Raw genomic sequence first — 142,056 nt, 5'->3', positions numbered from 1 at the left:
AATGGCTCCCTTCTCAACACCCAATCTGTTGCCATAACCTTCATAGGTAAGTAGGCTAGAACCAATCACAAGGTTTCAAAACCAGTACATAGGTCAGCTTACATCGTGCTAGGTCGGAGTAGCATTCGGTCGGTTCGGTCAGGCGCCCGACAGACTAGAACCTCACACCAGGACCGCCCGATTATTAAATGTGCCGGACCAGGCTGGGCTTTTAGCCGGTCAGGCTCGATCGGTTCTATCGGGCCGGGCTTGGAATTGACACCCCTATCCACAAGGCTCCATCTGATTGCAAGGGAAATAAAGAAAACAAAAATGAAAATTTTTATTGTCGTTACTTAACATGATTGTATATAAATATCTCCAGAATATGTCAAATTTAGTTAATTAAAATTTTACTACATAATCAAATTTTTTTAAATTATATTCAATAAGAGTTTAAGATAATTAAACAATTATGATATGAGAAGTTTTTATTTTATTTTAATTTTAAAACTGGTTTTATTTTCCTTTTCTTTCCTTCCTTTTTACAATTAGACAGTCGATCTACAGGTTAAAAATAAAAAAAGATTTGAGAAAAGCCTTCCCCGGGCCTGCCATTGGGCCATAGGCCCACAATTCAGAGGATGACATAAGCCACATGATCCTGTAAACAATAGTTTACTTGAATTGTTTTTTTTCTGGTTTTTACCCAAAAAAAATTGTTTATTTTTTAGAATAAGAAAACTTGACTTTGCTGGCCGCACCTATAACCTATTCAATAAGAAGAGTAAATGTTATCACGCACATAAGAAGGAGAGAAAGAATGAAGGCAGTATGGGTCAATGGGTTAGGTTGGTTCGGCCTGAAGATTATGAGTGGTTTAAAAAATTAGATCGAACTGATAGAATCGATCGAATCTGATCAGATCGAACTGAAACTAATCGATTTCGTATGGAATTAATCGAATCTGATTAGTTTGATCAAAATTAGTAAAACCTAATAAAAAAAAGCCCGATTAACTAATAAATTTAAAAAAAATTTTTAATACATTTTTATATATAAAAAATCTAGACCGGACCAATAAGGAATCGTTGAAAGAAACCGATAACAGACTAAAACCGATCAAATCGATAGTTAACAATTTTGGTTTGACTTTGTAGAGTGAACACATTATTAGTTTGGTTTGATCTGATCTAGTATATACGAGGAATCAAAAAAATCTAACCGAAATTATACCAAACAAACCGTTTGACACAGTTACTAAAAAACAACATCAATTCTGCGTTTGATGTGGTGTGCATTCTTGGAATGTATTATAGGCAATAATGTTTTTTTTAAGGCTCATAATGCATTCCAAGAAATCATATCAAACACCACTGGAGTCTTCTGCCCACTATTTATTTAACATATATTTGTCATCTTATCTTCTCAACCCTCAATATTTTGTGGGTTCTGGCATTTCACTCTTGAAGATCTCAACTCTAAGTCACTATTAAAGAGAATAAGCTATCCAATTATACTTTGAAAGTGTTTTGAATCACATAGTGGAAATTTTGAACTTAAGGCCCCGCTTAATAACATTCCCAGAAACAGTTTCTGGTGTTCTTTTATGCTGAGAAACACACAAGAGCACAAAAACTGCTTGATAACCACTGTTCTTTATAAATTGTTTTCTGGAGCATAAATCAAAATTTCTACTCCATAAGACATTTTACAGAACATGTTCTGCTTGCTCAGCACAAATTAAACACAAATTGTGCCCGATAATTTTAACCCCAATCCCACCCCAAAACCTAAAACATAACGAAGAAAGAACTCTTCTCTCGCTCTCTCGGCTCTCTCGATCTCTCACTCTGCTCTCTCGATCTCTTGCTCTCTGGATCTGTCGATCTCTCGTTCGCTGTGGGTTCTCCTACAGATCTGTCAATTTCTCTTGGTATTTCGCTCAGAGGGGGCTCTCCTACGGTGGATCTGAAGAGGTTGGTCTTCTTCCTGCGACAGAAGTACTCTGCAACCCATAGGTTTGTGAATCTTCTTCTTCTTTTTCTTCCTCTGCTCGTCGTCTTCTTCTTCTTCCTCTGCTCATCGTCTTCTTCTTCTTCCTCTGCTCATCATTTTCTTCGTTTTCTTCCTCTGATCTACCTTCAGTTCTACCCCTTCCTCTGATCTAATATTGTATTTTATATTTTGCAGAAACCCTAAATCCGAAGGAGAGGAAGAGGATATTTCACTAATCCCACAAACCCCAAGGTATTTCACTGATGGTGTTCATTTGTGTTCTGGAAATGTTTCCAGAACAGGTTTACCAAGCAGGTAAAAAATAGTTTCTCAACAAAGAAAATAAAAAAAAATGTGCTGCACAACAAAAAAATGTTTTCTTGTTGCACAGTACACATCCAGAACAGAAACACCAAGTAAGGTTATCAAGCGGTGCCTAAAACTACGTTTGGTATGATTTATTCAAATGCATTATCAAACTAGAATACATCCTAAGAATGCATACCAAACGTAACCTTATAAATGTCAAAATAGAAAGTGTGCAATGTGCCAATGTTGATCTTCTTCTATATATAATTTTAGCATTTACCAGAAGAAAAAAAAAAGTTTTAGCATAAAATTTTGGATTAATTAACTAAATAAAGTATTAGATATTAGCTGGCACCACCACCTAGGACAATTTACCCCTTCTAGTCTAGAGATGATCAGTTGGCCGGTGGTTTCCACACGTTATTAATTACAAATACAAGTTGCAGTTAAGAGTCAGATAAATAGAAATTAAGGGTCAAATACATTTGGGGAAGTGAATAAGTTGACTTAAAAGTCTAATAATCCAAATCTCGATAGCATTCCTTAACTAGTTTTTAGTATATCTAAGTTATTAATAACCAGACACTCCCCATGATAAAGCCTGCTTTTATTCTAGTTTTTTCATAAGATGAAACACTCTCTCCACTGTTAATGTTTCATCACCTACCATGTGGACCCGTTTTGCTCAAGTGGTTATAACAAAATGGGTCCATGGAAAGCTACAAAAGAGGACTCTACCATTCATCTTGTAAGTCATATTTTGGACTTGACATTAATTTCTGGGACACTTTTTTAAATGAAGAAAGTTTGGGACACTTTATTTACTCATTTTGGATTGAAATTTTAATGTGAACAGAGTGAAATCTTGGATCATGGATTGAGAAGAGCCAAGCAGGTATCACCCAGTGGTGGAGTTCTTTACTTCCCAAAAAGAAAAGGAAAAGACTCTTGGAGTTGTTTAAGACTACCTTTTCTACTTTATTTGTTTGATATAAAAGGTTGGGAGGTTTTATTTTTGGGTTAAAGATAAAGACCGATTTGATAGTTTTTCAAATGGGTCAGTTATTTTTGCAATGTGGAGGCAAGATTATAGCACAAAAACCAGGTTTTAACGAATCTAACTCTTCTAAGGTTCTCTGTCCGGTTAGGTTCGTAGGTTCCTCTCATAGGGGGTTGAAAATGATGATCTCACCTCCTGCCTGAACACACTGCCCGGGTGGGGTGAGGTCGTTATTTTTGCCCTCCCTATGAGAAGAACCTACGAGAACCTGATCGGGCAAGGAACCTGAGAGGAGAAAAATTCGATTTTTTTGACTCGAGCGAATAACCCTAGTCATGTTAAAAAAAATTGTAACTTGATCAAAAATCATAAAATACTTGTCTGAATTTAAGAAATGACCAAACCAAGGTTGAAGTTAACCAATCTCAATCTTTACTTGGAGAAGAAGAAGAAATATATGAATAAATTAAAAAAAATAAAATTTACCTTGATTAAAGTTTGACTCGCCAAAGTGAAAAGGTTTTGAAAAGGGCATGTTGAGTCGAATAATCTGGTTTTCCAAGTATAATAATATATATTGTTAAAAAAAAACAAAAAGAATAGAAAAGAATTATTACAAATGCCCCCAAACCTGTATACTGAATCACAACAAACCCTATCGAATTACAAACAGGGATTGAGATATTGGTATGGTATTGTTCTCTGTCGATACTGATCCGAATGACTTGGAATAATCAATTTTACTTTTATATTTCATTAAAAATCAAGTTTTTTAACGATTTTACCCTTGATCTGATACAATACCCACTCTAAAATCAGCCAATCCGATATTAATACCGATATCAATATTGATACCGATACCTTAATCCATGTTCACAAGTTACAACAACTCCGCAGAAATCGAAATCCTTTCTTAGGGAGCTTCGAAGTTCTACCCTAAGTTACGAGACCTACGCCGTTCTTGAAGTTTGGATAATGACAGCGGCTTCCAAAGGGAATTGACAATTTGACATTTATCAATTTCACTAATACCCGTAAAATCTCCCAGTAAAAAAAATTAATAAAAATAAGAAAGAGTAAAAGTTGGTTTCTAGGATCTCAAGGTTCCTCAGTATCTATGCACGTGACGATCAATACTATATCGATATGGATTGTTCGATTAGAATGAGATTGCAACAGATGTGGTTTTAGAACCGAACCACTTTATTGGCCGATACGTACACTAGTTTTAACACCGATATTTTAGAACAACGGTGGGAATTTCAGCTAATTATTGAATCCATGGAAAATGACATGATAGGCCACATCATATACATTCTTTATATCGGTCTGCATCATATCAATTCTTAGTTAAGCATTGATGTGCATTGTGAGGATGTCTTTGAATTTTCAATATATTATTCTTCATTTTTTTTTTTTGGTAAGTATACTTTTTTTTATTTATTTACCTAAAAAAAAATCTCATTCACAATCAGACACAACCACTCTGAAATGATCACCATTTCTTTGTAAAATAAAAAAAAAATTCCCTAGATCAATACTCCTGTGCATCTCCTCATTGGCCTGTTTTTATACAAGGCCACGCTACTACAATGTTCTTTGTGGGAGAGTGTAAGAATCATATGTACACGTCAATCAATGAGAGCACATACTGGCATCTTGGAGGTGGGATTTTTACCTTTCTAAAGTGGGGTGGTCATTTCACTTCCCATTGTGTCTTGGGTGGCACTTGTGTTCCCCACAAAAAACTTAAGAAAAATAAAACAGAATTCATGTGAGAGACGTGTGACAAATATTTTTTTCTCTAATTAGAAAAAAAGAAATCATCGACAAAGTCCTATTATTCTTTAAAATATAAATACTTGATGAAGGTGTGCGTACATCCTATGATACAGCAGAGGCATGGGTGCCACACTAACACATTTCATCGTGTAGTACGGCTGAGGATCCGGACTCGAGCCAGACGGCAGCGACCGAAGTTTTCAGAGTATTCATCTTTTTAAATTTCAATTTTCGATGGAGCAAAGACAATAGTGGATTGGTAGGTTGCAGTTTTGACACGAAAAGTGGATCTCCAGCCCCACCGTGCATTGCTACGACGTCCTTTCCTCTCTTTATTTTTTTATTAAAAGCTGAGGTATGGTGGGGTTCGCCTGTTCAGAAATAATTATTACTTTTAGGGCAAATTTCACGGACACTCCTTATAACTATTTAAAATGATAAGTACATCTTAAATTTTGTCAAAATGGCATAGACTATTCTTATTTGATATTTTTGTTTCAATTTAGTCCACTCCGTTAGATCTATGCAGTTAAGTGGCTGTTAACTCTTTTATAATGACAAAATTACCCTTACCATAAGGTGAACTTCCTATTATACCATTAAGGTTAAATCCCCAATATCCCAAATACAAACCAGATTTTCTTCATCGTTTTCGCTTGGCTGAAGGTGGAAGAAGCAAGAACGGAGAATTCCTCCACCTGCAATAGATGCCATTATTGACCGATTTTCACGCTTGGTCTAGAAATTGGGAGAAGCAGAGGAGATGGTGGTTGTGATGTAGCAGAAGCAGGTACAACAGAAGAAGGATTGTTCGACCAAGCAGCCGCCACGACTTGGGCCACGCCAATGTTGCTGCAATTCCTCCAAGCTTTGTTGCTGAACTGACAGACAAAATTGGGAGGGAACTTGAGGATAAGAAAAGACAAACCCGAGCCAAAGAAGGGATAGGAAGGTGATGATCCTCTGTGGAAAGGAAGGAAACGGGCCTTGCTAGAAGATAACGAGGGTATCTCAAGGCGAAGGTTGCCGGTGAAATGGGGATCTGGGCAGCAATCAAAAGAACAAGGAAGAACCCTAGCGCAGCTGGAAACTGCCATGATGATATTAATCAATCAAAACTTGAACAGGAGAGTCTTTTTTTTTTTTAAAAAACATGAATGATATCATATTCCTCGAAGATGTGCAGAACTTCTGAAATGAACAATCGGAGTTCTAAAAATCAATATATGAAAAAGAAGTGCTCGAATTTTTTTTTTAATAGCTAAAAGATAAAATCATTATCCAGGCTAGCAATTACATGGAAGAATTCTTATTTTGACTTGGAACAACACACAACAAAAGCTTATAGAACACCACAAGAAAATTTAGATGCAGTCCACCAGAACACCTTGTGAAAGTTAACACACCCTATATGGCCTCTAGAGATGCAATAGGGTGTTGGTTTGGGCATGTTTCGGTTCTGCCTCAACCAGTGTGTTACATAGAAGAAGAAGAACTAAGAAGGAAAGGGAAGGTGGGGGGAGTGGAGGTTCGCTTTCTTCTTCCGTATCTAAAAGAAGCACTTAAAGTTTAATTTGTTCTTTCTTTGCTTCTCTCTTCATATCTTGGCACTCTTGGATGGAATGCTATTTATAAATCTCAGTCTAGAATGCGATAGGTTCGGATGATTCTTACTGTTGGTGATGTTGCTCCAAACTCTGATTCCAAATCTGAGTTTCAGAATGAGGTGCGCAAGCTCGTTAATTTGCTATGGCGGTTGAGAAGAGGGAAAGAAATGAAATGAGAGTTTTTTGTGATCGGAATTTATTCTCTCTGGTCGCAGAGAGCGTCGCCGGCGGTGCTACTGCTCACCGTGTCGTACTTTCCTATTTATGGGCTTCTGGGTGAAATCAGTGGCAGTCGGAGAGACAGTGGTGGCCGGTGATGAGGAAGTTCGATTTGGGAAGATGATGGAATCTTAGTAATTTTTATTTAAATTACTAAGAGGGTAAAATCAACATTTTAATTTTGAGGGTAACCTTGCTTAACGTTAGGGGGAAGGTTGCCATTTTGACAAAATTTAGGGTGTCCCTGTCATTTTGAATAGTTATAAGGGGTGTCCGTGAAATTTGCCCTTACTTTTATATTATAGGTACGAAAAAGTTTGGAAATTAAATATTTATAATGTAATTTTATGTGTAAACTATAATAGCTTCTTTAATTTACTTGATATTTTATTAGGGAAGAAGAGTGTTGTCCGGTTCCGCTGCCCCTGCACCAGTGCCGAGTGCGAATGGGATCACGTGCAGGGTATCCGTACGGGAATTTTTTTATTTTATAGGGATGTAGTGGTCATTTTAATGTAACTGTGCTCATGTATAGGAGCCATGCGATCAGGCAGTATTTTTTTTTCCATTTTATTATTTAAGTGAATTCTTTGACCCAACAATATACACTAATAAATAGTGATAAAATAGTTTTATGCATAAAGGGTAAAGAGGTCATTTCATGTGAAGAAGATAAAGATAAAAAAGAGTGAAATAGGATTGTAGTGTGCCCTCTGTGGTTAATTTAGAGATTTTTTTTGTTTCTTTACCATTAAGGTATGGTTTCTCTTCACCATATTCTCACTATAGAGATCTGACCTTTTGATTTACATGAGAAAGAGTATTTATGACCTTGGGGTGGGAGTAACAGAGTGTCAAATCACCAATGGTGAAGAGATTCTTTCTTCTCCATCATTAAAAGAAAAACTTATTTTTTATTATTATTCTTTTGTTTTAAATTGTGATAAATCCATATACTCTAGATTTTGGAATGATGTTTAGTAAAATTTAGTCATGGAGGAGCATTATGATAGCTAATCAACTATATGAAAAACATATATAATTTTTAATTTCCTAACCTTATAACTTTCGGTTGCATTGTCCACCCAAGAAATGTTGGTATTATGATCATAGGGAGAGGGTTTTCTTGGCAAGCAGCATAGAAGCGTGCACCAATGAACTACGATAGAACAGTTTCATACATGAGACGATAGCGGAGATTGCAAGGTCATTTCATGTGAAGAGAGAGAGAGAGAGAGAGAGAGAGAGAGATAGTACGATAAGGGTGTCAAACGGTCGGGTTTTGGAACATAAAACCAAACCATTAAGGAAGTTTGGGTTTTGATTTTGGTTTGGTTCGATTTCTTATGAGTTTGTAATCTAGCTACTATTGGATTTGGTCTGGTCCAATTTTTGGTACAAAGGTTTGATTTTACATGTATGAAATCAATGGGAAAATTGTGGTTCTTTGGTGTTTTCATTTTCTTTTCGGATTGTTAATAGCTCTCCATTTTTATTGGATTTAGTTTGTTTTTAAATTTTTTTATTTGAGTTTTTATCGGTTTTATAAAATCCCAACCTGAAACCAAAACAATAAGAAGTTAGTTCAGTTCGATCTGGACTAAACTTTGACATCATGGTTTTAGTGCATGATATCGGAACGGGTTATCGGTCAATCAAAAAAACCGATATGATATCAGATCAGAATCGACATGAATCGGCCATATCAGCCAAATTTGCCCTTGATTGTCCTTTAAAAATGGATTTTTGACCATTTACCCCTTGTTTATACCATATCATTGATACCATATCAGGATCATTCACTTGTAAAATTGATACATATTGTCCGATACGATTCCGATACCTCAAACCATATTTAGAACCCTTGAACGACTCGGACAACCTTTTCTCGTACTCTCTCTATCAAGCTTGTAGTTGACACGGTCAAAAGCCCATAAAATAAACTCATATTGCTTCAGTACCTACTTATATATAAAATCTTATAATTAATTTAAAAGGGAAAGGCAAAGTGCCAAACCAAGTTGATCCCACAAGATTAATTGGCCGTACGTCTTGCCATGTCTGCCTTGTACTCAATTTCAACACTCCAATCCTATCAGGAATGAGAGATCTAGGGCAGTTGATAACATGTCTTATTCAACTCTTTTATGGGATTTGAACTTCCAACATGTTATATATATATATATATATATATATATATGGGCGGGGAAGTTCTCTGTGCAGTAGCATAGGCTGCGCCCAGACACATGGGTTGTCCATTCAGGGGGTAGGATGATCAATTCATTTACCCTCATGTGCTTGGGCACAGCTTGCGCTGCTGCACAAAGAACATTTGACATATATATATATATATATATACTCTCCCAATGTGGATTACCATTCAACTTATGTGGACCTAACTGAGATGTCCATCCAACAAAGAAGTGAAATGGAACAACACCCATTGGGTAAGCTTGTCAATCGGTTTGGTTTGGTCCAAAGGAGTATTAGTATTAATCAAAACTGAACCGAATATAGATTCATTTCTGGTCTCTGATAATAAATAAAACTTGTTTGGTTCGGTTTGATTTCAGTTCCTACATTCCATAATCGAATTTGGACCGAATCTATTTAGTTCGGTTCAACTTATTCAATCAGGTTTTGATTTCAGTTTTTGGTCCGGTTTCAATTTCGATTCTTTGACCATGGCTAGTAGATAAGGATGTCAATTGGTCCGGTTCCTTAACGGTTCTATTCCTAAGGGTCAAGATCAAAGCCGGACCAATAAGCTAATCGGTTCCAAATTTGAGATCCAGGACCATTAACTAATGGGTGGACCGGTTTCAATTCCTAAACGATTCCAAGCAGTCCAAAATTTAAAAAAAAATCCCCACACATACTACATATATTTAATAATATTATAATAAAACATTAATTTCAATCATGTGAGATTTGTTTTAATTTTTTTTCTCAAATCACAAAACTAGTTTATATTAATTCTTGTTTTTTATTAATTAATAAGTAGGAAGACCACCACCCTCATAAGTTAGGATTAATTTAAGGTATGTTCTCAAGTTAGCATTCCCAAATGTGTTATTGGTGAAGCCTGATCTCAATCTAGAAACTGTTGTGGTGTTCGTTCAGCGGGCCGTATGGCCTCAAAGCTCATCAAGATATTTGAATTGATAGGTTAGGTTTTCCTATATATTTTAACTATCTCTTTAAGAGATGTGGGTGATGATTTGTATTTGATTCACAGAAATAGTGGATTTGTACTATTGCTCAGTCATGGATGTAGCCTTCTTTCTTGGGGTGAACCAAGTAAAATCTTATTTTGTATGAGTGTGATTTCTTTTTCCTTTGCATTTCTTTTGCAAAATCGCCATTTAACTATATAATTTGTCTAAAACATTTACAGACAAATCTTTGATAAAATATTATATGAGACAAGTGGTACTAGTCAAAATTAAAAGACAAAAACAATAAAGGGTTAATCGTAACTCTCATTACCTTGAGTCTTAAAAATTATATAATATATAAAGGTAAGATGTGAATTGTTCCATTCCTGATCGATAGATTTGAAACCAGGCCCAATAAACTATTGGATGAATCGATTTCAATTCCTAAAGACCTGGTTTGAGTCCAAAATTGACATCCGTACCATTAGGGACATCAGGGAGGTCGAGCCAAACCAGAGTTGATTAAGTAAAGTTGGGTTACCCAAACTGACAACTGTACTATTGAAACAGGTAACCGATGAAAACTCCCCCACCCCCCAAAAACAAGAGGTAACCGATGAACTGGAAATCCATATTACAACTCATCATAAGACTGGTTTTTACTTATAATAACTACACATTCTGAACTGTAGTAAACTGTGACTCTTGGGTTGTAGCCTTATGGCAATTAAGCCATGCCTACATACTACCGCCCCCAGAAGCCTATAAACAAACAAACATGACAGGTATAACCCAATAATAATCAAGAAAAAAGGAAAATCAAATACCTATACTCCTCCCCCCTAATAATAATAATAAATATAGGAGCTCCAAAAATCATGCTACCCCAAATCCAACCTACGTTGGATTCTTAAAATTTTAAGTGAACGCGGCCACCTCCCTTATCTCCTCTCTCCTTTTATACTCTTCTCTAACACAAAACAGTTTCTTATGTCTAAACCCCACAATGGTTAGCTAGCTAAGTTCTGAAAAACCCATCTCTCTCTTTCTACTTCTTCACCACTCCGTCTCTGCTTCTTGAGAGCAGCCATGGCGGGTTCTGTCAATCCTTACTTCTCTGCTAATTCAAAACCTTTCTTCTACCCATACTGGAAGAAATCCAGCCTTTTCGGTTTGGTTTTAATAACCGTACTCTGTTCTCTGTCGTACCTTATGGGTGTTTGGCAGAACAGTCGTGGCGGAATCCTCACCTCTCGCCTTGTTAATTCCGTGCCCTGTACTGACATTGAGAGCAGAACCAAACCCAGAACCAAGTTGCCGTCAACTTCCCCTGCTTTGGATTTCTCTACCCACCATGCGGCCGATGACTCTCCGATGACGATGGTCACGAAGCAGTACCCTCTCTGCGATATCAGGTACAGCGAGTACACACCATGTGAGGATCCCAAGAGATCTTTGAAGTTTAAAAGGAATAGGCTGATCTATAGAGAGAGACACTGCCCTCAGAGAGGAGAATTGCTCAAATGTCGTGTGCCTGCGCCGTTTGGGTACAAGAACCCTCTCCCATGGCCGACGAGTCGTGATTATGCGTGGTATGCAAACGCGCCTCACAAGGAATTGACAGTGGAGAAGGCTGTCCAGAACTGGATTCGATACGAAGGAGAACGGTTCAAGTTTCCCGGTGGTGGTACCATGTTCCCCAACGGTGCTGATGCCTATATCGATGATATCGGCAAGCTTATCAATCTCAAAGATGGTTCCATCAGAACCGCCATTGACACTGGTTGTGGGGTAAGTTTTTCTTTCACCACTTCACCTTCCATGGTTTCACCTCTCTCAGAGGGACACTCTCGATTCTCTCCCCTCCCCTAACAATTAAGTTTTGTTGACTTCTTGAGACTTGAGCCGACTTGTTCACCTCCCGAAGATTAAATCTCGGGTGTCGTTTACAATATGCTTTCGTAACGTCTGAGTTGTCCCTTCAAATTTTCAATCCATGGGTTAAATTGTTATTGTTAAAAAAAAAAACCAAATTTTTTTTGGGGGAATTGTTCTTCGGAAAACCCTCTTCAGGTTTAGACTTCCAAGATCCAAGATCAGAACTTCATTGCAGACATGGTTGAACGGGTCTTCTCTTACCTCTGGTTGTCAACACCTACCTCATTCTCATTCTTATTCTTATCCTCTTCATTATTCTTCGTCAGCTTTACGATTTCCCAATTGGGTAGAACCATAGATGGAAGGAATTTCCCTAGGGGATGAGATATGGGGTTTCTTTACAGAGATCTAGTGTGGTCATTTGTAGATTTAAACCTGTTGAATGAGACATGTTAGGGGTTTTTATGTAATAGTGCATTAGCTCGTTGGATTCTAATCTTACAGTCGGAGCAACCTCCTCTGCATCTGCTTTCTGGTGACCTTTACGAACAACCCACGTTTCGTTTGAGTCATTGAGTGAGATGTTTCCAATTTCCATTGTTTGTATTATTATATCTGCAAAAGCAATTTGTTGTTAGTCTTGTCTCTGAGTCACATGGTATGATGGTATGAAAAAAACAGTTTCTCGATTTTCCTGGAGCCTATGTTCTTTAGTCCTTCCTTCCGTGTTGTCCGAACGAAGAAGAAGAAGAAGAAGAAGAGGAGGAGGGAAAAATCTAATCTGTCGCATATAGCAGGTTGCACAGAGTAGATTCTTTATTCAGAATTGCCATGATTGAATCTTTGATTTGCAGGTTGCGAGCTGGGGAGCTTACCTTCTGTCACGCAACATCTTAGCAATGTCGTTCGCACCAAGGGACACCCATGTAGCTCAGGTGCAATTCGCACTCGAGCGAGGAGTTCCAGCGTTGATCGGAGTATTGGCTTCAATTAGGCTTCCTTACCCATCAAGGGCTTTCGACATGGCTCACTGCTCTCGTTGCCTCATTCCCTGGGGCCAATTTGGTATTCCTACCTCTCTATCAATGCCATCTCTAATTGGGTTTAATTTGATTTCGTTCTATAGTTAATAGATTCATTACCTTACAAAATTTACATTGAAATTGTCTGGAAACAGATGGGCTCTACCTGATTGAAGTCGATCGAGTTCTCCGCCCTGGTGGGTATTGGATTCTTTCAGGTCCTCCTATCAGATGGAAAAAGTACTGGAAAGGGTGGGAAAGAACACAGGAAGACCTTGAGTCTGAGCAGTCACAGATTGAGGCTGTAGCCAAGAGTCTTTGTTGGAAGAAATTTATAGAGAAGGGCGACATTGCTATCTGGCAGAAACCCACTAACCACATTCACTGTAAAAAGAGTCGCAAGATCATCGGAAAGCCCCAGTTCTGTCCGGCTTCACAAGATCCCGACAAGGCTTGGTATATGGAACAAGTTTTCATTTTTATAAAATCATGGCAGAGATCTTGATTCAGTAAAATCTTAACGAAGGGTTTGTTATTTTTTTTTAATTTTTGCATCAGGTATACCAATTTGGAGACTTGCATAACCCCATTACCAGAAGTATCCGACATTACAGAAGTCGCCGGTGGTCAACTGGCCAAGTGGCCGAAGAGATTGAATGCTATTCCTCCCAGGATTAGCAGTGGAAGTGTGAACGGAATCACAGAGGAGATGTTCAGAAAGGATGCAGAGCTATGGTCCAAGAGAGTTGGATATTACAAGTCTGTAAACAATCAGCTTGGGCAGAAAGGAAGATACCGGAATTTGCTGGATATGAATGCCTACTTGGGAGGTTTTGCAGCTCAACTTGTGGACCAACCAGTTTGGGTCATGAACATTGTTCCTGCAGAGGCGAAGATCAACACACTCGGAGTCATCTACGAACGTGGGTTGATCGGAACTTATCAGAATTGGTAAGCTTCATGCTCCTTAATTGAAGATTGCCCATTTGTAGAAATAGTCTTTTTCGAGTTCCTTATAATCATTTTCTTCTCTGCTCTACACAGGTGTGAAGCCATGTCTACTTATCCAAGGACTTACGATCTAATTCACGCTGATTCTGTCTTTACCCTCTACGAGAACAGGTAAAGTCGTCAAGATTCAAGATAAATAAACAGCTCAATCTTATAGAGATGATAGTAGAGAATTATTGAATTCTGAGAATCCTTTCCTACCCCTTTTGTGTTGCAGATGTGAAATGGAAGATATTCTGTTGGAGATGGACAGGATTCTTAGACCTGAAGGCTCTGTAATCTTTAGAGACGATGTAGATGTTTTAGTAAAGGTGAAGAGTATCATAGATGGAATGAATTGGGATGGTCAAATAATTGACCATGAAGATGGCCCCCATGTAAGGGAGAAACTTATTTTTGCTGTGAAGTTATATTCGACAGCTCCACAGTCTAGCCCTGATCAGGAGTCCAAGACTGCTTCTTAGGGTTTGGTTTTTTTTTTTTTGGGTGGGTTCTCTAATTTGTATTGTTCCATAGTTCCATTATCAATCTTTTTTTGGTACAATTCTTTTAAATGTGATTTTGTCTAAACCATGTTTTATTGATTGATAGGGCTTAATGCAAATTTGTACATGGATTAGGGAAAGAAGGTAGCCTAAGTGCCCATCTCCCAATAAGAGTTAAACCTTTGATCATTTATCATAGATTACAGGGACATTGGTTGGGTTCGCCCCACCCCTACCCCATCTTTTTTTTTTTTTTTTTTAATTTTTTTAATTTTTATTTTTGCTGTATTGTTTGATTAATTAGATTCTTTTATGATGGTCAATAAAACAGTTTTGGTAATTCTTTTACCATCTAAATTAGCATAGTTGATTATATAGTTAGACATTAGTTGTACCTTTCCTATGTGATGTTATGTGCCTAATGGGATCTAATGTATGGGCGTTAGATTTGGTCTGGACAGGTTAAAGAAGGGGGGGGGGGGATTTAATGCGTTCCATCAGTTTTGTAGCTTTTCGTGAATCGATTGATTTATCTTGATTCAGAGCAACGGCGACTAATTTTGATTAGTCGAACTGTGGTCTTTGCTGTCTTGCTCACTTCCTGATGTTGAGAGTTGGTTGTTCATGTGGTATAGTCACATTAAGCTAATATATTTAATTAAGTTTGAGTAATTAATAGGAACCAATGTGGCATAAAAGTTATATAATTTAATTACAGTGACAAAAAATGGAAAAATAAAAGTTAAAAGATAAGGCCTAAAATAAGAGTAATTTGAGTTCTGATGGGCACATTGGGTGATGACACACAAGAATTGTGTTTCTTCAAGAAATGAAAGTTGCAGTTAAGTCATGAAAAAATTCACCCCCTCACTCTGAAAGATCACAAGTTCAAAACCTCAGTCACCATACTCAAAGTGGTAAAGAGAACTGATCAACCCTCTATATAAAGAGATTTTAAAGCTCAAGGATGGGTAGACAGTAGCTGAAGAAAAGAAATAGTAGAAATGGCAACTAATGTGAACTCTCTTAGCTTTGCGTTGCTGGTTCTCTTCGTGGTGGTTGCACCGCAGGCTGTGATGGCTGTGGCTCAAAGTCATGACTGCACAAGCTCGCTCACCAACTTCACCAGGTGTCAACCATTTGTGCTGCCAGGGAGTCCCTCACCCAATGCTGACTGTTGCAATGCGATTGGCGGTGCCGACACTACTTGCATCTGCAACACTCTCAGGATGGTTGCTAGTCTCCCCAGCCTATGCCATCTCCCAGCCTTTAATTGTACTACTACTACTTTCCTTACTTTCTCTCCTCACACATACACACAAATACAAATACACAATGGTTAATCATTTTGTGAAATTTATATCAATCTCTTGTTCTTTTGGTGGATCAGGTCCAGTTAATTAATCTATCAGCGCGGGTCGTATCCTCGTCGGAGAAGTTGTTGGTTCTGATCATAGAATAAATTTAGAGGCTTTTTTTTTTCTTTTCTTTTCTTTTTAATTACCTATGGAGGAGTAGATTCATCTGATATGATATGAGAGCTGAGCAAAATGTAATGAAAATCAGATAGAACAACTTTCTTAATATACTACTACTACTACTACTACTACTACTATTAATAATAAACAGAAAGGAAGGAAGGACGGAAGGAAGTTGTTTCTCCTTTTTTTTTTTGGGAACAATTAAATGGTCTACTGTGCAATTCTGAATCATTCTCTTGGATCTCCATTTATAGAGAGAAATAAAGGGTCAAGAACATAAATTTCAATGTCTTTTTTGTTTACTTCGATCACCTGCTTAATGGAAAGTAGTTGAATTATAAACCCAAAAAAAACAAAAAAGGGAAGAGAGTGAGTGAGAAAGAGACCTTCTTTGTCTTTAATGATATGATATCATGAAAAGCTGGAAGCATTATGTCCCACTCTTATCTTATAACGAAACTTATTTGTTGTATCTTGACGTCTAAGACATAAAAAAGTTTGATCATGATTGGATGAGGGGCCAAGCATTATTTAGTTAATTATTTTCGTTTAGAGCCTAATCAAATTCTAATACCAGTCCAATCCAATGAGTGGTGGGTGGGCCCATAAATGGTGTTTCTGCTTTTGTCTTAAAGTGGGACTGGGTCTGAAACTACTACTGGCCCAAGTCATCAACATTTGGACTTGGGGGGTAGATGGGAAGATCCCTGCAAAGTGTAAACTGTAGTTACAAAAGGCATAAGGAAATAATTAAAAGAAAAGAAGGGTACTCTAAGCAAGCAGGATAGGGACTGCATCAATGGTACACAGGCTCCCTAGCGGAATTTTTGTCCTCTCAGGTTCGCTGCCCGGTATGATTGTCCGGTTTCTTTCATAGAGGGGGCAGAAATGATAATTTAATCTCACTTGGGCAATGTGTTTGGGCAGGGGATTAAATCGTTATTTTTTCCCCCTATGAGAGGAGTTGAACCACTGTACCATCTCCTGGCGGTGAGAGCTTTTTTCCATAGGCTTAAAATTTTTACTTCAAAAAATTTCAGAAGTAAAATTTTAAATGTTGAAAAGTGTTCCAATGCTAGTTTTTTATGGAAATAAACCCCAAAAAAAAAAAAAAAATCATCATGTAAAATTTTATATCTACGGAGTAAAATTTACCGTGCAAAATTTTTCAAATAAAATTTTACATCGAAACAAACAGAGCCATTAATGAAATGGACAAAGGATCAACATATTGTTGGCTTGAGATGAAATCTTCCACACCAAGCCAATGAAAGCATGGAAGAGGGTTCCATATAGTTCGTATTCAAGAGAATCCCCACACTAGTGAGGAGAGAATGTGAGAGGGCAATTGATACTTAGCAATGTGGCCATCATTTCCTCTAATTAAATAAACCAACTCTATATATTCAATCCAGGGAGAAGCCTAATGAATACTGATAACATCTAACCTAAAAAAAATGCAAAAAGGACCGATTTGACATGGTCGATTCATACTCTAAATTTTAAAAATACTCTTATTTTTTGGATCTATGGACCGATTCCAGGGTTCTTAAAAGCTGATTTCAATCAATTCCGATGGATCGGAGTCATCACTATCCGATTCAGCATTTAAAACCTTGACAATGAATCAATGATGCTTTCTCTCTCCCCTCTTTACATAGTGTCAATGACACCTCTACAAGTGTATTTAGAACTTGACATCTTTTAATTTCAGATTGTCTTATTTCCAAAAGTTTGTTTAAGATTGGAGAATAGATAGATTTTTAAAAAATATTTTGAAAGTGACATATCGTTAGGTCATTGTCATGGACATTTTTTTTATACACATGACACTATTACTCTTATTAGAAAAAAAGAAAAGCATATTATACTACAAGAGTCACAAGACCAAAGGAAAAAGGTTGGGTATGCTAGCGGTATACTATATGTTAGCACCCTATATGTCTATCTCTTCTCTTCCCACCCTTTGAAGGGTAAGGAAGACATTTCAAGGGGGGTGAGGGAGAAAGAGATAGACACATAGCCTAAGAACAAAAAAGAAAACAACAAATTATTTAACACCTTAAGGGGTGTCAATAAGAAAATTTTATATAATGACATCTTTACACCTATGTACAAAATTGTTTGGTCAATTTCCTCAGAAAAATATCCTTTGCAATGTACTGATCTTGCGGTGCATTGCAGTTCGTAGTTGAGAGCTCGACACGTGGAAGACATGACATCCAACGGTGCCGAGCTCGAGAAGAAAAAAAAATTTGGTCAATCGAGCTTGCACCGTTGGATGAAGCATCTTTCATGTGTCATGCTCTCAAGCCCAAACTACAATGCACCGCAAGATCGGTGCACTGCAGAGGATTTTAATCTTTGATGTGCTCTCCTACTTAGATAAACCTATCCGAATGGATATCTTATCGTATGATAGCAAATTAAAGTAATTTTATGGAAAATAAAAAAATAATATATTGATAACTAACTAGGGAAAATGAGAGTTACAAAATGAGTATTTTACTAAAAAATAATAAATATTACAAAATGAGGACGTAAATAGCAACTCTCACAAATTTTATTTTATTTTATCTGTAGGTGAGAACAACTCCCACGAAACTACGAACAGATATAGGATCTTTGTCCCTTTCAGTTCGGGCAAGGAACTGGAGGAGATAATTTTTTGACAGATATATGCATTGCCTGTCTTCTGAATGGTTAATCATACTTGTATTCTTTTTATGATCATTATACCCTCTTCCATTGGACCCTTTTTCATTTGTCTCTCTCTATCCATCCCAACATCTCACCCCCATTCATGGTTTTAGTGCATGGTATCGATTCATGTTGTGGTTGTTGGTTTTTTGTAAAAATGGTTATTTTTTACTATTTAACCCCTCATCCAATCCATTTCAATAATATGACATAGTACAGGCATCGGTATCTGTCACCTTCAAAACCATATGGTATCGATCGTATCGAACGATTGGAAAACGATACCTCAAACCATGCCCCATCCTAATGAGTTGATGTGGTCCTTTCCACTTAAGTTCACCTTCACCTACATTATGATTGTTGGCATAAGTATTGCCATCAATAAAAAACGATTGAAACAAAGGCCAATAAGGACAAAAAATTTACAAATACTGTTTTTTTTTGTATTTATTTAACCCGAACTTATCTGGGACCAGGTCGGCCCCTAGGATTTTATTACTAGCAAAATCAAAAAATAAAGAATACAAGGGGGGACATTCCCGCCTTACCCCAACCCAAGAATCTACAAATTTCTCTCAAACACGCAACAAGGGAGTACACCCCTATACCAAAAACCCCAGCAGACACGTACAAATACAGTTAATAATCGGGAGGACTACGTATTGTATACAGATTATCAAAAAAAAAGAAACTACGTATTGTATACATATATCAGTCCATGTCTTCAGTGTGGTAGCGAGCTATTTGTATCCCAAATTTATTATTGTTCATAACTCAGCTAAACAAACTATTAAATCTGAATACTAAGGTCATTTTCCCAATTAAATATTTGTACATTTTATTTTAATTAGATTGGAGCTAATTATGTTTACGTGTTTACTTACCACATTGTTTTTTTGAAGGACTAGAGCTAGGGCTGTAAATGGATAACCGAAAATCCAAATTCAGATCGAATTCAATCTGCATTTGAATCCATCGAATCTTTTTTAGAAGTATCCATATTCGACCAAAAAATATTCGAATCCAATTACATCCGATCCGTATCCAAGCCGAATCCAATCCGTTTATAGGCCTAACTAAAGCTATCAGCGCAAACCAACCCAATTTCTAACTCATAACCTAATTTTCTCCATGTGACATGTCAGATGGAGCACAAGGTCCTTGCTTACATTTTATTTTTTGGAGGGGGGGACCTTGCTAGCTAAGCTATCAACGCAATCCAACCAAATTTGAACCCAATTCCCAACTCATAACATAACTTTTTTCCATGTGACATGTCAGATGGAGCCCCAAGGTCCTTGTTAGGAATGTCCAAAAAAAAACCCAACCAACCCTCACCCTCCCTAACCCGTCCTGAGCCCGGCCGGGCCAGGCCAGGCCGGACCTGGGTTGAGGCCTTGGGCTGAGCCCGGCCAGCCTATCACACAATTCATAATCTATCCTCTCATCACAAGTAAGGAGAAGCTAGTGAGATTAACCTCTTCTATTAAGGATGTGTGTAGAAAATGCATGGTTAGGAGGATCATAGTATCTTAATGACCAATTAAGTATCTCAATAGGCACAATTTTTATGTGTTGCAGGAGTAAATGAGTAGGTAAGTCACATAAGACCCACCTCCCTCACTCTCTACATCCATGACCATTAACTACACTGTAAGATATTATAAATGGAGGTGCAGTGGTGGACAGGGTAATTAGTAGTAGGAAGTTTGAAGAGAGAAAAGTAATGGCATCACTTAAGTTTATCATCTCTCTCTTGCTGGTTGTGGTTGCTCTTGTCACACAGGCTCAGGTGGCTCGATCACAGAATTGTGGAAATGAGCTTAATAGCTTGACTGTTTGTGCCCCTTTTGTGCTTCCTGGCTCACAAAACTCCAACCCCAGCTCTGAATGCTGCGCCGCAATAAGAGGTGTCGATCAGGGTTGCTACTGCAATACTATGAGGATTATCTCTCGTCTTCCTTCTCAATGCCAACAGTCTCCCATGACTTGTTAGTATTATCTCTCTTTCTCTCTTTTGCCTTTCTTAATGGACTTCTATGATCAGAACCGTCTCTAGGGAGCCCAGCGCCCAGGGGGCATCCAGCGGTTGAGTTGTGTCGCACACATCTCGGTTGCATGCTTAGGGATGTGTGCGGCACAGCCCAACGGCTGGCAGCACCCTGGGCGTGTTGAACTCCTAGGAGACGAGCTAAATTCTCTATAAGCACGTGGTGAAAGTGGTGATTCCCTTAAAATCATTTCTTATAAATGGTGTTTTCCGTCTATAGTCTTAATCACTGTTTCTTTAATCTTTGATGAACAGGTCCAACAGGTCCATGAGCAAGAGATTGGGCTCGGGGAGTGATCGACTGATCATTGAATAAATTGGAGTTACTAGCCGCAAGCCCGCAACAGTTGTTTTCCTTTTTTTTGGTTTTTCTTTCCTTTCTTTTTTGAAACTCCTCCGGTCACTCCTCTCGCTCATGAGACGAAGGGGTAATTAAAAGAAGATGTTAAGTTCTAAATACACCTAAGAATGTGCCATTTAGAAAATCTTTGTTTTTTATATTCTTAGTTACATTTCTGGCAATGAGATTTTTCTTTTTTGGGGGTGGGGGGGAGGAGGGTTGCTAGCTCTCAAATTTAGTGGTTTTCATGATTGCGAGTTCGCCAGCACTCCGATTGTATTGACTATTCCAAACCCTAACCTCACACAGCTGAGCAGGCTACTGCGTTAAGTTCTCCAACCCATTCGGCCTGACTAGCCACTCCAAGGGCATGTCGAATTTGGCTTGATCCTCCGATACCCACTACATCTGCTAAGCCTTTGACTGCTGTACCCTTCGCAATTGGGAGGATCACGACATGCTCCATTGAATGTGTCAAGATCCTTTGTAGCTACTCCAACTGTCTACTGCACATGTTTTAGTAATCGGAATCGGATTGATCAAATCAGCCACTCGCATTAGTATTAGCAAAAACCTATACCGATTACTGATCGATATTGTATCGGTGGATTGATACGGACTATAGGTAAAATAGGGGGAGGGAGGAACCATTTTAAAAAATAAAAAAATAAAACAAACAAAGAGAAAATCCATCCGATATAGACCAATCCGGATTGGTCTTGAACCAGTATGACTGGATGCCAATTCTTAAATCGCTGCTTCAGCATCAACTCATCAACTTCAACTCTAATCGATAATCATGTCCTTCCGCTGAATCGATTTTTTTTTTAATTTTTTTTTTTTTTTATAACACTGCTGAATCGATGATAACGTGAAATTTTGCAAGGTCTAAGAAAATCATAAAAAATAAAAATTTGGAACAAGTAATTTGAGTAAATATAAAACAATATAGGAGAGTGAGAGTAATTAGTTATTTCTTTTTATCTTTTCTATCATTTCGTTGGTGATTAATGGGGAAGGTGATGGTTGCTAATGGAACGCGTTAAATTAAATTCTTTAACTTATTTTATACTAAGCTAATCCAAACTAACATTTATACACTAGAATAGATCCCATTAGACACACAACAGATCACCACATTTTTCCAATCGTCTCCCTATATATTATTGATTAATTCATGAATGACTGATTGAAACGTTTAAAAGGTCTCTTACGGTTAAAAAAAATTTCTCATTGTAAAGGTCTCGGAGACAAGAGAAAATGATGGGAGGCTTTGAAAACTTTTTATCAGCTGATTCATCCGTGACCTGTGATTGAGACGGAAAATGGTATCTAATAATCTCTCTTAAATTGGACTGACACTAATACCGTATCGGTATCGGTAGAGGCTGAAGTGATACTTGATGGATATCCTATCGGTGTAATAGTACGGGTCTATAAATCATTTATCCAACTAATCTATATTGGTATCGGTCTTGGATCGATCGTATCGATATCCACCAATCCCAATACCTGACCAATCCCATATCGATGTAATAGTATGGACCAAGGGTACAAACATTTTGGAAAAAAAAATGTTTGTATCCATATCGGTATTGGCTGAACCTATACTTGATGGATATCATATTGGTGTAATAGTATGAATATTAAGGGTAAAATGGTTAAAAAGTCAATTATCAAAAGAAAAATGATGGTAAAATTATCCGAAACGAATCGATCCAACCAATTTGTATCGGCATCGATCTTGGATTGACTGTATCGATATCCACCAATCCCAATACCTGACCAATCCCATATCGGTGTAAAAGGACCAAGGGTTCAAACATTTGAAAAAAAAAAAAGAATTTTAAAGAAAAACAGGGGTAAAAGTTCTCAGCTTTGAACTTTTGATTCGAACCATTCTACGCGAAAGGCTACGTAGAGAGGAAAAGAGAAGGATGGGGTAGGAGCTAGATCTTCTACGGCGCAGCTTCCCGTTCGGCTTGTGCTGCGCAGACACAGGGCCGCACACAATGACCGCTTTACCTCCACTTGGGCAAGGCGATCATTACACGCAGTCCTGTATCTACGCAGCACAGACCGGACGGGGCAGCCCGCCGTAGAAGATCTGTTTCCGATGGGGCATTATCATGGTTGATGATGTCATCAAAAATCCATTTCCTTTCTTGTCAAACCCAAGGTTTGGGAAAAGCCACTAAGGGCACTAACACAAATTAGGCAATTAATCTTAGGACAGAGTTAACCCTACTCTAAAGGTGAAGGAAAACAGTAATTTTAGGATCAATTTGTCTCAACGGATTGGTGTGTTATTCCAATTGAAGGTGAGACAAGGTTGTGAAATTATGCCAACCTGATTCTTAATTTGGTATTAAGGAAGTGCAACCGCTCATTTAGAGTTTAGACATGTGATCATGTGCGCATTTCAAGTACGTAAGTCTGCAACTTTGGAGCGACGATCGGTACTAATCGAAAGCGTGTCAAAATAAAATCCATTTTAAGTCAGCTAGCAAGCCTATATATAATTAGTTCTCCCTCATTAGTCTCTCATATCAATCTAATTGCTTACATAAAAAACTTAAGCAAAGAAATGGAGCCCATTTTGTTATTCGCCATAGCAATTATTACCATATACATTACACATTGGGTTTACAGTTGGAGGAACCCGAAATGTAATGGTAAACTACCACCTGGTTCCATGGGGATACCTCTCCTTGGTGAGACTCTTCAATTCTTTTCCCCCTTCACATCAAATGATTTTTCTCCTTTTATCAAACACAGAATGGAAAGGTATATATATATTTTTTGTCACTCTCTTTATTATTAGGTCAAATGTTCTCTGTGCTATGGGCGCAGGCTGTATTCAGACACATGGGGATGGGCGAAATGATCACCCTGCCCCCCATGAATGGCTAGAACATGTGTCTAGATGCGGGCTGCGCTGCGGCACAGAAAACATCAACCCTATTGTTTGATCAAATAATATTTCATGTATTTCATTTCATGGCTATGATGATCAGATACGGATCGATATTTCGAACCAGTCTAGTTGGTCGGCCGGTTGTAGTATCGACTGATCAGGAATTTAACAATTTCATATTCCAGCAAGAGGGAAAGTTATTTGAGTTTTGGTACATGGATACCTTCACAGAGGTCATGTGGAATAAAAAAAGTGTGCCTTCTCTGCAAGGCTACATTCACAAGTATATAAGGAGCCTGATTTTGAATTTGACTGGTCCACAAAACCTGAAGGAAAAGCTTCTCTCTGAAATGGATCAAGCAACAATGAAACAGCTACAGTCTTGGTCTACCCAACATGCTAATGTCGATTTGAAAGAAGCAGTTGCCACGGTAAATTTAGAAGAATAGAGGGAATTTTATTTGGATGAAACAAATAAGAATTATATGGCATTGACTCAATGCATATAACCCCTTAAAATCTCCTTTTTCCTACAGATGGTATTAAACCTTGTATCCAAGAAGCTGATTAGTTATGATGAAGAAAAGTGCTCCAAGAAGCTGAGGGAGAGTTTTGCCGATATCATGGGGAGTCTTATCTCCTTTCCTTTGAAAATACCTGGCACTCCTTACTATAATGGTTTACAGGTGCGAGGTTCATTATCTTAAACAGATCATTTTTACTGTGATTATGTTAGGTATTTGATCGATACGTCAAAAGCTCCAGAGCTGATGGAATGCGTTAATCAAGTCTTTTAACTTATTTATACTAGGCTGGCCCAATCTAACGCTTATACACTAGATCGGCCATTAGGCACATAACAGATCACCATGCTAGCTTTTTAAACCGTTGAGGCTGTAGGTAGCCTTTTCCAAAGGACTCCACTCTGCTCCAAGGCTTTTGCCTTGCGGCAAATAACCCTTTCTTGACGGTTTTCACTCTACTCTACTCTACTCCAGGTAGCCCTTCTCTTAAGTAGCCATTTCTATGACTCGAACCCGTGACATGGTGACTGACTCTGATACCAAATGTCAGATACTTGATCTATACACCAAAAGCTCCAAAATTGACGAAACTTCGTGGTCCCATTAGGCATAGAACAAATTATTTGGAATTAATGGCTTTTGTTGGCTTTTAGTTTATAATCGTTCTAAATTTCAATACTTCATTGTAGGGGCGGAAGAAGGCAATAACATTGATAAGGAACATCTTATATCAAAGGCGCACATCACCTCCCAAGCACCATGGCGATTTTTTGGATCTCATGCTTGAGGAAATGAAGAAAGATAATACAATCCTTACAGAGGATCTCATTGTATCTTTAATATTCGCGCTCATCTTTGCTTTTTACGAAACAATTTCCGTATCCATAACGTTAACCATGAAATTTCTCACAGATCACCCTTCAGTGGTAGAAGAACTAACTGTATGTAATATACAACATTTCAAAGTCCCCCTATTAATTTTTTGGATTCTTTCTTTCTAATCTTTCAATTGCACTGGCAATGCCCTTTGAGATGATTCTGAACTTCTAAAACACAAGTACTGGTTATTATGTATCAGAAGGAGCATGAGATGATTCTACAAAAAAGAGAAAATAAGAACTCCAGAATCACATGGGAAGAATACAAATCAATGACTTTTACGACCATGGTGAGTTTGCAGAATCAATCCTTGTTAAGATGTACAGTTATGAGCTTAACCGGGTGTGTGGTGTGGCTTACTCTTAATTTTGTTCATCAATTCTGTTGCAGGTTATCAATGAATCACTCAGGTTGGGAAATCCAATCCCCTTGATTTTGAGAAAAACAATGGCAGATGTCCATATAAATGGTATGTTTGAGATATTAGAATGCTACTACTAGCTAGCTAGTATTTCTATTACTTGGTAATCCCTAGCTAAGATATCATCGATCTTTTGCTTCTAATTCCACAGGATACACAATTCCAGCCGGGTGGGCGGTTATGATTTGCCCTCCAGTGACTCATTTGGACCCTACCAAGTTTGCTGATCCCTTGACCTTCAATCCATGGCGATGGAAGGTACATTATGATTTATCTGATCAACACAACTCTAAGAAGATATATACTGTTATCTGATTTCTAGTACTTAACTCCAACCCATCTTCTGAATCATATATATTTCTGGGTTGAAAACACCAGGGCACAGAATCAAATCCAGGAAAGAATTTCATGGTTTTTGGTGGTGGAGCAAGATTTTGTGTTGGAGCGGAGTTTGCGAAGCTGCAGATAACCATCTTTCTACATCACTTGGTCACAAAATATAGGTACATTAATTTTGATTTGTGGGGCTTGGTAATTCATAGATGTTGCATATCAGACCTTTTTAAACATGAATTTTATCAGGTGGAAGGTAATAAAAGGAGGAGATATATTACGAGAACCTAATGTAAAGTTTCCAAATGGTTTTCAAGTTCAATTCTTGGAAAAACATAAATGAAGGCAGCTTATTCCAAGGGAAGAGCTCATCACTGCAAATGAATGCGACCTCATTGAAGACATGAAATATGATGTTTAAATAATAATGTCCAAAATAATTTCTCTCATCAAGCTTCTTTGTTACCAACGTCTTTCTCCTCCCTCCAATCTAAAGTCTAATTTATTTTCTCAATATTTGTAATTTCATTTTGAGTGGCATTATCCAGAAATTTCTTCTACTGGACTAAAGTCCACCGACGAAGAATGTAGCTCTTGGTTGAAATCCTGTTTCAACTATTAAGCCTATCAATAGTTAAGAGTGTTAATCCGATTCAATTCAAGATTCTCTAGGTAAACCCAAAACCAAACCATTTAATAACCGGTTTCAATGTTTTGTGTTTAAATGGTTTTATTAGTTTTTAAAATTTTTTAATTCAAACGACTTCTTTCTCGTCCCCAATTCTAATTTGCACGAAAGGGGGAAGCAATGGGTAGAAAAAAGAGGTTAAAAAATCTGTTGTAACCAGGTGAGTTACAAACAGATTTACCCAGAAAATAATGCGACAATCGGCAGCATGGCCAGATAAAACCAAATAAAAGACATCATTTTATGCTTTCATATGTCAACCCCAGCAACTAATAAAACTTTACAAATTGGAAACCCGTTTTGCTAATGTTGCGTCAACACTGGTCTCTTCTCCAACATTTCATAATGAAGGACAAAATTATCCTGCAAACCACCAACCATGCGAAAAGCTCAGATAATTTTCTTTGGAAGATGATTTTCACTTTTTATTTTTCAGCAAAACTTGACATGACAGGACTGCATTCATACAAACCTTCCCAATAGTTTGCCATGTATTTGGGTCAAAACAGAGATAGGAACCCCTTTCATACGTGTTCGTTTTAACCAGAGGCTCCATGTTGGAGACCCTTATGAGCCACAGTTGCAGATCTTTATGGTAGAACCAACCTCTGTTGTACCTGCAGAAAAATGGGCAAGATGCTGCTGTTAGTTTCTGAAACCAAGTTTTGTTGTAAGAAATATTTCTTGACAGTCAGGGAAAGTGGTGGGTGTTGAGGGAGTGAATAGAGGGAGAGATTGAGTCTCGGATCAAGAATATCAATTGATATCAAAACACACATTTTTATCCATCTGTGAGCGAGAAAGGAGAAAATCAGAACATGAGATTGTTAGATCCAGATAGTGTCATGCTCTTATTCTTTATTTTCCCCTATTGGATCTAAGGAAACAAGACAAATTGGGGCTTTGCATGGAAAAGCTTCCCAGTAGGTGGGGAGAGAAACCCAGTAAATAAAAACACAGATTCAGGAACATACAATTCATTAGCGGCATACAATTGGGCATCATCTTTTGGCATGCTGCAGACAAAGCAAAAGCAGATATGATGTCAGTTTTTGAATCTAGAGAAGGAGAAATACTTCCAACAGCAGACAGAGAATCCCAAGATAAAACTGTACCTGTAAAAAATATAAAACAATGTCTCTGGCTGGAATTTTGCAAAGTAGCCTTGCTACATCCACCACAACAGAGGCCGGGACCAAGAAAGAAATAAGATAACTAATTATCAGCATACTAATATAAATACTGTATTAAAGAAAACTCACATGTAGTGTAGGCGGTAGTTTAGCATAATAGCACTCTGGCACTGCGTATTCGAGTTCTCCCTTAGCAGGCTCATCAGACCAGGGGGAAGCAAACTTTTTGTGAATATCATTAGTTGAACTCAAATTCAGCCCAAGAGTTGTCAAATCAGTCCCTAGAGCGAGAGAATTCAGCTCTGGATTGCTCAATTTTATGACACTTAATAAACCAAGCAAGCCAAACCTATCAGGCACTGCCTGCATGGCCTTCACATTTTGATCTCTATATGACTGACCCACAGCAGACATTTGCTGCAATCGAAACTGAGACTGGCTCTGGAGCTGTTGATATTGATGAATAAGCTGGTCATACGATCCCAAACCAGAAACTGAATTGGGAGAGTTAACAGATCTCAATCCAGGTGGTGGCCCATTATTTTGAACCTGTGAAGAGAACAGGAATATATGAAAGAAAAAGTGTGTGAGAGAGAGGGGGGTAGGAACCGGAAAGCCACAGAACAGTAAGTAGAACCAAATACCACACCTGCGAGTGATAGCTTGCATGGGAAGATGGGAATAGATCAGAACCATGGATATGGAGTAGATCTTGGCTATTTGCGGATCTGAAGGGAACCCCACTACCACCCACTGATGGAGAATGCTGCTGTTGTTGCTGGCGATGGGATGCATATGTACCTCCTAAGCTGAAGCCACTTGATCTCCCTATCTGTATAGAAAGATACATGGTCAAATTTGAATAAAGGAACAGAATAATATTATGAGTTTTCTGGCTAGCACATCTGCCATGCCTAAGTTGCAACTCACAGGGAAGTGCTGGGATTGCATCATAGACATGGCACTGTCATTAACTTGTTCTTTTTGGTGCAGATCCATTGCATAATCAGTATTGCCACCTGCATAAGAATCACAGTTATCAACACACACCACAGTCACACAACAAATAACACCATGAAACAAACAACTATTCCGGTCTTAATATGATAGAAAAATGTCCCCTGCAAGGAATGAATAAAATACAACAAATTAAAAGGTAAGCAACAAGAGGGAGTTCTAAGGCATAGTTGATACTCTTTGACATAGTGGCCCTTTCAGGATAGTTGAGTTAGCACTGCCCTTAATTAGATTTAAGGACAATAGCTTCAGAAGGTGTGGGATGTCAATCTCAAAAAATGTAATGCTAATTAAAGTCTAAACAGAGGACTGATGGAGCAAAAAAAAAAGGGCACAAATTTTATTGATTGGCGTTGAAGGCAACAAATAATCAAAAATCGATATATTAGTAATTATGTACTTTAGTAGACAGCTTCATGCCAAATTACACTAGATCCTGGTCTCAATGTTAATGATTTGATGGCAACAAGGCCTAGTGAATCACGAGGCAGGCCAACAGATGAACAAAGAAAATGCAAGCAGGCTAAAAAGCAGACCAACAGACTTGACAAGTCGAGCAAACCAATTAAAACAAAATGAATTAAATCTTACTGTTCATAAACACCCCAGGAAACTCCCATACGAAATTCCAAGAATTATAGAGAGCACACAGGATTGTCAGCTGAAAGGGAACAATCTAAAAACGGATTTCCACCCATTAGGACCTTTGCAGAGGCAGATTATTCCAGAGGAAGACTAAAGTCATTGCAAGCAAGCAGGACATGACTAAAATCTAGCCACCAGCTTGAGAACAGATGTTTCTTCTCAACATAAAAAAACACTTGCTAAGGCAGGTTAAAAGCAGGGCTACATTTAATCTTAGGCAAGCCAGGCATGTGGCATTTGTGAGCTTCAGAACTGGGGGAGGTGCTGTACATTCATGTCCCATATAGTATGTTACTGGGATCATAGGAGGATTACTCTTTTTTATAGTAGTTATGTATTCCTCATCTCCTATCACAGCTCAATTGAATGGGAAAAATACTCTAGAATTTTATGTAAGGCTATATTGTTTACTGCTTAGTAGAAGAAGTCTCAAACTTTTTTCTTCTTGGTTTACACACAAAAAAAATAGCCTCAACCAAAAAAGATAGTACAACAAGCACATGGAAACAGGATGGGAAAAAAGTCTATTGTAGCAACTCACAGCTGAGAAATTTCAGTAGGAAGATTATTACAGGAACTCAAATCCAAATTCATAAGGTGCTAGCCCAATAATGTCATATAATGTTTCGAAAAGGTAAAATTCTGACATTTAACTAATATAAAACAAGGACACAATCAGCATCATATCATGGAATGGTTACAAGCATAAGTTGAACACCTTTATATCCAGGTAACGCTGGAAAATCTTCATTTTGGATGCTGAATTCTTGGTTTTGTTGGAGAACACCAACACTCTGCTTCCGTAGAGAACCTGTTGGTCAAGGGGTTAAGAATCTGTTGCAAAACAAAGCACCTAAAGGAAAATATCAGAAAGTAGAACATGTAAGCACATTGATTTACCCAATTGACCTTGTGAACCACCAGCAGAACTTGGGCGTCCACTCAACTGAGGAAAATCGTTTATATCAAAAGGAGAATTGTCATTAGAGTTAACATCATTTAGCATTCCCATGGAACTTAAGGCATTATTCCCTCCTTGGACTTGGCTTTGAGATAAAGGGCCACCAGGAGAATAAGAATTTCCTAGTATTGATAACACCTGCGGTGCTGAATTTAGTTCATGTTATTTCTTATAGCCAGGGGAACAAAAAAAAAAGCACGGAATCAAAACAAAATCCATATATTACCAAGATCAGAATGCAAATTTCCAGTTCCACCAATGGTTTAACAAAGAAAATTATAAATAGTCTTACCAACAAATACATAGAATTCACAAGGAACCAGAAAGGCAGGAACAGAACAAACTTCTTAAACAAAGGACCTAAATATAATACTGGTTGAGAACAGAAAAAGGAAAAATTACCTCCATATGCAGATCTTGAATTTAATTCATATAACACCGTTTTCACAGATACTGAGAGAAGATAACCTCAACCTAAATGTTCTATGTTTCCTTAATCATCAAAGAGAATCAATTCCACCAAGGATGGGTGGTGGAGGGCCGGTTAGAGAAGAGAGAAAAATCTGAGGGGAGGGAGAGAATCACGAACCACACACTCATATGAGCAACCCAATATCACTTTGTATTTTCAAATCTGTCTTCAAACGTTGGGTACATGCAATTATATAAAGAAAAACAAACAAGACTCCTAATTAGACTCTAACACTGAAACTAACTTGCAATCCAACTCTATCTCCTATCCCTACGTATCCAACTGAAAACATGATAAAAAAGACATAAAGACTAAGTAATCTACTTCCATCCCTTATTAGACCAAAAGGCCGGGTTGGACCAGTTCCATCTAGGTTTGGGTTCCCAAAGCCAGTTGTACTAGAAAACCAGTTGAGTGCTACTGCATCAATTCTCCTCCTCTGAAAAGAACTCAACTCTGTCGGGTTTGGATAAGGACCAAGGAGGCCATCTGAGTCAACAAGACGGAAGGGGAATGATCCCGCTACCTTCTTAAGCTTAATGTCAGTGAGATCTTTAGTGGGAAGAAACTTCATTTCCTTGTTGCCCCATGCTTGAAAGAGTAGGCATTCGTATACCCACAATGTTGTGTCTTCTTATCAAACAACCACGATCGATCAAGAAGAATATGACACACCTTCAGAGGGAGGACGCTACATTGTACTGTGTCCACAAATCCATCAATAGAGTATGTGAGCAAACACCTATCAGTAATCTTGAGGTTAGTGTTCTTCACCCATACAACTTTGTAGGGAAATTTGGATGTAGCTCTATTTACAATCCCAGCGTATGAACAACGCATTCAAAGACAACATTAGTGCAACAACCTCCATCGATCACCATGTTGCATATTTGGTTATTACACTTCACACGAGTCTGAAGATACTGTTGTGGCGCCAATCTTCATCCTTAGTGACCTTGTGAGTGGTCAAAACAGGATGAAGAACATAACAAGGGTGTCGCTCCTCATCACTATCATTGTTGTTGACTTCACCCTGCTCACTGCCTACAAATTATAAACTAAGGAGCTCTTCTGGTTCATAAGGTATAAAAAATCCTTATAAATATAAGCTATCAAATGGTTGGAACACTGAGCACTAATATGCCCGTACCCTTTGCACATAAAACATTGAACGGCAGCCTTTGGCATCACAGGAGGTTTGTCGAAACCACGCCGAGGTGGAGAATATGGTCGGTTACGTCGTGAAGATGCCATAGATGACCCACTAGCCTGTGGTCTATTGAATGACTTTTCCTGGGGAGAAGATTGTTGTTGACCGGATCTGTCACCCTTCGGAAAAGTATCTGTACAAGTCTTCCAAGAGTAAGGTTGCTTCAGACTGTCTTCTACCTGATATGCTACCTGTACAGCATCCCCCATCTTAGGCAGTCTATTGGATGCTAATGCAACATTGAGTTGATGGGGCAAACCATTGCGGAATTATGCTACCAATACATCTTTATCCCACTCAAAATCAGATTGAGTGGCTACATAGTAGAAGTTGGTGACATACTCCTCAACTGTCATGCTTTCCTGTCTCAATTGTACAAACCTGAGGTGCATACACTACTTGTGGTCGGTGGGCAAGATTCTCTCATTCATGGCTTCACTCATCTCAGCCCAAGTAGTGACTAACCCAATGCCTCAAGGCTGATTCTGTTGTTGGAGCTTGATCCACCAGAGTTGATCCATGCCCTTCAGTTTAGCCTCTGCAAATAAGATCTTTCTGGCTTCAGTCAACCCGTCCCATCTGAAAAATATCTCCAAACTGTGAATCCCATCAAGGTTTTGCTCTAGATTGCTATCCCCATAAAAATTGCGGATATCCAGCTTAGCTCCCCTCTTTCAGCTTCATAAAGAGTATCACCATATCAACTAGCTCTATATGGAGGACTTGGGTGTCTATGTATCATTCTATTGTGCAAGATGCTTTGTAGTTTCAAGTTTCTACTTTTAACTATTTCTTAAATAATTAATCAATATTATGTTCCTTCATCCATGGTTGCATAATTTACTTGTTTTACTTCCCAATTATGCCTTATAGTTCGACCACTGAGAGAGAGTGGTTGTAAAGAGGCTCGATCGCAGGGAGAGAATGGGCGGTATTATTCTTTAGCTTACTCGTTTGGTAGCGGTGTAGCAGCAAGTGATTCTTAAAGGTGAAGCAGCACCCTCAATTCATTCATATCTTACTCCAGTTAGGGATTCCCGGTCTCTCATATGCTTGGGTGTTTGAAGTCGGTGACTCTCTATAGTACTCCCATCTTCATTCACCACACTTGTACTAAAACAATATGTAGAATAAGCAATATTACATAAGGTATACAATAGGGTTCAACATTTATTGCCAACCAACGGTGCAAATCCAAAACACCACTGTGTATTTTTTTATTTTTTTTTTACAATTTGAAGGTTTACATGTGTTTATTTAGCCTAAAACAATGTTACCCTCAAGTATCGGAGCCTACTATGGTTGTTCGCCCACCGAAACAACAAATCGAAACAAGCAGGGAAAAATGCATCATTTCGGCGAGATGTCGCCGAAATTTTGGTATTTCGGTGGTTTCGACCTAACCGAAACTCCAAAAACGAGTTCTTGAAGGTCAATTTTTGTATTGGTTTGACCTTTTTAGGAGTTGAACTGTTGGAGAATCTCACTATTGGCCACCATGGTTAGGATATGGATGAAATCTCCAAATTGGTGGCGATCCTGGAGTTCGGAAACCCTATTCAGAATCACTATGAGCCCACTCGGATAATATAGAAATCCAATAGTCAAGTGAATGGCAAAATTGTAAATAAAAGAAATCAAGCTAACAACAAAAACAATTCCAGTAAGTGGAATAGCACGTATGATGGGAAGGGTATTCTTGGAAGGACAAGAAACTAAGAGTTAAAAGGAATTAAAGATGGGGAAGGGGCATTATTGGAAAAAAAGAATAAAACTTAAAAAGCAAATAAGGTTTAAAAGAAAGTGGGGGTGGGGAAGAAGACGTAACTGAGTCGTCTTCTACCTCTGGAGAACAAGCGGTGGATGGAGTTCGAGTTCAAACAATGGCTGCAGTCTTCTAAAACCAGGTATGAATTCTTCCTCTCTTTTTTTTGCTCTCTATGCTAGCATAACCATAAAGCCGGGGGGGGGGGGGGGACTCGATCAAGATCACGGGGGAAAAGGCGGGCAGTGAGGGGATTGTTTGTGGGAACCGGAGGCAGGGGTTGCCTGTTGAAATCAAGGGGAGAGGTTTGTTGTGGGAATCAAAGGGATGGGATGATGATACCATAGGGGGTTAGGGTTTGATAGCGCAGGGGAAGGGAGGGAAAGTCTTGAATAGAAAAGGGAAGTAGAGATTACTGACCACCAAAGGAAACTGCTGGTCTCATTAATGCAAAACAGTAACATAGAAAAAGAAAAAAAAATAATAAGAAAGAAGGAGGAAAAACAAGGAGAGAGAGAGAGGACAAACCCTACCTTATCAGGAAAGAGAGAGATTGAGGGGGAGGAAGATGGATGTGTTTCGGCTCTGATACCAAATTGGTGGAGGGCCGGTTAGAGAAGAGGGAAAATCTAAGATGGAGTCTCAGAGTTGCAGGGGAGGGAGAGAATCAGGAACAAAACACTCACATGAACTCAATATCACTTGGTATTTTCAAATTTGTCTTGCAAGGTTGGGTACATACAATTATTTAAAGAAAAACAAATAAGACTCCTAACTAGACTCTAATACTGAAATTAACTTGCAATCCAACTTTATCTCCTATTCTTACGTATCCAACTAAAACATGAAAAAAAGGACATAAAACTAAGTAAACTACTTCCAATCCTTACTAGAGCAAAATTCCGGGTTGGACCGGTTCCGTTCCAACCAGTCGAGTGCTACTGCATCAATGGGAACACACAAAGACACTGATTAGCAATTAGTACCCACATAATTCAAGTGTAGGTTCATTTCTCTTAAAGTTCATAAGCACCAAAAGACAGAACAGTCCCCCATCTATTGAGAAAAAATCTGGTGGTATAACAATTAAAAAAGAAGAAAAACATAAATTATTTACTGCTTATATAGGATATTCAATTCTTGAAAGGACCCTAATGGTTTAACACATTCAGTTGTTTCAAATAGGGAAAGAGGATGTATCTAATCAACCAATGAGTAATAAAACCTTATATGATACACAACCTGCCAACTTATCCACCCTTCACTTGGACCACAAGCTATAAAATACAGATTCATCAAGAAGTGCCAATATGTAGCATAGTTATCAAGGCGTCGCCATGGCATCCAGCTCCTTGGTCCCCTTGGACGCCTTGGGCGCCTTGCCGCCATAGCGGTGTCGCCTTGATTTTTCCCCCTCTAAAACGCCATGGTCGCCTTCCCGCCTTGATAACTATGATACGTAGCTCTAACTTGGATAGGTCTTAAAAAATGTCAAAATATGAACATGACAATATAAAGACATTGTATGTGTAGTGATATGTTCCAGAATACATGACAACTTAATTGTTGTGACCATTTTCGAGGCTAAAAGCCAAAAAGAAAAGGCATGAATAACAATAAATGTTGAAACTCTTAAGAAAAACTTGACATAATATGTTTTTCAATCATCTTACGGACAGCAGACCATCAAGTTCTCATTAAAGTTCTACACAATCTCAGAAAATTTCTTCCAAATTTTTTTATCAATGAAAAATTGCACTAATTGGACTTGCATGATACCATAATTACTACAAGACATACATGAGAATCCATCTCAAATGTAACATATCTAAAATATAATCACATCAGTATTTCCCATCAATTGTTACCATGCAATCCATGGATCTGTAAGACAGTAAAAAACAAATGCAAGAGTATCAACTAAGAAAACTACAGTTTTGTTTTGGTGATTATCAAACTAAATAAGAATTTCAAATGAGATTAAAAACCACTACCTTGTGGAAGCATGCCACCCATTAGTCTGTTAGGTCCTTGTACACTAAGACTACCAGACCCGCTATTTCCCGTCAAATTCAAACGAGAAGCAAGACCAGACACGGACAGTCCTCCAGCAGAACTTAAGCTCCTTCCCACATTGCCCGCACCAACAATGTTCCCCATTGAGCTTGTAATTCGAGGAACAGTGTTTCCTATGATTGGAGCGACTCCCAATCCTAGAACAACATACCAATTACTAGTGATGGTGAAAATCACGGAAATACAGGAAGAGGACCAGAAACTTGATACATACTCCTAGAAATTATAGATATTCTTAGAACACTCATACCTCCTCTATTAGTGACCCCAGAATGCCCATGTGAGCTGGCATGAGAGATCTGCATGTCAGAGAGAAAATGTACATTTAAGCTAGATTTCTAAAAGTGTGAGTGTAGACATGGGTATCCAGGCAAACTCCAAAACAGATACCTGAGAAAGAGCAACAGGAAGGTTGTTCGATGCAAAACGTCCAGTAGAAAGACTTCCTGCAGGTTGTTGGACACCATTTGGCGGGACACTGGTCATTGCTGAGTTTCTTGATGCAAGTGTGCCTGGCATGTTGGGAATGTTGAAGCTCCCATGAATGTTATGCATTCCTTGAACATTTCCTATCAAATAGAAACCAACACAATTGAGTTACACTGGGATAAATTGCTAAAACACATATTATTGAAAATCACAGCATTAACCACTAACCAGTGTGATGAAAAACAGGGGCAGTGGAAGCAGACTGTACAGAAAACGGTGATCCAAAAGGCCTTCCTGCAGTGTCTTGATGATTTGAGGATGATCCGTTGAGCCCTGACTGCAAATGAAAATTCCTTAAATTTTACAAAAGCAAACAGAGCAAGCACATGTTTGGGACGATTGGAGTTACAACTTAAACAGCTCGTGGAAGCTCCTCATGACCAAATTAGAATACCCCCCCACCTTTGATAGGTAAAGGAATACAACTGTTTGTTCATCAAGTGACTCACCAACAAGTTTAAAGCAATTGTGGCATTCATTGATGTATATCAGAATATCCACCAAATTATACCAACCACAATTACTAGCATTCCAGTAGCTAAAAATGTTTAAGTATAGTGCAAAGAAGAGTGAATACATTGAATAGGCCTGACATTGCAAAATCATCCAAACTTGCACAAGAGCATTCCTTGCCGTGAAGCAGCTGTTGTCGCCGGTATTATTAAAAGAATAATTCCTGCTTTAGTAATTCTTATCCACAGACCTGGAGTCCAATCTAAAAATTAAATGATAGGATAGAAGGGGGAAAAAATGAACCAGACTTTCCAGAACCATATTAAGATCCATAATTTTGTTAGAAATTAAGCTACAAATCCAAATTTATTTCAATCTTCCCCTCTTAACGAATAGGAAGAGAACAAAAGGTACGGCTGACAGTTCTCAACATGCATTCAATCAAAAATGTTCAAGAAAGCAGCTAGGGGAGTGAACACTTACTCCATAAATAATCCTAATAGTCGAAAAACGTATAAAACGAATGACGAAAATGATGAATTGCAACTAAATGGAACTATTCATGGAAAAAAAAATAGCAAGAGTCTATATTCCTAGAACCCTAGTCAAATGAACACCCCCCCCCCCACTTTTTTTTCTTCCAAGAACTAAAACGATAGGGAAAAGAGATCCAGCTTTGTAACAGGATGATTTCTCCTTCTTCTTCTTCTCTTTTAAACCATACAATGTCGACGTTAATGAATAAACAGTAGCAGGGAGGAGATGGACGAATTCTACATACCTTCGAAATCAGTAATCTGAATCCGAGGGAAAAAAAGTTAGGAAATCAAATTTTCCCGCGAATATGTTAGTGAAACGGAGTGAGAAGTATTTCAAGAACGATAAATCACTGAACTCTGCCTCTGGAGGAGAAAGGGAACGGAGAACCTCAGGCATAAAAAAGAAGGAAATGGCGAACGATCTGAACAACAACCGACAGAAAACTAAAACAGATGAATTAAAAACGGCTAACCTTCTGATCCAAAGAAACGAAGTCCGTTCAAGAAACCCTTGAAACGAAACCTAAATCGAGCTATGGAGGTCGAACCCTCTGGATACACCAATGTCGTCTGAAGTCTACAAACTAGTTGTTGCTGTCCAGCGTGCACTTCACAAAAGTGGTTGCTCGAAAATAGTGTTCATCGCGGCGTAACTGCTCTCGCCCAGAGGGGTGGAAGTGTTTCCCATAGGCCAGGCATCGTTGAACCAGTGACTGATCTAGAATGGGTCTCGCCCGGGATCAGCACAACCCCTTGGATCCTAGCTAAGCCCATGTAAGTTTTGGGCCAGCCCATACTTCACTCATTCCCTTTGACAAGAGAATTCTCTTCAATCAGAAACAAAACCAAGACAAAGCTCTTTGAGGCTGTGTTTGGTTGGCAAGAGATGGATAGAAAAGAAATCATAAGAAGCTTTTGTTTCTTTGTTGTTTGGTTGTAATAGAAAAGAAAAGGAAATTTAAAATTTAAAAAAAAAAAAAAAAAAAAAAAACAAAAAAATGACAAAGTGAGAGAAGGCTACCCTACCTGGCCCAGTTCCCCAGTGCCTGTAATAGGGGGCGCAATAACCACCCTACCCATGCCCGAACACTCTGCCTGGGTAGGGTCCACCCTCCCTTATTATAGGCACTGGGAGAACTGGACCGGGCATGGAACCGGAGGAGATAATTTTCCGAAGAGAGAGGGGGGTGTCTGAGCACTTTAACTCCTTTCACACTGGTTACTGGACATGAGAAGCTTATGGATATCGTAGAAGCAAAGGATCTATTTTGAAAGCTTTCAGGTCTCTGGGCATTTGGGACCTCTCTCCTTCTCTTCTTCTTCACCTTCTGTATCAGACCTCTAATGGCTGATGATGGAACAAAACCCAATTTCGCCCCTTTCAAGCCAAGCATCTCTGTGATTGTTGGAGTCTTAACGACCCTTTTCTCTACCACATTTCTTCTTCTTCTTCTTCTTCTATATGTGAAGCACTGCAAGACAAACAATGGATATGGAGTTTACCAGGTAATCACTACCCAAGAGTGATGTTGCGGCGAGGAAGAACTCAAGGATCGATTAGGCGATCATGGTCATTGAGTTGCTACTGGTAGTTTGATCAATTGTGCCGTAGGGGGGAAAATGAAATTTGCAAATGCACTCTCCACTAGAGCGAGAAAAGCAATAAAGAAGAGAAAGAGGGAAAGAGAAAACACTGCACAATCACACTGTTATGCTTTCGTCTAGCACAAGGCTCCCGCAGCTCCGCAAATACTGCACAAACCCACAAGCTTCCCTAGTAGCTATACTTCCACTACCGGCAAACCTGGCTGTGTTCTAACTCCATTACCATTTGAGTCATTTGCATGCGCACGGCCATGATCCCTTCTTTTTCTCTCCTTTTCAGGATTTTTCTTGTGAAAATCCATTTTTTCTTACCATTCTCATGTTTTATCTATCCAATCCCTGCTTGACATGTGGTCCGACTTGGGTTACAAGTAACCGGCCCTCGGTCAGAAAAGCGGGGGCTACAGACGAGACAGTTAAGGCTTATAACCGTAATTTGCGTGCAAGAAGATGGAAGATCCCGAGATCTAAGGAGAGAATCCCCCTTCTTGCAAGGGTTTCCTAATACGAGCATACGGGGACCACCTTACCAAAAAGGAAAGCCCTTTGGCAGATCCAAGAAGTATCATAGGAAAGGGATTGGTAATGAACTTGTATAAATAGGGGTCTTTGCACCCATGTATTTCATTCTTCTTCTTTGATCAATAGAAAAATCAAGAAACCTTAAAAAGTAGTCTTCGTTTTTCCATAATCTTTTCTAGCCCCAGGCTAGCGTGAGAGTTGTAGACTTGCAGTGTTCGAGGATCTTTCTTTGAGCATTATTCTTTGTGTAACACATTGTTTTTTAGGTAAATTTAAATTTCAAAAAATTGAATCTTCCGTCCATCAGTGGACAACCAAACACAGACTAACAAAATTGAGAAGTTTATTAGGATGTAGTTTCCTTTTACCCACGAAAAGAAAGTATTGCACCATGGGTATTAACGAGGTGGGATGAGGATCATAATGAGGTCAGGGACATTTTCGAATTTTCGTTATACAATAGAGAATATTAATGATTGTCAGATCATGAGTTTTCATGAACAACCACTTAATCGGTTGATCGATGGCTTGCGAAGTTAAGAAAAGAAAAAACATAATGAAACAAAAATCATGATGATGCAATGGTTGATTTATTTGTCTCCTCAAAAAAAAAAAAAATTTCTATTATATAGAAAAAATATTTTCTGAGTCACTAGGATTCAGGGTGTGCTGGAACCCTCTCTTTGACTCTTTTTTCTCTTTGCATGAAATGACCTTGTTGCCCTCCTATGTACAAACCGATCTGCTACACCTTGTTGGTGTGCTTCTCTATGTCGGTTAAGAACTTTCACTCGTTTATATAAAGCTTTTTAAATTTAAAAGGGTGCATTTTGTTGTCACCAATATGTTGAAGTGATAATTGTAACCTTCTTTTGATTGCCCATTGTCTTATCCCCAAAAATTAAATATGTAAAGGTAAAAAATATTTCAAAATAATTTAGAAATGACTTGTCATTATGTCATTTTTAAACTTTGTAAATGATTGGATTTATCCTCCTTTTTTTTTAATGTGTTACACTACAAAGGCAAAAAAGCCAAATTTAAAAAAAAAAAAAACAGGTTAAATAAAAGGTGACATTTTTCACCAACCTATATTACAACAATATTTCCCCTCAAATTAAAGGTGACAATTTTAGTTATATTTATTGTTAAATGGTTTATTTTGACACCAAGTGTCAAATAATTTGTAACTTTTTTTATTTTCCCTTTTAATATAATGCACTTAATCTTTTACTTGTGACAAAATTTTGTTAGTTCACATGTGTGCTCAAAAGGTAGCAAAATAGATGCTTGTAATCTTGAATCCTTATGTTTTTTTTTTTTTTTTTGGGATGAATTTGAATCCTTATGTTGTGTTAGCCTCCCTTTGGAATAAATTTCCCATTTACCCACAAAAAAAAAGTATGCAAAATAATGATAACTCTTGACAATTACATATGTGAAGTACACTTTCAAATTTTTTTGAATACCCTTTTCACATTTTCTTAAAAAAAAAAAAAACTAATAAAAGGCTTTCTTAAATTATTTTTTTTTTGGGGTAACTATAAAAGGCTTTCTTAATGACAACCCTCAAAGTGTCAAATATTTCGTAGTTATATTTTTTTTACCCTTTTAGTATGATATATAATTTTTATCCAATAACGATAAAAATGTCATTTCACACTGGTATTTGAAAAACATGCATGACAATGACACATTTTGATTATATGAAAATATAGAAAATTTGTCTAAATTTATAACTTGTTACATTTAAGTTTCACTTATACCCTCATGTGTATGACAATGCATCATTTTCTCAATTATTCGAGCACTTTCTATCGGTCCTAAAACTTTTGATGCGTTATCATTTTGATACTTGGCAAATTCTATCTAAGCTGAAATTCCACATGCGATGAGGGGATCTTAACTCTTAAGGTCTACCTACCTACAAAATTAGAGCCTTATCCAATCTACCAAGTGATAAATTTTCTGTCCGATAGTATTATATTAAAATTCGAACATTCATATTATTTGAATTTAGATTCTCAATTAAAACATCCATCATATATATAATCTAATTTGGATAAAACATTTTTACGAAGGGATTGCTGTTCTGGTCTCGTTCGCAAGGAGCGTTGTGCCAGCTTTTCTTTTGGGTCTTAGTACCCACCAAGTGTTCGACATAATGAGCAGGTATCCTTGGGTCCCCCACTCCCCACCATCTTAATACCTGCGCCCTTACCTCACCTCCCTTGGTAGTACCCCCCACCTTGAGAACTGCTCACGGTTTGAGCCACGTTTCCTTGCAACAACCTCACCTGTGTCCTCCCTTCCCATCTCTCTACTCCCTTCTGGCCCACTATCTCCTCTCACTGCCGCTGATCCTTGAAGTTTCACCATTACCCACCATTTTAACCCCATTTAAATATGTCCACACCCCACATGGAGGAATATTTCCTCGGTGATTTCGATGACCGAAGCTCGCAGACCCCTATTATTTTCGATGATGAAGTCCATGGAAACATTTATGAGGAATGGAAAATGACGGTAGTTGGGAAAGTGATTGCTCAGAAAATGCCACACCCAGATGCCATTAAAGGTTCACTTTTGAAAGCATGGAACCCTGTGGGAGGAATGGAGTTTAAGCATCAGCCTGATGGTACTTTCATTGTTCGACTATTCCATCGCTTTGATGTACATCGTGCTCTTTCAGATGGACTTTGGGCTGTCCAAGGCCACTGAGTATCCCTAAAGCAATGGTCCTCAAGCTTGGATCGTCGTATTGATGTCTTCCACTTTATGAAATGCAAAGTTCAGATTCATGGTCTTCCCCCGGCTTATAGAAATTCGGATTGGGAGGAATCTGGCGGAGCGAGTAGGGAAACCTGTGGGAGACCTAACCGTTCATGAGGGAAGCAATTGGAACTACTATGTTCTGACCCAAATCTGGATTGATACAAGACTGCCCTTGAGTAAAGGAACATCTTGGCGCAGAGGTGATGGGGTTGTTTTAGAAGTAACCTTCAGGTATGAGAGCCTAGAATCCTTCTGTTACTTCTGCGGGAGACTTGGGCACTCTGACTCTCAATGTCTTGCTTGCTTCGAGTGGATGGAAGACCATAAGAAAGCCCATGGATGTACATCTGATCAGCTGTGTGTGGAGCGCACTGTATGGCGTTTCTCTCATAAGTTGCGTGCAGAGCGAAGACCTTTCCATTTGCAAAGGCAACCTAGATACAGGGATTCTGCTGCAAATGAGAGCAGCTCTCCTCCTTCAGAATACAGACCGAGAAATGTCAAACTTGAACCACCATTGGAGATTTTTATGGAGAATAATGTCACGGTTGCTCCTTCGTCCCTCCCAGCACGGCCGCTCCTGCTAGGGCTCCCTTGCCCCAATCACTCCAACAGTGATGAAGAGGAAGATGATCCTACGGTCATGGGGCGAGATGCTGATCGTGAGAAAGCTGAATTTCCCTTGGGTGGCCCACAGTTGGTTGAACCAGGTCCGATTGATGCCATCTCCGACCTATTGAAAGTCTGCCTCCAATCTTTTGGGTCAGGCCCAAGCCAATTACCCCTCTGGCCCAACAACGAGGCATGTTCACTGTCTTAGGACAAATTGCTTCTACTTTGGTGGATCCCAATAGATCAACGGACTCGGCAGCCCATAAATTCCAGGTTGGTGGACCTTCTGTGAATCAAATCTACCTTATCGATGACTCTCACAATTTCCATCCTACCCCTACTCTCCCAATTTCAGCTAACCCCTCCTCGTTGGACCATCCCCCCCATCTTATAAGCCCACTCACCCAGTGGGCCCAAACCAATCTATCCAACACTTGTCCTAACTTACAACCCCCCTATTTAGCCCATGAGCCCACTTCAAACATTGTTCAACCAATTTCCTTGATGAGCTCTCTAGAACCTTTTCCTGAGAATAGAAAATCCAACACCTTACATGGCCGAGAGCTACATCTCTCCTCTTGGCAGCTACCTTCCACCCCCATATTTGAAACTCAGGTTCCCTCTCCTAGACACCCTACCCAAAATCCATTCCACTCTTCAAAAGCTCCCACCCCTCTCCCCCTTACCACAAAGCACAATACATTTCCACCACAACAACCCTCTATTGAGACCTCTACCCACCATACTCTCCCACCCCCTCAACCCCATACTCAACCTCCTGGAGCCGAATCCCCTCCATCACAGGTTCTTGATCAAGTATTGGCCACTGCCTCCCCACTCATTCCTGGTTTCAAAAGAAGAAGGCCATCCTCCCCTATTATGGCAAAAATTCCTCAACTCAACAGTGATCCGATTGAGGAAGCTGGTCAGATGCATATCCAAGATCCAAAAGACCCATACTTGTACCCTTCTCAAAGTGGCAATAGTATCAGTGGTGGGCCCCTCTCCCCATTGAGGAAATGGAAGAAGGCAGCCCGATTCTCCCCTTACAGCTCACCCTCTTCGATGCAAGTTGAATCTGAACACGCGAGATCAAGGCTAGGCCAATCTCGAGAGGAATTATGAAGCTTCTCAGTTGGAACTGTAAAGGATTGGGGCGCCCCTTGAAGGTTCAGGTTCTTCGAACGCTTGTGTCCAAGCATCGCCCTGCTGTGCTCTTCCTTATGGAAACGAAGAGCAAGTCAGATAAGTTAGAACTTTTAGCTAAGTCTCTTTCTTTCCCGCATTTGTTTGTTGTTGACCCGATTGGGTCTAGTGGTGGTCTTTGTGTTTTGTGGATGGACTATGTATCTTTGCAGGTTAACCTTAGTTCACAAAGGTTAATTGATTATACTGTTTGTTGTTCTCAAAATGTTCCACCGTGGAAATTATCCCTCGTCTATGGTCCTCCGAAATCTTCTGATTGACCGGCCTTCTGGCGTCAACTTTATTTTATGGGGGGTACTGTCGTTCTGCCGTGGTTAATTTTGGGAGACTTTAATGAAATTCTCAATGGAGTCGAGAAACAGGGAGGCAACACTAATCCCGCAGCTCGTATTCGAGGTTTCAGAGAATTTGTTGACAAGTGCGAGTTGATGGAGTTGGGGTCTAATGGACCTTTCTTTACCTGGTCAAATAGAAGGTGGTGACATGGTCTAATTAGGGAACGCCTTGATAGGGCGTTTTGTTCTACGGACTGGAGAAGTTTATTTGATGATGCAGGGGTCCTCTTCGAACCGGTATGTGGCTTTGATCACTCCCCTCTAGTTGTGTTCTCCAAAAGTCCCATCCCAAATGGCAAGTGTTTGTTCAAATTTGAAGCTCGATGGAGATCGATTCCGGGATGTGCTGAAACCGTGAAAGGTTCATGGAACTCTTATATGTATGGATCTCCAATGTTTAAAGTTCAAAAGAAGATAGCCCTTTCTAGGGCTAACTTGGCCAGTTGGAAGAAGGAAAATGTCCCTGATGTGGATATTGCAGTGGCAGCAAAAATGAAAGAGCTTAAAAAAATCCAGGCTATGAATTGGCACCCTCAGCTTACGGATCTAGAGATAAAGACTCAAGATGAGTTAAGGCTCCTTTTAGAGTAGCAAGAGAGCTTATGGCATCAAAAATCCCGTATCCAATGGCTATAGGAAGGCGATAGAAACACAAGATTTTTCCATGCCACTACTCTTGAGAGGCGAAGTAGAAACAAGATCTTGAAGTTGAAGACCCAAGATGACAGATGGCTTGAGAAGGAGGAGGATGTTGATAGAGAGATTTTCCAATTTTTCCAAATATTATACACCTCTGAGGCTCAATCAAGCATTGACCTGGCTACTCAGTACACTTCCCCTAAGATTACATAGGCCATGAATAGGGAGTTGTGCTTGCCTATCTCAGATGAAGAGGTTAAAGCTGCGGCTTTTAGCATGAAGCCTTTAAAGTCGCTGGGCCCAGATGGGATGTCCCCAGTCTTCTTCCAATCCTACTGGGATTCTGTTGGGCCAGATATCTGCCTGGCCATGAGATCATTTTTCCACACTGGACACCTTCTTAAAGAGATGAACAACACTCAAATCCTCCTCACCCCTAAAGGAAAATTGGCAGAAAGAGTGGAGCAGTTTAAACCAATCAACTTATGTAATGTGAGTTACAGAATTTTCTCTAAGGTGCTTGCTTCCAAATTGAAGAAGGTTCTTGATCACATCATTTCTCTTGAGTAGACTGCTTTTGTGGAAGGAAGGAGTATCTTTGAAAATGTGTTGATTGCCCATGAGGTCTTCCACCACATGAAAGGTAGGACTCCTGGCATGGACTTTCTGGCAGCGTTCAAGTTGGATATGCGAAAGACATACGATAGGATTGAGTGGCAGTTCCTCCTTACTATGCTGTCAAAGTTAGGACTTTATGAGAAGTGGATCAGGTTTATTGAGCAATGTGTTAGCACTATTTCTTACTCCTTCCTTATTAATGGAATGCAGTAGGATTCTTTGATTCCATCTAGAGGTTTGAGGCAGGGCGATCCTCTTTCTCCTAGCTTATTTATTTTGTGCACTGAGTGCCTCACGTCCCTTATCTCAGCAGCAGTTTCCCAGGAAATCATTCGAGGTATTGGGGTCCGCAGAAGCAGTCCACAGATTACTCACTCCCTCTTTACTGATGATAGCTTGCTCTTCATTCAGCCTTCATAAAGCTCTCTTCGGTCCCTCAGGAGTTTGTTGAGCCTCTACTGTGAGGCATTTGGCCAAGCTATAAACTTGCAGAAATCTTCAGCTTTCTTTAGTCCGAATACTCCTATCAGACTTCGGCGAATTTTTTCAAGGATTATTGGGGTTGATACTATTTCTTCTCCAGGGACCTACCTGGGGCTCCTTTCTATTGTGGGCATGGGGAAGATGGTGACTTTCTAGGATATCAAAGATATAACCATTGGCAAGATTGCAGGTTGGAAGAGTACGATGTTGTCTCCTGCTGGTAGGGAGGTCCTCTTGAAAGCCGTTGTCACAGCTACCCCTACCTACTTTATGTCTCACTTCAAGTTGCCGGATGGAATGCTAGATGAGATTAACAAAGAGGGTTACAGATTCTTATGGGGGCAGAAGAAGGATGAGAGAAAAATCCATTGTGTTGCCTGGGATTGTCTTTTTTGCCAAAGTTGGAGGGTGGGCTTGGGATTTGCGACCTTCGTACTCAGAATTTGGCTTTGCTGGCAAAGCTGGGCTGGCAACTGATTCATAACCATGACTCTCTGTGGGCTAGGCTTTTGAGGAGCATTTACTTTCAGGATGGTGACTTCTTCCTGGCCCAGTTTGGGTCCCGCCCCTCCTGGGCATAGCAAAGCATCTTAAAAGGTCGGGGTCTCCTGGTAAAAGGCTTGGTCTGGATTGTGGGGAATGGAAGGAGTGTTAGTATTTGGCGGGACCTTTGGATCCCCTCTCTCCCTGAGTCCAGGATCTTATCCGCCCAGCCACCACTCTGTCCTTATATTTGGGTTGCTGAGTTGATTGCTCCAGATAAAACCTGGGATGTTGTCAGGCTTAGGTCCTTGTTCTCTTCTCTTGAGGTGGAAGCGATTCTGAAGATCCCTATCAGCCGTCATGACTGCCAGGATAGGGTTTGCTGGGGCCCCCACACTAAGGGGCTATTCTCTGTAAAGTCTGCTTACCGTTTGGGAGCTTCTCTCTCTCCGCCTTCTTCTTCCTCGGGAACTCAGATTTCCTCTATTCCAAAGATTGTCTGGAAGATTATTTGGTCATCTAGTATCCCTCCAAAAGTCCAAACCTTTGTTTGGAAAGCGTGTGTTAATGTTGTTGGGGTATTGGCTAACCTCCATCGCAGGAATGTTATTGCTTCCGACTTATGTCCGGGCTGTGGTGAAGGCTCAGAAATTGTTGTGCATGCTCTCCTGCAATGCTCCCAAGCTCTTCAAGCGCGGTTTGCTTCTTGTGTCTCTCTGCGGACATCGACTCACCCTAGTTGGTCAATTTCAGATTGGGTAGTGCATTGAGGCCGCCTTCCTGGCCTTTCGAAAAAAGAACAAAGGGAATGCTTCTCTGCTCATGCGATCATCCTTTGGGAGATATAGAAGCGTCAGAATGCTATGGCCTTTCAGAAGAGTGTCCTGGCTTTTCGATCTTGGGTGACTTCTGTTAATAAGTGTGTGACTGAATCATTATTGATCCTTAATCCCCCCTGCTCCCCCGCTACCCCCCTTTTCCCCGGCCCTCTCCTTGCCTGGTGGTGGGGGCTTTTCACATTTTTACTGAAGCCTCCCTATCCGATAGGCCTAGGGCTATGGGTATGGGGGCGGTTATCACTACTGATCTTGGACGCTTGTACATGGTGTCTACTGAGCATGACTTCCCCAGCTCAACTATTATTGGGGAAGTTAGAGCAATCCGTCTAGGGTTGCAAGCGACAGTTAATGATGGGCTTCGTCGAGTTGTTCTCCATTCCGACTGTCAAGTTCTTGTAAAGTGTCTGCTGGACCCCTTACTCCACCCCCCGATTAAAGTCTCCACCATTATGATGGATTTAAGGCTTCTCTCTTCATGCTTTGAGTCTATCTCTTTCTCTTTTGTTGGCAGAGATGACAATGCTTGTGCCCACGTTATCTCTAAGTGGGCATTGTGCTACCCTTATCTGGGTTTGTGGAAGTCTTCCTTTCCGGAGGACCTCCTCAATATTGTAACTTCCTTTTTGCCCTCTGAGGCCTAATATATTGCCCCGCTTGCGGGATTTTTTGTGCCCAAAAAAAAGAAAAAAAAAAAGGATAAAACTATCACATACAAATTTGGATAGTGGTGTAACAACTTCAGTGTATGGGCCTAACCCAGTGACCCTCTTGGACCAAATCCGACCCATTGTTCTACCCGAATATGCAAACCGGTGCCCATTGCCCACGCCCCACGCTATATCAATGAGGAGGGCGAGGGCCTTGAGAGTTGAGGCAGAGCGGAAGAGGAAGTGGTGCGTTGTGCAAGCAATCCTTGAAAACGAATCCCTGAGGAGTTCTTTCCTAGGGTTTGCATCAGAGATTCCAGCAGCTATGGAAGGCGAGGATGAAGGACCAGGAACGATGATCGAAGACATCGTGTCCAATGGTGTAGACGACAAGCGTAGTAAACCGATCTTTAGCAGCGAACAGATGGACGTGGAGGCTTACGCAAGTCTCTACAGCGGCAGAACAAAGATCACGAGGCTTTTGTTCATTGCCGATCGGTGTGGTAACCAGTCAATGCAGTTGGAGGCATTACGAATGGCTTACGAGGAGATTAAAAAGGGCGAGAACTCTCAGCTCTTTAGAGAGGTCGTTCAGAAGATAGATGGAAGGTTGGGGCCTGCTTATGGGATGGACCAGGCATGGGTCGATAACGTTGATCGTAGAGCTGAGCAGAGAAAGGAGAAGCTCGAGAACGAGCTCAACTCTTACCGGGTGTGTTTTATTTGTTTATTTATTTTATTCATTCAACCATCTGAACTTATTTCAGAACCTGTTTGTAATTACAGTTTTGCTATTGTTTCAATATGCATTATTTATAGTGGGTTTGCATAAGTACAATGGTCATCTGGTTTCAAAATTTAAACCCTACCCAAAACAACTTTTATTTCTTTTTCGCATCAAAAAGATAAAAACTATTTTTACAAAAAAAAAAAAAGGAAGATAAAAACTAAGAGTTTCAATGGTTTTGAGTTTCTATTGCCTGCCGTGAGGAAATATTGTCCATCGGAACTGTGGAAAATTGTCCAATTGGAGTTGCCTAAGCGAAAGTATGAAGAGTCTTAACGTCATATGCGGTTTGGGTTAGTTATATGTAGTTATTAGTAGTGGGGTGAGTTGAAGGGGAAATTGTAGGAGTGATTAGTGGGTATTTATAGACTACTACTTGTACTTGTATGTAATGAGAATGAGAAGGAGGTCCAGCTTCCTCAATTAAGCCAAAAACGTCATGGCTTTGTTGATAAAGCCAATTATATCTATTTCCCTATATTTTCTCTTATCTCAATGCCCCTATTTATCTCTTATTCCCACCACATGTGCACATATCAATTTCAGAGCACAATCTGTTGAGTGCAATTACTGAGATGAAATGGGCATGATTTGGGACCAAGCCCGAATTCTTTAAGTTTATATTTAAATCTTTGGTACTTGGGGGCTCATACCAGGGATATTGCCAGAAACAACCATATTAGCAGGGACCTATAAGATGTTGGTAGACGATATGTGGTGCAATGGTCTCCTATACATTCCTATACCTGGAATATATAGGAGACCCTTCTTCCCTGGTTAGATGGTTAGACATCAAATCTTTTGTGTAATACGCTGCTGTTGATTATTGTGACTCCTCAGCTCCCCCCTTTCGGACCAGTGGGGAGTTATTTCTTGGAATTATGTTCTTCTGATAAACACTATGGACTATGTTATTGCATCATAATTTTAAAATCTGTGTCAATTTTTGACAAAACTCACAGAAAAAAAAGGGTTTATGCTTATGAATCCTTTTTTCCTACTTTTTGTTTAACACTAATGCATTACACATTGATAGCTTCATTAGAAGTTATCTGAAAATGCATGGAGCAGATTTTGATTTGATGTATATACCAGCATTGTGAAAACACTAGGACATGTTTTCATTTTAGCAAGGATATCTTTAACTATTTCATGATGTAGATTTGGCCAATCGATGGGGCTGCAAGATAGGCCAAAACATGGCCCATATTATGGGTTGTTTAAGCCCATCGGTTGCATCATGTACCTCGCCCGTGATTTGGAACACATTCTGCCCATAGATTCTGTCCAAAGATGAGCTCAAGCCAGCAGGGAGTTTTGGGATATCGAGCACATATTCTGCCAAATCGACCATCCTTATTTGGGGAAAGATAACAGTCATTGGCTAGCTGGTTTTTAGGAGATTATTCCCAAATTTTTTGGAGATATTGTCCAGCTCTAGAGGAGAAGATAGTTTCCAGAATTTCAGTGGGCCCATGGCCAGTTTTATAAAGATCAAGTTGAAGACCAAAGGGCTATGCATGAAGGATTCCTTCCATGGCAAATTGAGTTGGTTTAGGAGTTTATTTAGGATAATATTTTTTTTTCCTGGTTTCTTGCATGTGGATTTTATTAGTTTAGGAAAATTTATAATTTATTAGATTGCTTATGCAATTAGGACTCCTTATATTGTTAATCGATTGGGAATGGGGTTTGCTTTTATTATGAGATATTTCTAGAAGATCGATTTAGGATGTAATTGGTTTATTATAAATAAAAGGAGTGAGGTTGAATCCTATGACCAACGATTTTAGAAAAGCTGAGTTTGGTTTTGAAACCAAGTTATGCTGTGAGATGCTGGGGAGGGTGAGATGCCTATACCTGTGAGTGGGTAAGAGTCCTGGGAGAGAGTGTGAGGCTCAATCCATTCTATTCTACCTTATTCTATCTTCTTCTAATTTTCTTTTATTTTCCAATCGTTTCTGTGGGAGATCTATATTCTGATGTCTACTGCAACCTAAGGCCTAACTACAGAGCTGGAATTCTGTAATCAGTCAACACAAGAAGTCCTATTGAGTTCCAATCGAATGCTGATTGAAGACCCCCTCAAAATAGTGTATGCTGTTCAGTTTCCTATGGTGTTTGCTGAAGATCTCCACTGACAGACAGTACATTGATCCTACTGTAGGGTTGGTTCCTAGTTGAACTAGGTCCTACATTATTCCATCAATTGTGAATAAGAAAAGTGGTACAGTTAACTTACTGGGAAAGTATAACAATCACAGTGCACTAAAGATTTTGCCATTGCAAAAGAATTAGAAACTAAACAGCCTACATGCTACTATTATTTGTTAAAATGAAAAGTGCACAATTATCGTAGGATCTTCTTACTTTTATTTGGTTTTGAAAGAAGAGGATACTGAGTGCAAACGCAAGTTACACTAATAGGTGCCGAGTGTAGGAAATGTTTCAAGGTCAACTACTGTAAAGTTTCAATTTATTAAGTGAAAACTCGACAATCCATTGTGCTAATCAAAACAACATGGTTCCATGCTTGAGATGATTATTAATCTCCCCGCTGGTTTACCATGTGGGTATCAGATGTCAATGGCTTAATGCTGCTAAAAAGCTCACATGAGCATTTCCATTACTGTGTTTAGAGTTTTCTCTTAGTTTATGATTTAACCAATTGTCACTGTCCCCTTTTTTTTTATATTTGTTGTGCATCTCCAGTCCCAAGTGATAATTTTTATTCCTCCCCCCAATAAATCGAGTAATCCACCTCTGCACTTGGTCTTGTACACATTAGGCCTCATTAGGAGTTCTTTTTTGGTTTTCGGTTATAACATGTGTTGTTTCTGTGTCTCTTCTTTAGGGTTACTTTGGCACAATACCGGAGCTTTTTTAAAGTTTAACGAGGATAAGATGTTGTGGGCCCAAGCTATAAGGAAGCAGGCCTAATTTATTCACTGGATACCTGATTTTTGTGTTAGTTGTTTCTATACTATACGGGTTGAAACTCATTTTATTTCATTTTATTTTATTTACAAGATTGGTTATATGGAAGTTCAAAAAATGTAATTGGATTGAACAGCAGTTTCTTGTTTAATTTTTTTGTTTTAATGTTTTAATTTTTTGGGCGAATAAAAATTCATTACCAAAGGAGAAAGGAAAGAAGGGGGGGGGGGGGCTAGAAGAAGAGAGAAGAGAAGCAAGTCAAAAGAAAAAAAAAAAATTACGTATCCACACTACCACTACTAGAACTAGTGGGGAAGGCCCCAAGGGGCAACAATAAGCCTATTTCTAGGAGAATCAATACATCTAGTGGGAGCCTTAGAGAACCTGCAAAGAAGTTGCTTGTGATGACTGGGGGATAGTTTGAGGATTTTTCATGTCTGCTCGAATTATTCACTTTTTTCTTCACATATGGGTGACTAGTGCTCTTCATTTTTCATTTTGTTTTTCCTCCGCAATATCTTGATGGACTTAGTATTAAATTAGTTCTGATTTTCTGTTGAAATCTAGCAATATCTAATGGGTATTGAAGAGAAATGAAGAAGTTTAGAAATTCAAACCAGTTGGAGAATGAAAAGTTGTATGCAGGACCTGGAAACAAGTTAGTTTGTAGGACTAGAAACCTGTTTTTATGAAATTTCGGGTATTGCTAAAACTAAAACTCCTGTGTTAAACCCCACTGTTTCATATATTAGAATTGATTTGATCCTGCAAAACTGTTAGTCGATTTTTCTGTTGTGGTTGGATTGCAGTGCAAAGTTGTATGGTTAGCATGGTCAACTAATTTGCTTGGGTGATCTTCTGATTTGAAATTTATAGGGATCTTTGGTGTTTTTTTTTTTTTGTCACTGATCTAGCATCTCCATACTTTTGGTTGTTGGGGAGGGGGGCGCAATTTGAGTTTGTTATATAGGATAAAAAGAGGATTTAGACTGGTGGCGAGTACTGCATTTCAGGTTTTCGGGAAATTTGTCTAGTTTTATTATTTGGGTCTGCTTGCCTTTGATGCTAAGGACCATTCATTGCTTTGGGGATTTTTGTTTATCCTGCATCACTTCACTTTTTCTTTAATGTGTTGTGTCAAATAAAAACAAAGGTTCTGAATTTCATAATTGCAATTAATTTTTTCCCCTTTCCGTTTCTCTTTCTCCCCCTATTTTGAACTATTGCCATAATTTTTCTTAAATTGGAACTAAAAACCTTTGTCTGGCAATTGTTTGAACACACATCCATATTCTTCTGGTACTAGTTACTTTCTTTGTGCAGCTTCTGTCGGCAAACTTGTTGCCTCTATTTAGAAGTCTTTTGAGAAGAATGCTATTTTGAGAAAAGTTTGGTGGCATCTTGTCTTTTGACTGGTTGTCACTTGTCCAATACTATATTCATCTCACTTTAAATCAGCCCTCTCACTAACTTGAAATCAGTTTCCAGTGGTTCTTTTTATGAGCCAAACTTCCAAACAATTTTCTTTTCTGTTGTTGTTTTACTATTACTAATTTCATTAGGATACATCTTCTTTGTGCTTGTCAAGTCAAGCTTTCCCTTGACAGCCCTAAATGTCTGGCACCACACCAGCTTGGTTTTTGATTGAAATTTTGTGGGCATTTTCACATTACCATCTATTGAGATCAGTCTGGACATACTTTACTCTGTGGATCTAAAACTTTGAAAAAGGTTGAAAAGTCAGCTTTGGGCATTCGTTTTATGGCTGAAAATACAAGTTGAAAAGTTCAATACATTGTGTTTGAGATGGTGCCTGAGACTTGTCACGTGGTCAATCGAGAGGTTAACATATTGATTGGTTGGATTGGGCAGAGTAGTCATGTTTTGTCTTTTCGGGTTCCTTTAAAAGATATTGTTGTTGTCATTGTCATTAAGAATTTGCTCCATTTGCATTGGTAAGATATATTGAAGACCGTGATTTTGAGATTGGCTTATATCACTAAAGTTCTCCCTCCCCCCCTTCTACTTATTTTCCTTCATCTCCATATCTGATCCTGGGATTTTTATATGCAGACAAATTTGATAAAAGAAAGCATTAGAATGGGATACAATGACTTTGGAGATTTTTACTATGCTCATGGTGTCCTTGGTGACGCTTTTAAAAACTATGTCCGTACTCGTGATTATTGCACTACATCAAAGCACATAATTCAGATGTGTCTGAATGCAATTCTTGTTAGCATTGAGATGGGCCAGTTTACACATGTCACAAGCTATGTAAGTAAAGCAGAGCCAACACCAGAGGCACTGGACCCTGTTACTGTAGCAAAATTGCGTTGTGCTGCTGGATTGGCACACTTGGAGGGAAAAAAGTACAAACATGCTGCTCGCAAGGTTTGTGTCTGCATTTGTAATCATTTTTATTTGTTCATTCTCTGATCAGCAAATTATATTTCATAAATCTTGCATGATGCATTAGTTGATATTGCCGTGTTCTTATGATTCTTTTGGAGCTTTAAGCAATGTAATACTTGTCTCTGCCAAGCATCTTAGTCTGTGGTTAATCCCCTTCCCGTTTTCTGGTGGTGCTCATCTCTTTTCAGGATGTTTAGTACTTTAGTTCTCTTATGCTTTTATACTTGATATTTTATAGTTCTCTGTGGCAAAATCTCAATTATAAACAAATGAATTTGATAATAATCTTGAGTATATTTGTTTTAGGCTATCATGAACAAAGTAATAAGTTAAATTGGTGATTTATAAAATGAAATTTAAAATCTTCAGTAAAATACTATTGTTTTCCTTTCCACCATTTTTCTTATGATTAATTTCTATGCTCTTTCCATTGTAAAACAGTAGATATGCATTTGAAGTGTATTTGGTTTTGGGTGGCAGAAAGTTAATGCCAAAAAGAAAAAGAAAAGAAAAAGAAGAAAATTAAGGGAAAAGAAAACAGAAAGAAAAAGAGTTAGTTGGTTGAGATAACCAGCATTTTTACCTTTTTTCCTGGAATTTTCCTGCAAGAATGAAGGAAATTTCCATAGAATATGCTCTGGAGTCTCCATGGAAAAATTTCTCTTGCAAGATGGGGTATACAGGGTTCATGTTTTTGGAGTATCATTGCTGGGGATGTTCTGTGAGTCCCCACAGTTTTTGAGGAGGTAATCATTTATGGTGTTGAACAAGAACTTATCAAGGTTTCACATTTCATAAGATCTTCAGACTTCTCATTGGTTTTCAATTATTTGAAAAATTCAACATCTCAACTATTTGACAATTTTGGTGGAGTATTCAAAATGTTTGTGATATTTAGGCAACTTGAAGAATCCTTGAGTTTTTGGAATTTGATCTTTTTTGGAGGTCAGAACCAGTATTGATGCCCAATTTTTTATTTGAAACCTTGAGAAATGGTGGAAGGTGAAATTTCTTACTTACTTGGAGACTAGATAAGTTCAATAGCATTTTAGGTTTCTTGTCTAGGTAATTATTTCCCTGCATGTTCTTCATAAAATAATAAACTTACTGCTGGAGAGAAAAATGCTTTGATCTTCCTGTTTTGGGCGCTTGAATTCATTATTCATTTTTCTTTGTTCTTTAATGGATTTTGATTTCTCATGATAGCAAAAGAAGTTACGAGAATGAGGACTGCATGGATGCTTTTGTCAGATTTAGTGTTGGTGCTTGCATGTCCTATGCTCATGTATTCATTGTGTGGTTGTGTGGGTGCATCATGCATGTGCATGCATGTATATTTGTGTGGGGTCGAAGCATGCATGTTCCTGTGCGCTGGTGGTGGTGTTATTGTCTTGTACAAGGTTTCTTGTATTCAGTGGTTGTGTTGGGTGGAGTGACTTTTGTTGATTATGAACTTCAACTATTAAAATATTAACTTCTGTTCTGGTGTGTTGACAGTTCTTGGAGACAGGTCCTGAATTGGGAAATAACTACACTGAAGTGATTGCACCACAAGATGTTGCGACATATGGTGGACTTTGTGCACTTGCTAGTTTTGACAGGACAGAATTAAAGGCATTTATCTAAATATTTCTGTCCCTTTCAGTTTTCATGCTTAGAGTTGAGAAATCAACCTCTTAACTATTTGTTTTTCTTCCACCAACAGAACAAAGTTATAGACAATCTCAATTTCCGTAATTTCTTAGAGCTGGTGCCTGAAATAAGGGAGCTTATTAATGATTTCTATTCAAGGTAAAAAATTATGAACTTTAATTCTGATCTTTCTGGTCCTTAATCTGCAATTTCTTCTTCTGTCCTTTCCCCCTCCCCCCTTAATCTGAATGGATAATTTTCTTCTGGGCTATAAGGTAAAAGATCAAATTGTATTAGAAAAAGGAAATTGTGAAGTCATAAGGATTGGCTTAGAAGTTGTAATTCCACAGAAGATTACAAGTTACCCTGTTTTGTACAAATAGTATTCTTAGTATCCCAAAAGGAGGACAACAGTTAATAGGATGGGAATGATCCGATGAGCGGTTTGGGAGTAAGGAAACATCTCACATGCGGAGATCCCAGAGACAGTGAAACTGAAATTAAAACCTATCAAGCCAATGGATTCCCCTCAAACTTGGATCGAGTATGAGTCTAGGTAAAACTAATAAAATCCCCAAGAGTGGAACTTAATCAGATGGCTAGATAGGAAGTAATTAGAAAAACAAAATTCTGAAACCAAGTATAAAATAGAGCATCCGCTGGTTAGTTAAAACTGAAATTAAGCTTTGATCCGACCTTACCTGATGTTAGGATTCTGATATAGATTAATGAATAATATATCCTCTTGAAACCAGAGATCAAATACAATCCAACAGCCTTGATAATCGACAGAACTCAAAATAGTATTCAGTTGCAGGAAAACAGAGTATAAACAGGAAGAAGAACCTATCTCAGGTTAAGGCATCACATCGACACTGTCTCTCACAGCTCTGGCCAAAAGGCATCTCAATAACTTCAATAATCAAATCGTTTGTGGCTGAGCATCCTTACATTGTTCATATAGACTGAAAAATAAACTCCTACTTAAACTATGAAAACTGAAATATAATCCTACTATGATTAGGAGTGCTTAAACCTAGCTGAAAATAAAAATAACAATTAAATAAAATCTCATACTTTTACTAGGAATGAAAGTAAAGTTAATAAGCTACTTCTATGCCTAATCCCGTATGCCTACCTTGAACCCACATTTTAGGCTATTAAAGTTGCCCAGCCACCCCCGCTGTGGAGCAGCCCAGCCTCACGGCCAGGCTGCTCCTCCCCCCTTCTTCCCCTCCCTTTCTTCCTCCATGTTTTCCTCTTCTTCATCGGGTTTTGGAGTCTGGCCGTGAGGCCGGGCTCCTCCTTCCCCCTTCTTACTCCCTTTTCTTTCTCCTTCTCTCCCTCCCTTTCTTCCTCCACTTTCTCCTCTTCTTCTTCGGAACTTGGAGCTTGGTCTTCTTGTTTGGACCAGCGTAGTGCTAGTGGCCGCCATCCTTACTCGGTCTGCAGTCGTGCTAGTTGACAGCCCTCTTGGTTTGTCGTTTTCGTGGTTGTTAGCCTTGCCTGGTTTGCTGCCTCGCAAGTCACCCTTTTGCTAGGTCTCTCTTCAGACTTGTTGGGGTCTCTCTTGCCTGGTCCCGCTGCTTCGTTTGGCTTTCGTCTATGACAGCTGCTCACTTCGCTGGGTCGCCTCCCTCGCTGACTGCCTTCCTCATTTGGTCTGCTGGCCTGTCTCTTCGCCTCCAGCCCCGTTTGCCTTCTCCCTCGCCAGTCGCCAGTCGTGTCTTGCATCGCTGGCGCTCTCAGTTGTCGCTTGGTCGCCAGCCCACTTGGACTGCAACTGCTTGGCCGCCAGCCCCACTCGGTCAGGCTTTTGTCTGATGCGCTTGGCTTGCTCGACTAACACCGTGGTACTGCCAGCTGCATAGCCTGCCCTCTGCATGCTATGCTCGGCCAGCAGCCGTTTCGCCGTTGCCCCTCTGATGTGGCTGTCACCTCCGCTTGGCCGTGGCCCTCCATAAGGCCAGCGCCCCTCTGCTGTGGCTGTTTGTTTGTCGGTGATGCTCCGATTCTCGTCTTGGCGGCTGGTCGATGTTGTGTTGAGATAATTTGTTTAGGGTTTGTGGTTCCCTACCTGGAATTGACTTGGCTGCCCTTCTTTTCCTATTGGGCTTTTGAATTTTGCAGGCCTATCCTCCTCTTAGGTAGGGCCATGTAATTTGTTTTCTTTTCTTTGGTAATGAATTTCTTTATTCTTCCAAAAAAAAAGAAAAGTGGCCCATTACAAAGAAAACACATGGGATCAAAGGCCATGCATACATAACCATAGTACTATATCTCGCGATATATCGGTATCTCGGGCCTACCGAGATATCCGAAATATCCGAGATATCGCGAAATATGACCGAAATATTGCATTTTTTCTGCAATATTTCGGGGGTCCATCTCGGGGGGTATTTGGCCATATCTAGGCCTGAAACTTCATGGACAGCCTTATTTAAGCTTAATAAACACATTTAAACCATAAAATTGTAAAAATGTGAATTCAAATTGGTGTTTTGGGCTTGCACCCTTGATTGACATACGGTCGCCGACCCTAATGTATAAATAGTTAAATACACAGATTAGACAGTTAATATTTAATAATAGAATTTAACTTCATCACATATCAAGTTAAAGCCAATACACATTGATGAGTGCCATGATTCTCATAAACTCCATAATATTCAATAACTCGCTTAAAGCCTTAAAGGCAATACACTAAGTGTCAAAGTTAGTTAGTCACAAGACTCGCAACTCGCAAGTCACAACTCACAAGTTCATAGATCAATGAAATCACAACTTAAGTTACAAATTACAAGTGCTAAACTGCTAATAGTAGTTGCTGTGCCTCCCTGGATCAATCTCACTCATGCCTCGCTGGAGTCGACGTCCATTGCTCTCTGTTTGAAGGACATATGTGGACCACGGTATAGAATCATGGAAGAAACGAGTGTAGTCATCCACAAGTGTCACGTAAATGGAATCATCAACATACTGTAGGTAACCTATCCTAGGATATAAACTAGGGTTACCAATCGATCCAGTCCGTGAAGAAGATGATTCACTGTGATATGATGTTGGTGCCGGCGTAAGAGGCGATGGCATTGGCTGCATGTATGGCTGGTGAGGTTGGTAGCTAGGTCCGCTAGGGTATGCAAAGATGTTATCTACAAAAGATGATCCAGTATGTCCCTAGGATTGGGACTGGTAGTCATAGTCCCCTACCCCACTAAACTGCCCATATGATGATGATCCATATCCATATCCACCGTAAGGTTGTGATGCACCATAATCCGATGCCAATGGAGTGGTATGTGCGAAAATTAAAATAATTATTTAAGAGTAGAAAAATAAATCCGACACCGTGAAGCCGTAGATCGGCCATTGGTGTCTAACATATATTTAATTCATTACCATCTAAGTCATATTACCCCTAATTATTTCCTATTTTAATTGTAGGAAAATGAATTTTTAAAACCAGGAAAAAAAAAAAAAAATACATATGGAAAAAAAATTTCGACACCGTGAGGCTATAGATCGGCCTCCGGTGTCTAACATATATTAATATCATCACCATCCAACAAAATTTGTGCATAGTCTTTTCAAAAAAATAGTTTTAGAGGAATATAATTTACCTTAAATAGTGGAAAAAAGCTTGGATGATGAGCTTAGATGACCCTCCGATGAGTTTACCGGCGAAAATCCGACAACAATGTGCTTGAACAATGGCTAGAGTGTTGGATGAGAGCTTGGAAGAGTGGAAGAATAGGCAAAAGACTGAAATTCCTTAGCAAATGCAGCTCTCGGTCGAAATATGGACCGAAATCTGCGAAATATTGTATTAAAGCCCCCCCTTCACGTGACACTTTAAGCCAAAATACCATATTTCGTCGATATCTCACGATATCTCACGAGATATCGACGAAATATGGTATTTTTTCATTTCGACCTGATTTCGCATCTCGGTAAGCTCGAGATATACGAAATTAAGCGATATTTCGGCGAAATATCGCGAGATTTTGAACCATGTACATAACCCATCCCAAGGCTTAGTTCCAATAAAATAATCCCTCTAGATGACTTATCTTCATCAATGCCCCATTTGATTCAGTTCATTGGTTTTAAAGGAGGATGATGCTTACTCATTGACTCCTCAAGGGCCTTTACGCAGAGAGTTAGGGCTCAAAAGTCAAAACCCTTGAGGCTTTTCTCAAACATTAATTAGTAAAGTATAAAATTCTTGTGATACAATAGACATATATGTGTGCCTGTACTTGCATGTGTTTTGCTTTGAAGGGTATAAAATGGTCTTAAAGCTCTGTGATGCTCACCTGAGGTCAATGACCCATTGTTGTCATCTAGCAGATACAGAAAAGAGAGAGAGAGAGAGAGAGAGAAAAGTTTGTCCTCATCTTTGATTCGTTTTCACTTTAAAAATTGAGGGAGTCTGGTGGTCCTAATTCTTTGCTTTAATGAATCCTTTCTGGACTTGTGACATTGGTTCATGAAAGATCATTTTATGACTTCATTGTTGTTGCAAAATTCTGGCAGTGCTTTTGTGCCACTGGTACTTAGTGTGTATAAAAGAGGATTTTGTGTTAGGTTAGCATCCAGGATTTGTTATATTTTTAGCCAAACCATATTATTTTAAATTCCTGGAAATTTGCTATTTTGACTTTATACTAGGCATTCCCTGGAAATGAGCTGCTGCACATGCACTTTTGGCATGTTTGGGTAAAAGCTTATTGGAGTACAAGATATGGCCAGCTTTGTTCTTATTTTTTGTTTAGCTATTTTAGTTTACCGTGTTTCTCTTTTTTGTTTCCAGTTTGGTTGTAATAGAAGATTCGATATCTAAATTCAGTTTTGGCAAGTTAGTTAGTACTAGTTTCTAATTTCAGATTTAGAAAGTAGGCTTAGCTTTTATTTAGAAGTTTCTATTTCAGTACTTGGTTTCCTTTTAGTTAGATATAGTTTCTTGTTAAATTATGTACACTAGAATACCATAGAATACCATGGGGGTATTCTGGTCTTTTGGGTGTTTTATTTATTCTTTATTTATGTATTTATGAGCAAGGGTAGAAATGTAATTAGGGCTGTGAGTTTGTGACACTGTTCACGTAAACAGTGTCATGAACAGTATCATGAATAGTGTTTCCCTTTGTAATCTCTTTTATTATTATAAATAGAGAGCTTGACTGATCTCATTGATCATTCAAGCATTATTCCACAAACTTGTTTTGTAAACATTTCTATTTTTCGTTTGGTTCTATTTTGTAATCCTCCCAATAGCCAAAAGGGGAGATACTATTTGTAATCATGCTTTAGTTATAAATCAAGGCAAGAAGCTGTATTGATCAGCCACTGATGAGATGGTAAAAAAGAGCGGTTGTTAGCCAGGTAGCTGTGAGAGACAACTCCTGTGAGAGGCCGTGGGTGAGAGACCCGGGAAAGAGTGAGAGGCTGCTCAATCCAAACTATTCTTCTTCTATCCTATCTTCTATTTATCCTTGTTTTTAAAAAATTTTTATTTTATTGTGTGATCTGCTACAAGTTCTGCGATCGATGAGTAAATTTGCTGCTGAAAAAAAGTAATCGATCTCCTAATCTGTCCAGCAATTGAATATAAATTTTGAGGATCAATTCTGGCCTATCATCGATCCTATTGTAGAGTGGTTCTTAGTTGGAACTTCTTCTACGTTACATTCGGCCTACCTTTATGCTCATGACAAGCCAGTTTGTGGAAACGATGAAGCTGAAGGCCCATAAGTGTACCCAAACATGCACTTTAATCTGGCGTGCAGTGACCAATTGTCAAATATGACCTTAAATATATTGGAATGGTGGAAAATGATCTGTGTAGCTGGCCGCAAGTAACGCAAGTTTATAGTCCGTTGACTGGAGCTTACTTTATTGAAGGGTCCTTGCAAGTTCATTGGACATGGTGTTGTTAGTGAATGTATGTCATTAAAGTGTATATTCATTTCAATATCTTCTCTTTTCATGATTGGAGGCAGTAGACCACTATTTGATATGTCAAAAAAATTGTCTATCTTGCAGCCGTTATGCTTCATGCCTTGAGTACCTTGAAAATCTCAAAGCCAATCTGTTGCTCGACATCCATTTGTATGACCATGTTGAGACGCTGTATAATCAAATCCGTCACAAAGCCCTCATCCAATATACACACCCATTTGTGTCTGTTGATCTTCACATGATGGCTAGTGCCTTTAAAACAAGTGTTGCTGGGCTGGAGAAAGAACTTGAAGCTTTGATAACTGACAACCAGATACAGGTATGTTTTGGCTACTTTTCATTTCTGTTAATTCACGGACCTTTAATGTGTCTTTGTAATGAAAGAACTTTGATTTTTCCCCCTTTGGGAGCAATTTACATTTATCTCAGCAAAATTAAGGACTAACCCTCTTAATTGAGCATTTTATGTTTCTTTAACTCATTTATTCCATTTCTTGTGTGTTCGGTGCTTAATTTATCAAACTGGTCCTACTACAGGCTCGAATCGATTCACACAACAAAATTCTTTATGCACGACATGCTGATCAAAGGAATGCAACATTCCAACGGGTCCTACAGACAGGCAGTGAGTTTGACCGTGATGTCAAAGCAATGTTGCTGAGGGCTAATCTACTCAAGCATGAATGCAATGCTAGAGCAGCCGCGAGGAAGTGCCTCTAAAATGGTCAGCTTTGACAAGCATGTTCTGATGTGCTTTCACATACCCTGTATTGGTCTCCTACTAATATAGGGTATGGAGCAAGTTTTTGGAGGACAATTGAAAACCTTTTTAATGTCTATGGAGCCTCATTTTTCTGGAAATCTGCCCATCAGCTCTATACTGCACATGCACTTTTGAGTATGCGAGTCTCCATGTTTATATGGCTGAGTCTTGACTACAGTGTATATACTATTGCGTTTCATTGTTTTTGTGGTTGGTTAGCAAAAAAGTATGGTCTACATGGCCATGAAACATTAGGAAGTTGGACTTTGGATCTCCAGACATAGAGAAATTGGTACTAATCTCAAAATTAAAGGTGAGTTACAGAACAGTCGGAGAAGAATTCTTGTCAAAGTTTACTATATGCCAAAGTATTTCCCCTTCATTTCAATTTTTCTATTCAAACTTACTCAACTCTCATGGTTAAATTGAGTTCAGATTTGAATCTGAATCACATATTGATTGGATAATCAGTTAGATCTCAATTTCTTTTCTTTGAAATCAGTTAGTTTTATCTCCATGTACATTGAGCAGCTGATCAAAAGGGAAGGGACGAAGCTCCTACGTACCTTACTTAGTAATACTATACTACCCTGCCTACTGGTGATCATCCTCTTGTAATCTCAGATGAAAGTTTTGATTCTCAAACAAATGAGACAGGATGGGCAATAGTTATTGTTCTTAAAAGTAAATTTTGGGCAAGAGAACGCTGCCTGGGTCTCTAGAGCTTGCACATACACTCAGGCCAATGGAAGCACAAGCACAAGCATCGACCTAGCCATGCGACTGGGTAGTGTTCTTTTCCCCATAAATTTTTATCAGTATCTATGGATTATGAGTAAGTAGGATCCTAGATGAAGCTGAGGCAAAGGGGCTTCAGCAAGGAATCTTTGAAGCAAAGTTTTTGGGTAACAATGCTCTACAGCATCATGGACAAATTCTAAAAATCTGGCAGACTGGTTCCAAAAAAATATATATTTTGGCTATGAGAATTCTCGAAGTCCTAACTATGTAATTATTAACGGTAAAGGCACGAACTAACAAGATGAGAGGTCCATTCAGTGAGAGTATTACTCTCTTTTCAATTAAAAAATCGCTTAATGGGAGGAGTGGTTTTTTTTTTCTTTTTCTCCCAATAAAATATACTCTCAAAATGCATGTTAAGTTTTATTTATTTCTTTTGGGATCAAAGCATGTAAAGGAAAAGGATCTCCATGCTGCAGACTGCAGTATCATTTGCCCTCTCAAACCCTCATGTGAAATGTCCCTTTCTGAGCTCCAATTGGCTTGACATGAGAGATTCCATTTAAGAAATATATGGAATCTCTGTCCTATTAGGCTATTGCTGCCAATGTAACGTATGCCTTTTACCAAAAAAAAAAAAAAAAACAAAAAAAAATGTAACGTATGCCTTTTAATGAGTTATATATTTTTTATTTTCTCTCCCTTCCTTGATTATATAGGTGACTCATGTAGATGGTATCATTCTTTGCATCACCATTGGTGTGATGTAGGAAATTCCTCTAAACTAGCAATGTTGGGAACCCCTCACCTTTCTATAAATAAGAGAGAGAAAAAAAAATAATGTTTAAATGTTTTACATGGGGGGAGAGTATTTCTCATCGTCTTTGCCTCGTTTGCTTAAAGTAGAAAATACCCGTTTTCGTTTTTCCTTTGTTTAATTTAAGAAATCATAAGTGTAATTCTTATACAAGGGAAAAATTCAAATTAAATTATAAAGGATATATGACAGTTTTGAGTGTTGTTGGGGTCGGTAGTAGATTTTCTTATAGTTCAGGGGGAAGGTATTCATACAAGGGAGATTCCCCTATCCATTCAATCAAAAAGGGAGGGCAAGGTTGTTTTTGTCATTTTGGATAAGCAATTATGCCAATCTAACTGTATTTAATGCCGATCATACACATGCACAGACGTGTATGAAAACTTTTGCGTATAATTTATCAGTTTGATTGTTACACTAAGCTACAAAATAATTACAAGAAACCTAATTTAGTTTGAGTATAAGCAACCTCTCTCATCTTTCTAAACTACTATGATACTAATGTAAGGAAGGGCCCTCTCGTAAATACAACTCAAATGAGGACCAAAATTGTCATAGAATCGGACCAGACTCACAACAGATCTAGACCTGTAGCCATCGACCAACCCGCAAGCCCCGATTTCGTGGGACTCGGAGCTAGGTCCAGCCGTCCGGGGACACGCGTCCCATTCTCTTGGACCCGACGGTTCGGTTCTGGCCCCATTCAATTTTTTAAAAATTTAAAAATAATTTCCCTCTGCGTAAGAACTAAGAACGAACATGTGATAAATATTAAAAAAAAGCAAGTAGTGCCCACATATGTACAAGGCGTCAAGGCCGGCCAGAACCAATGGGCTTTGCGGCTTGCGCGTTCCATAGTCACAGGGCATCGATAGGTGCATCGATAGGTTCATCTCCGACAACGGCGAGTCGACGATTGCTCTCAAGGAATCAAGGCCATGGCTGACGGAGAATCTCGTGCTGGTCTCTATCGAGTTTTGTTAAATCGATTTCGAGACTTGGAGGTGAGTCACGCGAAGCTCAGAGAGCAGTTCCAATTGTTGTTAGGAGAGACTCAAGAAGAGCAGAGGAAAAGAAGAGGTGAAGAAAGGTCTTCATCATCATCGGATTCCTCTGGTTTTGATCATCTTCCAGGTTTCTTATTGTCGAAAACTCCTTACCGAAACGTGTTGGAGTCCATGGGACATGCTGTCCATGTCTGCAGGATTTCTTCTGGGGATATCATTTACTGGTAACATCTCTTTCTATATATTCTCTTGTTTTCCCTCTTTCATCTTTTTTGTTAAAATTAAACATAGTTTGCAATCAATCTAATAGAGAATCACAGCACTAAAACCTGCTCAAATATAGTTGCAATCAATCTAATAGAGAATCACAGCGCTGAAACCTGCTCAAATAGAACAGTTCTGAAGTAGCTATAATACATATAGATTAAAGATATCTATTTACTTATTGTAATACGGAGGAAAATGCATTGGTAAAATCCAGAGATAGGTTTGATCATTCTTTTCATTCATTTATGTCATCTGCATCAGGAAGCAAGATATATAGGTTTGATCATTCTTTTTTATTCATGCAGCTCTTTTTCCTGTACTGTACTTACTTTAACTTGGCATATTCTCACTTGCATTGTTTGGGAGGTAAAAGCAAGTGGTCACAGTTAATAGTTCAGGCAGATTATAGAATGGGTATATCCTTCTACTGTCACACTTATTATCACTGTTTCTGTGGGAAATTTGTTTGGCAAATAAATGCTTGTATCCCACTTGGATTTCTCTTAGTGAAGCTTCCCATTTAATAATTCAAAAATATTGTTCCTCTTATTTAGTAAACCCATGTAAAACAAAGCACGGAATGTTACCCAGTGAAGTTAAAGTTTCCACGTTTATAGATAGAATTGGAACTTAGCCTTCGAAGGTATACCTATTTTTTGCCCCTCTTTTGTTGTTTTTCCAAATATCTACTATGACCTAAGTAAGTCTGCCTAATCCGTCTTTCATACATACCTATATAATAAGAAATGAGAAATGAGAAGTAATACACCCTAGGGAAGGAGAGATTCTCTAACATTTCTAGCCACTATTAAAAGAGAGAGACCAACACTCTCACTATAGAGAAAAACTTTCTAAAGCAGTATATGGCTGATATACCATGACTAAACTTGGTTCCAACTGCATAGCTGAGGATGCTACCAGCAGAAGAAGAAGAAGAAAAAAAAGAACTTGGATGACTACCCAAAATCATAAAAATGTTAAGGACTACACCATCTGACACGTGCTTGATCAAGTGAGAGTGTATCACAAGTATCTAGCACCATATTTCAATGATTCAGTCAGTATCACATTTAGGAAAGTTGAGCAACTCATTGCTGGTAGTTGACTGTAATTCCTTCCAGGATCTGTCTAATCTACTTATTCCATAAAATGTATCAGAAGTTTGAGAATGGTGAGGTTCTGTGATTGAATAGCATGTCAACAGTTGGTAGGAAAACTAAAGGGTGAAATAGACCTTCCTATGGCTCTGTGGAGATGGCTTGAAGTGTGCTTACGATAGAGTAATACCAGAAAAATGTAAAAAAACACCATCCACTAACAAAAAAGTTTAAGAAACGGCAATCAGCTGGATGGACAAAATATATGAGCAAATGCTCTTAGCTCTTTTTCATGCTTTAAAAATCTTCTTCCTATTAAGCCTACTTATCTTATAGTTCTCTTATCACTTTTAATTATTAAAAGAACGAGTTCTTGGTGTCAAAGGGTTTCAGTTAAGATGCCCATCTTACAAAGATAAATGATTTTGGGTGAAACACAATGGTACTTGATATTCAAAATATCACAATGATGGACTCATGTGGTACACTTGTTATAATAGCTGTAAAAGACCTCTCTTTTTCAGGAATCGTTCTGCTGAGAAACTCTATGGATGGAAGGACTATGAAGTACTTGGGCGAAGAGCTAGTGATCTGCTTATCAGGGAAGAAAACTATGCATCCCTCAAGAAAATCATGGAAGGATTGAGCACTGGTCGATCATGGTCAGGTCAGTTTCCTTTTAAGAAGAGGTCCGGTGAGAAATTTATGGCGATAGTGACAGAAAGCCCTTTATATGAGGATGGTGAGCTTGTTGGTGTTATTACTGTCTCAAGTGATGCAGCTTTATTTAGTAATATATACTCGGAAAAAGTAAGAACATATCTGGATCGTGCCCATGGCCAACCTAGAGAACAGGGGTTAAACATGAAAAAGATTCAGTGGCAACCACAACCGCACATTTCACTGGTGCCACAAAATGCATCGTCTGTTACAAATCTGGTGCTTATGTGTTACACTATCACATTTCTTTTGCAGTATTCTTCTCTTATTTTATCCTTTAGCTTGTGATCATATTTAATATGCTGTTGAACTGAACAGACCTCAAAAGTCTTCTCACTTGGACGTGGAGAAGATGCTTGTGTGAGTACTGTCAAAGAAGAACCAGCGTTACATACTGAAGACTTGGAATCAGTAAAAACTGGAAAGCCAGTAAGATTTGATTTTTTCCCCACTTGTATATCTCCGTTATTTCTATCACGCAAGGGAATTTAAACTTTTGTTTTGGAATTTACTCTTGCTTTCTTCTTTAGTCCCTATGAACTATTGGACACAGTGTTCACACAAGTCATGATATGCCTCTTTGTTGCATACCTTTGGTTCATTTTACTCTGGATAACGTTCTGTTGAACTATTATGGAATGACTACAGGAAGATAAGTTATTTGAACGGGGAGCCGATGTTACTGTACGAGAAGATTATGGGAATGTTGCAGAACATGGTTCAAATTCTATGACCAGTGTGCTGTCAATTACTTCGAACCCCCTAAGAGTTCCAGAAACTGCTATAGATCACTGCACTGTTGGTGTGGACAACAAGAACGTAGAACCTAGTAAGAGCAATTCTGTTTATGCTGTTAAAAGTCTATATTCAAATGGCCACAGGATTAATAGTTCTTTTGAGGAATGTTCCTCCACCACAGACAATAATCCTTCTGTGACCTCTTGGTTGGAGAGTTGCAAGTGTTCTGGGGTGTCCAGAACTGGAATTCCATTGCCTCGATTAGGCCTTGAATGGAAGGGAAAGGAGCAGATACAACCCGATACAGTGAACTGTGAAGCTTTAGAGTCAGAAGGTACAACAAAAGAGCCAGAAGTGTTGCCATCTTCAACTTTTCTGAGTTCAGGGGAGAGTGTTGCTAGTAGCCATGCGAGTTTATCAACAAATGAAGATAAAGAATCAACCTCGATGATCGACTGGGAGATTAATTGGGAAGACCTGCATTTAGGGGAAGAAATTGGGCAAGGTATTCTCAAACGGTCCATTTACCTTTTATCCATTCTTGTTTTGTACCCTATATATGTATGGGAAAATCCTTCCAACATGGAGAATTGGATGGAATTTTGACCCTCCTAGTTTTAAACATGACATGTCTCTGACATTGGTTTCCGTGTTGGTATATGTTGAGTTTACTAGTACAGGTATTTGGACTTTAGAGTTTAGACTCAGTATAGGGAGGCTTATAGAACATACTTAATAGGTGTCGATGGTTCACCTTCCTGTTCAGGGTTTTGAGTTCATTATTCAGTTTACCATTTATCTGCTTATCGTTACTTTTCAGGTTCATTCGGTGTTGTATATCGAGGAATTTGGAATGGATCGGTACCTGCATGAATTTGACTAATTTCGTCTCATTAGTAGTTACTGCAAATGAGAAGTAAATAACATCAGTGCATGAGACATTATGTTTCTTTTTCTTTTTTATCAGGATGTTGCTCTAAAAGTTTACTTTGCCAATGAATATCATGAGGGAATTTTATTGGATTACAAAAAAGAGGTACAATAATGTTTCAAGAAGGGTGTAATTGTTTGTTATAGTTGTATTAGAAGCATTTGATAACGAATTATCATTTGATGCTTTTTTTTTCAGATTGGTATAATGCTAAGACTGAGACATCCAAATGTATTGCTGTTCATGGGGGCAGTGTATTCCCCTGAACGGCTTGCTATAGTGACAGAGTTCTTACCCAGGTAATTTTAATGAAATCTCTCATCAACAAACATAAAGACAAATAAAGAAAAGAAACAGGAAGCAAACAAGCCATGGTCTTTACCCGAGTATATATGTGGTTTTGCCATCCATTTCAACTTCAATGGGGATTTGATGTCAGATCTCCAGCTCCCTCATTGTGAATAGCCCAACCTAATTGTGAAAGTCAGCTGACAGTCTCCTCTCTGCATGTTGGACTTGGAATCAATCTACCGTGCGCTGATACCAAATGAGCCTAAATAGGAATCTGTTCTGCACCCTCTTATATTCTTGCCTTCCTAGATAAATAATTTGCCAGTCATTTATACAATTTATTTTGTTCTTATTAACAGGGGAAGCCTATTTAAAACGTTACAGAGGAACAATCTGTCATTGGATATGAGACGGCGTTTGAGGATGGCACTTGATGTTGTGAGTATCTTCTTCACTTTCCATAAACATGAGATGCCATTCAAGGTGGGCCTTGAAGTTTTAGAATGGCTTTTGAATCCTTCTTGTTTCAGGCCCGGGGTATGAACTATTTGCATAACCGGAATCCTCCAATAGTTCATAGAGACCTGAAATCTTCAAATTTACTTGTTGACAAAAACTGGACAGTCAAGGTATGGTGGTTGGGTTCTATTCTTGATAATTATTGGCATTTGTTCCTACTATGTACTGTAGAAGATGCAGGAGTTTCTTGTGGTTTCTATGAGTCAGTTCACTTTCTCTTCATCAGGTTGGAGATTTTGGCCTATCAAAGTTGAAGGATGCTACCTTCTTAACCGCAAAATCTGGAGGAGGGACAGTATGGATCTTCCCAATTTTTATTTTTTTAGCTTGCATTTTCTATCTCATCCCTGAACATCCAGCAAACTCTAAATATGATTGATATTATCATTCATCGTATTCCCTTTGTAATAATTTCAGCATCTACACTCTTGTATTAATGATCAGAACTTTTTATCCAAGGCCTGTCATGAAAGTTCTAATTTCATCCGTCTTTCTTTTTCAATGCAGCCCCAGTGGATGGCACCTGAAGTGCTCCGGAATGAACCTTCGGATGAAAAGTAATCTTCTGAATGGTTGAAGCATTTAGACATTCTAAAAATTGGCCAATGGGTTTCCCGTCTTTATTTTTATATTTTTCTTTAAAGTTGTTTCGTATTGAATTAGAAATTTTTTTATGGACTCAATCCATCACCCTCCATGAATCTGAATTCTGAACCACTATATGATTACATAGCCACAAAATAATCGGGATTGGGCCTCTCGGTTGTGGGCCCCTCACAGATGGTTCTAAACCCAAAATTTTGATGATACAAAAAATTGGGAGACTTTAGGTATGCATGGACAGTTTTGACGATTTTTAAAACTTCAAGCTTCTGTCTGAGTTTTAACATCAGTTGAGAGGTTTCAATCCTACTGTCTCTAAGTCTTGGGTTATATCCTGCCTGCAAATCAGCCCAACTACCGATCCATATAGTTAGTGGATATTCAATACTTAATGGAGGGGAAGTTCCATGGCATTGTTTTGCTGATAAATAGTGTTTTTTCCTACTGAAGCAGGTCCGATGTGTTCAGCTTCGGTGTCATTCTATGGGAATTAATGACTGAATCCATTCCATGGGCTCACTTAAACTCTTTGCAGGTACATTTTTGATACTGTTGTTTCCAGCTGAATCAAATATAACAATGTCTTTTGTTTTATGAGAGGGCAAAAATATTGGAGTGGTTCATCATGATTAAATATAACAGATACTGGTGCGACGTAGTAGACATGGAGTATGTATTTAGGCTCTGTAATAACTCAAAGGTGGAAATGCTATGTATTAATTAGTATCTCTACTGTTGGCACCCCTTAGTTACCAAAAAAAAAAAACTGTTGGCACTCCTTATATTAATACTTTATAAAATAAATAACTTGTATGTCTAATTAATATTCTTGTGGATATTGTATTGGTTGCACAATTTATAACATAGTTTTATATCTAATGTTTTGAACGGAACTTTATATATTATTAGTTATTAGAGGTATATACTGCATGTTGCTGGTGTTATATTTACATGCTATATCTGTTGGGAAATTAATAACTTGTGAGATGATATTTAATTGTTAAGACACATTGCCCTTAGTCCCTGTGAGGATAATGCTTGGTCCCTTCCTAAGATTTAATTTGGTTTCATCAATCAAAAGATAGTTGAGGTGATGTCACCGAGGAATTGTTCATAGATCAAGTAGCTATGTCACACAATCGGGTCAATGGGGCATCATAATGTTTGATTTTTTCAGGTAAGTAGCTCATCAAGTTCTTACTAATGCAAATTTACTTTGAAAGAGTGGATGGTAATAATGCTAAAGAAGAATTTGATGAGGGATAAACTACCCAAGGTTTAGGTAAGGAGGTGTTAGATGCACTGCCTAAAATCATAGATAGGACATGTTGGTCTTCCTTGCATGAGGAAACTAGAAAGAATGATTGATGCACGAGGAAGACTAAAAACATCAAGCAGCAGTAGTTTAGAAAGATCTTTAGGAACCTTTTTACAAGCATTAACATGACAATTTCCTCTCCCCCCTCCCCCCCCTCCCCATGGTACTGTAGCTTTACTTTGTTTACTTAGTTTAGCTCTTTATTGATTTCATTCTCGGTTAAGTTGATATGCACTTGTTTAATAGGTCAGCCAAACTTTTTTATTGACAAGTGAATGTTTAAGCAATGTTCTAAATCTCCATGCCAAGGCCAGTTTCGACCAGCCAGGAAACCGAGATTTCCCAGATTTGGACCAAAAGATCCAAAACCAGGTTGAAACCTGGTATTTTTGGGCAAAACTCGACAGGTCATGTGCTGTCAAAACTGGTCGAAATTAGGCTGGTCAAAATTGGTCGAAACTTGATATTTTTTAGTCGAAACTACTGAAATGTGCGAAATACGGTCGAAACTAATCGAAACCTGACTTGTACCAAGTTTCGTCTCATTTTCTTGCGAAACCGAGATATCTCGGTCGAAACCAATTGACCGAGTTCTTGAACCATGGTTGTAAGTGAAATTCTACCCAAAAAGGGGGGGGGGAAGTTATAACTGAAAATAATGTTGTCTGCCCAAAAGGGTATAGAATGAAATTTCTTTATTCTTTTTATTTCCACCATGTTATTCATTGTATAGGGGGTCAGTTGTAGTATCTGTATCTTAATCCCTCCCCCCACCCCCATCACACCATCCCAGAGGGAGATACCAATGGGAAGTACTTGCCTACGGGTTAGGGTTATTGAAACTCACTTTGGAAAAGAAATTACTATTTTGGAGAACCAATTTGGTTTTATGCCAGGAAGATCCACGATGGAAGCTATTTTCTTAGGAGGCTCATGCAAAGATTTAGAGAGGGCAAGAAAGCTCTTAGATGCTGGACATTTGGGGGCTGCTCCTACTAGCCCTAGCCCAGGCCCAATTGGATACTCCAAGAGATACCATCTCAGGCCCAAGCCCAAGCCCTACCAGCCTTGCATTTAGTTTATTTTTGGTTTGTCTTTTATTTTTAGAGTTAGTAGTTGTTAGGGAGTTATTTTCTTCTTCTTTTTTTGATTTTGAGTTTTTAAAAGAATGTATTTTGAGAGGAATGAGAACAGAATTGAATAACCAAAAGGATGAATTGAGTTTCTGGCTGTGTGCGTGTGCACCCTCCTTCTCCCCCCCTCCTGCTCCTCTTTCCCTCCTGCAATTCTGATTTTCCCTCTTATTCTTCTTCTTCTTCTCACGGTTTCTCCTCTTTCCCCTTGCAATTCTGCCCTCCCCCCATTACTCTTCATATGGTTTTTATTGACCTAGAAAATACATACGACAGAGTCCCTAGAGAGTTAATCTAGCATATAATAGAGAAGAGAAGGGTTTCAAGTAAATACGTGGACATAATTAAAGATATGTATGATGTGTGGTGACTAGCGTGGTAGTGAATCCCCAATTACAAGGATCAACTTTAAGCCCTTATTTGTTTGCACTTATCATGGATGATTTAGTGTATGCTTTTTGTTGATGATATTGTCTTGGTGTATGAGACAAGAGTTGGGATTAACGCCAAGTTGGAGTTATAGGGATCAACCTTGGAATCAAAAGGTCTTAAGATAAGTAGAACAAAGACGAAGTATATGGTGTGTGACTTTTTTTAACGTTAGGTAGGTTATGAGGTGGTTAATATTGATGAGAGGGAGATTCCACAAAGTGATCACTTTAGGTATTATGGTTCAATCATAAATAAAGAAGGTACCATCTTCTTCGTAGCCTCAGTGGTTTGTTGATTATACTTTCTGCCTCATGGTATTAAAATAGGATGGAAGAAGTGGAGAGGTGCGTCCAGAGTGTTGAATGATCAGTGTATTCCTTTAATGCTTAAAGGAAAATTTTATAAGACTATCATACAACCCGGCTATGATGTATTGTGCGAATGTTGGGCATTTAAGAAGCGTCGAATAGATAAACTAAGTGTAGCTGCGATGAAGATGTTGAGATGGATGTGTGGTAAAACTAGGAAGGACAAGGTAAGGAATGACCATATTAGAGCTGATTTGGGAGTAGCTTCAACACAGGATAAGCTACGAGAAAGTCGTTTGAGGTAGCATGGCCATGTGCAATAGAGGCCTTGGGATGCTCTAGTGCGAAGGAGTGATTTGATTCAGATTGAAGAAACTAAAAGAGCTAGGGGCGGGCCTAAATTAACTATAGGAGAAGTGGTGAGGAAAGACATGTATAGCTGAGGACTTGTATCATATATGACTACAAATAGAGCTGATTGGAGAGCAAGGATCCATGTAGCCGACCCCATTTGGGATGAGGCTATGTTGTTGTTTTTGTTGTTGTTCATGTTAGATGCAGCAGGATGTAGATTTTTAATATGGGATGTGATAGGCTTTGTTTAACATATCATACATTCTTACACATAGAAAAAGGTTTTTTTTTTTTTTTTTAGGGGGGGGGGGGGGATGAGGAGTGTTTTGTGGGGTGTTTCAATAGATTATGGAGTCCACAAATTATATTGATGCATAGACTCTGAGGATTCTCTCATTGGTCTCTGGAATTAGCCTCTGTCCATGTGCCTTTATTTTTATGCCATGTGGCAGCTCAGTTGGTGCTCAAATCTTGTTTGACATTGTCAGTCACCCTTTACATGTCAAGCTGATCACATATCAAAATAAAGTTTGCAAAATGGTTGAAAAACACCCATAAGATGGTAGGCTGTATGGCCTGGATGCATCATATGACTTGAAACGTGGCCTCACCAAAGATCAATATATCTTTCCAATTGATTGAATGGCCAAACCAGCCTCCAATCTAGCAGAAACCACGGCCCATAGAGATCTATCTCCATGCATCATGCATAGAACTTTTGCCTCCCTTCCACTACAATGGCGTACCCAGTGCACGAGGTTCCTACCAGTGCGGGGTCTGGGGAGGGTCATAATGTACGCAGCCTTACCCCTGCTTTTACAGAGAGGCTGTTTCCAGACTCGAACCCGTGAACTTTTGCCCCCTTCCACTATGACCTATATTAATGAAATCTTGGTGGCAAAGTCCACCTTCACTAAAAGGCTAAAGAAGCAATAACAAAAAATAAATAAAATAAAAAATAAGGTAGAATACGGTACAATTTCAAAGTCAAAAAGCATATAACATTAAGTTTCTTCTGTTAAATGGAAGTTCTCTTTGAGCTGCATTCCTAAAAATTCTTATCAAGGTTCTTCAACTTTCTTGTGTTGTGTAATAGGAGAAAAATTTACAGGGTTTTTTTTAAAAAAAAAAAAAAAGTGCATAATTGTGTATATTATAATTTTGTGCAACATAAAGGACAACAATTTTGTTCTATCTTACACAGTATACCACCAAAGAGAGATTATCAAAGCTTCTACTGTATTATATCAAAATTGATGCAACAAATTAGTTAAAATTGGTGCTCCACCTCTGCTGAACCATTCTGCATTTCTGTAGGTTGTTGGTGTTGTAGGTTTCATGGATCGTCGGTTAGACATACCAGAAGGCCTTGATCCCCGAGTCTCATCCATCATCCATGATTGCTGGCAAAGGTACAGCTGCTCTGTCCCTGAACTGATGCTTTCTCATTCCTCCTGATTTCCCAGAAACTTGAATAATCCTTGTTGAAACTGACCATTACTGCAATGACCATGAGCAGTGACCCTGACTGCCGGCCTTCCTTTAAAGACATAATTATTAGAACAAGGGAGCTGATTCAGAGAGCTGCAACAGTGTCTTGATGGGTTTGGGGGATTCATTTGAAGAAGATATGGTTCGGTGTCTCTCGGTACTTGAAGACAGGTCAGGGACATAGAAAATGGAAGTGGATATGGTTTGAGAAACAAACATCAGAGCTGTGCCATGCAAAATGTTAATAATTTAAGCCGTGGTCGTGATCGTTATTGTTGTTGTTGTTTCATGTAGTGATTGCATGAATGAGTAATGAAACTCTGAAAAGGCATTGTACAGGACTACCAAGTGGGGGATTGTGTGATAGAGTACCCCTTGATAACATTTGTTTGAAAAAGCATAAAGTGGGGAATGATCGTCTGCTCGAGGCTTCAAGGTCGATTCTGTGTAGTGTCAGAGAGGCCAGAGACCCAAACAGTGGTGGCTGATGAAGAAGGGTTGGTGTGGGCGTGCCTTGTCGATAGTTTCACGGGGAATGTGTAGGAGTTGATGTCCATAATCATCAAACACAGATTCTTTCTTTCTTGTATCCTATCTTTCGATAGATGTGAGAGACAGACACTGCGAAGAACAACTTCTGACAAACTTGGCTTACTCAAAACTGTGTTGGAACTTGGAAGTGGCCGCTTCTCAGACAGTCTCAGCTGCTGCGTCTTTGTGACATGTTTTACTTTCTGATATAAACCGGGGGCATGTTCTAGTTGATGATGGAGAAGGAAGAAAATTTTTGGATTTCCCGAAAGTGGATATTTTTATAAACTCAGATTCAATTCAATAGAGACATGCTCAATGCAGGACAAGATATGAGATGAGCTACTTACTAACGGTACTCAACTCTCAGTAAAAGAAAACCACATATTTGAGGAGTTCCAGAGTTGTGTTTTTGTCGTTCAATGAAAAGATTCTGAACCATAGAATTAAAGAAAAGAGAGAAACTCATTTAAACTGCTCAATTTTTTTTTTTTATACTTACTAAATTTGTCGATCTCATTTGAAGCCAAATGTCTGCAGAGTATAGACGATATGCATCTTCTTCCCAAGCAAAAGGACATGAAACAAGTGGTTTCATGACTTCTCTTAATGGTAAGTTGGTAACACTAGGATCTTTTTTAAGCCCATCTCCTTCAGGAAATCCTATTCCTTGCTCCACCATGCTTGATGGATCGTTCTCAAAAGTTTTAGATAATTTGCATATCATGGTGGGTCCCGGCTTCTCCTCTCTCTCTCTCTATACTGTCCATGTTTTAAGTTTAGTTCTTTTCATTTTTGTTATTTTTAACAATATAGTAGTAGAGACAGAATCTACTGCACTGGTTACAAAATTGAAAATTTGGATAGCATTGGTGGGTGCCTTTATAAAACAAAGTAGTTGCAAATCGTGCCCAGAGAATAAAACACCCCATCACCTTCCAATGAGATTGGGTTCATGTGATTGTTGCAGCAGTGCTGAATCCTCTGTCCTTGGAAAATATCAAAAAAAAAATGATCCCTTTACCTCTAGTTTCAGGAAGGAGAAAAAGGGGATGCCGTAGTATTGATCCCTTACCTACCACCCATCTCTCTTAAGTCCAGACAACTCTAAGCTTAGCATCCTTTCATTGGTCTAAACTTTATAACAATCGAGAGAGCTTGGTTGAATTGTGCTCAAGTAATTATTTGTTGCACCTTTAAAATTAGATAGTAGAAATTCAAGATTTACCATGTAGAGTGAATTCCCTATGGAGATGTTGGTAATAGGGTTTGTGGGTCTGCAGCATTGTTAAGTATCGGTATTAAATTGGCCAATATGTGTCTCTCACTACTTCCGATCCATTGATACGACCCAAGGGTAAAAATATAATATAAATTGATTTTTATAAAAAGCAAGGACAAATCCATCCGATCTAGCCTGATTCAAGGCGATTTGGATTGATATCAATCAAGATTGATCCCAATCCAACTCCTGATTACTAAAACCTTACTCTGAAGACGTAATCGAAATATTTTTGCCATTTTCGATTACTAAAACCTTCCTACAACTACATTTGAAAGTTGGTACATATGCAACAAAGAAGGGGGAGATGTCAAACCCAAACATGCCAATGGCTGAGCAGCAACCACCGTAGTGTATTGAACTTTTTTTGTTTGTTTACGAGAAAACTCATGAACCTGCCCGGGTTTACAGGCCCTAGGGAAAACGGAAAATTATCGCCCCCAGTACTGGGACCGGTCCTGTGTGCATCGTGCGATTGGGCACCGCCCATATGTATACAGTGGATCCCATCGTACACACATGGATGGTGCCAGCCGCACGATGCGCACAGGACCCCCCAGTACTGGGGGCGATATATATCCAGGGAAAACTTTGTTTACACGAAGCCTCCCCTACCCATTGAACTAACCAAATATAGAGTTCAACAATCACAATTTCAATACCACTTTTAACCTTAATTAAAATACTGCCTCTGTGTCAGTGGCTTACCTCACGCGCACAAAGCGAGTAGAGTATATTCCCCTTTCTTCTCCATTCTTGTCATGCGAGTCGATGATAACACGTGGCACCTGAAAGAAATAGTATGTATTGACAATTAAATGTAAATATGTCATTAGGGTAGGACACACACGATAAATGTGAAAACAGACAGGGACAATAATGTAATTAGGCATCGGAACAGAACAGCGTAATTATCTACTCCTGGTCAGTAGAGTAGAGTAGAGTAGAGTAGTCTCTCTCCTTTCCTCTCTACCACGTAATGCTGAAACCAACACATCACTAATACAGTAATACCTTTTCCTCTTCAGTCCCATCGGTACACACCCTCTCTCTCGTCTCGTCTCATCCCTTTATTTTTTCCAATTACTAAGTATTAAAAAATGTTCCTGTTTTTCCAGCTACTAAAGCTCTAATATTTTCCGTCTTTACGCACTAATGCATTTTTAATCCCTCATCATCTCTCTCTCTCTCGCTGTCTGTGCATTTCATCTCTGTCAACTCCCCAACATCCCCACAGCTCCCTCCCTTACGCTCTGTCTCTGACGCTATAATGGTCTTGTTAATGCGAATTCGAAACCGTTTTCCAAAACCACTAGCGGTTTTCCAATGCTGAGAAATGGGGAAAACAGCTAGGTGGCTCAGGGGGTTATTGGGTGGGAAGAAGGAAAGAACGACGCAATCGCCAGATGCGAAACAGGAGAAGGAGAAGGAAAAGAAGAAAAAGAAGTGGAGCTTCGTCAGATCTTTCAAGGACAAGGACAAAGATAGGAGTAAGTCTACTCCGCAGCAGGTGAATGGGGGTAATGATGATAGGAGAGGATCTTACAAAGAGGAATCGTCGTCGTATCCCTGTTCCTACAACGCTGGATCAGTTGAAGACCAGAATAAGCATGCCATAGCGGTTGCTGCGGCCACCGCTGCTGTGGCGGAGGCTGCGGTGGCGGCGGCTCAAGCGGCTGCCGCTGTAGTCAAGTTAACCAGCAGTAGTGGTCGCTGCGCTTCGACTTACGGAAATGTCGGCAAGCGAGAGGAGTGGGCCACTGTTAAGATTCAATCTTCTTTCCGAGGCTATTTGGTTAGTATTTTTATCTGCAATCTCAACATTAAATTACTATTCTGATTTTTGAGTGTTCTCTGTATTATCTTAGTGTTCTGATTTTCCAGCTTGACGCCATGAAGAGAGGAGATTTCCTTTTTTCCTACTTCGAAAAAAAAAATATTTTTTTGGCAAGAAGCTCTATTATGGAGGCGTAATAGCCTGGCATTAGATCGTTAGTTGTTAAGAATTAAGATATGCTTCCTTTTCTCAAATTTTCCAATGTTTCGGAAAGAAGTGCTACTTGGCAAAAATGGATCTACAGAAGAATTAAAACAAGATCCATGGAGTTTTTGGTTCTTTGGCACGATCTGGTATTATGGAGTTCGAGTTTTTCCACAATCCTCATTGCCATTTCACTTCCCTACCCCCTCTTCTCGATCCTCTCTGCTTGAATGAGTTTCTACCTTCCCGTGACCCCGATTTTTACCCTTTTTTTAGAATTTCTCTCTTTCACATTTTGGAGTTTGGTAAATTTCCCGGCATGGAGTTTGGTGACTCTTTTCTGTCTCTCCAGACGAGAGGGAGAGGGAGAGGGAGAGGGAGAGGGAGAGTTCACGGTCCATTCTCATGAATTCTCTCCATACGGAAGCCGAGAAATCGATCAGAGATCGAATCCGAATCCGAATCCGAATCCGAATCCATCCGTATGCCTCCTATCTTGACTTTTCGGTGGAGTGGGTCCCTACTACCTTGTTAAGTACTGGGATGGGCCCGTTCCTTGCATGCCAGGCTCTAATGGGGTCCATGGATTCCCGAGCCACGTGTCTGGAATCGTGTTGTCTCTTGTCATGCCGTGTTGCTTCGCTCGTACTCGAGTCCAACGGTATTATAGAGTCTAGTCTTCGGGGTTGACCCGGTCCACCATTTGGAAGTCATGTCTTCTACTGTGTTGGAGGGTCGAATGTTATGTCGGCATTTTGTCCTTTCCGGAGGGCGTATCTGTCATTATCAAGGCCGTTGGGATGGACGGTGAGAAGGGACGGTGCTCCTGTGCCCATGGGACCTGAGAATATGAGCCGTTAGGCGGAGTAGGGGGGCATGGTTTCCATAGATATTTTCAATTTGGTTATCACACTTTGAGTCTAATCCAAAACCTTAAGGTATTAGGTAGAGCTCATGGATCAAGGTATCGCCAATACTCAATACCAATACGATATTAATACCAATCACCGATCTGAGTATTGGCTAAAAAGTGGTTCATTTTTGAATTTATGCTCGATACAGATCGACATGGCTGGATCTGGTGATCTATATGGCCATTGATACTGATACCTATAATTTTGGTGGAGATGGTCCAATGGTATATTAAGATACATCCAAGATCCGAGATAACTGGTGTAATACCATACATCTTAAGGATGACAACAAATAGACATGGCTGAGATACCATTTTAAATAAAGTGGAAGAACCCATGAAGTACCACATGGGTCCAACCCAAACACTTAAGCATGCTGGTGCTTTAGCTTTGGCTTTGCTGGTCTGATGAGAACCATGAATGAGGTGTCACAGTCTTTCTAAATTGGTAGACTTTGTTCTGATTGATTTTTCCAAACGCTTCACTTTCCAAAAGTTTCATTCATGTTAGTTGGGGACTTTGTTGTAAGTGTACGATAAAGTCGTAGACAGCAAAAGTTTCTTTCCAATTTACTTGCAATTTCGTACCAGAGAGAAAAAGTGTATGATTATTGAGCTTTTTGGCTAGTGATGATTCTGCTTTTTGAGTTTTTGGTATGACTAGTTCTGTTTGGATTGAATTTTTGTTGACGCAAAATAGAAACTGATTTGAATTTTGGGGCCTTGTTTGAAAGGCGAGGAGAGCTTTGCGAGCTTTGAAAGGGTTGGTTAGACTTCAAGCACTGGTGAGGGGCCACATTGTGAGAAAAGGGATGGTTGAGAATCTACGATGTTTGCAGGCATTGGTGAGTGCTCAGGCGAGGGCTCGGGTGGGTCGGACCCTTATTTCAGAATCCCGGCAAGTTCTGTCACATACTAATTCTGTAAGATTAAGTTGGAACTGCAACTCTTTCTGTGTTTCCTTCATGCTGTTTTTTTCATTAAATTTGATAATTGTGATTCAGTGATGCTTTAGAATACAATGACTATCTTAATGATCAACAATCTTGTATCAGAAACATGTGAAAATAGAACAAGTAACACTTACCCATACTTGATGCTATAGAACTAAGTGATAATCCATTGAACAAACCATTACTCTGTTTCATCATCTTGCAACTATGGATCACTCCTTTTCTTAGCACTTTACAGGCTTTCTGCTATTGTTCCTTTGAAAATTTTGGTACAGTCAAATAGATTGGCTGAAATTTGGTTTGGGTTAGCAAGTGGTCAACCCCAACATGTCCCACCTTAAAATTAAGCCAATTTAGAATTACTCTGCCTCCCAAACCGTGAAACCAGTTGGGTCCCCTTTATGGGAATTCTTTTGTTCATAAAAATTAAACTTTGGTTGCATCAGGTCAGTGATGAGTTGGTCCAGTTTGGAACAGGAAATATACTCTTTCCTTAAGCCTCTTAATATCAAGTGGGGCAAAATTTGCTTATCTCATTTTCTTGCAGAGCCCTGCAACCCCTGAGAAATATGAACACTTGATTCGTGCCAACAGTGCTAGACATGATCGGTCCTCTCCCCTTAAGGTATGTACTTCTCAAGAAGCTGTAATCCTACACTGTTATATAAAGCTCAACCAAATTATACCTATTCCATTATGACAACGAAATGCTTAAGTATATCCCTCACTTCAAGTTCCCATCTATGAGCAGAGGAGCAGTTCGAGGCCAACTAGCCGGGATGGCAGCAATATGGATAGAACTCAGTTTACAGCAATGAATCGCTCTGAGCATTGGATGGATGAACGCTCATGGGACCATCGTCGGGAAACTCCAGTGAAAACCATGCCCATTGATGATGAGAAAAGTGACAAAATCCTTGAAATTGATACTGGGAAGCCACACTTAAACTCAAAACGAAGGAACAACTTATGTCACTCATCCAAGTATGCTACGACTTCAGATCGGAACAGTCACAGCTTTACCACATTGGACTCTCCTTCAGGAGACTCAACAACAGCTCAATTGTCAGCTCGAAGCTTAGCTTTTGGTGAAGTCCAGTCATTGAGACGTTTTGAACTCAATCATGAGGGTGATGACACATCTTTTTGCACAGCAGAAAACAACCCACATTATTTCTCAGCAATATCAAGGCCTAGTAGTGCCAAGACAAAGAGCGAATGCTCTCGAAGCTTTTTCATTGGGTACTCGGACTATCCCAATTACATGTCGAACACCGAATCCTTTAGAGCTAAGGTTAGGTCTCAGAGTGCTCCAAGACAGAGACCTGAATTTGAAAAATGTAGTTCGACAAAGAGGTTTTCTATTAATGGGTTAGGGGATACGAAGTTAAGTGCTCAGAAGGCATCGGTGTTACATGCAAACTTCAAGAGCAAAGCATATCCTGGATCAGGCAGGTTGGACAGACTAGGAATGCCAATTCACAGTGACTCAGTCAGCTTCAATGGTGTGTACACCCGCAACAGATACTAGAACTGTATTATGTGTGCTTGTTGGATATTTGGCTTGTCTCTTCAGTGTTTCCTCTTTCTAATCCTTGTATTTTTCTTTGCAATGGGGACTTTTGAGTCCTTTTAGGTTTTTCTTTAAAGGGTTTTTATCTTCCAAGACTCCAAGGTTTTAACATAATATAATAATCGGCATTTTGACTTAATTAAAAGACATTCTTCATTCCTGAACTCGGATGGGATGGATCGATCACGTGAAGATTAAAAAAAAAAAAAAAATGGATTCGTAGGTTTCAGCCTTTATTCTAAGCGGAGTGCCGGCCACGCTACGGTCCGGTCGTTTGGTGAACTTTGGGTACAGGACCACCGACGACCTCGAAATTCAATGCTCCTTCTAACCATTGTCATAATTTCATGTAGCTCAGTAATAATGAATTGAATGAGAGTGTGAAACGGAGAAACATTTAATAAAAAACAAATTGAAAGAGAAGGTTCATCTTACCAAAAGACAAAATAGAGAAGAGAAGGTTTCATACTATGCTAGAGTATAGTTTTGCACCAATACAACGGAAAGGTAACGAATCATTTAATGGGGATGTATTTATTGAGGATAAAGAGTGTTGGAGTTCATGAATGGTTTGTGAGAGGGCGTGTACATGAATCTACACATTTTGGCATCATGCGATCCCTGATGGAAGGTGATATACTTCAACACATATTCAAGAGCATACTTCCACTTGTACGTTGAGCTGATATTATACAAAAGGTGGAGGGAACTCTACAAGTTCGGCACATAGGAAGGATGTATTATGAGATTGGATCATGTCCTTGTACACATTGACACTCCCAAATTTGAGTAGAAACATATCATTAAATAGAAAAAAACCATGAAAATGAACAACTCAAATCTGTTTTGTAGTCTTCAAAACATCACAAATAGTTGTAACACCAATAACTATCCTATTAATAAAAAGAAAAAACATCTCTATCAGGTTGCGTGGAGCTTGTTTCCAGACCCAAGAGTATGTATAATTATCGCTCCACCCTCGCAAAATAAAAATTCTCATGTAAATATTCTTGCATGCACTCTCATTAACCCCCGTGCTGGTGTAAAAGCCATGCAACTTGATATGATTTCTTACCCTACAAAATTCAACAAATAGAAAGTGTGATATCACGGGTGGCCAGATTTGTTTTTTTTTCCTTTTACCTATTAATCATGTAACTTTAGTTTTACTTTTTTAGTATAAAAAAACAAAAAAGAAAAGAAAAAAACTTAAAAGCAAACTATAAATCAAGATCTTTAAGAAGAGATGATCAAATCATTCTCGAGACATAAAATTGACATGGTTGAGGCGAGACTTAAAAGAGACGTGTATATCTTAATCCATCGTGACACACGAGACAAAGACACATTATGAATCCTATAATAAGACCTAAGCTCCTAGCCTATTCATTAATTTGGAATTATGTATAACCAATTAGTGCTTTGTTTATTAATTCCTCCTTTTAGATCAAATTAAGAAGAAGACGAAGAAAGCAAAAAGAATTGTAATCCAAAAAGTGGATCCTCCATTGATTGGGTGGTTGAGAGAGAGAGAGAGAGAGAGAGAGAGTGAGTGAGTGTGTTCTTATAAGATAAAAAGCCACATAATCCAAAAAAGAAATTAAGTATCAAATAAATACAATTGTTTGTTGTAGAAATGATGCCAAGCCAAATTGGGTGGTAGGTAGTTAGGTCAAATCGAGTCCAAAATCTTTACGTTAACCACGCCATTAACTTTCCAAGTTCACATGCAATTGTTGTTAAAAGAGGCAACTAAAACTCATATTGATTTTTCCAATTCGACTTCTCTACTTTCGTTTACTCCTACTGTTCGTGTGCGGGGCACACACAAATAAGGCGGAATGTATCACCTTATCTCTGTCCGAGCGAGGATAAAGCGATACTTTCTGTCGCATTTGTGTGAGGAACCACACAACAATACCGGGCAAGTGGAATTAGAGGAATCGGATCCTGATTTTTCACCAAAGAAAAAACTAATATGAATTTACATTCACTTGCTCTACTTAACTCCACCAGTGCAAAAAAAAAAAAGGATGACACATGCTTGACACTATGCAGTGTGCCCAGCCTTTTTGCTTTTTTTTTGTTTGTTTCTATTTTTCTCCTTTTGTCACCAATGGGATAATATCCTTTTTCTTCGTCAGAAAGGACACGACCTATTTAACATTTCACCATATTACATTTCCTTTTTTCCACCACATGCTGCACCACTGAAGTGACAATGAAAAGCTTCATTAAAGAAATTAACCCTTTGTAAAATTTTGACTATAATTCCCAATTTTACATCCCTTTATCAATTTCTTATGATACAATCATGGGCGTAGTTTTAGAAATTAGTATCAGATCGATCGGTTCGTATTTGTATCAGCTGACACTAATACTGATAAATATATTTTGAGTGAAAAATTGATGTTGATACTTGGTTGATATCAGATCGATGATATGGTATGAACAGAGGATAAAATGGTCAAAATGCTCATACGAACTGATATGTATCGAATATAATATAAGGGCAAAGGTGAAACCCCTAACAATCTTCTGTTCTCATGTTCTGACTCTGCTAGGATCTTAGCCTTGATACCATTTGTTAGGGATATGAGTAGAACTCATCCTCAAAAGTTAGCTGTTACAGAAGACGGTACCCAAATACCTATAAATCTCCACATGGGCTATTCAAATCCAATGTGAGATTAATAATTTTGCCTTTTGTGTGGGACCCCAACAATACAATATATAAAATCAGTTGTAAAGACACAAATTAAATTTGTTTTCGATATGTTAAAGGCAGAAAGTGTGATAAGAAGACAGTTTATGATGCTTCAATGGAAATAATGAAATGAAGAAATAGTTACAATTGTGATAGAGATGAGAGAGAGAAAGAGAGATTTAATTACAAGTTGCAATCGGTATTAGGGTCAATAGTGAAACCTAGAGAGACTCCACAAAAACCAGGTATTGTAGCTATAGCAGTTGCATTTGAATTATATGTAGATATGAGATCCATCAAGCATCTGCAAAGCAATTCCCGATTGTTGCTAGTGAATTCAGCCATGTTCTTGAGATTCACAAGGACATCGCAGCATTGGGATCCTGGCATTGGATCTGGTGTTCCATTATATATGAAATTGGAGCAAGAGGTAAGGATTGCTCTCACACTGCTACAATCTCTTGTTCCACGTCCATCCAACAAGGACAGAAAGGAAACCATAATAGCTATTGTTCCCATTATCCATGCCTCTTGGTTGAGGCTTTTCTTCATTGTCTCTTTTATTTAACTCCACAGCTTCACTTCTACTTCTGCTTCACTGCTTTAATTAGCTTCTTCAGTGGCCAACTTTCAAACTTTTTATAACATCTTTCCGTTTAGTCCCCAACGAGTTTGGGAAGGTATGACATGAAGATTGTATGCTAGCCATGAATGTCGAATGAATTGAGTTTCACCTTAACCGCTGTAACCATTTTGTTAAGAAAATCATAAGCCCAAACCCAAGCCCAAGCCCAAGTCCAAGCCCATTTATATGGGTTGGCCAGGCTGAGATGGTATCCCGAGCCCAAACAAATCCTGGGTTTGAGTTTACTGGGCCTGGGCCCCGAGCCCAAGAATAGGTAACACCTGCACGTATCCATGTCTGTGAGGGAATGGAATAGCGCTTTTTTTTTAGGGTAAGAAGGGAACATCGCTTTATGCCTTTATGGCATTGGGAGGTCGGTGAGGGAGACATTCACATACTACGAGATTATGATTCCTCCCCTAGATTTTGTTTTTTGTTTTTTTTTTTTTAAATCTGGGTCAAACAAAGACCAGTTCTTTTCTAGGTTTACTGTAACAAAGGTTCTCTAGCTCCTCGACCATATCCCTTGTCTGTTTTCCTGCAAACAGGAACTTTCGGAAGAGAAGAAACCTGATCGATTCAAGAACAGTCGGTATCCACTGTGATGAACTAAAGCGAGTGGGTGGGTGAGTTAAGACTTAAGAAACCCCCCCTCCTTTGCTCATCACTCTCTCTCTCCCTCTTGTTGCTCGTACATTATCCCTACTTCATCTTCGTTGAGAATCGCTGCCAATTGCAAATACAGCAAGAATTCATTGATTCTATAATAACCTCAATGTGTATCTGATCCGATCTGAGCTTCTACAATGGGACACCTGAATTTGCCTCCTTCGAAACGAATTGCTCGGCAGTGGAGGCTTCTCGATCTGGTCTCTGCTGCCTTCTTCGGTGCCGTTTTGGTTTTCTTCATACTTGTATTTACCCCACTTGGTGACTCCCTTGCTGCTTCGGGACGACAGGCGCTTGTGCTTTCTACCGGTGATCCTCGTCAGAGACAGAAGCTGGTTGCCTTGGTTGAGTCTGGGCTGCAGCAGACCATCGAGGCTTGCCCTTCCGAAGCGGTAGATCATATGCCATGTGAGGATCCCAGGAGGAACAGCCAACTCAGCCGAGACATGAATTTCTACCGAGAGCGCCACTGCCCCTTGCCCGAGGAGACTCCAGTGTGCTTGATACCTCCACCCGCAGGCTACCAGATCTCTGTCCAGTGGCCAGAGAGCTTACACAAGGTATATTTCATTTGCATTTATCTTCCTAATGATTGATCCCTTGATTGCCTTATTCTTTCTTATTTTATGTTTGCCTTCAACCAAGAATTCGGCACTCAAAACTCTTTTACATTTTTAACTGAATTTTCACTCCACCAGATAATATATTCCTCCATGATTAAACTGTGCAAATAGGACCTCTAACTTGAGCGGGACACAGCCGGAACTAGTAGTTTGTGTGTCTCGGTTGCTGCTGGATTTTTCATATTTTTCTTGTTTGTTTGCCCATAGTTAATAAGCATATTAGGTAAGCAACCCGCCACGCCATTTGACTGGAGGAAGAAATTTTGTATGAGTTACTCTCTTTTAAAGATAAATGGTGTTATGACTCTGGAGGAATAATTTGAAGCTTAAACAGTCAATCCTCAACAGTCGTTACCTTGGGGAGTCATTGAGTTTCAACGCCCATGTTGGCCTTAGACACTAGTGCACACCATCATACGTTCCATACTTATTGATGAAGATCCCTTTAGAGCTTTATCTGAGCCCAAGTCATGTAGAAATCAGATGCTGCATGCCTTTTGATTGCTTCGTTTTGCCAGTGCGAAGGAAAGGGAAAACCTGTATTTTATGATATTTATTTGATGTGCTGGAAGTGATCCCCAAAAAGATCGGAATCCTTCATGATATTTATTTGCCATACTTTTACTGATAAAATTCTTGTTTGTGGCTGACATTAGATGAAGTCCAATGGGATATTTTTGTAGACTGGGGTCTGGTTCTGAAGATAAGTTCATATGATGCTTTGTAAGAGGTTTGCATACCGGAAGTGGAAAGGTGGCTCTTTTAGAGTTTGTCTCTTTGTTAATGGGAAATTGGTGGTTTAAGCTTCACTTGAAGTATACTTATAACTTACTAGAAGCATCACAAAGATGATCAAGATCATTAACTCATTATAAAGAATCTTTAGATAAGTTGTTTAATTTGGAAAGCATCCGAGTTTTATTTTTCAAAATTATTCACGAAGTAATAAGCTGCAAAATGAAATAAATAAATCCATGTACAGAACAGAGATTACCAATATTGGGGTTTTAGTGCACAGTATTGACATTGGTATCGGTCGCTGCTTAAACCAATACAATACCGATATGTATTGGGCCGTGTCGGGTCCGAATCGGACAGAAATTCAAAAGACAGTCCCTTTTTTACCGATACGGATACGGTCACAGCCGATACTGATACGATTTGGACGATACAATGCCGATACCTAAAACCGTGCTCTATAGCAGCCTTGCAGGGAGGGAAAAATGACTTTTAACTTCCTATGTGTGTTGTGACTAATCGAAACCTGTACAGGTGCCACTTGATCAGACAACTTGCCTCATGTACTTTAACCTAACAGACCACAACCCAAGCTTTGTGCTTCTACACAACCACATGCATGTGCAAACCAACATTTTGATGAGTTTGGGAACCTGGATTATTGAGAAGAGAATCTACTTTGTGCATTTGATTTTGGATGATTGGTAAAGCCACTAGACTGCTTCAACCTCAACACACCGCTGCATTAAGAGGGAAATCTATATTTCACCAAGACTGGATTATTTATTACTTACTAATTTAGTATTGTATTTGAATGATCAAAACAGTACCAAAATAGCTATCAAGGCGTCGAGGCTCCTTGGTCGCCTTGGGTGCCTTGCCGCCTTGTTGGTGTTGCCTTGATTTTAGACCCTCTCCAACGCCATGGTCGCCTTGCTGCCATGATAACTATGAATGGCTACATTCTCCTAACTCAAATTCATGCAAAAAACATTTGTATATGAATTCATGATCAGATTAGGAATTGCAGAAAATTTAGAGCAGTAGTTACTTGTTAATGGAGGAGTAGAGGAAGAAGAATAAGAATAGGGGAAAGAGAATGGGAGGGCTGTTAACTGGAAAAACTTGGGAGATTACCTGCTTTATTGTTTCATTCACCCCTAGGTAGAAAATACTTTCCCTTCTATTTTTAGGCAATGAGTAGATGATGTTATCTGTATAGTTTCTGGGTTATCAAATGTTTAAATATTTTCATCCCTCCCACTTGGTTATAGAGGACACCAATACTAGATGTTACCATATCGAGGTTATCTACATGTCTTGGAACTTAAATATTGTCCTTCATATGCAGATATGGCACAGCAATATGCCACACAATAAAATTGCCGACAGGAAGGGCCATCAGGGCTGGATGAAAGAAGACGGTCCATACTTTGTTTTTCCTGGTGGTGGAACAATGTTTCCTGATGGGGCCATACAATACATTGAGAAACTTGGGCAGTACATTCCTATAAGTGGAGGAGTTTTGAGGACAGCCCTAGATATGGGGTGTGGGGTAGGAATTGTTTACTTGTATGTCTTCAAAATTTTATTCATATTTGTATCTAAAAGTACCACATTATTAAAAAGAGAAATGCATGACTTGGTTTTCATGTAGGTTGCAAGCTTCGGGGGTTACCTTCTCAAGGAAGATATTTTAACCCTGTCATTTGCTCCAAGAGATTCACATAAATCACAGATACAATTTGCTTTAGAAAGGGGAATCCCGGCATTTGTTCTAATGCTTGGTACTCGTAGATTGCCTTTTCCTGCGCATTCCTTTGATTTGATGCATTGCTCTCGTTGTTTGATCCCATTTACTGCCTATAGTAAGTTCGTACGTCCTTCCTGTGCCTATATTGTTTACTTAAGATTTTCTTTTTTTTATTTTCTTTGATTAAAAGGAGACTTTTGATTTGCAGATGGGACATATTTTATGGAAGTGGATCGGCTTCTTCGACCAGGTGGATATTTTGTTGTCTCTGGTCCCCCTGTACAATGGCCTAAACAAGATAAAGAATGGGCGGACCTGCAGGCCCTAGCAAGAACCTTGTGTTATGAGTTGATTGTTGTGGACGGGAATACTGTCATCTGGAAAAAGCCTTCAACTGATTCATGTGTCCCAATCCAAAATGAATTTGGGCTTGAATTTTGCGATGACTCGGATGACCCAAGCGATGCATGGTAAGCTTCCCAAGATTCCACTCTTGGTTTATTGCTTCAGATTAATCCTTAGTTACAGAAACCTTCTACTTGAAATACAAGAATTCCACTTCAGAATCTTATCTTGTTCCCAATCCCATACATGATTAACCCTTAGTTACAAATTTCTCCTGCTTGAGATACAACAATACCACTTCAGAATCTTGTTCTTTTCGCACTCCCTTACTTGCTTCCTAAGCTAGCAAGTCAAAATTTCCATAATACCTCCTAACCCTCTTTTGTAGCTTGATTCATTTCCTATCACTAAATCCCACTCTGTGTAACTAAAGATTCAATAATACCTCTCTCTCCCCTGTGCCATACACTTCATGTTTAAGGTGAGTTTACACTAAATTTCCCAGTTCAAGAACAAAAACTTAATTTTTGGCTGTAGGGGCGATTTTCAACTTTCAAATGTTAGGGTTTTTCCCAAATCAAAAAATTTCATAGATCTTATTGTGATAAAACATCACTAAAAACCAAAAGAGCAATAGAATAATCTTTTGTTTTGATGTCTAAAAATTTATTTTCATTCAGGGCAATTTAAATAGCATTTGCGTACACCAAATAAGGTTTTACCGGAACATAACACCTTCAATATAAATCAGATTTAAGCAATCTTGGATTTGTTGGAAAGCTGGTTTTGTGCTCTACGTACTACAAAAAGTATCATGTAAAAATAAAATCATTTGACTAGTCAAACTTATTAGAGAACAAGAACATTTCTCTAAATCGAGAGCTGTTTAATTACTTATAGATAAGATCATATTTTCCAAGAAAACTATAAACCAAAATGTGAGACTAGGTATACTAGGACAATGATCATTTCCAAGAAGAGTATAAACCAAATGTATGTTTTGATTGTTTCAAACTTTCAATAGTTTGCTTCTTCAGTTCTGTTGTCTTCTATGCTATGTTGATTTTTGATGACTTGATGTGGCTTAATATTGATTTTTTATGATATAAGATATATATTGTAGCATACTAAATAATGTTAGAAAAAAGGGGAAATAAAAAATAACTCTTGGTCGCCTAGGCGTTGCCTAAGCGTTTAGGCTCACCCCTCTACCCCCTTGAGTCGCCATTGTCACCTTGACAACTATGATGGTTGTCCTTAGGTATTCACCATATTGTTCATATGGTCGTCACACTATGTACTCTTCGGAATGGCGAATTCAAAATACAGGTATGAGTATACATACAGACATACAGTGTATGCATTGAACTAGATCACACGAGAATCTTGCCTATGTATGGTTGGACAGAAATCCGGACAAGGTTTGAGGTTTTGGTCCAAATCGAAATTTCAGCCAAAATGTGGTATTTTTTTTGGGAATTTCGATGTTGGGTTTCGGGGGCCAAATGACCAAATTAGGTCATGAAACTTGTAGGTCACCCTATTTTAGGCCCTCTAAACGTGGTAGAACCCTTAGATTTAAAAAAAACACACCCAAAATGGTAGTTTGACTTCGAACCCTAGGTTGGTGTCTACGTTGTATACATTCTCTAATATGGACTATTCCACACAATCTTTAGTTTCTGTAGTTCGAAACTGAAGGTTGCAAGAGAACAAAAGAAGAAGGGAGGAGATGAGAGTAGAGGGACGAAGAAGGAGGAAGATGGTGGCAGAGTGTTGTGGGAGAGAATAGACTTCTCTCCCCTATATTGCGTCACTTAGCCAAATACAACAGAAATTACATACCTAACCCCCCCCTCCATGCTGACATAAGGTAGCTAAGGGACGTAAAATGGTAAAAAAGGAAAAGCACTTTAAAACATAATATCTCAGTACCCTAAGTACCCTGATTACATCAACTCTAACACTCCCCCTCAAGCTAGGGAATAAGTGTCATACATACCCAGTTTGCACAGAAAGGTACTAAATTGATGAGTGATAGCTCTTTAGTGAAGATATCAGCCAACTGGTCGCTTGTCCTCACAAAAGGGGTGCATATGTGTCCATCATCAGTCTTTTTTTTTTTTTTAATGAAATGCCGGTCCACCTCAATATGTTTTGTCCGGTTATGTCACAGGATTGTGGGTTGTACTTATAGCAGCTTTGTAATTTGCAATAGTCTTTCTACAAGCAGAACATATTCGTGACACCAAAAGAATTATTACACAAAAAGGTTTCTCAGTTCTAAATCAAAAAAGTAATCTGCAATAGTCTTTCTACAAGCAGAACATATTAGTGACACCAAAAGAATTATTACACAGAAAGGTTTCTCAGTTCTAAATCAATTTTAAATGGCATAAGGCAAAAACAATTAGAGATTGCATGTTCTCTTATTTTGAGTCTCACTGTGACACCAGAACAGCTTAAAACAACAGTGAAGATTGTACTAGTAATTCAATCATCTAGATTCCCCCAACCCGCCGCCCCCCCCAAACAAAAAAAAAACACAATTCCATCTTTCTTCCTCTTTGCATTGTCATTGAGCATTGCAGAGGAGAGAACAGTTTCAGGTGTAAGACCAGAGTTCTAGGCAATATATGGAACAGTAGTTCAATCAATTTGGTTTAAAATTTTAATTATTGATTCTTGGTTGGTTTGGAATTCAAAATGTGATAGCTCCAATAATGTCCCCAATTTTTTTTTGTTCCCCTTTTAAATTACTGCTCTCGAGTGTAAGAATTTCCAACTCTTGGACCATTGGGGCGAAATCTCAATCTAGGTGAAAATTTGTCTCAACTCCAATGGTTTTGCAGGTACTTCAAATTGAAGAATTGTGTAAGTAAGATGGCCTCCCTCAAGGGCAAACATGCTGTTGGGACCATTCCCAACTGGCCAGATAGGCTAACTAAGCCTCCTTCAAGGGCTAGATTAATGAAAAATGGGAATGAAGTGTTTGAAGCAGATACACGACGTTGGGCAAGAAGGGTTGCATATTACAAAAAGTCACTCAACTTGAAGCTTGGGACCCCAGCTGTACGCAACATTATAGACATGAATGCCCTTTTTGGGGGTCTTGCAGCTGCATTATTATCTGATCCAGTATGGGTGATGAACGTTGTTCCTCCTCGAAAGTCATCAACTTTGGGTGTGATTTATGACAGAGGATTAATAGGAGTCTACCATGATTGGTATGTTCTAGTTCTAATACCCACTTTTCTGGATTGAGTTATATGAATATTAAATGTTTAAAAGCTTATGCATTGTTTCTTCCTCTGGTTTTAAACTAGACATTAACAGATGTTCCAAAACAGTTCAAAAGGTTTTTCATTATATTGATTCAGTAAGATTTTGGAAATTATTAATGAACATCAGCATTCTAGTATGTCAAGCAGGCTGCAGTTTCTGCATAATTATAGCCAGAACTCAAGTAATAAATCAATGACTGAACTGGATACGAGTCAAAGTGATTGGGAAATTTTTTGTATAGAATCTTGAGTTTAGTACCTTGTTACTCTAATATCACAATCATTATGTTGCTCTTTCCCTCCTAAAATTAGGAAGCTTCGTTAGTTATAGACATTGGATGGATGTGCTAATAGTTATATGATTGGTGTTGACAGGTGTGAGCCTTTTTCAACATATCCTCGAACTTATGATTTCATACATGTATCCAATATCGACTCACTTATAAGACATTCTGGTTCCAGCAAAAACAGGTATTGAATTTTATAACCTCGTCTTTCTGTCACAAACTTATGTGCATTAAATTTTCAATCTATGTATGAGACATTTGATATGCAGAAGGATTAATATATTTATTAAAATGAACTTGTGTATCCTGAAATCATGGTATTAGTTAATACATTATAAAATAATACATTAGAGACCATTCAAGAAGCAAAATTACCTAATTAACCAAATGGATTAACCATCACATAAATGATCAATTCTTTTGGTTTATCTAGAGGTTGTTTATACCAGAGAGCATCTGAGTTCCACCACCACCACCAACCCCCCCGCCAAAATAAATAAATAAATAAATAACAGTAACCAGGCCATGGAATGAAAGAGAAACATAAGTTGACTAGTCGGCTCTAAGAACTTGAAGATAATTGTTAAGGACTCTACAAATCAAAGCCAGATCAAGCAATTGCTATCCTTGGTCTGTGTAGGACTTCCTTTTTGCAGCACAATAAATACGTAAGAGAATGTGAAGGGGATTCAGGTGTTGGTATTATCCATGATTGCTCAAATACCTCAAATAGAGGATGTTGATGTGGAGCATTTTACAGAAGTATTTTGGGTAATTTGAAATTTGATCTATAAAACCAATGACCTTTTGAGAAAAATCCATTAATTAATAGAATATCCGCTATTGATGAAATATTCCAGTAGTATCACTCTTATTTTCAAGAATTCCTACATGCAAGGATATTCAAAGTGTTGATTGTTGCCTTAATTCCAAAAATATGTAGCAACAGTTAGATTCAGTCTCTACAACTTTGTATTCTACTTGAATTTAGGCAATGAACTTAATGAATGCTTTCAATGTTGCCAATAATAAGTAATTCATTGGCACTGTAATTATGAGGTTTCATTTGTCTTATATTTTTCTTTTCTTTGTAATGAAAGAAATGCAGTTCCTTGAAAAGATGGGATTATATTTTGGGGAAATATCCTCGATATTCGAAGTTGGAGATTAAATATCCCAAGTGCACACCATGTTAGACTAATAACAGTAGTATCTTAACTTTGAAAACAAATATTATTTTCATAATTTGACCTGAAATTGAAATTCAATTCCAATTCTAACCAGTGGGGCGGTTACAAAATCCACCAAGCTTGCTGTTGTGATGTGCCTTCAAAAGATCTGGCTCTTTTCATTTCTCTAACTACTAAGAGATCCTATTAATTTAATGCAAGCACAACACATGTTTTAATCCAGATTTGAATCATTCCAATTTTGTCGGATGTTCCAAGTTAATTCTCCAAAGCATGATCATCTCAAAGACTCAAACCAAACACTGTGATTCTTCTAACACATGGAACTCCCAAGTAATTTGGCATCTATGTTCCAAATTTTCATTTATCTAAAGGGGTGGTCCGTGGGTTAGTGTGGGCTGGACAATGCCTAGGTCATAATTGAACTTTTCCTTGATGTCCTGTATTATATGATATACAGGTAAACTCAAGTCACATGTCTCGGAGAGCTTGAAAATAATTAATTTTATTTTTTCCCTTGATGCATCTTTCCATCAATTGTAATGTATTGATTTGGATTTATCTTCATATGCTCTTGGTTGCAGGTGCAATCTTGTAGATCTAATGGTGGAGATTGACCGGATGTTGCGCCCAGAAGGAACAGTTCTTGTTCGGGATTCTCCTGAAGTCATTGACAAGGTGGCTCGCATTGCACATGCAGTAAGATGGAGAACCACTATTCATGAACCAGAACCAGAATCGACAGGAAGGGATAAGATTCTTGTAGCAACCAAGACATTCTGGAATCTACCTTCAGCCTCTTAATCTACAGTGTACGAGTATCTTCTTTTTCTTTAAAAAAAAATTCTCCCTTCTGGGAGTCCAAGAAGTTAAATGTTTATGCATTAAAGAAAATGCAGCTTGTCTTTTTGTTCTTCTTTTGTAAGTTATGGTTTATTTCTGTTAGAGATGGAAGGGGGAAGAAGAATTTTAGTTGTGAAATGGAAGGTGGTGAAGGATTCAAATGAGGCTTTTAAAACTGTCAGATAGCATATGTTTGTTACAAGGGTAACTTAGTTTTGGAATCCACTGTAAAATAGATTTAATTGTCCAAGCAAAAAATTCAATGATTCAATGGCTCTCTCAATCTATCCTTTCTCTCCATTCAAAATGTCTATTCGGTTTAGAATAACATTGTAGCTAAGTTGGGAGTAGGGATTTAGTTCACGATGTCGTTGCTGCCTGTACCGATATGAATCGGCCGGATTGGATGATTTTTGCCTCCCAAAATTTTGAACCACCGATCCGATGTTGGACTATATACCTATTCCTAAAGCTGTGGTTGGGAGTTAGTTCTCATCTCTGAGTTGTTGGTAAAGGTGGGTTGCCTCAAGTCGTGTTGTTATGGCCCAGAAAAATTGTCGATTGACATAACCTAACTTAGGCAATGACAAACAATGGTTAGTCATTCAGAAGGATCCAGCAAATTGAGTAGGTTTAGAAACGTTCGAGTTGGAAAAGAATGGTAGAGGAACTTTCTGACCCCCTTTGGCCCCTGAGATCCCTAGTTATAATATGTCTGGGCGCATCCTGTGCCCCTGGCACCCCATTATAGAGAACATTTGGCCATGTAAATATGGGGTTTTTACCCATTCCCTGCTTTTCCCCACCCGTTTGTTGTTTTCTATCGAGAATTCTTTACTCATGAAAGGGGAAAAAAAGATCTAAGTTTTCTTTCACCCATAGAGAAATTGAAAAGAGAAGCTCTAATTAATCCACAAGGTCTAAATCTTTGTCTGGACTGGATAGAAAGATATTTTGAACATCTACGATATGAGCGGGAATTAATGATGCCATTTACTAGTCTAAAAATCCAATCAAAGTATCAAATCACCTTGATGAAGAGATTCTTTAGTTACTATTCTAGCCTCTAGGAATCGAATTAAAATGTCAAATAATCTTGGATAAAAAGATTCTTTTTTCACCCAAAAAATTAAATTTTATTGGTCCATGCACACGATGCTTTGGTTGAGGGACGTAGCTCCTCTCCAGCGTGGGACACGCACATCCAATGAATGGGTTGGCATGATCCACATACCAGCACACATCCCAATGTGAATCGTGCTAGCCCATCTGTTGGATGTGCACTAGACGCAGTATCATACATTAAAGGGCAGTGAGGACAATTCATGTGAGAAAGAAAGAGATAAAGATAGAGAGGGCTAAGAGAAGCTTTTTCTAACAAAAACTGATAACCATCTAATGCACAAGTACCCGTGGCCTAATGGATAAGGCGTCTGACTTCTAATCAGGCGATTGTGGGTTCGAGTCCCACCGGGTATGATTCTTTTTGAATTATTTTAAGGCTTCTAAAAGGCATATACATAATCTGTCAGTTGGTCTCATTCCATAATTAGTTTTGATCAAACTGGTATTAGGCAAGGATTGATTGACTGACTGGTTAGGTTATCTTCGGCCATATTTTGGAATACAATGATTAATTCATTGATCATAAGTCCGTCTTAATCAGTTGGATTTTAGTTGAGTATGTACATACGATTATTTAATTGGCTTCATTGTGACCAAGTAGTCATCGGTTCAAGTCTGGAAACAGCCTCTCTGTGAAAGCAGGGGTAACGTTGCATACATCGAGTTTATGACCCTCCTCAAAACTCGCAGTAGCGGGAGTCTCGTGCACTGGGTACATCCTATTCGTGTTAGACTAAAACTGACCAGTTAATTACACGTGTATTCAATCCCCAGACCTCGCTCAAGAGGTGTGCATCTTAGGGTAAAAATAAATGGATAAGACCGACAGTAGAAAATGAACTCTGAAGTTGAGAACAAGAACAATAAAGAATGCAATTGAATTAAAATGTCAAATAATACAAAAACCATCTATTCATCTATATTATACGTGTTTACATATCTGGAGTAGCAGGAATCAACACCTAATGCAATACAACCTCCTTCTATGTTCAACGTCCAGGGACAGAATGACTAGAGGTTGGGTGGGGAAGAAAGCAACCCAAATTCTTCAAACCATATGTGCATGTAACATAGCAAAAAGCAACAGAGTGGGAAAATAAAAAAATCAGATGCCAAGACGTAAGGCAAGAACAGGCTTTCAGTTACTCCCACAATTCCATCTTGAAGTGGGGACACAGCTAAGGTAGCGACACCAGTGGCAGCGCTGATATGCATTAACCCCTTGAAACAGCATCACCAACCCGACTGTGAAACTGCAAAATTAGACATCAAAACAAATAAAGTTAATCTTATACTTGTAATGATGAACATAGCAATGAATTTCAAACTTGGGGTGATGGATAACTACTAAAATTCGCGGCATACATATATGCAAACAACAAAGATTTACTTGTACTTCAATGGGTAGAACTTACCCGACAACCAGCAAAACCAGTGAGACCACCCACAGTACATATTGGTATGTCTTGTGTTTGGATTTTGAAGGAACATTGGCTGGAAGGTTATGACGGTCCACCCAGCCAAACTGAGGTCGGAGCAGCAGAACAAAGCCAAGGAGGAAGCCTGTCAGGAATCCCCCGATGTGTGCAAAATTATCAACATGAGGAAGAATTCCAACAGCTAAGTTAATGGCAATGATGATCACAAGTGTCAATAATGCTGCAGCCTGCATGAACAGAAAAAAATAATAATAATAAAAAAAAAAAAGGATTGTAATGGGAGGCTACAACCTTAATTAATCATGGTAGTTCCAATTTACAACTATTCATTATCAACTGCTAAGAAACTAAAATGACCAATTTACAACTATCCATTATCAACTGCTAAGCAACTAAAATGACTGCAAAAACAAACCTATTTAAATGAAAAGATGAAGAAGACATTAGCCGTTCTTTCAACATCAAAAACCTTAAAAGCTCTGTGTAAAACCAATATAATGTTTCCATGGGGAAAAGGTTCTGCAGTTGGTGGCTATACCCCTTCACTGGATAACCTCTCTGTTTTAGCCACAAGGACAGGGCCTATACAGACTGCAGGGCCTATACAGACTGTTTAGAACCCCTTCCGCTTTCAGCCATCTAACCCACCATGTATTGGATCTTAACCTTACAATGCCAGCTCTAGAAGAGCCAAAGTTTCAATTGTGGAAATGCACAAAAAGATTTCTTCCTCTTGCCACATGGGAGGGGCCCATGGGCAGAAACTTACCACATGAAAATAGGGGGGCATGGCCAACACATGGAACCCTTTGAGGCAGCCATTTTAGCTGCAACAACAGAGATTCCTGGATTGTCTATATCTCTATCATAGGTAAATTCAATATGGGAGCCAACATATATGACATCAATAAAACTATTTGTGAAACATGCTTGGAAATCTCTCACCTTATTGGAATAAATAGTCCAGTTTGAAATAAGTTCTGAAAGCATGGCTCCAAGAAGTCCAAACAGCGCACCAGAGGCACCAACAGAGATGTTACTTCTTATGAAAAGGCAAGAGAGAACACTCCCTCCAAATCCAGACACGAGGTAGATAACCCCAATTCGTACTGGAAAATCATACCAAAGGCAAGTGCTAAAGCTTGGTCAGAGGGATATTAGGACAAAGCAAATGCAGAGAAAAGACCCAGACAGAAAACCAACTACATTCACAGGGAGATTGCTTAAGATGACAGACTAAGGAATTCAAAATTGGCTGACATCACAGGATATAAGAAAAAACATAGGCAACTAAGTCTAGATCAACTTTGCTAGAGGTTTCATAATAACAGCAGAAACAAGAAGAGTGACAATGAAAAGACCACCTAATCCAACCTCTCACTTATCTATTTCACTCAAATGTTAAACAATGCCAACAGTAGAAGTAATAAGAAAGAAGATAATCAAAAATAACGGAAACCAGACTCAACTTGAAGTAGGGATCACTTTCATCTCCCATCAATTCAAATGAGCAAAGCAATAGGAATAACAAAGCTTACCAAACCCAAATTGCTGTTCAAGACGGATCCCAATGAAGAGCAAACTGAACATGTTTGCAAGCAGATGAATGACACCTGCATGCAACCAGATACAAGAGATAAGTCTCCATCCTTGATGCCCGTGGACCACTTTGTTCCAATCAAGAGCTCCCAACTTCTCCAACCTGACAAAGTAGGTAAAACCTAAAGATCAGTGTTGCCTTTTGATTTAATTTTCTAGGTACCAGGGATAATCCACTTCATCAATAAAGAATATCAATTTCATGGAATTTCTTTTTGTACTACCACTCAACTACCCTAGGCTAATGAGGTGCCTCCACAACACCATCAAGGCTAAAAAAATTACAAGGTAAGGAAGTCCAAAACCCAGAAAAAAGAAAATAATAACGCATTCCCACAAGTAGCACAAGTGACTCGGTCATTGAAAAGTAACACAAGCTTATAAGCTTGTATATGTGTAAGAATTTTTTTTTTTCTACCTTAACTTGAAAAAGTCTAGACTATGTTCATCATTCATACAGGCTAAAACTATCTAAGCAGAGGTGCAAGAAGAAATCACAAGATGTCAAACTCTACTCCCTAGATGCTTTAAGTGCATTTTGAAGAAGCTGGTTAAAAGCATCAGGTTATTACATCTAAATACCCTATCACAAAGTAAAGATGTAGAAATAAGATAAGAACAGAATTTGATCAACATTTTCTAACTCAAAGCTGAGTGTGCGAGCAAAACCACAGACACACTCTGACATGATAAAAATCAGAGTTTCAGGTTGATGCTTCATCAGATCCTAAATAGAAGTACAGTATGCTTTCACCAAACATTTATCTAAGCAAATTATATGAGAAGCCTCCACCAACAACCTATATTGGTAGACTTCCATTCACATTTGAAAAACATTCTGAGCACCTCCAAAAAAAGCAATTTTTTTCCGAATTTAACTGCACCCCTATTGGTTTTCTATAGGAAATATTAATGTCCAAGTGAAAACAGCCTAAAGAATTTCCCCAGACCATAATAAGGGCAAAGAACCAAAGAACCATCTCATATGAATGCCCCGTGGTAGTAACAAGAAGATCCCATAACCATAGAAAATTTTCGTCGAAGAATTAAAACTAACCCATCTCTGCAAATGAAACGCACAAAATTTCCTGTGTACCAATTGAAAAGCCCGAAAGCTGCGCAGACCGAAATACCCAAATTTTACGCAATAGACTGAATCACTAACGAATTATTTTTGCCCATCCAAAGAGAGAGAAATAAAATGTCAAAATAAGAATTAAGAGAAACTAACAAAAAGATATTGAAAGAACAATTACGTTGAGGAAGAGGGTCCAAATAGGGGATTCTCTCGAAGAGGCTGAAAGGAAAATCTACGGAGACCCCCGGCCACGCAGTGTCCTTGAGAACTAGTAATGTTCTTGGGGCAATTGTTGAAATACATGGTCAATATGAACATAACAACGTTGGCCACCACAAACGCAGGAATCAACCATGAAGTCCATTGCTTCTCTGAAGTATCTTGGTAATAAGAAGACGAGTAGTATGAAGAAGGGTAGCCATTTCCCCTGTTCTTAGCACCTCTGCTCTCCAGATCTTCGCCCGCCATGTGTTGTCCACAATAGTTCGTCTCAAACTCTTCACTACCTCCCGATCGCTACTGTCCTCCTATGGATATATCTCAGGAAAACTATAACAACAAACAAAAACGAAATAATAAAGTAAAAATAAACAAAGTTTGCCTTTGGCTTTGCCTTAAGAGAGGAGTTGTGTCTGCACTGCAGACACGGAGAACAGGTGAAGTGGCTTGTAAGGGAGAGTCGGTGGAGATGAAACCCTTCATCACTGAAATATAACGCGAAGAGAGATAGCGAGAGAGAGAGAGATTCCTTCGAGTTCTCCCGGGCCAACCGTCGCGGTTATTGTATATCCCCGCGTTGCCGCGTTCGCTTATTATCGGTTGGCCACTGCACCAGCGGTTGGGCCAATGGTAATGGGAGTGTGCACATGGGAATCGACCACTGAGGGTAGAATGGTCATTTCGTTCACCCATATTTCCTCTTTTCCTATTTGGAAAAAAGAACATTTTTATTTTTTGATAGAATGCAAAAATAAAAAATAACATTACTTGGTTATGTTGCCCTTAGATACAAGGGGTGCACAAAAATGTGAGTCCACCTCAAGTTCTTGTACAACACAAATGGAATCCAAGAGAATGAGTAGATTCTATCTATGCACTCTTAGGCATGCAAGAATGGTTCTTGTATGAGAACATGAGCAGTTATCAACCCCAAGGGACAGCTTAGTTGGTAAGAGATGAGGTCTAAGGAAGCTGAAGGTCCTGAGTTTGACTCCGCCTCCCCTCCTTGGGGTCACCTACTTGAGAGGAAACTCCCTGGTGAACATGGGGGTCCTAGTATCTCCCGATTCGTGTGTGTTGCGGGGTCGTGCATGAACCTTGGGGGAATTAGTCGGCCAAAGGCCCCCATATTGGTGCAGGGGCTTACACGATCAAATAATGATCTCTTGCCTCAAACTTATAGTCTATAAATAATATATGACCCAATAAAAAAATATTAGACTCGTGAGAAAACCCTAAAGTCAATAAAACTTGGACCTTATTTAGTCATTTCTTAAATTTGGATGAGTCTTGGTGACTACTGATTAGATTTCATTTTTATTTTTATTTTTTAAACCCTACTTATAGCCGAGTCAAACTTTATTTTTCCAATTAATAATTCTTCCTCCAAAAAGGAAAAAGAAATGGAGCAGGGAAAAGATTAATTTATTTAATGACTAACATACCCTTTTTAGTTTGGGTTTAGTTTTAGATAATGACATGACAATGAACTTAAAAAATCAATTCAAACATGGGTTGTGGATGGCACGTTATAACAAATTTCACCAATGATGATGAGTAGGGATGGTTAAGATTGTTTTTTTTTTGAAAAAAAAATCTCAAATAAGGTGGAAAATGGGCTTATATTAAGGATTAAATCACAATTTTTTTCACTAGCAATTAAAATAACAAATTGGCCGATTTAAATCGGAATCGGAGATCTCCTATGATTTAAATCGATTTTTCTAAATAGCTTTTCTAGGGTTCCACGTGTTTCTGGTGGATTCCATGCAACAACTTCTGAATCATTTCTAGTCGATTCCAATCCAATCCTAAACCCTAAACCCGATTTCAATTCCGGTTTGGGTTTTTGAACCTTGAGCCTAGGTAAGGAAAAAGAGAGTTCATAGACACTTCACAACGAAGGGAAGCGAACTGATTTGGCTATCACAATGAAGGACCAAGGACAGAGAGGGGAGGGGGTCTCTTAGAAAGTTCAAAACCAAGGAAAGTGAACTGATTTGACTTGTTGGTTTGAGTTCTAAAATCATCTGTTAATGAACATTTTTTGGGCTTTTGACCATACTATGTTAAATCTCCTTTTCAAACTGACAATATGAAAATGTGGTGGGGTTAACTGGGAATTATAGTTTCTCTTCATCCTTTTCAAACTTCTAGTTTGAGTTTAAGGTGGGGTGTGAATTGTGTTATCAAATTCTATGTTTAGAATTACAAGTAAACTATTTTGATAGCACATGATATGGGAAATGCAAGAAAATCACCTTCCAATAAGTATGTGATACGGATTAAGTTTTCCTTCACCTATGTTGTGAGAGAGAGAGAGAGAGAGAGTCTCTTCACCAATGGTGATGCAACCTTATGATTAAACTCTGGGTTAGTACTAATTCCCTACCTTATGTTCCGTTTGGTTGCAAGGGGAATTAAAGAGAAGGGAAGGGAAGGGAAAATTTTCAAACCTAAAAATGAAATTTTTGTAATCATTACCCCATGTGATTGTATAAACTACTAAAATTTCTTACCATATCTAATAAAGATACATTTTACATGTAATATTTATTTTACATTTTAAACCAAAGGGAAATAGATGAAAAGTAAAGTGAAATTTAATAACCAAATATGGAACGATTTGGAGTTAGATACATTGTCATATGGTGTCACATGAGGTAATGATTAAAAAAATTCTTTTTTTAAGTATGAAAATTTCACTTTCCTTTCCTTTAATTCTCTTTGCAACCAACAGAGCCTTAGAGATCAAAAATAATATTTTCTAATCCAACCAAAGAATCAGATCCCAAAATTGAAGAGATTCTAATGGGTCCATGTTATGTTGTTATATATTAACTTTTTACACGGAAGGAATTCAAATTAACAGACACACCTGATTATTATTACTTGATGGCAAAAGTTTTCCTTCATCAGCATCACCACGGGTGAAATACTCTCCAATCTGGAGTTATTATTACTCCCCCAATTTTGGATGCCCACCATACTCCCTTCGTTGTTCTCTTAACTTACTTCTGACGAATAAAAACCCGGGGCCTTAGTTAATTTCATATGTCGTTCTATTGTCACTGATTTGAGTCAGAAACAGTCTCTCCGCAAAGCAAAGGTAAAGAAGACTTTTATCCTCTTCTATAATATAAATGGAACCCTTTTCTCATATGGTTACACACGTACATTCCATTACTTGTGCACTCATCTGTCATGCCAGTCAATAAATACATCAAATTTAAAGTACTATATCATAATTGTGTGTTCTAAGATCCCTATTATATTTTCAATTAACATCAACTTTAGGCTGTGTTGATTTCGCATTCTCGGACGTTAAAAACAATTACTTTTATCATTGGAAAATGTAAAATTGACTTAAAATGCATTCCAAGAATGGGTGCCAAACGCTGCCTTAGGCTATACTTTTATCAAAAAACTAGTCTTTACTGTTAACCTACCCAGTCGGGATCATTCTAACATTCTGAAGGGCATTTCGGTAAAAACATGTATAAACAAACAGTGGGACCAACTCCAACCGTTAAAACTTACAACTCACCCAAGTGGAGAAATTGAAAAGTGTGTGGTTGGTGAGAGTGGGTCCCAGTGAAACCGTGTGTTACGTGTGTTTTGCGTGTTTGGTGGGCCTGGGCCTTTCCTCAAGCCGCCAGTAAATAGAACGAATATTGTCATACCATCCATGGATCCATGAGATTTTCAGGCGTTCAACTCCACTTTTGGGCCCATCACGGTGTAGGGTTGGTAGAGAGTTGGTTTCCCCACGGTTAGAGTGGTTCTGTTAAACTTACTTCCAAGCTACTCCACGTCTGCACTATCCCCACCCCACCCCACCTTACAATCCTCACAAGCGGCGTGGATTTCTAAACCCACCTTAGATTGCTGCCAAATTAGACCTCCAAGACCGGGGTGTCAATCGGTTTGGATCGGGTTCAATTGATTTCCCCCAATTTAAGGACCCATCTCGATGGTGTGGGAATTGTGTAGAAAGGTTATCTACCATTAGTAAATCAGGTTTCATAGGTCAGGCATGAACACGTTTCTATTTACTCTATTATCGATCAATAATCGGACTCACGTTAATCGGAGTGTAAATAAGCTATATACAGTCGGTTATCAATGTTGGTCCGTCCTGGTCGAGTGTTTGTCGACTACAATCAAACACCGAGAACAATCAAATAATAATCAGTCTAGGCCAGGCACTGGACCATTTACTAACTGGTCAATCTGATTTTGGGCCCCAAAAAAAAAAAAAGGTTGGTGTTTAATCATTAATTAATGGGATTAGATTAACCCTTGGCCCAAAAACTCCATACAGGTCACTTTGACCTAATGCCTTAACACAAGATTAACATTGTGGATATAGATTGGCATTTATTTAAATTCAAAGGCAGAAGGGGAACTTTGAGTACAAACCCACCCCAATGTCTCTTTCGAAGGAAAACTTTCTTCCTTATTCTTATATCTGCTACATACTACAATTTGATAAGCATGCAGAAGAGTACTTTCAATCATTGTAGTACAGAATTTAGCTCGTCTCCAGGGAACCCAGCATGTCCAAGGTGATGCCAACCGTTGGGCTATACCGTACACATCCCTAGAGAGTGATAGGGAGTGAGTACCACCAATAAATCAATAATAAACGAGAGTCCAATCACCATTGGTGAAGGGTTTCTTTCTTCACTTTTTATAAATTCTTTAATGAAAAATATTGGCACTCATATTTCTGCGGTGTAGCGTGGTACTGAAAACCTTAATTACACTTAAGGTTGTGACCATAACCATCCCTTTTTTTCTTTCTCTTTCTTTCTTTCTTTCTTTATTAGTGATACTTTTTTTTTTGGTAAATCTTTATTAGTGATACTTAAGAGTCTTTTGATGAAAAATTCACACATTTATGGAAACCTTAGCTTATTCTTCTCAATTCTAATTTCTAATTTTTGAAGTAATTAGCTTTATCACTTACATTAGAAATCAATAAACAAATATGCAATATATACCCGTCCACAATTAGAGGTCTATTAACAAATTTAAGCATAAGATAAACTACGAAGGATAAAGTGACACAAGATGGATAACTTTTTTTTTTTAAAAAAAAAGGAATTTTTTGTGGGGACACCCATCTTCCAAAAAAAAATTCACACAATTGCCAGGAAAACTCTTTGCTTACTCAAATCCAGTGGAGGTCTTGGTTTCCGTTCTAGTGCTACTAACAATTCAGCACTCTTATTAAATCTGTGCTGGAAAATCTTAAAAAACCCTTCTTCCCTATGGGTTCAAGTTTTGAAAGCGGAGTACTTTTCTTCTTCTTCATCTCTACTCAAGGCCCTTAGGTGTCGAACTTGTTCTGAATTTTGGAGGGGAATTCTGAATATTTTACCCACTTCTAAAAATCTTCTTTGATGGAGAATTGAGAATGGTCCTTCGGAGCACATTTGGACAGACCCATGGATTCCATCCTTACCTTCCTTTAATCCTTTGTCATTCCCCAACCCCAACCCCCCCCCCCCTTCCATCCCCATCTTTGTATTCTAGGGTGTCTGATCTCTTAAGTTCTAATGGCGACTGGAATGTCCCTCTCATCTCTTCTATTTTTCCTTTCAATACTTCTAAGGCAATTCTTAAGGTGAAGCTATCTCCTCCTTACACTACGGATGAAATCTTTTGTCCCTTTTCTAAAACTGGGACTTTTTCCACCAAAGTGGTTGTTTCTTGTCTTTTAAAACAATCCTCCAATAATCCCATTCCTAACCATTCTCCTAACTCCTTCCCTTGGAATAGCATGGAAGTTAACGCTGTACCCAAAGTTCAAAATTTTTCTTTGGAAATGCTGTCACAATGGGATCCTCACTTAAAACTCTCATTAATAAATGCTTCCCGATTCAAACCACTTGTGTTCTTTGCAAACAATACGGAGGAATCACTGTGGCACCTCTTCTTTGACTCTGAGTTTTCAAGGTAGATTTTGTTTGCCAACCCTTTGGGCTTTAGAATTTCTTCTCTTTCGGTTAATTCTTTCTCTGAATTATTTTCTACTTTGTACAGTGGTGACTTTCACAAAAGCTTTGCTCTTCATTTTTTAGAATGTAGTTCTATTATTTTGTATTTTATATGGACTGAAAGAAACCGTGTTTTCCATGAGGAAGCTGAACCAAATCCCTATTCGAGTGCTTTATCTTTTTAATCGTTGGATTGCCTTCACCACCTATACCTGACCTGGTTTTTTTGCACATGTCTTGTGACTCCAAAGGCCAATCATTCTTAATTACAGATGGAAGTTTCAATACCAACTCAAAGGAAGGCGGATGGGCTTCTATTGTGTTATTGATAATGAGAACCTTATCTTCTCTTTTAACTATGATCTAGTAGATTCAGCAGATGAGACAGAAGGAATGGCAATCGAACAAGGACTCAGAAAAGCAATGCCCAGAGGGATCAAGTGCTTAACCATTTGGACAGATTCGACGAACATGGAACCATGGCAGAAATAGGATACCTCTAACAAATGGCCATGACAACTTTTTCATCTTTTATTTACCATCTCTTCCATTATTAAGACTTTTGGATCTGTGTCTGTAATTAAAACTCCTAGAGAAGTAGTTAGAACAGCTCACCTTTTGGCCAACAGGACCAGATTAAACAAATACTGACTCTTTCTTAGGTTGCTATTCTGACATTTCTATGCTTGGGAATTAAATCTGTGTTTCATGAAAAGAAAAAAAAAAAAGGTGACACAAGTTAATTAACTCTTTTTTTCTCAAGCTGTACTTGATAATGGATGGCTTAAGATTCATAAAATTAGAGACCTCCATCATGAAACAGGGCACTGCGTTGAACTGGTAGATACAGGATTTCAGCCTCAATATGGGAGGTGATGGACCCAGTGGCCTTGATACATAGTCAAGTAAAAATAAATATGCAGATGAATGTACTTGCATGTTAATGTTGTTCAATATCCCTAGTTAGCATTTAGTGGACAAGAGATCTTTCAATCACAAGGCATTACCACAAAAATAATAGATGACGCATTCTTACAAAACATTAAGACCCAATATAGGCGGTGAAAGCCCCAGTTGCCTTGATATATAGTCAAGTTAAAATAACTATGCAGATGAATGTACTTGCCTGTCAATGTTGGTTCCATGAGGCTGGATCCTCTGCCGTACTGCAAGGTGTGTGGTGCACATCCTGAGACACAGCAAAGGCCACATGGCCCACATGACCTCTACTGTGCCAAAGGATGTGCACTGCAAATTTTGCTCGTCTCCAAGGAACCCAGCACACCCAGGGTGCGGCCAGCCGTTGGGCTGTGCCGCACACATCCCTAGGCATGAGCCGAGATGTGTGCAGCACAGCTCAACCACTGAATGCCTTCTGGCAGTACCCTGGGCACTGGGCTCCCTGGAAACAATCCTGAGCCATGTACCGAACACCCTGTAGTACGGAGGAGGATTTTTGTTGGTTGTTCCGTATCCCTAGTTAAGCATTTAGTGGACAAGAGATCTTTCAATCCCAAGGCATTACCACAAAAATAATAGATGATGCATTCTTCTTACAAAACATTCCGAATCCCAGCTATTGTTTACCACCCCACACCCCCCCCCCCCCCAATTTAGGGGAATCCAATCTAAGTTAATCATTATGTGAAGCTTCAGTCATCCATCAAACTGAAAGGATATAGTTTTTCAGAATCAAAATACCAACATATTCCACAAACAGTCAAAATTTTTATCAAAGATTAAAAAGCTACTGCACTTGAAAAATTATAGGGATATCTCTCCAACAGAGTTTTGGACATCTAAGTCAAACCATACAAAATCTCCAGAATGGAAAAACAACCTATCTGGTGTCTGCTTCAAAGGGCAATAGCTGGCAAATCAGCGCTTTCCACCACCTCCAAGTTTGGCACCCTTTGGCGCAGCACCCTTGGGTAAGTTACCCTTGGTCTGTGCTTTTTGTGTTTTAGTCACCTCTGCTTTCTTCGCCTTCTTCTCATCCTTAGTTTTTTTTATCCGCTCCTTAATTTCACTGCAGAATGCAAAGTATTCAGTGAAGCAATTAGGTAACACATAGTACTTCAAGGGAGGGCCTTGTTTACAGCTAGAACAAGTTTTGGACCACTTGAAATCATTGAGATTACAAGAAAGCCAACTTTGAAAGCACTGAAGAGGGAGAGCATACCGTAGAGCAGCTTCCCTGGCAGCATCTCGGACTTCTGCCTTCTCTGTTCTTTTCTTTTGGATCACCTCCAAGGTAGCACCAACAATCGACCTTGAATAAGGCTTCTTGGTAGCACGACGTCTTTTCTTTACTTGCTCAGCAGCAATGTCCTAAGAGAGATAGAAAAAAATCAGATTAATTTAATCATTGATCAAGCATAGCACACAAATATAAATTAAAAAACATTTGCAGCAATAAGAACATAAAGATGACCGTGATGACAACAATGTTTACCTTCTTATGCTGCTTCCTATACATGGCTGTCCATGTTAGCTTCGAAGGCTTCAGTCTATTGTGGAAATACCTCTTGCACTTCGAATTTGCAAAGAGGAAAACCTAAATGCAATGACAGATATCAGTCAAAAGAAAGAAAAGCTGAGAACTAACAACTAATCACCCCACATAGAAATGCAGTACATGCGACAGGTTAGACGTACTCTGAAACTAAAGCAGCTAAAAATTTATAGCAAAGACTCACCTGTGAATCAGAACGAACAAATCTGATACCCTTGCCAGGGTATATCTTGGCACCGCTGAAGCGGCAGAGCTCAGTCCTGAAATGCAATCATTCAGTGTTGAATAAAAAATTTGGCTATAGAGAGCACGGCCAGATGTCAAATGTATGTTTCATTCTCCTCAGAATTAAACTTTTGAAATAAATATAAAAAATAAATAAAAAAACGTAGTATCTCACGTTTGGAATGCAATATCATGAGCAAGAACTCATCTTTAGAATTATTAACAGTTACTGCTGCTATTATATTTTGGTTGTACAATCTCAGACTTAGTTTTAATCCATTCTTCAAGCCTCGATATCTCCCTGTACTTTTTGCTTTGTTCCTTTTCCTAAATAAATTGGCAGCTCTCAAATAATGTTTCTTTTGGTAGCTCCTACTGTTTGTTACTTGAACATGGGGATCCTCTCTATATTCAACCATTCAAATGGATTCATACTTTGAACTAGAGGGCCAAAGTGCTCGTATCTTCAGTAGGAAGTTCCAGATCTATAAAATCTGGCTTAAAAACAGAACAAATAGATATCCTTAACAATGGGGTTGTACTATACATCAAATTTGGGTATAATATGCTTAGGTAAACCAGAGTCTAATCCGGTTAAAATTTGAAAATAAACCTTGAATCGATCGATCATGATTTTCAAAGTTTAGTGAACCATACGACCGAATGAAGAGTCTAATGGATATCTATATCAAACTTTTTAACCAAAACCAGCAAATATGGACGATTAACTCATCAAACACAGAATGGCAATATCAAGCTCACGAAGTTTTGACAGAAACCGTAACAATTGAAACATAAGCACGAACAAATCCCGGTTTAACACATAGATAACTCCACGAAACACAATCAAAAGATAACGATTAAAGCAGAACAGAAAATAAGTTACCACAAATAGAAAACTCCACGAGACACAATCAAACTATAAGGATTAAAGCAGAGAGAGAAACATACTTGAGAACCATGGCTGCCGCTTTCCTCCCCTTCCGCTCCTTCCTGTCACTCTTCAGAAACCCTACTTGCTGAAAGCCTAAATACGTCGAAGGTACATGAGGATCGGAATATAATACATCTAATCCAGGACGTACAGGCTATATATTCCTCCATAAGACGCTTGATTAGAATCTTATTTTCAAATCTAAAATAGTTTTAACGGTGCTCCACCTGTTTAGGACTTTAACTTGATTTTCTATTTGACCACGGAGATTGATGCTAATCCGACAGTCCTAAGGCAGGATATATTTCACAGATACCTTTTTCACGGTGTTATTGTTGCACTGAGTAGAACCCTATGAACGAGTAGGGTTCCAACTTGGAAAAGGCGAACCGGCAGACACGAGTTCGATCAGGCCCAGCCCATTTCTACACGGGCTGGGCTGGAGTTTTGAACTTGTGAGCTGGTTTAGTTCTGAGAAGTGCCAATCACTGTGTCAATGCAGGCTGTGTTAGGGTTGAGGTTTTGGTTGCAACTGAGCCCCAAACTGGCCTCACATGTATAAAAATAAGCTTTTGTTTTTTTTTTTTTAATGTGACTATCTAATTTTAGGCTAAAATAGTAGGAGGGAAGCATCTCACATAAAAGTAAGGATCGAGTTTGCCTTAAGCCACGGTCCATTCACCGCGGGCATCAGATGCGCAGAGGAGGGTATTTTCGAGTACATACTAAAATCCTATAGGGGTTTGTGAACCCTAGGTTGATATGGTAAAGAAAAACCTTCTCCTAAAAGTAAAGTAACTTTTGTAAAGATATCTTCTTAGCTTAGATAAATATATTGTTAAGGGTGTCAAAACCAAGAAACTGTTTACTGAAATGGAATTGAACCGAACTGAACCATTTACATTAGAACCGTAAAACTATTTAAGAAATGGTTCATTTTGGTTTAAAATGAGACCGTTTAATAAACAGTTCGCTTTTGGTTTTAACCATTTAAACCGATTAAGTTTTTATTTATATATTAAATAAAAATATTCTACCTCTAGGCTCTAACACCATGAACCGAACCGTACTGTTTAAGAACCTTATGTATTGCCTACTGGACCAACCTAGCCCATTTTAGATTTATAAGGTTTGTTACGCTCGTCAGGGGTTAAGCCCATCCAGGATGGTCTGGGCTTGATCTATGGACATTTATTCTTGGGCTGGGCTATAGTTGGGGATGATCTTTGAGTTTAATGTATTGGTGTCTAGAATTTTTTCTTATGTAGTGTCCATGGACCGAATACCAAAACCGATTTTGTACCGAATTATCTATACCAAATCGTACTGAATAAATTCGATATGAGATACTTTTACAAATCGATATTCAATATAATATCGATATAAACATAATACTGAAAATCTACCATACTGTACCATATCGATACTGTACCACCAATTGACATCCTTAGTTGCAAGAACTGAGGTGGAGAAGTGTGCATAAATGTAGACAATTATCAGTGTCTTTTCTACTATTCAACATGTCTAGTGATGTTTTGTAATTCACTGCTTTGGCACGAATACCAAAGGAATCCAGGTGATAGGCAAATCCTATACAAATCAATTAACCAAAAAAAAAAAAAAGAAAAGAAAGTGGAACAGCGTTTTTATAAAAGATAGTAACCATGTAACACTAACAATAGATCAACTACAGGGAGCTCAGTGCCCAAGGGGCATCCAAGGGTTGGATTGTGCCGCACATATTTTGGTGCATGCCTAGGAATGAGTGTGGCACAACCCAACCGCTGGATGCTCCTTGGGCATGTTGGGTTCCCTGGAGAGGAGCTCAATCCTTATTCCTCATCAGAATTGGGTGAATGCCCAATAATGCCTATAGTATTGGTACACATGTCAATACAAAAGAGGGGTATTTGATTAAAGGAGATATGTTTCCTGTGGGGAGTGTAGTGCCCAAGCCCAGATATAGGGGCAAAATGACCCCCTCGCCCCCCATTAAATGCAAAATGATGTCCATGTTGATACCATCGTGCACTCTCCCATTGGCCCCCATGTGCGCAAAAGAGCCATGCTCCCCCATCGGAAACACTTCCCCTCGTTTGAATTAGAGTCTAAAATTTGTCACGTGTCTAATCTAAATTATATATGTCTTCTCTATCCAATGGTCGTAATAGACTTATCATCTGCCAACATGGCAGAATAGATGTCTTGTGATTTTTTAAAAAATAACAGTCATTTGTGACAATAATAATTTGTCTTCATAAATTTATAAAACTGATCAAATAAAGAAATGAAGATAATAACACGGCAAAACTGTTCCAAAATTGACTGCCTTGATAAGATTATCAAAGCAGTGGTCAAAGTATGTACCACATGTTATATCCTATAGGGCTAATATTTTGTCGTCACATATAAAATTTCAATCAAAATAGAGTATCAAAATTTTTTTATGGTAAACAAAATATCAAAAATTCAGGACTATGAGTGAATGCACATCGGAATATTATAATGGGGCATGTCAATACATGGGAAAATATTTAATTGAAATTGCCTTGAAATTTGACATTGGCTAACCCATACCACGTACTATAATCTAAATAACAATCAGAATTGTCACATTATTATTCTATGTGGCACAACAAGTATAGAACACTCTAATAAGCTTATCAAAGATGGTTGCAATAAGAATGATTTTTCCTCTAATAAAGAAAAGGGGAAAATGATTCTTGTCCAAGGGCGTAGCTTCTGCTAGCACCCCTTGTTGGATCGTGACAACACAAGAAGGGGTGAATTGGGTTACTAAAAATTATGGCAAGTATAAACATTAAAAAACCCAAAATACAATAGACCCAAAGAGAGATGTTGTAATAAAGATGGTGTGCAAAATGAAGATTGTAAGAAGAAAAGAAGAAACAATTAACACAATATTTATAGTATAATTTGGTAACTTGCCTACCCACTCCCAATGTCTCATTTGGTTTTTCACTAACTCAAACTTTTTTACAATTATTTTCACATGTTCAACACTAACCCAAGTGTTTAAGGCATACTCACACTCAATGGTTCCATTAACAACCTAAACAACACTTTCAACAATGATAAGAAGAATATCAAAGGCTCAATAACCAAGATACACAAATTAAAGCTCAAGCAAAAACCTCTATAGGTAGAGATATATATAAATGAAAAGCACAATTGATGATTCTCACAATATGGGCACTAAGGAGACTTAATGATGTTCAATTTGTAAAATTTAGTGTCTTGCCAAATGGCCCCAACACTGTCCTTAACTATGGATTCATAGGGATTCAAAATCCCTTGTTAATTAAGAGTCTAATGGGTAAATAGTTGACCAACCGACGAGTCATATTTAAGTAATCTTTACTGAATAAGGCCATTCTATAGCCATTGCTCAGCAATCGGATCCACACCAATGACCTGGCACAATGGTCGATCGACTTTCAGATACTGCCAATACAAGAGCCGACATAAATGAGCTCGAGAGGTAAGCTGTCGGTTTCTACCGGTAAGCCGATGAAGCAGCCGATTGTTCCTCAAAGATATCTGTAATAATGGATTTGGTACCAACCAATGAGTCGATAAAACAACAAGATGCCCTTCAAGTTTGATTCATTTTTTGTTGGGGAGGTTGAAAATACACATTGCTTCTATTAGCATAAAAACATCAATAAAATTGATTTTAAAAAAAGCTAGCTTTTTGTATGACAATAGATACCTCATTATGCTAATCTTAATTAAGCAATCATATATTAGTTGTTCTATTGCTATATTTACACATAGATGGTTCTAAAATTTAGTTAAAGACATGTCTATTGGTGACTATACCCTCCACCATGTTAAAGAGTTGGCATTGAGAGTCTATGTCACCAATTTGGATAAAGGTTGCAAGATATGGCCGGTGACATCTTGTTGGAATGATGCTTTAAGTAATTTTATTTTATTTTTGTTAAGCTAAGACATTCTATCCATGTTTTTTTCTCTCAAAGTGTTATGTTTTTTAAAAAGTGATAATATCATATGAAGGAGCTTTGGTATGTGGTTGAGAAAAAAAAACTATCAATTTGAACTAAAGATTATTTATACTCCAATAATTGATAAAATTACATTCACCATGCATTAGCTTTCATCTCAATGGCAGCTAAGTAAGCTACAATCCACTTTACCAACCAATATTTTGTTGTATCATTTTCAAAATATTTCAAATGTTTTTTACAATCCATATTTGAAAAAGGAACTAGATCAAAAGATGAAATTGCTTCAATGGAATGACAAGATTGGGAGGTACTAACTAATGTGAAAATCAAAATTCATCCTCCCATACTGTAATAACGTGAACATTTAATTAAAAGCACAGAGAAGACAATCTTATTATCTTATTTTATTGGTTGCATCATATTGTCACCAAATAGGTGAACTAAATAATAGTAATCATACCTTTTTTATCACTTGTTTAAATCCCAAAAGTTATTTAATGCAGAGTAATCTTATCATTTTATATCGACAATGATAGCTTTTGTTAAGTCATTTTCAACTTATTTTGAAAATCTCTTCGTATCCATGATTCCGTGACTAAAATAACTTTTAAGAATAAAACAAAGGATAACAAATTAAGGTTATAATCTTATTGTAACCAACCTTGGTCACAACAAGAATTTTCCTATTTGACATCATAATTACATTTTTTTAAGGTACATCCTCGTATGAGCCACCATATGTAAATCCTATTGGAAACTCCATGAGTTGATGACAAACAAAAGCATGGACTTCAAATTGAATCCATCATTGTTTATATATTTGTACTAATCTTATTTCTTTCTTATAACCCTTTAGGGAAAATGTATTGTTTTTGGTGAATGGTATTTCAAAATTTTGAACATCAAATCCCTTTATATCCACAGTATGCCCTTGCCCCTCATTAATTTTGAACAAAGTAATAAATAATTTCATCTCTCTTTGTAAAAGGTGTCAATAAATTAAACTCTTATTTGATCCAAATGTTTTGATGTCATTTATGGGTATATTTATTTTTTTAAAATACAAGTAGTTGGGAGTGTTTATATTCACCAAATAACAAGTAACACAACCCATGTCTATTGAGACATGATCACGTTTGTAGTTTACACAAAGCGCAGATAGCATTCTCTATAGATGCATGAGGATGATCTACATGAAACAGTTTGGATCATCCACAAACTTGCTGAGAATAGTTTGTCCATGTATCAATACCTCAATTCAACATTGTTACATAGAATAATAATAATAATAAGGAAAATTTATGAAACACCCCCTGAAAATGGGTCGAAACTCGGATCACCCCCTAAAATTTAAAAATACTCAGATCACCCCTTGAAATAGAGCCCAATACTCAGATTCAACCCTACCTTTAATTAACTGATGAAATCAGCTAGTTAAATTTTTTGAAAACCCTAAACTACCCTTGAGAGTATAATTACTATTTATTCTTTTTTTTTTCTTAAATAAAATAAAGAATTGGAGAGGGAATATTCCCTCTCCTCCTTCCCCAATTCTTTTGATTTGCTTCTTCGTTCTGGGAGAGAGAAAACAGAGAGAAGAGAGAGAGAAAAAAAAAAAAAAAGGAAAAGGAAAAAATAGAAATCTAGGCTTTAAACAAAATCCATGAAGATTGTCTTCAATCTTCAGCCAGGAACAAAGCCAGCAGAAGGAGAAGAACTCCAATCGCATAAAACTCCTTCAACAAGGCATAGTTGGATCTGAGATTTTGAGACAATTGTCGAAATTTCAAGCTCTTTTGAATGCAATCATCAATCAACTCAATTAATATGTGAAAAGGGACATTCAACTCTTGCAACCCTAACCTGATGGTGAATACAGTTTCAAGCTTGGTTATGGTGCAAAATCTCACAGCAGAGAATGATTCTGGGGAAAAAAACTCCTAGGGCTTTAAGATTTAAGGAATCTCTCTTTCTGTTTGGGGTTCTCGATTAGTGGAACTGAATCCAACCCTTGAAGCAAATTTTTAGAAACTCTTCGAGTACTGCTCCGATTGCAAGAAAAACACAGAGGTGGTCGTCGACCACTCTGCCGATGACTCTCTCTAACCCTAAATCGACCAATTTGAAAATACTACATGTTGGGTTTTAAGATTTGAAAATACTTAATGGGTCGTCGCCCAATTTGAAAATACTAAGATTTCTCACCTTCTCTGATTTTTCTCACTCTCTTTCCCTGATTTTTTTCTTCTGAAATCTCTCTTTTTCTCAATCTCAGATTTGTTTCTGCAATTTTTTGTTTTTTGTTTTTCTTTGTTATTTAACAATCGAAGAGAACGATCACTGAGATCAATCAAAATTTCTTCAAATCTGTCCGATTCCAGGTATGATTCTCTATCATTCTTGGAATTTCTTGATCTATTTGATCTATTTGAGATTCTGAAGTTCGATAATCAACGGTATCTCTCTGAAAAACTGATTTTTGCTCTAGTCGATCAAACTCAGAGGCGACATTTCTGTGATTTTTGACAAAATTGTTGCAATTCCTCAAACCATCTACAATGGTTCCATTCTCGAATTTCGATCTGAGATCTACTTTTTGCAAGGATTGAAGCTGCTAAAGCAAATCGACGGGAAGAACATCAACCAGATTTTTGTTACCCAGTTCAATGCTTATTACGAATCCCCCGAGTTGCAGAAAACTCCGGAGAAATTGCAATGGTGAGGTCGGAGTTGCAAAGTGAGGATTACGGGAGAGGAGGAAGAAATGGGTGAAAGAGGGTATTTTAGGTTGAAGATGAAGGAAAGGGTAGTATTGTAAATTTAATTATAATGATTTAGTACAAGGGTAAAATAATCTTTTAACGTCAATAATTAACAGCAGACTAACACCGTTAGTGTAGAGGGGGTGATCTGAGTATTTTAAAATTTCAGAGGGTGATCCGAGTTTTGACCCATTTTTAGGGGGTGTTTCGTAAATAATAGGAGTTTTCTTATTGACATCTTTTAAGGCATCAATATCTTGCAACTTATTTTCAGTATAATGCAATTTTTTCTCTTAGTGACGGTTAAAATTTTGTTATTTCACTATTTACTCTAAACATGTGACAATGACATAATGGTCAATACATTTTCAAATTAATTTCAAAATCATTTTTAACCTTGAGTTAAGGAATTTTTTGAAAGTAAGGGAAGGGGCAACTAAAATAATGCTATGTATGTGTTTCAAATACACATATATATGTATATATCATTCACACTGTATAAGAATAATATGTAGTTGTTTTTTTATGAGGTACGAATTGGTATTGAGGTGAAGCATTTAATTTTGTACATGTGAGAAGGGAGCTTTCACCCTTCAACACAATGTATAGATAACCTTCATTTCCAATCATGAGAAAAGAAAAGATATTTTTTTATGGGTAAAGAGAAGGGTGAGGGTCTTCTCTACCGTCATTGTTACTCCCTCCCTTAATTGTACGAAGTCAAAAATACTCTTGACTATTCCCACATACCAATCCAAAAACAGTTAAAACCATCAGTGAGAGAATTCCTCTTTTACCGTGGCTTGAGGAAAACTCGATCTTGTTTTTAATTTTCCAATGAAATGGTTTTTCTCCTTTATAATTGATGTATAATAATCATTGTATAAATCATTCTAGATGATTCATGAAAATTGCATGTAAAAGAACCCTTCCGAAAATCATTCTAGACGATTTATAAATTGCTTAAGAAAAAATTGTAATACACCAAAATAAATTAATAAAAAGAATATTGGGATTTTCCCACCATAAGCACCTTATAGATAGGGACTATAATGTGATTGATGTTAAAATGTATTTAGGATAAATAATTGAAATTTCTCACTTTTTATTTTAACTTAAAAATTAGACACTTTTTAATATACCTCGAATAAGTTTACTATTGACATGAGTACAAGAGTTTATGTGGTGAACAATTTTAAAATTTTAATTCAAGACAATATTAGCCATCGATCTGTACATTGCAAATTCCAACTTTATTTTAGTTCGAAATGCATTTTGAAAAAATTCATGTATTTTTTTGCAATAAAATAATAATAATAATAATTATTATTATTATTCACCACATCTCCATTTATATTATCACTATTATTTTACAAGCATAAGTCATAAGCAATACATCAATCATTTTTTTAAGAAATGTTTATATGAATTCACCCACGCAGTCAATATAATTGCAATTGTTTTGTAACAATAGGAAACCAACAACGAAGTTTAGCGACTCTCTCTCTCTTCATGAATTCACCCATGCAGATAGTATAATTGTGACTATAATGTAATAATAAGGAACCAACAACGAAATTTATTTTTTCAATTTCATCATTATTGGAATATGTAGCGATGTCCTTACTCTTTAGTGAAAAACAACAAAATATCAAGACCTTATAACTTTCATGAAGTATTAATGAATAATTACAACAAATTCAATAACCCCACTATTTAAGAGATCAGTGCTCTAAGTAATAATACAAGATTTAAGTGAATTGTATTATTTGATTGAGTCATTTTTCATCATATTATTAAAGTATCATTCTAAGTTTCTTCTAGTTCAGTTTTAATATGTCATTAGCATACCAATGTTTATCATTAGATGGAACTTAAATGAATGTTAAGTATACTCATAAACAATACCTTTCTTGTGTGATCTAATTGTTTAAATACTCAATGAAAACATGCGAAAAATAAGAAATCTAATGTGAATATTTTAAAATAAGAAAACATTTAATGGAGATACCCCCCTCTCTCTCATACAATTTCCTTTCATATCAGTGTCTTATTATGTTATAAATCATCATTTTGGTGATAGATAGTGTTTATAGTAAACTTATGCATGTAGGTATGTCTACTATAAACAAAGATATATAACATTATTTGTTCATTTGGACATATAATTAGTTTTATATGTTGTGTCTATTTGGGAGATGACATTTAAAATGCCCTTGAACTATGATAAATACTCAAATTTAAGTGAATATTTAGTTTTCGCTTGTTGAAAGATAAATTTTAATATATACAGAAAGACAAAGAAGGGTGGGAGAGTATTTTTGTGAATAACTGTCGAATAACATGCTATACCTTTTTTTCTTTTCCAAAATGGCCTAAGAAGGTTTTTTTTTTTTTCTTTTTTTCCTTTTGTAATTTTTATATAATAATCCTTGTAAAAAACATTATAAATAATGATTCATAAACTATCCTTTTCTCCCTTATATTGAAAATTGCATGAAAAATATTCCTTCTGAAAATCATTCTAAGTAATTCATAAATTGCTTAGATTAATTCAAAGAAAGTTTAGTATCACAGAGAGTTTGCCCACCATAGATACCTTATAGATAGTGATTATAATGTTATTGATGTTAAGTTATATTTAGTTAAATCATTCGGATTACTCACTTTTTCTTTTTCTTTTTTTAGTTGAAAGATTAGCAATTTTGTCATATGCCTAGGGTTAGTTTACAATTGAAATGAGAATAAGAAATTACATGATAAATACTTCTAAATTTTAATTCAAGACAATGTTAGCTCTATATTATAAATTCTAGCTTTGTTTCAATTCATAATGCATTTCAACCAATTCATATAATTTCTTCAAATGAATAATAAATTAAGCAATAATTATATTATTATTATTATTGAGACCACCACATCATCAATTATGCTATCACCATTATTTTATATTTATTTATATATTTTGTAAGCATAAGCCATAAGTAGTTCGTCAGTTATTTTCTTTTCACTAAATGTCTACTTGAATTCATCCATGCAGTCAGTATAGCTGTTGTTATTTTGTAATATTAGGAAACCAACATCAAAGTTTAACGACATTATCTCTCTCTTCATGAATTTGTCCTTGTAATCAGTTTAAATATAATTGTTTTTGTAAAATAGGAAACCTACATCGAAGTTTATTTATTAAAAGTTCATCATTGCTGAAACATGTAATCATTTTCTTATTCATTATTTGCACCAATAAAAGTCAAGTAAAACATAACAATATTTTAAGAATTTATAAGTTTGTGAAGTATTAATGAATAATTACAACTAAATCAATAGTCCCACTATTTAATAGGTCATTATTCTAAGCAATAATGTTGCAATTGCGTGAATTGTACAATCAAAATCAATAGTCATTTTTCATCAGAATATTAAAGTGGCACTCTATATTGTCAATGTTAGTTTAATGTCCACAAAATAAGTTCCTTCTAGTTCAATTTTCATTTAATGTTACCAGGCCTATGGTTGCCACCGGGTGAAACTTAAATGAATATGAAGTATACTAATAAATAAAGTCTTTCTTGTTGATCTAACTGTTTAAACTACTGTAAGCATTTAAAAAAAAGGGGGGGAAAAGATTTATGAAATTATTTTCTTTTTCTCTCTCAGACAATTTCCTTCATTTCGTATTGATATCTTATCATGTCAAAAGTCATTATTTTACCTTAGAAAATGAAGTGTTTGCAGTAAACACATGCACGTAATTATGTCTATCGTAAACAAGGATATATAACACATGTTTAGATTTATATATATATATATTGGGTCTATTTGGGAGGTTACATTTAAAATGCCCCTTGAACTATGATGACTGCTTAATTGTTTAAGTGGATGTTTAGTTTTCTTTTGCAAAATAGATATCAAACATTATAAATAGATGATTATTGTGGTTGTTAGATAGATGGATCCTTATTATGTTGTATATCATTATTTTCATCAAAGAAATTGTTTGTTAAAAAAACAGAAAGTGTATTATGTAATTAAATGGTAATAAGATAACTAACACAAGTATTAGTATTGAGATTTATAATTAACTTTTCATATAGGTTCTACTTGGATGGCCGGAGTTGCAAGTTGTAATTCTTAAAACCATGATCTTCCTGCTTTTAGAGTTAAGTTTTATATTGTATACTAGGTTTCAACCTTTGTAAGTTTGTCATTATTTTGATCATCACATATTGAAAATTTCTTTTTTTGTCTTAACTCACTATTTTTGTTAGAGGAATTACTTGCAATACACATACATACACAAACTTGTGTTTGTTTACCATAAACTGGGATATCTAAAATATACATGTCTAGTTGGGAACATGATTAGCTCTGCATATAGATTCTATTTGAAGGCTTCAAGTTACAACACCTAGAAATTATGATAATTTATAATTAATAATTATATAGAATCTTTAGTGTTGGGATTATATCCAACAATTATAACCAATTGTTAGATGCCATAGAGTTGAAACTCCATTAAATTAGATAGAAGATTTGGACACCCTTATAGTAGTTGAAACTTGGTCTAAGGGTGAAGTGGTAAGATGAGAGGAAAGGCTCATGAAGAAGACAATGGCTTGATCATCTCCATATAATTTAATGTTAAATCAGACCATTAATTCTCTAGAGCTCGGATTCTTAGAACCATCTCTATATGATCAAATGCTAAATCAAGTATAGTTTATGTGTTCACTAGCTTTTATTTTTTGGGAGGGGGGGGTGGGTGGGTGGAGGGACTTACAAACAAAACTTTGCTTAAAAAACAGAAAGAGACAAAAATAAGTAAACTAACATTCGAACATTAGATAGTGTTTTGTTATATGCTAATAAATATTTTCCTAACCTTTTCTCCCCTTGCCTTATACTGGCTTTATGACACACATGATAAGAGGTCAATACTCAAACATAGCAGTAATTTAAAGGGACTCAAACATGATATATCTAGTTATATATTAAAGTTATAGGCACTACTTAATTAGTAAATTTAGCTTAATTGTTTTTCAATTAAAATAATGACACTCTTAATGACCTGACATGAAAATTTTAATAAATGTCTTTTTTATTTTAATTATCATGAATTTTTCATTGAAGGACATGGATAAGTATTACAACTCTATTAGTGATGAAAATAATCGTTCAAGATCCAAGGGGATTGTCTTGCTATTATACTTTATAGAGATAAGATTCATAAGAACATGTTTATTATTATTTCATTTTATTTATCAATTAAAGTTTTTATTTTATGACAAATATATATTTATATATCAATGTGTGTTTGCTACTTTGCTAACATTCCATTCCTGTCTACTATTGAATTAATTCATTCCTACACTATTGCTTGATCAAAAGATCGAATAACCAAGACTATCCGATTAGTATCAATCCTTGAGGTTCAAAGTTAATGGTAGAATAGAACTCTTGAGGCAATTTCCCTTCACCCACGACGAGGGGTATCAAAACCTAGTTCGAACTAGTGAAACTGGCTTGAACCCCGCATCGATTCTTATTGGATCGGATTTGGGTTGGGGTATTGCACACTTGAAATTAAATTGAAACTGGCTCAACCCGAAACCAAAACCGGGTGAAAATTAGGACTGAAGCCGAAACCAAACGAGTATAACTTGATACCAGCCCAAAACTCATTAAAAAGCATATTTTTCTATAATTTTGTATACATATATATGTCAAATTGAATCAAAACTGAAACCAAAGAACCCATATCCAAATTGCACCAAAATTGACTTTCCTTATTAGTTTGGTTTCAGATTCACCCTTACAACACCGACGCCGATATAGCCCCAACCAAAACTAGCCTGAACCAACTCATTGATACCCCTACTCATGATGAAGGAGGAATTCCTTCATGATGGCCAGTGTGGGTGTCATGGGATGGGCGTTGAGAACAATGGGGAAGGCATTATCGATTTTGTGCATTAGAGAACGTAATAATAACCTTAGATGAATATACTTTTATTTTATGGAGGGTGGAGGAAAATTTTCTCCAAATCTTTTACAAGTTGTGAGGGCTAAAATGTTAATTTTAATATAAATGGCAAGGGAAAAAGTTTCCACGAAAGTACTATTTCTCTTTCAAATGGGATTTTTTTTTATTATGACAGAAGATCAATGCTAGGATGTGTGGTCAGCACAAACGTGGGGGACTAATGAGAGCATGCACATGGGTATCAATGGGGGTAGGGTACTCATTTAGCGAGATCCTATGTCTGGATACAAGCTACATGCAATGTGGTATGAATCTTTTTCCTTTTATGACTTTCTTTCTTCTTGTTACAATGTGTGAGTTGCATGTGGTATGATATTGAGGGATTTTGACACCAATAACGCTTATGAGCAGCGGTCTGCATACCATTCTCTAGACTGCCATTGGTGTGGCATGTAGATTCCCTCCCTATACCGGCATCGCATCGTGAAGAACCTCTCTCTTATGATAGTTATTAACATAACTTATTAAGGAAAGAACCCATTAGTAGGTGAAAATCAATACATATCAAAAGAGAGAGAAATTGAGGAGGCAAGGGGAAAATTATCACCCCCAGTACTAGGGGTGCTGTGCGCGTTGTGCGGTGTAGCATTGCTCATGTGTGCATAGTAGATCCTTCGTGCACATATGGATGATGCTGCACTGCACGATGCGCATAGCAACCCCAGTAGTCCTGGAGCCGATAAAGATCCGAGGCAAAGAGCGTTACATATTTGATTGTTGCAAGCTGGAGTATAATGTATGTACAGTGAGTAACAGAAAATCCAGCGGAGAAGACTGGCTTGGCTATGGAGATTCGAATCCCAAAACCTGCGAGGCGAGAGAGAGAGAGAGAGAGAGAGAGAGAGAGTCTATTATGTAATTAATGCTTTACCTATTTTTATCGTTCTGTATTTAGAAGGACAGCTACGCCAACGCTTCCTTCTGCCCTTTAATTCTTCCCACTTATCCATAACCCGTCACATCTAACCCTCATTCATACAATAAAGCCCAATCACCCAACGAGAACCACACCTGACACCACAACGACCTCAATTTTTACTTTCTTAGTTTCACCTGAAAAAAGCTATGAAATTCAGAATTACATTTACACTGAAAAGTCTAGAAAGCCCTTGGTAATGTATGATGTTAAAAAGGTCGAGATGGTGACTTAAAAGAGAGATGATTCCATATAGCCACCCATAGTACAACTTTGTGGGACATGATTCCGGATCTTAATTCATGTGTGCGCGTATCTCGATGGTGATATGATCCGACGCCTAAGATTATGGGACCACATTCGTTGATCAGATGGTATAAAAAGAAAGATATCATTTCGTCATTATAAAAAAAAAAAAAAGGTTTTGACGTTTTGTGGGACTCCGTACGGACGGAACGTCGCAGAAGTAAAACGGTAAAGAGAGAGAGAGAGAGAGAGAGTGAGAGCTCTCAGGCAAATTGACGGAATTCGTCCAATCCACCGGCAAACGTCACGGTGACGGTTTGCCATTAACGCTATTTTAGTCTGAAATAAAGAGAGCTTTTATTGAGAAAGTGAAGGGCCATCTGTACGCTGGACTCTGGTGTAAGTCAGCTGTAGATCCATTTCTCTACTTTTTTTATTAGTTCTTACCTTTTTCTATTATTTATTAAATATTCATTTTCCGGTACAGATCCTTACGTTTGTCGAAGTAGGGAAAGAGAGTGAAAAACAATAGAGAAAGATCCATTTCTACGGATCTGAATTCTGTAAAAAAAAAATTCTCCATTCTTACTTACTGGCAGTAATAGAAAGGTCATTTGAAGAAGTTTGGCTTTTTTTCACCATCGCTGATTCGCTGCGACTATCTCTATTTTTTTAATCTTTTGACGGATTTAGTGAGAAAGTGAAAGACAAAGTTAGAGAGAGAGAGAGAGAGAAAAAGTGTGTTTGTGCGAGAGTCAACCGACCTTTTTTTCATTGCTTTGGTTTTAGTATTTGTAAGGCTTCGAGGGAGTCCACATAAGCGTTTATCTTCCCCTTTTTATTTTATTTTCTACTCTCTTTCTCTCTCTCTCTCTCTCTCTCTCACCGCATAGAAAAGTCTTTCGTTTTCTCCATTGTCAGTCTAAAGTAATGGAAGCTTGGGTAGTCAAGACATGCAGAAGAAGGGATATAACCCTTCAGCTCTCTCACTAGGGTTCTTTAGTTTTGTTTTTGGTTTTCTCCGATCGGCTTTCCCTGGTGGTTTTCTCTTTCCATTTTTGTGGTGTTTGTAAACAGAGAGGCTAAATAGAGAGAAAGGGAGACGGGGAGAGAACGAAGTGCGAAGCAGCAGAAAAGCTTTTGCTTGCCTTCTTTCTCTTTCTTTCTCTCCACTTCACTGTTCTTTCCAGAGAGGGAGTTGGAGACATTAGTTTTCGGTTTTTGTCTCCTCTGTCCTCTCTGTACCCCTTTCTTTTACTCTTTTTTTTGCTTTTTCTCTTCTTCTTTCCCTTTTCTTCTTTAGGTTGCGGTACTCCGTCTTTGGTTGGTTAAGTTCTTCATGCTTTAGTTTTGCGTTTCTGAGTTTGTGAATTTAAACCGTTTATCGTAGTGGAACGGATCGGAGTTTGTTGAGACGGCGAATGTGGTTTTAGAAATTGTAGATAAAGAAAGAGAAAAAAACTGCTGAGACTTCGTCATAGGTGGGAGAGAAGCGGACGTTAATTAGAGAACTAGGAAAGTATTTTGATGAATTTTGGGGGTTTTTTCGATAACAGTTCTGGTGTTGGTGGTGGTGGTGCTAGAGTCGTGGCCGACATATCTTACAGCAACATGCCGGCTGGTGCTATCGCTCAGCCACGCCTTGTCGCTCCGTCTCTGGCCAAATCTATGTTCTCTTCTCCGGGCCTCTCTCTCGCTCTTGTACGAATTTTCAGTCTTTGTTTGGGGATGTTTCCAAGTTTTTTTTTTGTTAAAACTTAAAATCCATACTCCATTTGCTTTTTCTGTATGCTTCGCTTTGGGCTAATCTTTGTTTTGTTTTGTTTCTGTTTGATGGTTGTGGATGAAAATTTTGGATCAGCAAACAAGTATGGAGGGGCATGGCGATGCAAGTCGGATTGGAGAAAATTTGGATTCCCCAGCAACAGTTGGGAGGTTTAATAGAGAAGACGGGTATGAGAGCAGATCTGGTAGCGATAACATGGAGGGCGGATCCGGTGATGATCAGGAAGCCGATAACCCAAAGAGGAAGAAAAGATACCACCGACACACTCCACAGCAAATCCAAGAGCTTGAATCGTAAGATTTGTGTCATTTCTGAACCTGAATATGTTTGATGATGAGATTTCTTTCTTTCTTACTCTGTTGTTTATGTCTTTGAAGTCTCTTTAAGGAGTGTCCTCATCCGGATGAGAAGCAAAGGCTAGAACTAAGCAGGAGGCTTAACCTGGAAACTAGGCAAGTAAAGTTCTGGTTTCAGAATCGACGAACTCAGATGAAGGTAAAATTAATGCATGCACCATAACATGTCTCTTTTCAAGCTCTTCAGTTTTTGCCTTTTCAATGTTTGTTCGGTAAAGTAATGGGGGAACTGATAATCTATCTCATGATGACATAAACCAGACTCAACTGGAACGCCATGAGAACTCAATACTTAGGCAAGAGAACGATAAGCTGAGAGCTGAGAATATGTCGATTAGGGATGCTATGAGGAACCCAATCTGCACCAACTGTGGTGGTCCAGCGATGTTAGGCGAGATCTCTTTGGAGGAGCAACACCTTAGGATTGAGAATGCCCGTTTGAAAGATGAGCTTGATCGAGTTTGCGCCCTTGCAGGGAAGTTCTTGGGCAGGCCAATCTCCTCTTTGGCCACTTCAATGCCACCTCCTATGCCTAACTCTAGTTTGGAACTCGGTGTCGGAAGCAATGGGTTTACTGGGTTAAGCGGTAGTGCTGCAACTTTGCCTTTGGTAACTGATTTTGGAGGTGGGGTTTCTCCTGGTGGCTTGTCTGTTGCGCCTCCACCCAGAACAGCAGCTGCTGTGACAAGCCTTGAGAGGTCACTGGAGAGATCGATGTTGCTTGAGCTTGCTTTATCTGCCATGGACGAGTTAGTCAAGATGGCTCAAACCAATGAGCCTCTTTGGATTCCTAACTTTGAAGGTGGGAAGGAAACATTAAACCATGAAGAGTATATGCGAGTTTTCCCTTCCTGCATTGGAATGAAGCCAAATGGGTTTGTAACTGAGGCATCGAGGGAGACTGGTATGGTGATCATCAATAGCTTGGCTCTGGTTGAGACACTAATGGATGCGGTAACCATCAATTTATATTGCACATTAAATTTGCTTGTCTTTTCTATTATTTTTGGGCAGATGGGTTGGTGGGTGAAAATTTCTGATTTTGATTTATTTTTGTTTTCGTTGTTTCTCTTTGGGAAAAGAATCGATGGGCTGAAATGTTTCCTGGGATGATCGCTCGAGCATCCACCACCGACGCGATTTCAAGTGGTATGGGCGGAACCAGAAATGGTGCACTTCAGTTGGTAAGCTAATTTTTTTGGCATTTCAAACTTTTGTTTAGGAAGTAGAAGGAAGGAAACTGGTAAAATCTGAAGGAAAGCTTTTTGGAGACAATTGCAGATGCATGCGGAGCTTCAAGTTCTTTCTCCACTGGTCCCGATTCGTGAAGTCAACTTCCTGAGGTTCTGCAAACAGCACGCAGAGGGGGTCTGGGCTGTTGTCGATGTGTCTGTGGACACTCTCCGAGAAGCTTCATCAACTGCGCCTACTTTTGTGAACTGCAGGAGGCTTCCATCAGGCTGTGTAGTACAAGATATGCCGAATGGCTACTCCAAGGTAAGAAAAAAAATATAAAAATAAGATTTAGAAGAAAAACCATAATTTTCCAAAATGGGTATCCTTTGTCTCTAAGTCTTTAATGGAGGTAGTTGCTAGAACTGCGGTTTTAAAACCTAGTTGAGGCTTGAGAGAAAGACAAGAGATTCTTACTAAGCTGTATAGATATATAATAGTAACAATTCCCAACTCTATTAAGCTCATACATCTATGAGTCTTGTTGGGTCTAGTGATCACTCTCGCTTCTCTCATGGAACTGAAAGGGTTTTCGGATTTGGACCACCGAGGACCCTTTCTAGGTTTGATATCATTTAAATTCCACTGATTCTGCTGCTTCTGCCTGAAGCATCCTTAGTAATATGAATTTACACTAGGGTTTCTTAGTGTGTTTTTTCCGCGATTTGATTTATTTTGTTAAAAAAATGATTTTATTCATGAGGGAATCGAGGTTAGAAGCAATTTTTATATTGGATAGAAGCCTCTACTACTACTGCTCTTGTTTCTGCGCCTCGAACACATTAATTTCATTAGCCTTTTATCTCGAGGTAAGACCTTGTAATCTTCAACCTTTGGTACTTTAAATACATTTTTGATGTTTCTATTCCAGTCTGCCATTCTCTCTCTCTCTCTCTCTTGGTCTCGGGGTGTGTTGATTATAAGAAAAAATTAATTTATTCCAGAATCCTAGCGATGACCTGTTTCGGGGCTATGTTATGTATAATGAATTGTATTTTTGTTTGATTACTCTCTGAAGACCTAATAGTCAAGCCCTAAGACCGTGGCCATTTTGTTTCTATGAAGATTTTATTTAATTATATACAAACATATCTCGAATTCTCGATGCCTAACATCAACCTTTCAGCCGTGCTCGTCGCTCCCTCGCCCCTTCCCAAGAGATGCTCCAATCTTTTATATTATATTCTCTTTTTTTCCAAACCATCCCCATTATAGGGGGATAAACTAGATTGGGAAATCTTTCTTTGCTTTGATTCTTCCTGATACATCTGGCTTATAAGTGAATTAATTATACGTTACATGGTTGACTGAAGTTATTTCCTCAGATTACTAGTGTTTTGTCTTTTCGCTTCTGTTTTTTTTTTTTTTTAATTCAGGTCAGCATGTGAAGTAGGGGTAATGTCAATTTTATTGGGGGGGGGTGGTTTGTAATTGTAATTGTAATTGTAATTGTAATTGTATCCTAACTTTGATGGGTTTGAAATCTGTAAAAACTCACTGAACAGGTAACATGGGTGGAACATGCGGAGTATGATGAGGGCATAGTTCACCAGTTATACCGTTCGTTGCTGATCTCAGGCATGGGTTTCGGCGCACAGAGATGGGTCGCTACTCTACAGAGGCAATGTGAATGCCTAGCCATCCTCATGTCTTCCTGTGTCCCTACCAGAGATAACGCTGGTACTCCTCCAAACCAAACAGACTCCCAACGCCCTTAGTCAACCAAAATTTCAACGCTTTTTCTTTCCTTTTTTGGTCGAAAAATAAAGAAAATTTTATTTTATATTGTGTTTATTATTGTAGCAGCCATAACCCCGAGTGGTCGGAGAAGCATGTTGAAGCTGGCACAGCGAATGACGGATAATTTCTGTGCTGGGGTGTGTGCGTCTGCGATTCACAAGTGGCACAAGCTATGCAGCACTGGCAATGTTGACGCCGACGTTAGGGTTTTAACTCGGAAGAGCATAGACGATCCCGGCGAGCCTCCCGGTGTGGTGTTAAGCGCTGCCACCTCCGTCTGGCTCCCAATCTCTCCGCAGCGTCTCTTTGATTTCCTCAGAGACGAGCGTCTGAGGAGTGAGTGGGACATCCTATCTAACGGTGCGCCCATGCAAGAGATGGCCCACATTGCCAAGGGCCAGGAACATGGCAACTGCGTCTCCCTCCTCCGAGCTGGTGTAAGTAGAGTAGTCTAGTCTAGTCTAGTCTATACTTTCTCCATAATCCATACATATCCTGTTAGGGAGGGTGGGTATCACGTACTTCACGTTCCCAAGTTTTTTTCTATGGACTGTTTTACCCTTCGGAGTTGTGATCATTATCCTCATCGATGATCTGTCCTATGACTTTTCCCATATGTCGTGTTCTGAGTCTTTGTTGCCTCTTGGAAGAAAATCAAAAGCAGGGTTTTGGATGTATCTTACTTTGGGGCCTGGGCTTTTTTGGTGGCCCAGATTCCGCTCAGTCAAGACTCAGGATTGTGTGAAAGCTCCTGTGGGGGATTTTGACTTTTGATTTTCTTTTCTAACCGTAGTAAAGTAAAGATCGTAACGGAAACGAACATCGAGATTCGGCTTTCCGTTCAGCTTTTTTGGCTTTGTAATTTTCACAAAGATAGTATATGCCACGTAAGTAATTAAATTTTTTATTATTAATTTTTTTCTGTGGCAGGCCATGAACTCGAATCACAATAGTATGCTAATACTCCAAGAGACGTGCATCGACGCTTCAGGATCTCTTGTAGTGTACGCACCAGTGGATATACCAGCAATGCATGTTGTGATGAACGGTGGTGATTCTGCCTACGTGGCGTTACTCCCATCTGGGTTTGCAATCGTACCCGATGGTCCGGGTACTCGTGGCTCCACCACCCCGTTTGGTGGATCCAACGGAGGCAACAACAACAACAACAACATCAGTAACGGAGGTGGGTCTCGGGTGGGTGGTTCTTTACTGACTGTGGCGTTTCAGATACTTGTGAATAATCTGCCGACTGCGAAGCTCACGGTGGAATCCGTAGAGACGGTGAATAACCTCATCTCTTGCACCGTACAGAAGATCAAAGCCGCCCTTCGCTGCGAAAGCTAGGAGGCCAGACTAGCCAGATCAGTATCTGGGAAGGAAGGGAGGTGTTTGGATAATAATGACTTGCTTCTATCTTCATTTTTTTGTCTTACTGTTTTTTTTTTTGTTTAACTGGGACAACCAATCCCTGCCCTTGGGAGAAGACAGTATAGAGTGGGTTTTTGTTTTTTTTTTTTTTTGGCTTTTCGTTTGATAGGATATAGGTATAAGGGACTAAAGAGGAAGGAGGAGATGACTGTGAAGCTCTCGGGACCATATTCGCATGGTGGGGTATTGAGTCAAGAACGAACCGCGCGAAGAGAATCCTTGCTGGGTGGTCAGAATATAGGCCAGGGAGTGCTAAGTCTCTATTATATCTGGTTTGTTGTGGGCTTAGAGCTAGCTATATGGGTGTGTTCTTAACACAACGCAAGGATGGTGGTTCGGGTATTGACTCGTCGACCCGCGATTTTGTGTCGAGTAATTTGAAGATATATGAGATCATGGAGCATAGAATGGATATATATCAGTTATCAAAGATTCTGAAGCAGCAAGAAATTAGGAAAGTCTCTTGGGGTGTCTTCGTTATATTATATTTTATTTTTCTTCTTTTATTTATTTATTTTCTTTTGAATTAAATCTTACAATCTTAGGCATAAAATTGTGAAGTAAGGTCTTGTCTTCGGATGAATTCCCGCTCGCTCTATATATCAAATTCAAATCTCTTGTGTTGATGTGGCAGTTTTAATATTATTGGGTTTAGACTCTGAATGCCGGACTCAGCAAAGAAAACAAAAAAAAATGTCTCTCTCTCTCTCTCTAATATATCTCTGCTGCAGTGCTGTGTCGTATCATGGACTCATGAGTCTGAGACTGGCGACGAGGGAGAGTCACGAGTCTTGTTACGCAGAAGGTGGTGGTGGTGTGGTGGTGGCGGTGGTGACTGGTGGGTGCAGGTAGGTAGTTAATGGTGATATGATGGGTGAGAGCAGTGTGGTGACATGCCCTAATAAATGCATGTCCTACTGGTGACGAAGGGTGTACAGTGAGTAATGAATGTGGAATGCTTGGCTCCATTCACCCCGTGGTCTTCTCTGTCGCTCTTGGGTTTGGTTAACACTTTTTTGGGCTGGGCGTCGGTGGTTTCCATGCAAAGATATCTTACCTCTGATATGATGTCTCTTCAGTCTCCACTGTGACTCTCAGTTTTGCTAGCCTTTTCTTCTACGCCTACATTGATAGCAGCCCTGTTTCTGTGATTTTTGGTAGTGATTTATGAAAATAATTAAAGAATGTGGGGTCCTCTATGTGTTATGTGTATCTCTTCCCTTTAATTGGGTTATTCAGCATATGGAGATCGAGACCCACACAACATGTGATATTGATCATCAAACTGGGACCCACAGTACTCTTCTCTCTCTCATTAGTCAACCTGACTCTGATGGGTCACACACCATTGAATTTGAACCCCCATAAATGCTATTCCATAGAGGGATATAATCATATAAATAGGGTGCATAACGTGGTTCATACTGTTGCTTAGTTTTTCTAATAAAAAGGTTGTATGTAACCAAAGTTGTTGTAACTTACAACTTTCTTTTGAATGTTTCTCAATTTATACCTAAAATGCAATTTTGTATACAGGGCTATTTATCTATTAAAGAAGGAGACTGGGATCCATGGCATGACATAGGGGTGTCAATACCCAACCCGAACCGATGAAACCGGTCCGAATCAGCCCAAATGAGTCCGGATCACATCGGACCGAACTCTTAATAGTTTGGGTTCGGTTTGTGGATCCAGAGAGGCAAATGGTTCGGTTTGGTTTGGTTTGGGCTAGTCCGATGGTGCACTGGTAGCCCGAAGCTTTAGGCCCGAACTCAAATCGGACCGACCTAACCCGATAAATAAGTAAATCAATGAATGCCTAATGCCCCATTGTCCCCTAAATGTGGTGTGATAGTTTTTCATTTTATCTCATATCCTTTGTTAGTGATTTGAAATATTTTATTGAAATATTTTATGTACTTAAAATAGAAAGAGAAAAAAAATTAGCACTAATCGAATCGTACTAGTTATATAAAATCGGTACCAAATCAATATCAATCCGTTATCATAAATCAAAATTGACACCAAATCAAACCGCACCAAAATTGAAACCACATCGAAATCGAATATTTCTTAATGATTTGGTTTCGATTTCTATAAAAGTCACACTGAAATCGAAAAGCCCGAACCGAAACCAGCCTGAACCGGTCCATTGACACCCCTAGCATGACGTGTAAAAAGTACATGGCATAAAATTTGCACCTTGACCCCTTGAAGTTTTTGTTTATAGAATAAATCCCTCAACAGTAGGAATTTGTTGATTGAAAAGAGTCGCATCATATAGTCATACCATGAATGGGACCACGAATTATTCTGACTCAATGCTTGAAGGAAAAGTCTTGTCACCAAGTTTTACTTCATCAATGGTGAAAGAAAAAAAAAATTCTTCAGCCGTGGGAACAGATCATCAGATTAAGCTCAAGGAGACTATTTAGTATCTTCTTCCAAAAAAGGGAAAAGAGGGAGGGGGAGGGGATCCAGATCTTCTACGGCATGGGCTATCACAATGATCGTGTTGTACAAACATAGGCTTGTGTGCAATGATCGTTTTATTCTTATTTCAAATACTTTTACCTAGTAGAGGTACTCGGTAAAAGGCAATCATTGCATATGACCCTGTGTCTCCACAGCACGGACTGTTGGATCAAAATGGTATAGAATATCTGGATTGAGAGGGAGAAGGGGAAAATAATAATGAGATTTACAATTTTAAGAATCCAATTATAATATCAAATCACTGTGGATATCTTTTCCAATGTTGCAATTTAGTAATACATCATTTCAAGAACTAGTATTGTTTTGCACGTTTTCTCAGCTCATATATGAAATGACAAAATTTTATCCTCATTAAAAGACAATGTTGTATTGGTATAAGTGGTCATATATCAGACCATATTAAGCCCGAATGAGACAAAAATTAAGATTATCTGTTAGGGAGCATGGTACTTGTATCAATGCAAGAACCAATGAAAAAATATGAAAAAGCATCAATAGGGGTGGAATTTCTTCTTTTCATGTGTGTCTAGAGTTTGGACACCAATGCTACACTCCTAAATAGAATCTAGTTTCCCATTATTTAAATAAAAGATTTCTTATTATAAGAGATATTGACCATGTGGCAACTCCATCACTGCTTAAATTATGTGGGCATATAATTGTTGTCTTGTAACATCCAATCCAACTTGATTTCCCAAATGGAACCATAAAGTTTGAAAAGGTAGAAAAGACTAGTATGACAACTTTTGTGCAATCTTAATTGGACCTTTTTTTTTACCCCACAGTGAATAGAAAATCTCTTAATCCACGTGTTCTGTGTTCTGATGGTTGAATGGAACTCTCAGAAGAGTGTGAATCACACGTCAAATTTCGTACAATAAAAGTACAAAGAAGAATAACACCCCAATGGTTAGATTCTCTTCACCCATGGTGAGAAAAAACTTTCACCGTAATGATACTCTCCCTCTCTCTCTCGCTTGGTGGGTTATGGGCAAGGGGTGAAATAAAGTCAAGACAACCAACTAGAGACGCATTGAAATTAAGAATGAAGCCCCACTTGCTTGGTCAATAACTCTAAGGCTCCTTGTGACCTTCCACGCTTCCTCACGTGTTATGTTTCTTTGGTTTCTCGATCTCATTCCATTAATCTCATTATCAAAAAAAAAAAAATCTCATTCTATTAATCTTTTTTCTTGTGACCTTCCACGCTTTCTCGTTGCACATTTGCATTGAAGATGAGACCTGAGACGGAATTGGGCTCCTCTTCTTGGAGGGTATCGTCCAAGGGGGGGGGGGGGGGGGGGGGGGGGGGGGGGGGGGGGGGGGGGGGGGGGGGGGGGGGGGGGGGGGGGGGGGTTGGGGGGGGGGGGGGGGGGGGGGGGGGGGGGGGGGGGGGGGGGGGGGGGGGGGGGGGGGGGGGGGGGGGGGGGGGGGGGGGGGGGGGGGGGGGGGGGGGGGGGGGGGGGGGGGGGGGGGGGGGGGGGGGGGGGGGGGGGGGGGGGGGGGGGGGGGGGGGGGGGGGGGGGGGGGGGGGGGGGGGGGGGGGGGGGGGGGGGGGGGGGGGGGGGGGGGGGGGGGGGGGGGGGGGGGGGGGGGGGGGGGGGGGGGGGGGGGGGGGGGGGGGGGGGGGGGGGGGGGGGGGGGGGGGGGGGGGGGGGGGGAAGGGGGTCTCGGTGGGGGGGGGGGGGGGGGGGGGGGGGGGGGGGGGGGGGGGGGGGGGGGGTTGAGGGGGGGGGGGGGGGGGGGGGGGGGGGGGGGGGGGGGGGGGGGGGGGGGGGGGGGGGGGGGGGGGGGGGGGGGGGGGGGGGGGGGGGGGGGGGGGGGGGGGGGGGGGGGGGGGGGGGGGGGGGGGGGGGGGGGGGGGGGGGGGGGGGGGGGGGGAGAGGGGGGGGGGGAGGGGGGGGGGGGGGGGGGGGGGGGGGGGGGGGGGAGGGGGAAGGGGGGGGGGGGGGGAGGGGGGGGAGGGGAGGGGGGGGGGGGAAGGGGGGAGGGGGGGTTTTTTTGTTTTGGGGGGGGGGGGGGGGGGGTTTTTTTTTTGTTTTTTGGGTTTTTTTTTTTGTTTGTTTGTTTTTGGGGTTTGTATTTTTGGCTAATGAGATATCCAATGGTTGGTTGTGTCACACATATTCCAATGGTTGATTGAGTGTGCGAGAATTTGGGTCATCTGTAGCGCACCATCTGACGACCTGTAGTTCTCGGACACACAATCCAACACACAGATGGGGTGTTAAACTCATGTCCAAGCATCGTAGACCGTTGGATGTGCGCTACACTCCCTGTCGTGCTACAAAGGAATCCAACACAAATATGCGATACAGCCTTGCTGAATGCCTCATTGGGTGATGTCCTCCAAGAAGAGGAGCAGAATCCGCTAATGCGAGCCACCCCATGTACGTTTTCAAAGCTTGTATTCAGCATTGGGACTTTTGCATCATAGATGAAGAAACTGATAAAAACGAGGTGTGAAACTCAGAAGAAGCATATAAGTAGATGGCATCATTTCAGGAATATTTAATGCATTTAATGAAGTGAAAAGAAAGATCTATAAGAGACCTTTACGCTTTTAATGAGAGACGAAGGATTTGGTGGGCAAAGACTGTAAAAAACTAAAATGGCTTTCTAATTTCAATTTTCAACACAAGTATGGGTGGAATACAGTCTGAAACCTTAGGCTCCGTTTGGTTGCAAGGGGAATTAAAGGGAAGGGAAGAAAAATTTTTTAAACTTAAAAAAAAAAATTTTTTGTAATCATTACCTCATGTGATTGTATAAATTATTTCAATTTCTTACCATATATAGTAAATATGTATTTTACATGTATTATTTATTTTACATTTTGAACCAAAAAGAATTGGATGCAAAGAAAAGTAGAAATTAATAACCAAATATAGAATGATTTGGAGTTATTGATATTGTCACATGGGATAATGATTATAAAAATTCTTTTTTTAAATATAAAACTTTTCTTTTCCTTTCCTTTAATTCCCCTTGCGACCAAATGGACCCTTAGGGGTTTAATTAACGAATAGACACATCACCAACGGTTCTTGGAACCTCAATGACCTTTGTTTCCCTTTGGGATTTCTGCGTGTTTACATTACCAAAAAATATATATATTAATAAGGATGTATCAAGTCAATTGCTAGCGATGTTGGGTTGGGTGTGTTTGCGGATCTACATAATTATTATTGGAGAAAGAGAATGCTATCTGGACGCATGCAGTATCCTACCCCTATGCCCAGATACATAGGCGGACGAAATGACCATCACACCCCTAGGAAATTTCGCCTTTCCATGGGAGCGTGGTGGTCATTTTGCCCACCCTTATTCTTGGATGTAGGAGTAGTGCACCGCACACACCTAGGTAGCATTCTTTCTCCTTTATTATTGGATTTGTATTTATAATGAAATCGGGTTTTGTTTAGTGAAAAATCTCTAATTCTTTCCGGTGGATGTAGAAATCTGTGTCTAAACACGTTAAATGCTAAGTTTCTTCCTCGTGGTGATGTTTTTGTTCCTAACAAACGTTAAATCAGCTCAAGAGGGAAAAAAAAAAAAAAAAAAGAGAAAATTTCCGATTCCAGTTCTAAAGAACCACCCAACAATACATGACATGTGAATTCATTAATTGGGATAAATAGTCCCCAATTGTCTCTCTCTTCTTTCCAACTGAAAGAAAAGACCATCCTTTTCTTCTTTTAAGTTTCTCTCTCAAGTAGCGTAAGAAAATAAACCATTGGTGTTGTTGATATGTCTAATTAATTTGTTTGAGAGAGCAGGCCCACCAAGACAAAGCTATCCCCATATGTTTGAACTTATGAATGGCAAGACCCAGTTGTTCCATTCATAAGCTTCTCTTGACCTCTTCAAGATTTCTCCAATTCCAAATGCTTTCAAGTTGGGTCTTAATTATTTCTAATTTCAGAAACAAAAACTCGTATTTGTCTCTGTCTCTCTTCCTACTTTCCATTGTTTCATACTTGGACTTCAAACATAAACAAAACCTAACAAGGAAATGAACTACATTGTTATGTCCATGCATTCTGTGAGACTATAGAATTTAATAAAAGACCAATTCAACTGTTGTGGAGAAGAAAAAAAAAACAAAAGAGGTTTACTTCATTGTCTCATAGTTCATATAAATTGATTTTGTCTACTAATTAACTTGGCGAGTCCATATCTACAATGAATCCAATTAAGTGGGTCAAGCTTTGTGTTTGACCTTCCCCCTCTGAAGTGGTGGCAGGTTAATTGTAACCAACTCTAGTTACACAAATTACAACCTCCACCCCCCCCCCCCCCCCCTTCTCTCATTGGTGGTTCATTTGGCCCGGTGGTTCCATAAGCCTGCTATGAAGTTACCCAAACTGAGGGTAGAGAAAAGAAGTTGTATAATTGTTGTATCAAATGCATTTTACAAAGTAAAAGAAGTTTCAAAATACATCTTTTATGATTTAAATTGTTTTTGTCATTCACTAATGTTGAACCCAAGACCTTCCTGATGTTTCATCTAGTAAAATAAAGAAGTGGGAAATTTTTCGTCCCATATTGATTTTAGAAGAGATTGAAAAAAAGTTTATACTATATAATAAGAACTATAAGAGTAGAGTTCAATGAAAGAATGATTAATTGTACTTTCTTGTTTTCGGGAAGGGGGGATTTGGGGTTTGTTTTCATGTGCGTGGTTTGAGACAGGCAATTTCCTTTTTGCTACCGACCGGACTTCGTTCCAAAAAATCTTTACTGACGGTGAATAAGGTTTTTCCAACGCCGGGTATATTGTTTAAAATGTTGGACAAAGAATTCTTTAGTCGGGTTTGTCAAAAACTTAATTTAAGTGTGATGTTCTCTATTTGAAGTTTAGTGAATTTTTATTGACGTTGGATTAGTGTCATCCGATGCATTGTCAATGTTGGTGATTTTTTATTCTGCGTCGTCCAAAATGTACTAAACGTTAGCAACGGTTCTTTTTCTTTGTCTTCTCACTGCAAAAGATCCATCTCTTTAGCTCTTTTGGATGGATGTTGCCGAAGGGTATCTTTCTTCTATAAATAGAGGATATTTTGGACACTTAATCTAAGTGTCCTATTTCCTTTCTCGCACTCGTAGATTCTCTAACTGTTTTGCCTCGTGTTTTACTCTTTTGTTGAGCACAAATCGAATATGTCCTAACATGATTCAATAAGTTAATGCAACAACTACTTGTCGATTCATAAAAACCCATATTGCATCGAGAGAGGGGGTGAGCGGACTACGATCTTAATGAGAGTGATTGATGGCACAAATCAGGCTCATTTTCAATTTTATATTTTATAGCCTATATTTTTGTGCTACAAATTTGATTATTTGCCCTCCAATGTACATTCAAGCACCCCTAAATAGTCCCATGCAGCCTTTTCATGGACCTCAAAATATTTAATGATTTATAATTTTTCACTTGGCCAATTCTGTTTATTCAGGAACATGTGAACTAAGGACCTTCGGATCTATCTATCCACGAAATTTCAACATAATCAGACCTTCCATGTGGCAAAACTAGGTGTCCACCCAAATATCCTGCTCCCCTGCATAGAGTAGAATTGCTGCCATACTTCCTTCAATAGCTTAGCAACCCACCCTCCCCTCCCCTCTCTCTTTTTTGGGCTGAAGAAGTGGGTTTGTTGATTTCCTATTGATTGATTCTTAGTTATTAATCTCAGTATGAAAGAATGTTGCAGCCATGTAAATAGAAAAATAGAAGGGCCACTCCATAGGAGACCCAGGTTATGTAAATGTATGATCATATACATAAGATTTATGACATTTCCAAAATTTTCTGATCATACAACATTGCACAGATGATTATCAAGACAAACAAAATTAACTACTGCAAGTGTGTGGGAATGTACATGCAAGAAAGAGAACGAGCCCCACAACATGTGATATTGATCATCAAACTGGGACCCACAGTACTCTTCTCTCTCTGATTAGTCAACCTGATTCTGATGGGTCACACAGCATTGATTTTGAACCCCCCATAAATGCTATTCCATAGAGGGATATAAATAGGGTGCATAACGTGGTTCATACTGTTGCTTAGTTTTTCTAATAAAAACGGTTGTATGTAACCAAAATTGTTGTAACTTACAACCCCTTCTTTTCAATGTTTCTTTTGTAAACACGGCTATTTATTGAATTAAAGAAGGAGACTGGGATCCATGGCATGGCATGACATGTAAAAGTACATGGCATAAAGAGTCACATCATATAGTCATATCATTAATAGGACAAGGTATTCTTCTGACTCAATGGTTGAAGGAAAAGTCTTGTCACCAAGTTTTACTTCTTCAATGGTTAAAAAAAAAAAAAAATCTTCGGCCGTGGGAACAGATCATCAGACTAAGCTCAAGGAGCCTATTTCCGACCTTCTCCAAAAAAAAGGGGAAGGGGGAGGGGGAGGGGATCCAGATCTTCTACGCCTTGGGTTGTCACAACGGTCGTGTTGTATAGACACAAGGTTACATGTAATGACTGTCTTACTCCTATTTCGAGCGTCTTGATCGAGTGGAGGTAAGACAATCATTGCACATGACCCTGTGTCTCCACAGCATGGGGTTGTTTGATCAGCATGCTATAGAGTATTTGGATTGAGAGGAAGAGAGAGAATTAATAATGAGATTTACAATTCTAAGAGTCCAATCATAGTATCAAATCACTGTGGATATGTTTTCAAGTGTAGCAATTTAACATTACATCATTTCAAGAAATAGCATTGTTTTGCACGTTTTCTCAGCTCATATATGAAATGACAAAATTTTATCCTCATTAAAAGACAATGTTGTATTGGTATAAGTGGTCATATATCAGGCATATTAAGCCTGAATTAGACAATAATTAAGAACAAGTCACTCTTTGGCATTTTGAGATTTCAATTTGTTAGAACATAAACTAGATGAACCAAAATTGAACTAAAGTTACTCCGGGAAATTGATGGTTAGTTCAATTTTTTGTTTTTGATAAACAAGTCTTTATTTAGGATAAGACATGCTAAAACTCATGCAAAAAGTGAAAAACACAACTCACGCAACCATGGAGTGGAAAGGAGCCAATCAATCGTGCATGTTAACAACAACACAAATTTATATGTCAAAATACCCGTGAAATTTTAAAAATGTTATCAGAATTTTCCGATTTTACATAGAATGTGATTGTTATTGATTCAGGATGATTCAACTTGATATAAGTTTCCAAGTCCTTATGCGGTTATACTATTATCACATGTTATCATGCCCACGCATGCCACCTCGCATCCTTATCTCTTTGTATTTATGTTTGTCATGTATATGTGTACAATCTCAATCATAGCAATAGATTAGGGAATAAATTAGGCATGATAAACATGTGAGATATTTCTTGAAAACAAGAGTCAAATAGTTTTTTTGTTTCTTTTTTCCCATAGACAATCTGATAGTATTGCATGCTAAGTCCATCAATACACAGAATTGCATGCAACTATGATCTAAGTCCTCTCCTAGCCTTCTACCAATACCACTCACTAAAAAGACTTGTCTTTGGTCTTCTGACTTTGGAAAAAGAATCAGGTTTTGCTTACCTCATGGTGAGAGGAGAGATTCTCTTTATCCATGGGTTCTAGCGCTTCAATGGAACTCTGGGAGCAATGCCAAAGGTATTTTGGACATTTTTCATATGTAGGAGAGATTATATGATAGCAGCAGTAGGTTCTCTTCATCTACTATGAATAAAAGGGAAAATTTGCCTTACATCTAGTAGATTAGAAAAAAAACAAAAAAAATTAAAACTAGTAGGTTTGACTTTGTTTTACACTTATTTTTTTTGTAAATCTAAAATAAATGAATCGTCGAGAAACTATAACTTATTAATAGAGCTTCTTTTTTTTTTTTTGGGGGGGGGGGGGTAGGATATTAATAGAGCTTTTATACATTGATCATGATCAAGATATGTTTTCTCCTTTAATTATGGGATTTTCTTATTGACACCCTTCAAGATGTTAAATAATTTGCAATCTTACTCGTTTTTTTTTTATCCTTCTAG

At 38.6% G+C, this 142,056-nt stretch overlaps 12 protein-coding genes and 2 non-coding genes across 18 annotated transcripts; 10 read left to right on the top strand and 4 right to left on the bottom strand.

Annotated features, from left to right (window-relative positions):
- The first annotated feature begins 11,116 nt into the window (after positions 1–11,116).
- On the top strand, positions 11,117–14,583 carry LOC122664279 (probable methyltransferase PMT15). Its single transcript, XM_043860029.1, has 6 exons — positions 11,117–11,843; positions 12,785–12,995; positions 13,108–13,408; positions 13,511–13,903; positions 13,997–14,074; positions 14,181–14,583. Exons 1-6 carry the CDS (start codon positions 11,142–11,144, stop codon positions 14,425–14,427), a joined length of 1,932 nt encoding a protein of 643 aa, XP_043715964.1. The 5' UTR covers positions 11,117–11,141; the 3' UTR covers positions 14,428–14,583.
- Positions 14,584–20,338: 5,755 nt separating this feature from the next.
- Positions 20,339–21,025, top strand: LOC122664281 (protein MEN-8). The gene is made up of 2 exons (XM_043860032.1): positions 20,339–20,620; positions 20,944–21,025. Exons 1-2 carry the CDS (start codon positions 20,356–20,358, stop codon positions 20,949–20,951), a joined length of 273 nt encoding a protein of 90 aa, XP_043715967.1. The 5' UTR covers positions 20,339–20,355; the 3' UTR covers positions 20,952–21,025.
- Positions 21,026–23,600: 2,575 nt separating this feature from the next.
- Positions 23,601–26,450, top strand: LOC122664282 (cytochrome P450 87A3-like). The gene is made up of 9 exons (XM_043860033.1): positions 23,601–23,806; positions 24,037–24,367; positions 24,473–24,622; positions 25,150–25,401; positions 25,539–25,628; positions 25,730–25,808; positions 25,912–26,018; positions 26,139–26,263; positions 26,343–26,450. The coding sequence occupies exons 1-9, from the start codon at positions 23,607–23,609 to the stop codon at positions 26,434–26,436; spliced, it is 1,428 nt and encodes a 475-aa protein (XP_043715968.1). The 5' UTR covers positions 23,601–23,606; the 3' UTR covers positions 26,437–26,450.
- Positions 26,451–27,001: 551 nt separating this feature from the next.
- LOC122664280 (probable NOT transcription complex subunit VIP2) lies at positions 27,002–38,053 on the bottom strand. Its single transcript, XM_043860030.1, has 14 exons — positions 37,127–38,053; positions 36,718–36,826; positions 36,451–36,629; positions 36,311–36,359; positions 35,979–36,197; positions 30,477–30,683; positions 30,295–30,387; positions 28,845–28,933; positions 28,564–28,746; positions 28,044–28,463; positions 27,897–27,949; positions 27,756–27,797; positions 27,254–27,398; positions 27,002–27,144 (listed from the first exon to the last, which is right to left on the bottom strand). The coding sequence occupies exons 1-14, from the start codon at positions 37,142–37,144 to the stop codon at positions 27,085–27,087; spliced, it is 1,866 nt and encodes a 621-aa protein (XP_043715965.1). The 5' UTR covers positions 37,145–38,053; the 3' UTR covers positions 27,002–27,084.
- On the top strand, positions 36,718–36,798 carry LOC122666440. The gene has a single exon (XR_006333629.1). It is a non-coding gene; the product is annotated as a small nucleolar RNA snoR35 (small nucleolar RNA).
- A 10,514-nt stretch (positions 38,054–48,567) lies between the features above and the next one.
- On the top strand, positions 48,568–63,128 carry LOC122664661 (COP9 signalosome complex subunit 1-like). Its single transcript, XM_043860587.1, has 6 exons — positions 48,568–49,017; positions 54,103–54,423; positions 55,942–56,058; positions 56,150–56,235; positions 62,122–62,356; positions 62,575–63,128. The coding sequence occupies exons 1-6, from the start codon at positions 48,631–48,633 to the stop codon at positions 62,755–62,757; spliced, it is 1,329 nt and encodes a 442-aa protein (XP_043716522.1). The 5' UTR covers positions 48,568–48,630; the 3' UTR covers positions 62,758–63,128.
- Positions 63,129–65,243: 2,115 nt separating this feature from the next.
- Positions 65,244–75,737, top strand: LOC122666192 (dual specificity protein kinase shkD-like). 4 transcript variants are annotated; one of them, XM_043862336.1, is made up of 15 exons: positions 65,244–65,589; positions 67,254–67,668; positions 67,768–67,878; positions 68,098–68,278; positions 68,369–68,692; positions 69,008–69,048; positions 69,155–69,223; positions 69,317–69,417; positions 69,769–69,847; positions 69,940–70,038; positions 70,155–70,223; positions 70,436–70,485; positions 70,985–71,066; positions 75,394–75,488; positions 75,596–75,737. In XM_043862336.1, exons 1-15 carry the CDS (start codon positions 65,297–65,299, stop codon positions 75,675–75,677), a joined length of 2,091 nt encoding a protein of 696 aa, XP_043718271.1. In that variant the 5' UTR covers positions 65,244–65,296; the 3' UTR covers positions 75,678–75,737. The 4 variants fall into 4 exon arrangements, with proteins under 4 accessions (XP_043718271.1, XP_043718272.1, XP_043718270.1 ...); XM_043862337.1 differs by having other exon boundaries at positions 68,098–68,521; XM_043862335.1 differs by having other exon boundaries at positions 68,098–68,692.
- Positions 75,738–78,536: 2,799 nt separating this feature from the next.
- LOC122665291 (protein IQ-DOMAIN 22-like) lies at positions 78,537–82,814 on the top strand. Its single transcript, XM_043861406.1, has 4 exons — positions 78,537–79,175; positions 81,009–81,197; positions 81,775–81,852; positions 81,979–82,814. The coding sequence occupies exons 1-4, from the start codon at positions 78,717–78,719 to the stop codon at positions 82,756–82,758; spliced, it is 1,506 nt and encodes a 501-aa protein (XP_043717341.1). The 5' UTR covers positions 78,537–78,716; the 3' UTR covers positions 82,759–82,814.
- A 2,822-nt stretch (positions 82,815–85,636) lies between these two features.
- On the bottom strand, positions 85,637–86,059 carry LOC122666008 (putative non-specific lipid-transfer protein 14). Its single transcript, XM_043862124.1, has one exon. The coding sequence runs from the start codon at positions 86,057–86,059 to the stop codon at positions 85,691–85,693; it is 369 nt and encodes a 122-aa protein (XP_043718059.1). The 3' UTR covers positions 85,637–85,690.
- Positions 86,060–86,798: 739 nt separating this feature from the next.
- On the top strand, positions 86,799–96,172 carry LOC122664300 (probable pectin methyltransferase QUA3). The gene is made up of 7 exons (XM_043860060.1): positions 86,799–87,361; positions 89,514–89,717; positions 89,820–90,030; positions 90,124–90,385; positions 93,113–93,487; positions 93,920–94,015; positions 95,606–96,172. The coding sequence occupies exons 1-7, from the start codon at positions 86,939–86,941 to the stop codon at positions 95,823–95,825; spliced, it is 1,791 nt and encodes a 596-aa protein (XP_043715995.1). The 5' UTR covers positions 86,799–86,938; the 3' UTR covers positions 95,826–96,172.
- A 1,098-nt stretch (positions 96,173–97,270) lies between these two features.
- Positions 97,271–97,343, top strand: TRNAR-UCU. Its single transcript has one exon. It is a non-coding gene; the product is annotated as a tRNA-Arg (tRNA).
- Positions 97,344–97,840: 497 nt separating this feature from the next.
- LOC122664301 (RHOMBOID-like protein 2) lies at positions 97,841–101,851 on the bottom strand. The gene is made up of 5 exons (XM_043860061.1): positions 101,284–101,851; positions 99,967–100,130; positions 99,374–99,537; positions 98,405–98,655; positions 97,841–98,242 (listed from the first exon to the last, which is right to left on the bottom strand). Exons 1-5 carry the CDS (start codon positions 101,571–101,573, stop codon positions 98,128–98,130), a joined length of 984 nt encoding a protein of 327 aa, XP_043715996.1. The 5' UTR covers positions 101,574–101,851; the 3' UTR covers positions 97,841–98,127.
- Positions 101,852–109,062: 7,211 nt separating this feature from the next.
- LOC122666234 (60S ribosomal protein L24-like) lies at positions 109,063–111,125 on the bottom strand. Its single transcript, XM_043862389.1, has 5 exons — positions 111,021–111,125; positions 110,029–110,104; positions 109,785–109,886; positions 109,512–109,660; positions 109,063–109,358 (listed from the first exon to the last, which is right to left on the bottom strand). The coding sequence occupies exons 1-5, from the start codon at positions 111,029–111,031 to the stop codon at positions 109,208–109,210; spliced, it is 489 nt and encodes a 162-aa protein (XP_043718324.1). The 5' UTR covers positions 111,032–111,125; the 3' UTR covers positions 109,063–109,207.
- A 1,441-nt stretch (positions 111,126–112,566) lies between these two features.
- Positions 112,567–131,966, top strand: LOC122664409 (homeobox-leucine zipper protein ANTHOCYANINLESS 2-like). 2 transcript variants are annotated; one of them, XM_043860208.1, is made up of 11 exons: positions 112,567–112,579; positions 117,796–117,801; positions 126,453–126,663; positions 126,824–127,041; positions 127,126–127,243; positions 127,366–128,058; positions 128,187–128,288; positions 128,386–128,601; positions 129,843–130,017; positions 130,144–130,514; positions 131,008–131,966. In XM_043860208.1, the coding sequence occupies exons 3-11, from the start codon at positions 126,490–126,492 to the stop codon at positions 131,422–131,424; spliced, it is 2,484 nt and encodes an 827-aa protein (XP_043716143.1). In that variant the 5' UTR covers positions 112,567–112,579; positions 117,796–117,801; positions 126,453–126,489; the 3' UTR covers positions 131,425–131,966. The 2 variants fall into 2 exon arrangements, with proteins under 2 accessions (XP_043716143.1, XP_043716142.1); XM_043860207.1 differs by having other exon boundaries at positions 130,141–130,514.
- The last annotated feature ends 10,090 nt before the right edge of the window (positions 131,967–142,056 follow it).

The sequence above is a fragment of the Telopea speciosissima genome, chromosome 6 (genome assembly GCF_018873765.1).
Source record: "Telopea speciosissima isolate NSW1024214 ecotype Mountain lineage chromosome 6, Tspe_v1, whole genome shotgun sequence".
Lineage (NCBI taxonomy): Eukaryota > Viridiplantae > Streptophyta > Magnoliopsida > Proteales > Proteaceae > Telopea > Telopea speciosissima.
This window is presented reverse-complemented; position numbering and strand designations above follow the sequence as displayed.

Coding starts and splice junctions, on each gene's coding strand:
- LOC122664282 (XM_043860033.1), top strand. CDS start 23,607: ATGGAGCCCATTTTGTTATTCGCCATAGCAATTATTACCATATACATT. Junction 24,368..24,472: donor TGAAAGAAGCAGTTGCCACG/GTAAATTTAGAA, acceptor TTTTTCCTACAG/ATGGTATTAAACCTTGTATC. Junction 26,264..26,342: donor CACTTGGTCACAAAATATAG/GTACATTAATTT, acceptor GAATTTTATCAG/GTGGAAGGTAATAAAAGGAG.
- LOC122664661 (XM_043860587.1), top strand. CDS start 48,631: ATGGAAGGCGAGGATGAAGGACCAGGAACGATGATCGAAGACATCGTG. Junction 54,424..55,941: donor ACAAACATGCTGCTCGCAAG/GTTTGTGTCTGC, acceptor GTGTGTTGACAG/TTCTTGGAGACAGGTCCTGA. Junction 62,357..62,574: donor TAACTGACAACCAGATACAG/GTATGTTTTGGC, acceptor GTCCTACTACAG/GCTCGAATCGATTCACACAA.
- LOC122666192 (XM_043862335.1), top strand. CDS start 65,297: ATGGCTGACGGAGAATCTCGTGCTGGTCTCTATCGAGTTTTGTTAAAT. Junction 69,049..69,154: donor GAGGAATTTGGAATGGATCG/GTACCTGCATGA, acceptor CTTTTTTATCAG/GATGTTGCTCTAAAAGTTTA. Junction 70,039..70,154: donor ACAAAAACTGGACAGTCAAG/GTATGGTGGTTG, acceptor TCTCTTCATCAG/GTTGGAGATTTTGGCCTATC.
- LOC122664279 (XM_043860029.1), top strand. CDS start 11,142: ATGGCGGGTTCTGTCAATCCTTACTTCTCTGCTAATTCAAAACCTTTC. Junction 13,409..13,510: donor CAAGATCCCGACAAGGCTTG/GTATATGGAACA, acceptor TTTTTGCATCAG/GTATACCAATTTGGAGACTT. Junction 14,075..14,180: donor TTTACCCTCTACGAGAACAG/GTAAAGTCGTCA, acceptor TTTGTGTTGCAG/ATGTGAAATGGAAGATATTC.
- LOC122664281 (XM_043860032.1), top strand. CDS start 20,356: ATGGCATCACTTAAGTTTATCATCTCTCTCTTGCTGGTTGTGGTTGCT.
- LOC122664301 (XM_043860061.1), bottom strand. CDS start 101,573: ATGGCGGGCGAAGATCTGGAGAGCAGAGGTGCTAAGAACAGGGGAAAT. Junction 98,656..99,373: donor GGACTATTTATTCCAATAAG/GTGAGAGATTTC, acceptor CTGTTCATGCAG/GCTGCAGCATTATTGACACT. Junction 98,243..98,404: donor CTGGTTTTGCTGGTTGTCGG/GTAAGTTCTACC, acceptor CTAATTTTGCAG/TTTCACAGTCGGGTTGGTGA.
- LOC122664300 (XM_043860060.1), top strand. CDS start 86,939: ATGGGACACCTGAATTTGCCTCCTTCGAAACGAATTGCTCGGCAGTGG. Junction 90,031..90,123: donor GATCCCATTTACTGCCTATA/GTAAGTTCGTAC, acceptor TTTGATTTGCAG/ATGGGACATATTTTATGGAA. Junction 93,488..93,919: donor ATAGGAGTCTACCATGATTG/GTATGTTCTAGT, acceptor TGGTGTTGACAG/GTGTGAGCCTTTTTCAACAT.
- LOC122664409 (XM_043860207.1), top strand. CDS start 126,490: ATGAATTTTGGGGGTTTTTTCGATAACAGTTCTGGTGTTGGTGGTGGT. Junction 127,244..127,365: donor ATCGACGAACTCAGATGAAG/GTAAAATTAATG, acceptor GACATAAACCAG/ACTCAACTGGAACGCCATGA. Junction 128,602..129,842: donor TGCCGAATGGCTACTCCAAG/GTAAGAAAAAAA, acceptor CTCACTGAACAG/GTAACATGGGTGGAACATGC.
- LOC122666008 (XM_043862124.1), bottom strand. CDS start 86,059: ATGAAGAAAAGCCTCAACCAAGAGGCATGGATAATGGGAACAATAGCT.
- LOC122664280 (XM_043860030.1), bottom strand. Junction 30,684..35,978: donor GGGTGGCATGCTTCCACAAG/GTAGTGGTTTTT, acceptor AACTAAATTCAG/CACCGCAGGTGTTATCAATA. Junction 28,934..30,294: donor AGCGTTACCTGGATATAAAG/GTGTTCAACTTA, acceptor ATTCTTATGCAG/GTGGCAATACTGATTATGCA.
- LOC122666234 (XM_043862389.1), bottom strand. Junction 109,887..110,028: donor TTGTTCGTTCTGATTCACAG/GTGAGTCTTTGC, acceptor CATTGCATTTAG/GTTTTCCTCTTTGCAAATTC. Junction 109,359..109,511: donor GCCAGGGAAGCTGCTCTACG/GTATGCTCTCCC, acceptor TGCATTCTGCAG/TGAAATTAAGGAGCGGATAA.
- LOC122665291 (XM_043861406.1), top strand. CDS start 78,717: ATGGGGAAAACAGCTAGGTGGCTCAGGGGGTTATTGGGTGGGAAGAAG. Junction 81,198..81,774: donor TTCTGTCACATACTAATTCT/GTAAGATTAAGT, acceptor ATTTTCTTGCAG/AGCCCTGCAACCCCTGAGAA. Junction 81,853..81,978: donor ATCGGTCCTCTCCCCTTAAG/GTATGTACTTCT, acceptor ATCTATGAGCAG/AGGAGCAGTTCGAGGCCAAC.